Genomic DNA, 126,789 nt, shown 5'->3' with positions numbered 1-126,789 from the left:
GAGAAAATATACTATTTCAGGAAAACTTGGCTTATTAGGCAAATCGGGCCTTGAATAGTAGGCCGAGAAGTGCGTTCTGGCTACTAGGTACGACATATATATATATATATATATATATATGTCGTACCTAGTAGCCAGAACTCACTTCTCAGCCTACTATTCAAGGCCCGATTTGCCTAATAAGCCAAGTTTTCCTGAATTAATATATTTACTATAATTTTTTTCTTATGAAATGATAAAGCAACCCTTTTCTCTATGTATGAGGTCAATTTTTTTTTATTGGAGTTAAAATTAACGTAGATATATAACCGAACCTAACCAACCCTACCTAACCTAACCTAACCTATATTTATAGGTAAGGTTAGGTTAGGTAGCCAAAAAATGCTAGGTTAGGTTAGGTTAGGTAGGTTAGGTAGACGAAAAAACATTAATTCATGAAAACTTGGCTTATTAGGCAAATCGGGCCTTGAATAGTAGGCTGAGAAGTGCGTTCTGGCTATTAGGTACGACATATATATATATATATATATATATATATATATATATATATATATGTATATGTCGTACCTAGTAGCCAGAACGCTCTTCTCAGCCTACTATGCAAGGCCCGATTTGCCTAATAAGCCAAGTATTCATGAATTAATATATTTCCTCTATTTTTTTTCTAATGGAATGATAAAGCTACCCATTTCATTATGTATGAGGTCATTTTTTTTTTATTGAAGTTAAAATTAACGTAGATATATGCCCAAACCTAACCAACCCTACCTAACCTAACCTAACCTATCTTTATAGGTTAGGTTTGGTTAGGTAGCCGAAAATGTTAGGTTAGGTTAAGTTAGGTAGGTTAGGTAGTCGAAAAACAAATTATTCATGAAAACTTGGCTTATTAGGCAAATTGGGCCTTGCATAGTAGGCTGAGAAGTGCGTTCTGGCTATTAGGTACGACATATATATATATATATATATATATATATATATATATATATATATATATATATATATATATATATATATATATATATATATATATATATATATATATATATATATATGTCGTACCTAGTAGCCAGAACGCACTTCTCAGCCTACTATGCAAGGCCCAATTTGCCTAATAAGCCAAGTTTTCCTGAATTATTAAATTTTCTCTAATTTTTTCTTATGAAATGATAAAGCTACCCATTTCATTATGTATGAGGTCAATTTTGTTTTATTGGAGTTAAAATTAACGTAGATATATGACCGAACCTAACCAACCCTACCTAACCTAACCTAACCTATCTTTATAGGTTAGGTTAGGTTAGGTAGCCGAAAAAGTTAGGTTAGGTTAGGTTAGGTAGGTTAGCTAGTCGAAAAACAATTAATTCATGAAAACTTGGCTTATTAGGCAAATTCGGCCTTGCATAGTAGGCTGAGAAGTGCGTTCTGGCTACTAGGTACGACATATATATATATATATATATATATATATATATATATATATATATATATATATATATATATATATATATATATATATATAAATATATATATATGTCGTACCTAGTAGCAAAAACTCACTTCTCAGCCTACTATGCAAGGCCCAATTTGCCTAATAAGCCAAGTTTTCATGAATTAATTGTTTTTTCGACTACCTAACGTACCTAACCTAACCTTACCTAACTTTTTCCGCTACCTAACCTAACCTAACCTATAAAGATAGGTTAGGTTAGGTTAGGTAGGGTTGGTTAGGTTCGGTCATATATCTACGTTAATTTTAACTCCATTTAAAAAAAATTGACCTCATACGTAACGAAATGGGTAGCTTTATCATTTCATAAGAAAAATATTAGAGAAAATATATTAATTCAGGAAAACTTGGCTTATTAGGCAAATCGGGCCTTGCATAGTAGGCTGAGAAGTGAGTTCTGGCTACTAGGTACGACATATATATATATATATATATATATATATGTCGTACCTAATAGCCAGAACGTACTTCTCAGCCTACTATGCAGGGCCCGATTTGCCTAATAAGCCAAGTTTTCTTGAATTAATATATTTTCTCTATTTTTTTTCTTATGAAATGATAAAGCTACCCATTTCATTATGTATGAGGTCAATTTTCTTTTATTGGAGTTAAAATTAACGTAGATATATGATCGAACCTAACCAACCCTACCTAACCTAACCTAACCTATCTTTATAGGTTAGGTTAGGTTAGGTAGCCGAAAAAGTTAGGTTAGGTTAGGTTAGGTAGGTTAGGTAGTCAAAAAACAATTAATTCATGAAAACTTGGCTTATTTGGCAAATCTGGCCTTGCATAGTAGGCTGAGAAGTACGTTCTGGCTATTAGGTACGACATATATATATATATATATATATATATATATGTCGTACCTAATAGCCAGAACGCACTTCTCAGCCTACTATTCAATGCCCGATTTGCCTAATAAGCCAAGTTTTCATGAATTAATGTTTTTTCGTCTACCTAACCTACCTAACCTAACCTAACCTAGCTTTTTTTGGCTACCTAACCTAACCTTACCTATAAATATAGGTTAGGTTAGGTTAGGTAGGGTTGGTTAGGTTCGGTCATATATCTACGTTAATTTTAACTGCAATAAAAAAAAATTGACCTCATACATAGAGAAAAGGGTTGCTTTATCATTTCATAAGAAAAAAATTAGAGAAAATATATTAATTCAGGAAAACTTGGCTTATTAGGCAAATCGGGCCTTGAATAGTAGGCTGAGAAGTGAGTTCTGGCTACTAGGTACGACATATATATATATATATATATATATATATTTATATATATATATATATATATATATATATATATATATATATATATATATATATTTATATATATATATATATATATATATATATATATATATATATATATATATATATATATATATATATATATATTTATGTCGTACCTAGTAGCCAGAACGCACTTCTCAGCCTACTATGCAAGGCCCGATTTGCTTAATAAGCCAAGTTTTCATGAATTAATGTTTTTTCAACTACCTAACCTAACCTAACCTAACTTTTTCGGATACCTAACCTAACCTAACATATAAAGATTGGTTAGGTTAGGTTAGGTAGGGTTGGTTAGGTTCGGTCATATATCTACGTTAATTTTAACTCCAATGAAAAATTTTTTACCTCATACATAATGAAATGGGTAGCTGTATCATTTCATAAGAAAAAAAATAGAGAAAATATATTAATTCAGGAAAACTTGGCTTATTAGGCAAATCGAGCCTTGCATAGTAGGCTGAGAAGTGCGTTCTGGCTACTAGGTACGACATTTATATATATAAATATATATATATATATATATATATATATATATATATATATATATATATATATATATATATATATATATATATATATATATATTTATCATCACAAAATATATATATATATATATATATATATATATGTCGTATATATATATATATATATATATATATAGGTACGACATTTATATATATAAATATATATATATATATATATATATATATTTATCATCACAAAATATATATATATATATATATATATATATATATATATATATATATATATATTTATCATCACAAAATATATATATATATATATATATATATATATATATATATATATATATATATATATATATATATATATATATATATGTCGTACCTAGTAGCCAGAACGCACTTCTCAGCCTACTATGCAAGGCCCGATTTGCCTAATAAGACAAGTTTTACTGAATTACTATATTTTCTATAATTTTTTTCTTATGAAATGATAGAGCTACCCATTTTATTACTTATGAGGTCAATTTTTTTTTATTGGAGTTAAAATTAACGTAGATATATGACCGAACCTAACCTATCTTTATAGGTTAGGTTAGGTTAGGTAGCCGAAAAAGTTAGGTTAGGTTAGGTAGGTTAGGTAGTCGAAAAACAATTAATTCAGTAAAACTTGGCTTATTAGGCAAATTGGGCCTTGCATAGTAGGCTGAGAAGTGCGTTCTGGCTACTAGGTACGACATATATATATATACATATATATATATATATATATATATATATATATATATATATATATATATATATATATATATATATATATATATATATATATATTTATATATATAAATATATATATATATTTATCATCACAAAATATATATATATATATATATATATATATATATATATATATATATATATATATATATATATATATATATATATATATATATATATATATATATATATATATATATGTCGTATATATATATATATATAGGTACGACATTTATATATATAAATATATATATATATATATATATATTTATCATCACAATATATATATATATATATATATATATATATATATATATATATATATATATATATATATATATATATGTCGTACCTAGTAGCCAGAACTCACTTTTTGGCCTACTATTCAAGGCCCGATTTGCCTAATAAGCCAAGTTTTCCTGAATTAATATATTTTTTCAAATTTTTTTCTTATGAAATGATAAAGCTACCCATTTCATTATGTATGAGGTCAATTTTTTTTTATTGGAGTTAAAATTAACGTAGATATATGACCGAACCTAACCAACCCTACCTAACCTAACCTAACCTAGCTTTATAGGTTAGGTTTGGTTAGGTAGCCGAAAAAGTTAGGTTAGGTTAGGTTAGGTAGGTTAGGTAGTCGAAAAACAATTAATTCATGAAAACTTGGCTTATTAGGCAAATCGGGCCTTGAATAGTAGGCCAAAAAGTGAGTTCTGGCTACTAGGTACGACATATATATATATATATATATATATACATATATATATATATATATATATATATATATATATATATATATATATATATATATGTCGTACCTAGTAGCCAGAACGCACTTCTCAGCCTACTATGCAAGGCCCGATTTGCCTAATAAGACAAGTTTTACTGAATTACTATATTTTCTATAATTTTTTTCTTATGAAATGATAGAGCTACCCATTTTATTACTTATGAGGTCAATTTTTTTTTATTGGAGTTAAAATTAACGTAGATATATGACCGAACCTAACCTATCTTTATAGGTTAGGTTAGGTTAGGTAGCCGAAAAAGTTAGGTTAGGTTAGGTAGGTTAGGTAGTCGAAAAACAATTAATTCAGTAAAACTTGGCTTATTAGGCAAATTGGGCCTTGCATAGTAGGCTGAGAAGTGCGTTCTGGCTACTAGGTACGACATATATATATATACATATATATATATATATATATATATATATATATATATATATATATATATATATATATATATATTTATATATATAAATATATATATGTCGTACCTAATAGCCAGAACGCACTTCTCAGCCTACTATTCAAGGCCCGATTTGCCTAATAAGCCAAGTTTTCATGAATTAATGTTTTTTCGTCTACCTAACCTACCTAACCTAACCTAACCTAGCTTTTTTTGGCTACCTAACCTAACCTTACCTATATATATAGGTTAGGTTAGGTTAGGTAGGGTTGGTTAGGTTCGGTCATATATCTACGTTAATATAAACTCCAATAAAAAAAAATTGACCTCATACATAGAGAAAAGGGTTGCTTTATCATTTCATAAGAAGAAAATTATAGTAAATATATTAATTCAGGAAAACTTGGCTTATTAGGCAAATCGGGCCTTGAATAGTAGGCTGAGAAGTGAGTTCTGGCTACTAGGTACGACATATATATATTTATCATCACAAAATATATATATATATATATATATATATATATATATATATATATATATATATATATATATATATATATATATATATGTCGTACCTAGTAGCCAGAACGCACTTCTCGGCCTACTATGCAAGGCCCGATTTGCCTAATAAGCCAAGTTTTCATGAATTAATATATTTTCTCTAATTTTTTTCTTATGAAATGATAAAGCTACCTATTTCAATATGTATGAGGTAAAAAACAAATTCTTGGAGGTAAAATTAACGTAGATATATGCCCGAACCTAACCAACTCTACCTAACCTAACCTAACCTATCTTTATAAGTTAGGTTAGATTAAGTAGCCGAAAAAGTTAGGTTAGGTTAAGTTAGGTAGGTTAGGTAGTCGAAAATCAATTAGTTCATGAAAACTTGGCTTATTAGGCAAATCGGGCCTTGCATAGTAGGCTGAGAAGTGCGTTCTGGCTACTAGGTACGACATATATATATATATATATATATATATATATATATATATATATATATATATATATATATATATATATATATATATATATATATATATATATTTATATATATATATGTCGTACCTAGTAGCCAGAACGCACTTCTCAGCCTAATATGCAAGACCAAATTTGCCTAATAAGCCAAGTTTTCCTGAATTAATATATTTTCTCTAATTTTTTTCTTATGAAATGATAAAGCTACCCATTTCATTATGTATGAGGTCATTTTTTTTTATTGGAGTTAAAATTAACGTAGATATATGACCGAACCTAACCAACCCTACCTAACCTAACCTAACCTATCTTTATAGGTTAGGTTAGGTTAGGTAGCCGAAAAAGTTAGGTTAGGTTAGGTTAGGTAGGTTAGGTAGTCGAAAAACAATTAATTCATGAAAACTTGGCTTACTAGGCAAATTTGGCCTTGCATAGTAGGCTGAGAAGTGAGTTCTGGCTACTAGGTACGACATATATATATATATATATATTTATATATATATATATATATATATATATATATATATATATATATATATATATATATATATATATATATATATACATATATATGTCGTACCTAGTAGCCAGAACTCACTTCTCAGCCTACTATGCAAGGCCAAATTTGCCTAGTAAGCCAAGTTTTCATGAATTAATTGTTTTTCGACTACCTAACCTACCTAACCTAACCTAACCTAACTTTTTCGGCAACCTAACCTAACCTAACCTATAAAGATAGGTTAGGTTAGGTTAGGTAGGGTTGGTTAGGTTCGGTCATATATCTACGTTAATTTTAACTCCAATAAAAAAAATTGACCTCACACATAATGAAATGGGTAGCTTTATCATTTCATAAGAAAAAAATTAAAGAAAATATATTAATTCAGGAAAACTTGGCTTATTAGGCAAATCGGGCCTTGCATAGTAGGCTGAGAAGTGCGTTCTGGCTACTAGGTACGACATATATATATATATATATATATATATATATATATATATATATATATATATATATATATATATATATATATATATATATATAACTGAAAACTCACACCCCAAAAGTGACTCGAACCCATACTGCAAGGAGCACTTTGCAACTGGTGTACAGGGCACCTAATCCACTCGATGATCACGAACATACAAAAGCTGATGGCAGCCGAGGCTATTTGCCCATCAGCCTACCGGCACTCTGATGGTATTCTTGGGCATAGTATTTTATCAAGTCACCTCATTCTTTGGGGCACACATGAGGAACACAAATGCGAACAAGCTTGAATGGCCCCAGGCATATATGCAATGAGGTGATTTGATTAAATACTGTACCCAAGATTACCATCAGAGTGCCGGCTGGCTGATGGGCAAATAGCCTCGGCTACCATCAGCTTTTGTCTGGTCATGATGGTCGAGTGGATTCAGTGCCCTGTACACCAGTTGCAAAGTGCTCCTGGCAGTATGGGTTCGAGTCACTTCTGGGGGGTGAGTTTTCAGTTGCATATATGCCTGGGGACCATTCAGGCTTGTTTGCATATATATATATATATATATATATATATATATATATATATATATATATATATATATATATATATATATATATATATATATATATATATATATATATATATATATATATATATATATATAGATAGATAGATAGATAGATAGATAGATAGATAGATAGATAGATAGATAGATAGATAGATAGATAGATAGCCACAGCAATCTTTCCCTATCTCACAGTCCTCCCCACCATTCCGCCCTCTCCCATTCCTTCATCCTCCCAACCATTCCTCACTCCCTTGTTCCCTCGTACTCCCAACCATTCCCCACTCCACCGTCCCCTCGTCATCTCCCCCGTTTCCCCCCTCCTCCGTCCCTTTGTCTTTCCCCCCCATCTCCCACTCCATCGTCCTCTCGTCCTCCCCACCAACTCCCATTCCTCGTCGCCTCGTCCTCCCTACCAATCCCCCCTCCCTTGTCTCCTCGTCCTCCCCCATAATCCCCTACTCCTCTGTCCCCTAGTCCTCCTCTCCATTCTCTGTTTCCCTGTTCCCTCTTCCCCACCATCCCCAACTCCCCCGGCTCCTTGTCCTTCCCTCCATTACCCCCTCTCCTGTCCCCTCGTCCTCCCAACCATCCATCACTCCAGCCCCCTCGTCCTCCCCACCATTCCCCACTCCCACGTCCAATGCATTTCCAAATGGTCTGATGTTCCCATCATGTCATTTCCGCCAGGCTCATCAGGGGGATACACTAGAGTAAGACCTCAGCACTTTAAGGAGATGACAAACCCAGTTTTCGGTGAGGTTGCTGAGACACTACTGTCAAAGGTCACGAAGTTTGTCAACGACTGCCTCTCTAGGCTGATCCCAGATACAATTAAACCCATCTTCTTCAGAGCATCCCATTGTGCCATTTAGAAGAAAGATGGTGGAGTCAGACCCATTGCCGTGGGTAACACACTTCAGCGCCTTGTTGCTAGGTCAGTTGTCAGAAAAATTAACATAGACGCTGCAACGATGCTTCGACCCCATCAACTAGGTTTTGGTGTTCCCCATTGCTGTGAAGCAGCAGCTCATGCAGCACGAGCCTATATTAAACACCTACCAGAACATAAGACATTAATTAAATTAGACTTTAAAAATTCCTTCAACCAGGTAAAAAGTGATGTGGTACTGGAAGCAGTTCGAACAAGCTTTTCTTCTCTACTCCCCTTCGTCTCAGCAGGGTACAGTAGGGAATCGACACTGTTGTTTGGGGAACATGAAGTTGTTTCTGCAGAAGGTGTCCAGCAGGGAGACCCACTTGCCCCTTTCCTTTTCTGCATGGCAGCTAAAGAGGTCACAAGCAGGTTGTCCAGCGAATTCACCATCTGGTTCCTGGGACACAGGAATCCCTGCTAGGAGATCTTCAGCTAGTGAAATCGAAGGGAGAGGATCTAGGCCTTACACTAAATCCATCAAAGTGTGAAATTATCTCATCCAGCCAACCAGACATAGATGCAGTGCGAATCTCATTGCCAGGAGCCCCAGTGATCGCTCCCACCAACAGTGTGCTGCTAGGGGGCACCTCTGGGCTCGAACGCCATTGAGGAAGTCCTCGAAGAAAAGCTTAACGACCTGAGGAGGATGGAGGAAAGAATAGGGGCTTTGGATGCTCACGATGCTTTGTATCTTCTTACAAGATGCTTGGCCTTGCCCAGACTTACCTATTTCCCTCAGGTGTGCTCCTTCCTTCGACAGCCCAAAATTAACGGAATACAACTCACTTCTAAAGTCAATAACTATGAAAGTGTTAAACTTCTCCCTGCAAGATGACCAGTGGACCCCAAGCAACGCTTCCAGTTAGACTCGGGGGGATAGGTATTCGCAAGGCGACACAGTTAGCATTACCGACATTCTTATCCTCGACCAGTGCTACAAGTGAATTAGTGAATGAAACACCACCAGAATACCTAAGGAACTCCATTGGAATTCGTGATCCCAAATTTGTGGAAGGAGTTGGTCAGTGGGACTCTCTTCCCAATTCACGCACTCAACCAACTTTTCCAAACGACGGCAAACACCAAATGGGAAAGCCCCATAGTGGAGAACATCTCCAAAGCATTGCTGGAGGCAGCTTCTGAGAAGGAAAGAGCGCGTCTCGTAGCAGTCTCCTCCTCCCAAGCCAGGGACTTCCTGTTGGCAGTCCCTAATTCCGTCTTGGACACCTGCCAGGACCATCGGGCCTTAAGTATTAGTGTTGCCCTGCGCCTTGCCGCCCCTATCTCCACCGAGCTCCGGTGTATTTGCGGCCATGCAAGGCAGACCAATACGGCAGCCAATCTGTCGTAAGACACAGGGAAAGATTGCCAGACATGAAGCAGTCAATAACATCATGAAGAGAAGTTTGGCTACAGCTGGGTGTCCAGCAAAAAGGGACCCTCAGTTGCGCAGACCTGACAACAGTCAAAAACGCCCAGATGGAGTCACCTTGCAGCCATGGAAGGAAGGAAAACAGGTCGTATTGGATTACACGTGTGCATCTACATTGGCTGATACCTATCTACCTTACACCTCAGCGGAGGAAGGTAGGGCAGCCACCTTCACAGAGACCCAGAAAATCAACAAGTACAGAAACCTAGAACGTTGTTACAGGTTCGTGCCGATAGGCTCTGAAACTCTGGGCGCCTGGGGTAAATGGGCACTTAAGTTTTTAAAGGAGGTAGGCGAGGAACTCATTGGGAAAACTAGAGACCCACGAGCGGTCAGTTTCTTGTTCCAGCGCCTCAGTGTCGCAGTTCAGAGGGGAAATGCGTGCTGTATCCTGGGTACACACCCAACCTCCGAGGAGTTGGACGAGGTCTTCGAACGCTGATTGTTATATTGTTATACATATGTGTGGAATGACATTGTCATTCATTTCATTAAGGGCCTCGACTAATCAAATGTCATTCAGTGACTGATGAAGATTAAGCCACGCAAGAGGTAGCCCTTATATGAGTACCCCGTAAGTGGTAGATTTTTTGGAGTGAATGTGATCTTTGGTCGTGACTCATTGAGTGTGTCCGCTCGCCCATAAATACTGGCTCACTGTGTGAGGTGGAACCATTCATCCTCATCGCTTGGTGCATTTAACATCTCTCCCTTCTCCCGCTGCTCTCCAGCACCAGACCGGATTACCCAAAGCAGATATAATACGCTCGCCCTGTGTAAGAAATAAATTTAGTCTTTTCAAGTAAACTGAATAATTTGCGCTTTTACTTCAAGATTTCAGTGTATATATAGCCGTTTTGTTTAGATCTGTTTGTACTGTGTATAGCAAGGAGGTATAACATCTATCCAGTTTGATGTTGAAAGAATAAAGTCACCAGCTACAACTGAATTGTAAATGTTACATTGGGCTGTAATTTTTATACAATGATTCATATATAATTTTATAATTTTCAAGTGATCGAGAAAAGACCTGTGAAAGATTTTTATAATTAATTGTGTTTATTATAATTTAATTCTTATGAATATGCCATGCAATTATTAGCATAGGTATGTTTTATTAAAACACATGATTACAGCCCCAGTTTTTGATGGCCTGTTATCACAAGTGAAAACATAATATTTTGGAATAGAGTATTATGTCTCGTAGATTCTACAATTCGAATCTAACCAAACTTCAGTGATATCTTCAATATAACAACATTCCTTGATGAAAATGATCTCATGATCAGAAAACTTATTCTGCGTGCTATAAGTAGTCACATAAACATTTAAGAAAGAAGTTTGTTTAATTGCTATCAAGTCCTTATATTAACCTTCAAAGGTTTCTAAAACAATTACAAAGAATTTTCATGTTAACTCGAGCTGGAAAGTCTGTCCTTGATAGCAGGTAGACATGAATGAAACAAGTGAGTCGCTGTGGCTGGCATGAGGGAAACACGTGAGTGCCAGAGGTTGGCATAAGTAAAACTCGTGAGGGTCAGAGGCTGGCATGAGTGAAACAAGTGAGTGGCAGATGCTGGCATGAGTGAAACAATTGAGTGGAAGAGGCTGCATAAGTGAAACACGTGAGAAGCAGAGGTTTGCATGAGTGAAACACGTGAGTAGTAGAGGTTGACATGATTGAAACACGTAAGTAACAGAAGCTGACAAGAGTGAAGCACGTGACTGACAGAGGGTATCTGGAGCACCACAGGCTTTTTTATGTAAAACAGACTTTACTAGGTGCCACAGACTGCCTAGGGTGCCACAGACTGCCTTGGGTGGCATGTGCTGTCTTGGGTGACACCGGCTTTCTAGTGTGACATAGATTACATTAATTATCTTGGGCTTCCTAAGGCTGGGTGGTACAGGCTGTCTTGGGAGAAACATGATGCTTTGGGCGGCACAAACTCTCTTGTATGATAAAGATTTTCTTTAAGAGGTGCGGTCAGTATTAGGAGGCACAGGCTGTCTTGGGTGGCACAGTCGCTCTTGGGTGGCAGAGGCGGTTTTGGGTGGCAGAGGCGGTCTTGGGTGGCAGAAGAGGTCTTGGGTGTCAGAGGCGGTCATGGGAGTCAAAGGCGGTCATGGGAATCAGAGGCAGCCTTGGGTGGCAGAGGTGGTCTTGGGTGGCAGAGGTGATCTTGGGTGGCAGAGGCGGTCTTGTGTGGCAGAGGTGGTCTTCGGTGACAGAAGTGGTCTTGGGTGGCAGAGGCGGTCTTGGGTGGCAGAGGTGGTCTTGGGTGGCAGAGGTGGTCTTGGGTGGCAGAGGTGGTCTTGGGTGGCAGAGGTGGTCTTGGGTGGCAGAGATGGTCTTGGGTGGCAGAGGTGGTCTTAGGTGTTAGAGGCGGTCTTGGGTGTCAAAGGCGGTTTTGGGAGTCAGAGGCGGTCTTGGGTGGCAGAGGTGGTCTTGGGTGGCAGAGGTGATCTTGGGTGGCAGAGGTGGTCTTAGGTGGCAGAGGTGATCTTGGGTGGCAGAGGCGGTCTTGGGTGGCAGAGGTGGTCTTAGGTGGCAGAGGTGATCTTGGGTGGCAGAGGCGGTCTTGGGAGTCAGAGGCGGTCTTGGATGGCCGAAGCGGTCTTGGGTGGCAGAGGTGGTCTTAGGTGGCAGAGGTGATCTTGGGTGGCAGAGGCGGTCTTGGGAGTCAGAGGTGGTCTTAGGTGGCAGAGGTGATCTTGGGTGGCAGAGGCGGTCTTGGGAGTCAGAGGCGGTCTTGGGTGGCAGAGGTGATCTTGGGTGGCAGAGGCGGTCTTGGGAGTCAGAGGTGGTCTTGGGTGGCAGAGGTGATCTTGGGTGGCAGAGGCGGTTTTGGGAGTCAGAGGCGGTCTTGGATGGCCGAAGCGGTCTTGGGTGGCTGAGGTGGTCTTAGGTGTCAGAGGCGGTCTTAGGTGGCTGAGACGGTCTTGGGTGGCAGAGGTGGTGTTGGGTGGCAGAAGCGGTCTTGGGTGTTAGAGGCGGTCTTGGGTGGCAGAGGTGGTCTTAGGTGTCAGAGGTGGTCTTAGGTGGCTGAGGCGGTCTTGGGAGTCAGAGGCGGTCTTGGGTGGCAGAAGCGGTCTTGGGTGTTAGAGGCGGTCTTGGGTGGCAGAAGCGGTCTTGGGTGGCAGAGGTGGTGTTGGGTTGGCAGAGGTGGTCTTGGGTGTTAGAGGTGGTCTTGGGTGGCAGAAGCGGTCTTGGGTGGCAGAGGTGGACTTGGGTGGCCGAGGTGGTCTTGGGTGTTAGAGGTGGTCTTGGGTGGCAGAAGCGGTCTAGGGTGGCAGAGGTGGTGTTGGGTTGGCAGAGGTGGTCTTGGGTGTTAGAGGCGGTCTTGGGTGGCAGAAGCGGTCTAGGGTGACAGAGGTGGTCTTGGATTGGCAGAGGTGGTCTTGGGTGACAGGTGCGGTCTTGGGTGATAGAGGTGATCTTGGGTGGCAGAAGCGGTCTTGGGTGGCAGAGGTGGACTTGGGTGGCCGAGGTGGTCTTGGGTGTTAGAGTCGGTCTTGAGTGGCAGAAGCGGTCTAGGGTGGCAGAGGTGGTCTTGGGTTGGCAGAGGTGGTCTTGGGTGGCAGAGGTGGTCTTGGGTGTCAGAGGCGGTCTTGGGTGGCAGAGGTGGTCTTGGGTGGCAAAAGCGGTCTTGGGTGGCAGAGGTGGTCTTGGGTGGCAGAGGTGGTCTTGGGTGGCAGAGGTGGTCTTGGGTGGCAGAAGCGGTCTTGGGTGGCAAAGGTGGTCATGGGTGTTAGAGGCGGTCTTCGGTGTCAGAGGCAGTCTTGGGTGTTAGAGGCGGTCTTGGGTGGCAGAAGCGATCTTGGGTGGCAGAGGTGGTCTTGGGTGGCAGAGATGGTCTTGGGTGTCAGAGGCGGTCTTTGGTGGCAGAAGCTGTCTTGGGTGTTAGAGGCGGTCTTGGGTGGCAAAAGCGGTCTTGGGAGTCAGAGGTTGTCTTGGGTAGCAGAAGAGGTCTTGGGTATCAAAGGCGGCTTTGGGTGGCAGAGGCGGTCTTGGGTTTCAGAGGCGGTCTTGGGTGGCAGAGGCGGCCTTGGGTGGCAGAGGCGGTCTTGGGTGGCAGAAGCGGTCTTGGGTGGCAGCGATGTCTTGGGTGGCAGAAGCGGTCTTGGGAGTCAGATGTGGTCTTGTGTGGCAGAAGCCGTCTTGGGTGGCAAAGGCAGTCTTGGGAGTCAGAGCCGGTATTGAGAGTTAGCGGCGGTCTTGGGTGGCAAAGGCGGTCTTTGGTGGCAGAGGCGGTATTGAGTGGCAGAGGCTGTCTTGGTTTTAATAGGCTAGCTTGGGTGAAAGATGTATTCTTGGATTTAATCAACAATTTTGGATGCGATACATATTTTGCAAAACTAAAATACCTGTAAAATCATTTAGCAGAACAGAGCAACACCACTTCGTCCAAGATGGTTTAGAATCAGTCCCTAATATACCAGTGACTCTGGTTTAAGAAATGATTCAATATGTTTTCAAACATTCAATCTTCTTTAAACAAGCAGACTTTTAAAAATCGTTTGGAAGGACAGCCAAGCTGAACCATAATGCATCTCCTGCACCGTTCCATTGCATACCGGAAATTAAAATGTTCAATTTATTTATGGATTTTAGAATCATGCATTAGTTCTTCTTAATCAATTATGTGCATCTCATTTTCTTGACGACCTTCTAAACGTATGAATAACAATAATGAGAACTGTATTATTTGTGTCTTGACTAACTTCCTAGACTGTAGTCGTTATATCACAAAATCGAGCACCTGCAGATTAGTATCGTTTCCCATGTAGTGGATTTTTAGAGCAAAACTCTTCCAATTGGTCTAGAGTCATTGAATTTCTCTCAGTTCGTGCATGGCTTCACATCCTTCGTGATTCGTAATAACTCTGGACACACAATGAACATTTAAACTTACAGCGACTAAACTGTACTGGCATCTTATTATTTTAGACTGGAACTGAAAAATAAGTTTTTTTCACATTTCGAAAATGAGATATGAGTGGAACTGCTCGAAGTTCAAAACTCATTTGTTTTTACAATAATTCATCCCACCATTAAAACTTTGGGAAAATGCTAGTTGATCTATCCAGCAAACACTAAACACAAACTCAACCTAATATTATATACGCAGTTTTAAGATATAATAATAATGTTAACTTATATGTTAAAGAACGCCGACTTTGAATGCGCAATTCAGTAAAGCTATTGTGTTTTTACGTCGGTCGTTATGTATATTTATGTTTAAGTACATACTTCGTACTACATACTAAGAATTTCCCCGGAACGTCTGGGAGAAAATAAAGGAGAAATTTGGCATTTCATCCCTTTTTTCTGATCTCCTTATTCGTATATCATGAGTTGGTTGTATTTAAAGACTATCAATCGCAGGAAAGATATTACAGCCAACACTTTAAATCACTAACCAAGCAGCAGCAGGTGCACTTTAGTTATGAACGTAGTTCAGATGAAAAGTTAACTCTTATTTTGTATATATATATACACACCACTGATATATATATATATATATATATATATATATATATATATATATATATATATATATATATATATATATATATATATATATATATATATACTTTATTTATGTATGTACACATATATATTTACTTTATTTGAACTTTGTTACAAAAAAGGAGTTACATATGGGTTACAAAGATGGTTATCATAGGTTGTCGAGTTCCTCCAGCTCCTCAGATGGCGGGCAGGAACCCTGGATGCAGTGCGTATTTCCCCTCTGTATCGCCACACTGAGGCGCTGGAAAAGAAAGCTTGCAGCTCTTGGGTCCCTTGTTGTTTCAATGAGCCTAGAACCCTGTTCCTTCAAAAAACTGGTATATATATATATATATATATATATATATATATATATATATATATATATATATATATATATATATATATATATATATATATACACACGTCATGAGACACGTGTATATATATATATATATATATATATATATATATGTCATGAGACGATGTACTGTTAGAAAATGTACATTAGAAAACCAATATATATGATTTACTTCTAATAGAGTATTTATTTACAAAATTTATGTCGGGATATGGAATTATGGGTAATATAAGATATATATATATATATATATATATATATATATATATATATATATATATATATATATATATGTCGTACCTAGTAGCCAGAACGCACTTCTCAGCCTACTAAGCAAGGCCCGATTTGCCTAATAAGCCAAGTTTTTCTGAATTAATATATTTTCTCTAATTTTTTTCTTATGAAATGATAAAGCTACCCATTTCATTATGTATGAGGTCAATTTTTTTTATTGGAGTTAAAATTAACGTAGATATATGACCGAACCTAACCAACCCTACCTAACCTAACCTAACCTATCTTTATAGGTTAGGTTAGGTTAGGTAGCCGAAAAAGTTAGGTTAGGTGAGGTTAGGTAGGTTAGGTAGTCGAAAAACTATTAATTCATGAAAACTTGGCTTATTAGGCAAATTGGGCCTTGCATAGTAGGCTGAGAAGTGAGTTCTGGCTACTAGGTACGACATATATATATATATATATATATATATATATATATATATATATATATATATATATATATATATATATATATATATATATATAGACAAGGTAATTTTTTTAATTTGTTCATGTTCCTATGAAAAAAAAACTTCTGTGAATAATAATAATTGAATACTGTATAGTTTGGCATGACCAAAATGATTAACTTTAACATAAATAAGCTTCACAGCTTATGTAACTGTAATATTATCTTAATAATAAATGGAGGAATAAAAAATAAAAAAAATAAAACATTTCGTATTTACAGGTGAGACTATGCAAAGAAAGACCCATGCACGACACACACCTTTAGATATGCGTTCAAGGTTTGTAGACATGTATGCAGCTGGCAATTCGGCGCGTGTCATAGCCCAAAGAACCGGCAATAGCGTGTCCACTGTCTACAGGTGGATAAACAGGTGGAAGAAGGAGGGTCATGTCTACACAAAAATTCGCGGAAAACGCATGTTCATTATTATTCCACACGTAAGACCTTCGTTCACTGGGACAACCACTGATAACAAAAGCGATCCTCGAACCGCAGCTTTTATCTGGAAAATGCTGTTCGAAAACGAAGATAAATTGCGTTACAGCACACTGTGGCATTCGTACTACATGTGATTTGTCCTCTATATCACAACGCTCAATATTTCCACACAAATGCTGATGATAACAATATATATATATATATATATATATATATATATATATATATATATATATATTGTATGTATGTATGTATGTATGTATATATATATATATGTATGTATGTATGTATGTATGTATGTATATATATATATATATATATATATATATATATATATATATATATATATATATAATTATATTATATGATTATGTTATATAAAACCAAAGAATGTAGTGGATTTATGTAGACACTTCATTCAACTTCAGAGCTTTAACCTGAATAGAGATGTCAAGGAGAGTCCTTTGAAGGCGGCTAAGAGACATTCTTGGTATCTGTCAGAAATAAGTGTTGGATTGGCTTTTCTGCAGGAAGTATTACTATGACAGAGCAGGAAAAGATTTTACAGATTTTCGAAAAACCGTAATATAAGAAAGAATTGAAATGATCAGAGGATCCTTCAACTTGGTCTTTCAAGGGAAAACTTCGTTACCAGCCGTGTAAATAGAGAGTCTTTGGATAGTTAGGGTTTGGCAACGTGGAGGTATAGTGCAACGATGCACTATGAAGGTCCATTATGGCCTATAAAGTTTTGAATTACACTGTGGAAAGTGGCATTGCCCTCATAAAGAAATTCAACTAGTCTAAGATGTACAGCAGAATCAGTTGTAGTCGAGGGTCATCTACTACCAGAGAAAAAGCCGTCATCAAGGGAGCAAAAGCTGGAGTAGTGTATAATGTAGTTAACATTAGTATTAAGATCAGTTTAATAAAATTTATTTTTCGTTTTATTGGTTATAATTTAGAATAAAAAAATACATTTGAAATCTTGTTTTCTTATCTCATATGGATTAATATACTTTATAATAATAATCGGATTAAAATTTCAAAAGTATTCAGACTATGCAACTTCAAAATGTTATCTGATCTTCCTCAAATTTGGCAGACATCCTTTCCATATTAATACGAATGAGGCCATTTTGAGAGGTTATCTTGAGATGATTTCGGGGCTTTAGTGTCCCCGCGTCGGCCCGGTCCTCGACCAGGCCTCCACCCCCAGGAAGCAGCCTGTGACAGCTGACTAACACCCAGGTACCTATTTTACTGCTAGATAACAGAGGCATAGGGTGAAAGAAACTCTGCCTAATGTTTCTCGCCGGCGCCTGGGATATAACCCAGGACCACAGGATCACAAGTCCAGTGTGTTGTCCGCTCGGCCGCCCAGCTCCCCATGAACAAAGTCCGTGAATATGTCATATTTTATTTTATGCATATGGTATGAATCACATTTATGTGGAAGGAATATATAAGGAATTCAGAGATGACCTTGCAGGTTCTACCCTAACATTTGAAAATATTTTCTTCTCCTACTATTCCTAATGTTTCAATTTTATTCATTATTGTTTACTTATTACGTTCATTTAAATGTGTTTGAAGAACAATACTTTAATATAAATGGTATGTATATATTTATATATAGGTAAAAGAACTATAAGTAAAAAAGTGAAAATTGTAGGTTATTGAACCAACTGCAATTAAATGTGTTAATGCATAAGAGTTAAAAGGGAATGTACCTAAAAAAAATTATATTTAGTAAAAAATGTGTACATGTATATTATACAGATTTCAGAAATGTGAGAAATAAGATGAATGATTTCATATCACAGGTGAACATTGAAACCTAGACATAATAGCATTCACTGAAACCTGGCAGAATATAAACTTGAGGTACCTTCTGGCCAAATACCACATCAAAAGATATTCGCTCGTTAATTATAACAGAACAAATATAAAATTCATTTGAATTCCAATCTACGTGAAGGAGAATCCGAAGTGCAGCTCAAGTGATAAAGAAACACAAAAAGTTTATAGGTAATAAGGTGTGTTGAAAACTAAAAACTTCGTAATGTTTGTAATATACATTCTTCTTCCTCTGAATGAATTTGACAGTATTTCTATCTGGGAAGAAATAAAAAAATCATAAAATTCAATGACGTGTATATTGTTTTATACATTCATCGGGATATGGGGTAATGAGGTGGATGAGGGAGATAGATTAGACATTAAAAACAGGTCACTCATACACAAAAAAATTCGATCGAAAATAATTTGTTTCTGAGTTTACCAGAAACACACATCTTCCAAATTTGGTTGTTGAGAACAGAGGGACAGCGACTAATTATACTGAAATAGGCAATGAACAGGCTAAAATTTATCACAGAGAAATATATTTGTATGTCAACAGCGAGAGCAGAGATAGACTCAACACCAGTATTAGAGTACCATATATTCGAATGGCAGCGGATGATCAGTAGGACTCGAGTTAAAAAACGTGGAAATTAAAAAGAACTCGATGCGAGGATCAAAACTTGACAGTCCTCGCTTTCAGTATTTGGAGAATATGACAAATATCTAAATAATTTGTAAATAGAGAAGAAAATAGTAAACCTCTAAGAAAATTGTATAAAAGGAAAAAACCCTAAATGAATGATAAACAAAATTAAAAAGTTAATTCGGACAAAAAGTAAAAAAAATGTACAATCAGCAGAAAAAATCTATATAAATAAAAATGTAAATGTTCTTTTGTTCAAAATCGCTAATCTCCGAAAGTTCCTCACCGATTGCATTGAAATTTTGACACAACGTTCCATTCGCATCCGAGCAGGTTTTTTTGTTCGAAAGTCTAACTCCAAATATTAATAATAATTATATAAATTAAATCCAAACGATAGCTTCAAAGGACCACCTTTTTTATGAAAAGAAGGAAAAATGACTTAATGTGAAATGGACTCCATTAATCAGTGTCCTATGGATCTAAATTAAATCAATGAAATATTAATACAGCATTAAATGAACTGTAGTTCCAATTAATTAAAGAGAAAACTTAACACACCAATCTGGGGGGTTACATACTAAAGGATAAATATATCCATATTATTATTTAACGCTGGTTCTACATTAAATAAAGTAAATATTTGCAATGTTTATGAGTGTAAATTTATGTAATTACACCTTGACACATTACATACATCTATAATAAATAAATGGCACATGTATAGATAATAAATCATGGAAATAAATCATTTTATAATATAACTAAAGTATATACGAAAAATTAGTATGAGTGTTTAGCTGTCAAGAACACTTCACAACACCCAATTCGCGACTCAAATACTCGTAGACATAAACTTGTTGCCAAGGTTAATATTGGGAACACATGACAATGGAAGTTACATCGAGAGGAAGACTATCTCCGCTTGACCCCATGATCCACGCTGGAATCACAATGAAATTGTAGAAAATGTCTAGGCTAATAAAATATTCCACTATTCATTAGAAAAGGTGGGGAAATATATGCGAGGGAAACTAACATGGATTTTGTGGTCGTCTCGCTAAGTACCGACGAGCAGCCAACACGCTGGTTTATGTGTGCACACTAAATCAACTCACGTAGGAACTTTTATACTTATTCCGCTCGGCGAGAGTTTGTCTTGCAATTGCGGGAGTGGTTGTCGATCCTTGACATTCGTTAATGCAGAAAGTCGGATTACGAGATCAGTATTATGCTCCTAGCCACAAATTAATAGTAGTATTATCTCTACTCGATCACGTTGTTCTCTCTATAATGGCGTCCGAGTTGCAAGAGTAAGTGACGCTCCTCTCCCCCTTCCCTCTCGCTCGGATACGCTTGCGCAGAACGGTAAGAACGAACGCTTGCCGATGTAAGGCCTTTCTGAGGCATTTCTCGACAGTTCTCACCATCCGCTCATAAAAACCACCTTGCCATGGGGCTCTTAGAGGTATAAATTTCCAGTGGCACTGTCTTTGTTTTAGTACTGACTGTACCTCTGGATTGTTCCATATCTCTCGTTGACAGGATTTTCCGGCCACAAAACTTGACCCATTATCTGAAATCATTAATTTGGGGCAGGATCTGCGTGCAGCAAATCTACAAAAAGCTTGGATAAAGGCTTCTGCACTCAGGTCCAGAGTTACTTTTAAGTGTACGTCTTTTGTGGTTACACACGTGAGGAGGTAAATATAGGCTTTCACCGGAAAGTGCCTGTTAAAATTAAAGCTCCCGTGTAGTCAACCCCCTTTGGTCTCAATGGGACGAAGGTGGACTCGCTATGATATGACCCAAGAACTCACTCCTTGGGTAGTGGTGGAGGTACTGGGTAAGGACACACTCGAGCATCATATCTCCTGCAGACTACACAAGATTTAATAAGTGATTTGACAGTTTGGCGACCTTGAGGAAGCCAAAATTTCTGCCTAAGATCAGTGAGAGTGTCTAACACTCCACCATGTAAAATGCCATGTTGATGGTGATGTAAAACTATAAGTTTAGTGACGATGTGATTGCGTGGTAACAATATTGGATTCATGGTTTCCAAACCAATCTCTGCATGAGGCAGACGTCCTCCACACCTTAGTATATTATGGTTATTTGAATCATACCAAATTCAAAGAGACTTAATTTATCTGGAAGATTCTCATAGTTACTCCCATAAGTCTCTTGTTGAGCTCGTTTGATTCAATATTTGATAAGACTGGGAAATCTATGTCTGATCCCCATCTTGCTGAGACAATCAAATACGATGTCATTTACTCTCAGTAACATACTTAGACTACAATAATTATGAGGATTGATAGTCAAGGTTCGAGGTGGTTCTGGATCCACCCTGGGTGTAGTGATGTTGGTCACTATGACTTGTGACTTTTATTTAGGCTACTGACCACTAATCAGCCATGGGGAGCCATTAAACCACATCTGAGCCTTAACTAACTGTTTTAGTGTTAAACCTCTTGATAGGTAATCGGCTGGATTGTTCTTAGTTGGGACATGTCGTCTCTATTTATATCCAGTCAGATAGTTCATGCATATCCCAAACTCAATTGTTAACGTAAGGAGTTTTGTTATTATTTCTGACTCATTGTAAGATTGCCTCATTGTCTGACCACACTACTATCTCACCAAAGTGAATATTGTTTAGTGTCTTAGCCAGGCAATGAGCCAACCTAACTCCCACTAATAAGGCAGTTAACTCCATTTGGGGTAAGGGTCTCTTTTTAATTGGGGGCCACTCTTGCCTTTGAAGTAAGTAGAAATGCCTGTTGTGTGTTAACTAAATAGGCTACCGCGCCATATGCTTTGCCCGAGGCATCGTAGAACACATGTAAATTAGTGGGTAAGTTCTGTCCTAAGGCGTTACGTTGAAATTTCAGAACACTTAGTTGGTTGAAATCCGTACCGTGCTCTCACCCAGAGCTCAGGATGGAAGCGAGTCGATGAACAACTCTGTTGGGTAAGGCAGGTCCTAGTAAACAACGGCTTCTCCAAAGGTTTCGTTGAAGACATCATAAGAAGGAAGGTGAAACGCCATGCAACCTCTGAAGAGACAACTAACACAACACCTGTACCCCCTATTAGACTATTTTACAGGAACTTCTTTTCCACAGCTCATAAAACGGAGGAAAGGGTCCTGAAAGATATTGTTAATAGAAACGTTATCCCTACAAACAAAAATCAGAAGATACAATTGACGATTTACTATAAAACCAAGAAAACTGCCAACCTATTCATGAGAAACTCTCCAGACACAAAGCAGAACGCTTTAAAAGAGACCAATGTCGTCTATGCCTTCAAATGCCCACTTGGGGACTGTAAGCCTCAAAGAACTCAGTATATAGGCAAGACAACAACATCTCTTTCCAGGCGATTAACGATGCATAAGCAGCAGGGCTCCATTAAGGAACATATAATCTCTTCCCACAACCAGACCATCACCAGAGAAGTCTTAACAAAAAACACAGAAATCATCGATAGATACAGCGATAGCAGGCGGCTTGATATCCGCGAGGCACTACACATTAAGATTTCAACACCAGCAATCAACAGCCAATTAATGCACAACTATATTCTACCCACTTCAAGACTCCGCACCAATATAGAAGCATCAAGAAATATGGGCCAATAGGCCCTTTGCATTTACTTCCATTCTTCCCCTCTAACTTTACCCAATATTACCCAATATTTCGTGTTCTATCTTGTGTTGAAAGTTTGTTTTCACCTCATCCAAAACTGTTGAAACATATCACCCTCACCCAAATGCAGGTATATAAAATGAAAAGCCGTTTGGATTATAGCATAGTAAGAAATCTGTTTAGTGTTACTGGTTATAGTTGTGTGTGTGTGTGTAAACTAAAGTTTTTGAAAATGTAATAAGTTATTATTATGTTATTATTATGTTATTATTATGATATTATTATGTTATTATTATGTAATCTGCCCGAAACGCTGCGCGTGCTAGTGGCTTTACAAGACTGTAATTACCATATTTGTATCCTCACATTCCTTATGTACATTCTTGTATATGCATAAATAAAATAAATAAATAAAATAAATTACGAAACGTGTTCAAGTGTCGCGTCAGACTAGAAATAAAAATGAATTTTGGAGAACTGATTTTTCAATTACCATCGACAGTGAAAAGAAACATAGGAAATATTGAGAAAATTCGTGTTAGAATTATTAATCTTACTTTTTCGGTCATATTTAATAATTATATATATATATATATATATATATATATATATATATATATATATATATATATATATATATATATATATATATATATATATATATATATATATATATATATATATATATATATATATATATATATATATATATATATATATATATATATATATCCAGTGTAATTGGCCTGTTATGTTGGACATTGTCTTCTGTGTTGGCATCGATATGTTCTTGTCTTGTCCTTACTCTCATGGTGGGTAGAGTAAATAGTTCCGTGATTTGGGTGTTCATGGTAGGTCGCTCTATTCTTATGTGAATTGCCTCAAGAATTTGTAATCTTCTTGAATCTTGGGTTTTGTCTATTATGCAAGTATTCTTGTTCAACATTTCTCTTGTTAGAGTAATGTCATGGGCTTGTCTCATGTGATTCCTAGGGGCACCAGATTGAAGATGGCATGTCAAACGCCTCGTCAGCTTGGTCGACGTCATACCTATGTACTTACATTGAAGGTTACATCCTTCGTGGGGGCAAGTGTACATGTATACAACGCTTGTATACTAATGCGGGTATAAAATCAACTAGTATTGTAAGATCTGTTCACTTGAGAATGAACCATGGAGGTTCGAAACGTCGTGCAAATTATACAAATAAGTGTAATACACTCTATATTAAATCACTTCTTTTCTTCACCTTAAAAGTACGAAAATGAGTTTTGGAGAACTCCTATTTCAATTAAGCCCTGATGCTAAGAAAATAGTTAGAGGGATAGAAGCCCTAAACCAGAAAATAATAAATACAGAATATGCGGTCATATTCAATGAAACATGTTTGAAAGAAAACCTGCTGCCAGTATACACCAATATATATATATATATATATATATATATATATATATATATATATATATATATATATATATATATATATATATATATATATATATATATATATATATATATATATATATTTATATATATATATATATATATATATATATATATATATTTATATATATATATATATAATGTATACATATATATATATATAATGTATATATATATATATATATATATATATATATATATATATATATATATATATATATATATATATATATATATATATATATATATTAGTATATTTTGGTAGCAGTCTTTCCTGTAGACATATATTATTAAATATGACCGAAAAAGTAAGAATAATAATTCTAACACGAATTTTCTCAATCTTTCGTACATTACGCTTCACTGTTGGAGGTAAATCAAAAATCAATTCTCCAAAATTCATTTTTATTTCTAGTCTGACGCGACACGGGCGCGTTTCGTAAAACTTATTACATTTTCAAAGACTTTAGTTCACAAATACACAACTGATTAGAACTTACGTATCTCCGATTTTATATCTACATTTGAGTGAGGTGGGAGGGGTGATGTGGCATTAACACAAGACAGAACAAGAGGGGATATTAATAAGGTATTAAAAGTATCAACACAAGACAGAACACAAACAATGGGTATTGAATAGAAGTGTTTGTAGAAAGCCTATTGGTCCATATTTCTTGATGCTTCTATATTGGAGCGGAGTCTTGAGGTGGGTAGAATATAGTTGTGCAATAATTGGCTGTTGATTGCTGGTGTTGACTTCTTGATGTGTAGTGCCTCGCAAACGTCAAGCCGCCTGCTATCGCTGTATCTATCGATGATTTCTGTGTTGTTTACTAGGATTTCTCTGGCGATGGTTTGGTTGTGGGAAGAGATTATATGTTCCTTAATGGAGCCCTGTTGCTTATGCATCGTTAAACGCCTAGAAAGAGATGTTGTTGTCTTGCCTATATACTGGGTTTTTTGGAGCTTACAGTCCCCAAGTGGGCATTTGAAGGCATAGACGACGTTAGTCTCTTTTAAAGCGTTTTGTTTTGTGTCTGGAGAGTTTCTCATGAGTAGGCTGGCCGTTTTTCTGGTTTTATAGTAAATCGTCAGTTGTATCCTCTGATTTTTGTCTGTAGGGATAACGTTTCTATTAACAATATCTTTCAGGACCCTTTCCTCCGTTTTATGAGCTGTGGAAAAGAAGTTCCTGTAAAATAGTATAATAGGGGGTATAGGTGTTGTGTTAGTTGTCTCTTCAGAGGTTGCATGGCTTTTCACTTTCCTTCTTATGATGTCTTCGATGAAACCATTGGAGAAGCCGTTATTGACTAGGACCTGCCTTATCCTACAGAGTTCTTCGTCGACTTGCTTCCATTCTGAGCTGTGGCTGAGAGCACGGTCGACATATGCGTTAACAACACTCCTCTTGTACCTGTCAGGGCAGTCACTGTTGGCATTTAGGCACATTCCTATGTTTGTTTCCTTAGTGTAGACTGCAGTGTGGAAACCTCCGCCCTTTTCCATGACTGTTACATCTAGAAAGGGCAGCTTCCCATCCTTTTCCATCTCGTAAGTGAAACGCAGCACGGAACTCTGCTCAAATGCCTCCTTCAACTCCTGCAGATGTCTGACATCAGGTACCTGTGTAAAAATGTCGTCAACATACCTGCAGTATATGGCCGGTTTCAAGTTCATGTCGACTAAGACTTTTTGCTCGATGGTACCCATGTAGAAGTTTGCAAACAGGACACCTAGGGGAGAACCCATGGCGACCCCATCTACTTGCTTATACATGTGCCCATCCGGGCTCAAGAAGGGTGCCTCTTTAGTACAAGCTTGGAGTAGTTTCCTCAGAATATTTTCTGGCATGTCAAGAGGAGTACAGGCTGGATCACGATACACTCTGTCGGCTATCATTCCGATTGTCTCGTCCACAGGTACGTTGGTAAACAGCATTTCTACGTCCAACGAGGCTCTTATCCCTGTGGCCCGTGTGCCCCGCAGTAAGTCAACAAATTCCTTTGGAGACTTCAGGCTGAAGGCGCAAGGAACATAAGGAGTCAGCAGGCCGTTGAGTCGCTTCGCCAGTCTGTACGTGGGTGTGGGTATCTGGCTAATGATTGGCCGAAGTGGGTTTCCAGGCTTGTGCGTCTTGACATTTCCATACGCATATCCAGGTTTATATTCCCCAATGATCTTTGGCAGGTGGAGTCCGGATTTCTTGGCGTTCACAGTTTCGATCAGTTTGTTGACCTTTGCTTTTAATTCGGCTGTAGTGTCCTTCGTTACCCTTTGGAACTTAGTTTGGTCAGAGAATATGATGTTCATTTTCGCCAGATATTCGTCTTTTTTAAGAATGACATATATTGGCGACTTGTCACCTCTCCTGACAACTATCTCCTTGTTCTCACGAAGGCTTTTAGCTTCGACATGAACTTGAAACCGGCCATATACTGCAGGTATGTTGACAACATTTTTACACAGGTACCTGATGTCAGACATCTGCAGGAGCTGAAGGAGGCATTTGAGCAGAGTTCCGTGCTGCGTTTCACTTACGAGACGGAAAAGGATGGGAAGCTGCCTTTTCTACATGTAACAGTCATGGAAAAGGGCGGAGGTTTCCACACTGCAGTCTACACTAAGGAAACAAACATAGGAATGTGCCTAAATGCCAACAGCGACTGCCCCGACAGGTACAAGAGGAGTGTTGTTAACGCATACGTCGACCGTGCTCTCAGCCACAGCTCAGAATGGAAGCAAGTCGACGAAGAACTCTGTAGGGTAAGGCAGGTTCTAGTCAATAACGGCTTCTCCAATGGTTTCATCGAAGACATCATAAGAAGGAAAGTGAAAAGCCATGCAACCTCTGAAGAGACAACTAACACAACACCTATACCCCCTATTAGACTATTTTACAGGAACTTCTTTTCCACAGCTCATAAAACGGAGGAAAGGGTCCTGAAAGATATTGTTAATAGAAACGTTATCCCTACAGACAAAAATCAGAGGATACAACTGACGATTTACTATAAAACCAGAAAAACGGCCAGCCTACTCATGAGAAACTCTCCAGACACAAAACAGAACGCTTTAAAAGAGACTAACGTCGTCTATGCCTTCAAATGCCCACTTGGGGACTGTAAGCTCCAAAAAACCCAGTATATAGGCAAGACAACAACATCTCTTTCTAGGCGTTTAACGATGCATAAGCAACAGGGCTCCATTAAGGAACATATAATCTCTTCCCATAACCAAACCATCGCCAGAGAAATCCTAGTAAACAACACAGAAATCATCGATAGATACAGCGATAGCAGGCGGCTTGACGTTTGCGAGGCACTACACATCAAGAAGTCAACACCAGCAATCAACAGCCAATTATTGCACAACTATATTCTACCCACCTCAAGACTCCGCTCCAATATAGAAGCATCAAGAAATATGGACCAATAGGCTTTCTACAAACACTTCTATTCAATACCCATTGTTTCTGTTCTGTCTTGTGTTGATACTTTTAATACCCTATTAATATCCCCTGTTCTGTCTTGTGTTAATGCCACATCATCCTTCCCACCTCACTCAAATGTAGATATAATATCAGAGAGACGTAAGTTCTAATCAGTTGTGTATTTGTGAAGTCTTTGAAAATGTAATAAGTTTTACGAAACGCGCCCGTGTCGCGTCAGACTAGAAATAAAAATGAATTTTGGAGAAGTGATTTTTTATTTACCTCCAACAGTGAAGCGTAATGTACTAAAGATTGAGAAAATTCGTGTTAGAATTATTAATCTTACTTTTTCGGTCATATTTAATAATATATGTCTACAGGAAAGACTGCTACCAAAATATACTAATATATATATATATATATATATATATATATATATATATATATATATATATATATATATATATATATATATATATATATATATATATATATATATATATATATATATATATATATATATATATATGCAAACAAGCCTGAATGGTCCCCAGGACTATATACAACTGAAAACTCACACCCCAGAAGTGACTCGAACCCATACTGCGAGGAGCAACGCAACTGGTATGTACAGGGACGCCTTAATCCGCTTGACCATCACGACCGGACATAAAGAAGTGATAGCTGAAGCTATTTGAACCACTTCCCCGCTGGCACTCGGATGGTAATCTTGGGCATAGCATTTTATGGAAGTGGTTCAAATAGCTTCGGCTATCACTTCCTTATGTCCGGTCGTGATGGTCAAGCGGATTAAGGCGTCCCTGTACATACCAGTTGCGTTGCTCCTGGCAGTATGGGTTCGAGTAACTTCTGGGGTGTAAGTTTTCAGTTGTATATAGTCCTGGGGACCATTCAGGCTTGTTTGCATTTGTGTTCCTCACGTGTGCCCCAAAGAATGAGGTGATTTGATAAAATGCTATGCCCAAGATTACCATCCGAATGCCGGCGGGGAAGTAGTTCAAATAGCTTCGGCTATCACTTCCTTATGTCCGGTCGTGATGGTCAAGCGGATTAAGGCGTCCCTGTACATACCAGTTGCGTTGCTCCTGGCAGTATGGGTTCGAGTCACTTCTGGGGTGTGAGTTTTCAGTTATATATATATATATATATATATATATATATATATATATATATATATATATATATATATATATATATATATATATATATGTCGTACCTAGTAGCCAGAATGCCTCTCTTGGCCTACTATGTAAGGTCTGACTTGCGTAATAGGCCGAGTGATTTTTTTTTTCATCAAATTGTTTCCAATTGGTTTATATGAATTATTATTATTATTATATTATATTAAGAACATAAGTTTTGATTTATTTATATTAGATTAGGTTAGGTTATGCTATGTTAGGTTAGGTTCTGTCATATATCTATGTTAGTTTTGACTCAAATTTTTAAAAATGAACTCATACATAGTGAAATAGATAGCTTTATCATTTCATAAGAATAAATTTAGAAAAATATATAAATTCAGGAAAACTTGGCCTATTAGGCAAATCGGGCCTTGCACAGTAGGCCGAGAAGTGCGTTCTGGCTACTAGGTGCGACATATATATATGTTGTACCTAGTAGCCAGAACGTCGTACTTGGCCTACTATGCAAGGCCCGGATTGCCTAATAGGCCAAGTTTTTCTGAATTTTAATATTTTTCCTAATTTTTTCTAATGAAATGATAAATATGTCCATTTCCTTATGAATTAGTTAATTTGTTTAAATTTGAGTTAAAAGTAACGTAGATATATGACCAAACCTAACCAGCCCTACCTAATCTAACCTAACCTATCTTAACTTAACCTAAACTAACACAACTAATTCAATAAATTATGATCTTAATATAAAATAATAATAATAATTCAAATAAACTATTTGGAAAAAAATGATTGAAAATAAAGAAAATCATTCGGCCTATTAGGCAAATCGGGCCTTGCATAGTAAGCCGAGAAGTGCGTTCTGGCTACTAGGTACGACATATATATATGTCGAACATGTATAATATATATACATATATCGCACCTAGTAGCCAGAACGCACTTCTCGGCCTACTATGCAAGGTCCAATTTCCCTAATAGGCTGAGTGATTTTCTTTATTTTAAAAAACTTCTTTCCATTTGGTTTATTTGAAATTAAATCACCTCATTCTTTGGGGCACACGTGAGGAACACAAATGCGAACAAGCCTCAATGGACCCCAGGCTTGCTCATATTTGTGTTCTTCACGTATGCCTCAAAGAATGAGGTGATTTGATAAAATACTAAGCCCAAGATTACCATCAGACTGCCGGCGGGGTGATGGGCAAATAGCCTCGGCTACCATCAGCTTTTGTCCGGTCGTGATGGTCGAGTGGATAAGGTGCCCTGTACACCAGTTGGATAATGCTCCTGGCAGTATGGGTTCGAGACACTTTTGGGGTGTGAGTTTTCAGTTGCATGTATTCCTGGGGTCTATTCAGGCGTGTTCACACACACACACACACACATATATATATATATATATATATATATATATATATATATATATATATATATATATATATATATATATATATATATATATATATATATATATATATTTATATATATATATATATATATATATATATATATATATATATATATATATATATATATATATGTCGTACCTAGTAGCCAGAACTCACTTTTTGGCCTACTATTCAAGGCCCGATTTGCCTAATAAGCCAAGTTTTCCTGAATTAATATATTTTTTCTAATTTTTTTCTTATGAAATGATAAAGCTACCCATTTCATTATGTATGAGGTCAATTTTTTTTAATTGGAGTTAAAATTAACGTAGATATATGACCGAACCTAACCAACCCTACCTAACCTAACCTAACCTATCTTCATAGGTTAGGTTTGGTTAGGTAGCCGAAAAAATTAGGTTAGGTTAGGTTAGGTAGGTTAGGTAGTCGAAAAACAAATAATTCATGAAAACTTGGCTTATTAGGCAAATCGGGCCTTGCATAGTAGGCTGAGAAGTGCGTTCTGGCTACTAGGTACGACATATATATATATATATATATGTCGTACCTAGTAGCCAGAACGCACTTCTCAGCCTACTATGCAAGGCCCGATTTGCCTAATAAGCCAAGTTTTCATGAATTAATGTTTTTTCGAATACCTAACCTACCTAACCTAACCTAACCTAACTTTTTCGGCTACCTAACCCAACCTAACCTATAAAGATAGGTTAGGTTAGGTTAGGTAGGGTTGGTTAGGTTTGGTCATATATCTACGTTAATTTTAACTACAATAAAATAAATTGACCTCATACGTAATTAAATGGGTAGCTTTATCATTTCATAAGAAAAAAATTAGAGAAAATATATTAATTCAGGAAAACTTGGTTTATTAGGCAAATCGGGCCTTGCATAGTAGGCTGAGAAGTGCGTTCTGGCTACTAGGTACGACATATATACATATATATATATATTATATATATATATATATATATATATATATATATATATATATATATATATATATATATATATATATATATATTTATATTTATATTTATATATATATATATATATATATATATATATATATATATATATATATATATATATATATATATATATATGTCGTACCTAGTAGCCAGAACGCACTTCTCAGCCTACTATGGAAGGCCAAATTTGCCTAATAAGCCAAGTTTTCATGAATTATTTGTTTTTCGACTACCTAACCTACCTAACCTGATCTAACCTAACTTTTCCGGCAACCTAACCAAACCTAACCTATAAAGATAGGTTAGGTTAGGTTAGGTAGGGTTGGTTAGGTTCAGTCATATATCTACGTTAATTTTAACTCCAATAAAAAAACATTGACCTCATACATAATGAAATGGGTAGCTTTATCCTTTCATAAGAAAAAAATTAGAGAAAATATATTAATTCAGGAAAACTTGGCTTATTAGGCAAATCGGGCCTTGCATTGTAGGCTGAGAAGTGAGTTCTGGCTACTAGGTACGACATATATATATATATATATATATATATATATATATGTCGTACCTAATAGCCAGAACGCACTTCTCAGCCTATTATGCAAGGCCCGATTTGCCTAATAAGCCAAGTTTTCCTGAATTAATATATTTTCTCTAATTTTTTTCTTATGAAATGATAAAGCTACCCATTTCATTATGTATGAGGTCAATTTTTTTATTAGAGTTAAAATTAACGTAGATATATGACCGAACCTAACCATCCCTACCTAACCTAACCTAACCTATCTTTATAGGTTAGGTTCGGTTAGGTAGCAGAAAAAGTTAGGTTAGGTCAGGTTAGGTAGGTTAGGTAGTCGAAAAACAAATAATTCATGAAAACTTGGCTTATTAGGCAAATCGGGCCTTGCAAAGTAGGCAGAGCAGTGCGTTCTGGCTACTAGGTACGACATATATATATATATATATATATATATATATATATATATATATATATATATATATATATATATATATATATATATATATATATATATATATATATATATATATATATATATATATATATATATATATATATGAAAATATTTTATGTCTCTATATTTGACCAGGTTGGCGTCATGGTTAGCAGAGCATCAGAGGCAGTGATTCTGATTATCAATGTCTTCCTGGCTAAAGCCTATCTGCCTCTGCAGTCTGGTGAGATATTAATTATCTACTTTAAAAGCATGTCTGAAAAACTCATTTGTAGGTTAGGTTTAAGGAGCTTGATTCATATTTATCAATATTTCTCTCAACTATGAATGTCATTTTTGAACTTTGAATTAAAGACATTTGTCAACAATCAAGTATCATATTTATTTTTTAGTCGCCATCTACTCTGCCATGAAAATCTGGAAATAATGGCAAGTTGCCAAGTACCACTTAGTGGTTTTGATATGAAAAAATAAAATATTGTCTGATTAATTACATACAAATCATTGCAAATTTATATAAAGTGGTGATTAGTTATAAGAATTATTTTAATATTTTCGATTATTAAAATCTCAAGACTCAATTTTAAGGTTTTTCAATAAAATGTTCAATGTTTTCATTACATTATATTGAATATTCACTTATATGCAAATCACAGGCTTTTAAAAACTGTATTGAAAAAATTCTGATTTATTTTTTAGAAATATGTATAGAGTATATATGAAATTAGTTTAGGGAACAAACCAAGGTGTGAGGTCCTCTATGGGCTCGCCATAGCCCGTGCTATTTGGAACTTAGTGTTTCAAGTAGCTGGATCTAAAACAATAACAACACTAAAGAAGGTCACTACCAGGAATCCTAGGTCACTAGTAGGAATCCTAGGAATCACATGAGACAAGCCCATGACATTACTCTAACAAGAGAAATGTTGAACAAGAATACCTACATAATAGACAAAACCCAAGATGCAAGAAGATTACAAATTCTGTAGGCAATTCACATAAGAATAGAGCGACCTACCATGAACACCCAAATCACGGAACTATTTACTCTACCCACCATGAGAGTAAGGACAAGACAAGAACATATCGATGCCAACACAGAAGACAATGTCCAACATAATAGGCCAATTACACTGGATTAATCTTTGTGTTTATATATATAAATATATATATATATATATATATATATATATATATATATATATATATATATATATATATATATATATATATATAAATATATATATATATATATATATATATATATATATATATATATATATATATATATATATATATATATATATATGTAGGGTCCCTACACTTGCACCAGAGGTGGTGCAAGTGTAGGGACCCATAGCCTCGGAGAAGAAAATAAAGAGTACTCAGAGAAGACCTTGTGGATCCTCACTGAACACTTTGATATTTTCTTCTCCTACCACCTCTATTCTTTTGGTATGTATGTATATTTATCTAACTTTATTTGAAAATTTCATTACACAAAAAAAGTTACGATATTGATTACATGCAGGGTACAAGGCTGCTTGTCACAAGTTGAACTGCTCCTCCAGCTGCTCAGATGGCGGGCAGGAACCATGGATGCAGTGAGCATTTCCTCTCTGGATTGCCACACTAAGGCGCTGAAAAAGAAAACTGGCAGCTCTTGGGTCTCTAGTTGTTTCGATTAGCTTAGACCCCAACTCCTTCAAAAAGCTAGCAGCACTTTTACCCCAGGCACCAAGTGTCTCTGAGGCAATGGGGACAAAATTGTAGTGGTGCTCAAGGTCTCTGTATTTACGTGACTTGGCCGCTTCCCGGTGATTGGCAGCTCCTCCTGCTTGTGTAGCACTGAAGTCAACATAGGTATTGGCTAAAGTTGAAACGCAAGTGTAGTCCCACACCAACTGTCTACCATTCTTCCAGGGGTTCACCGTGATTCCGTCTGGGCGACCGACAGGCTCATCATAGTTGCGGGACATTAGGTAACGGGGCTCTCTCTCTGCTGGACAACCGGCTGTTGTAAGGCTTCTCTTAATAATGTCATTGACCTCGCCGTGTCTTGCATGCCATCCTCCTGTCCTTTGGCAGAAAAGGCCATTCCGTCTGTATCTGTCGGCCTCTGCCTCGCCGCAAATACACCTGTATTTGGTGTGGATTGGGGCAGCGAGGCGGAGAGCCACGGAAATTCGGAGGGCCTGCGGTGAGAGACTGGTGCCGGTTGCTGACATTGGGGTTGCTAATAGGAAATCACCTGCATGGGGAGCTGCTACAGCTCTAAGTCGGGCAGTGTCATGTGGTGTTGTCGCAGCTTCTAGCAAAGTCGCAGCTTCTTGGTCGGCAATGGGGCGATCCCAGCTGGATTGCTTATGGGCTTCAGAAGGCGGTGGTTGAGGTGCTGGTCCTGCGAGAGAGACCCATTTGGTTGTGCAGTCTGTAAAGCTGGGATCATGTACCCCTGCCTGTTGAACTAGGTGCTCAGGTAGGATTTCCTTCACCAAGTTGTCAGACCCCACTGAAGAGGACAGGAACGCTGGTACAGCAATTTGTGTTGCTGTGCGCACGCCAAGGCCCCCGAGTCTGACAGGAAGGGAGGCCTGTTTCCACTGTAAGTCGCTGAGGGAAAGATTGAGGGCTTTTTCTAGTGTTGATTTCAGCAAGCTGTCGTAGTCTTCTAATTTAATATTGTTGAAAGATGGCGAACATCTTAGAAAGTAGGTCAGCCTGGGGAGGGACAAGCATCTGGTGATGAGTTAAAGCGCATCATGAGCATCGATGTCTTCAATCCTCTCGTTCATCCTCTTCAGGTCAGTGATCTTCTTACCAAGGACCCCGTCGATGGCATTCCTTCCAAGAGGAGCACCTAGGAGTGTGCTATCATCAGGGTTGGTTGTATGAATGTCAGGCAAAACAACCTTTATTTGCTCTATTATGTGCTGGTTGGTGAAGGTTATTTCGCACTTGGAAGGGTTCAGGGTGAGTCCTAGGCTTGCTCCTTGCTCCTGAATTATTCTTATGTCGTCCAAGAGTGAGACTGGGGAGCCAGCTAGAGTACCATCATCCAAAAACCAAATGTTGAGCTCACTGGACAGGTTATCGGTGACTTCCTTGATAACTAAACAGAAAAGAAAAGGAGCAAGGGGGTCACCCTGTTGGACACCTTCTTGTGATTCAATTTCATGTTCCCCAAACAGCAGAGTTAGATTCTTGCTGTAGCATGAGTTTACGAACGGGTAGAGGGAAGGAAAAAGGCGATGAACTGCACTGAGTACTGCATCCCTTCTAACCAGATTGAAAGCATTTTTGAAGTCCAGCTTTATCAGGGCTTTTTCATTCGTAATGTTGGCAATGTAGGCTCTAGCTGCATGAGCCGCTGCCTCACACCCTTGGGGAATGCCAAACCCAAGATGTTTTGGCTTCAGCATGTCAGCTGCTGCCTGACTAACTGCTCTAGCAGCAGCCTTAGCGACGAGACGCCGGAGTGAATTGCCCACAGCTATCGGTCTGGTTGATACCTGGTTGATGGGGTTCTGGGAGTTCTTCTACTTCCCAAGCCCGGCCCGAGGCCAGGCTTGACTTGTGAGAGTTTGGTCCACTAGGCTGTTGCTTGGAGCGGCCCGCAGGCCCACATACCCACCACAGCCCGGTTGGACCGGCACTCCTTAGTGGAATAAATCTAGTTTCCTCTTGAAGATGTCCACGGTTGTTCCGGCAATATTTCTTATGCTTGCTGAGAGGACGTTGAACAACCGCGGACCTCTGATGTTTATACAGTGTTCTCTGATTGTGCCTATGGCACCTCTGCTCTTCACTGGTTCTATTCTACATTTTCTTCCATATCGTTCACTCCAGTACGTTGTTATTTTTCTGTATAGATTTGGTACTTGGCCCTCCAGTACCTTCCAGGTGTATATTATTTGATATCTCTCTTGTCTTCTTTTTAGTGAGTACATTTGGAGGGCTTTGGGACGATCCCAATAATTTAGGTGCTTTATTGCGTCTATGCGTGCCGTATATGTTCTCTGTATTCCCTCAATTTCAGCAATCTCCTGCTCTGGAGGGGGAAGTGAGTACTGAGCAGTACTCAAGACGGGACAACACAAGTGCCTTGAAGAGTACAACCATTGTGATGGGATCCCTGGATTTGAAAGTTCCCGTAATCCATTCCTATCATTTTTCTGGCTGTCGGAATATTTGCTTGGTTATGCTCCTTAAACGTTAGGTCGTCAGACATTATTATTCCCAAATCCTTTACATGCTGTTTTCCTACTATGGGTACATTTGATTATGTTTTGTACTCTGTATTATGTTTAAGGTCCTCATTTTTACCGTACCTGAGTACCTGGAATATATCGCTGTTAAATATCATGTTATTTTCTGATGCCCAGTCGAAAACTTTATTAATATCAGCTTGAAGTTTTTCAATGTCTTCAGCCGAGGTAATTTTCATACTGATTTTTGTGTCATCTGCAAAGGATGATACGAAGCTGTGACTTGTATTTTTGTCTTTATCTGATATGAGAATAAGGAAAAGCAGCGGTGCAAGGACTGTACCCTGAGGTACAGAGCTTTTAACTGCACTTGGACTAGATTTTATATGGTTGACCGTTACTCGCTGAGTCCTGTTTGACAGAAAACTGTGTATCCAGCGTCCTACTTTACCGGTTATTCCCATTGACTTCATTTTGTGTGCTATCACGCCATGGTCACATTTATCGAAAGCCTTTGCGAAGTCCGTGTATATCACATCAGCATTCTGTTTTTCTTCTAATGCCTCAGTGACTCAGTGTCTGATTCCTCTATCTTTTTTCCTCAGGGCACAGAGGGTAGCGCCAAAAAAGAGAGGCCGTATGGTCTGTGGTATGTTGCCAGCTAGACATGTGTTGGCGAATCTAGTTAGTTCCACCAGGAGGCCCTGTGCAATGTCTCCCAGTGCAGGGTTGAGTATTTGTTTGATGTGGTTGGGTCTTAGTCCTGTGAACCCACCTGCTGATCCCGGTGGGAAGGATAAAGCTGCTTTATGCACCATGGATTCGAGCACACACAGGGGTTCTGTTCTGGTGACACCGACTAGGGGAACACGAGGTCACGAGGAGCTCCGGGTGGGTGTTTTTCCCTCAGGGCTTGTGCTGTATCGGCATCCCTGGTGGCAACTGTGTCTTCACTGGTGATCACTCTGATCGCCCCTATTGTGTTGCCTTCTTCTATTTTCTTGCTGACTGTTGCTCTGATTTTGGATGCCTCGGTTCTGCTGTTGATACCTTTCCTGCCGTGGGTGTTTTTGGCATGGGTGGGGAGGGGTTCCTGGTTGTCCTCTCTAGGAAAACTATTTATAGCCATAATGACCGACGAAGCTAGTGATTTGTCTCTCCTTGCAGGAACAGCTAGGCATATGTTTCCAAACAGGAGAAGGTTGTGCCATGCTTGGATGGTTCCGGGGGAGTCATTGACCTTTTTCAAGAGGCAGGATAGTTTGGCTGCTGCCTGGGGCCGGGCAGCTTTGGGGATGTGCTGCAAGGTTCCAACAGATGTTGCTTTGATGGCTTCTAGTAGATTCGCAGTCGAAATGAAGCTGTTGGAGATGTTTTCCCTGACTGCTGGAGTGGGGCCTTGATTGATACTCTCCTTGGGAGGGCGCCACATACCCGGACAATCAGTTCCGTTGTGATCATGCTTGCGCACATCTCCGTTACGCTTGAGTCTCCACACCTTGTCACACACTTGGCATGTGCCATACCTGCCGTCGATTGATGGCTCCTCTTGGCTGAGAGAAGCCTGGCTGTCAGTCGTGACCTGCGACATCGGCGGGCGCTGGGCAGGCGCGGGCGGGCGTTGGGCTGTGGCTGGGTGGGCGGTGGGCGGGCGCTGAGCGGGCACTGGGCGGAAGTGGCGTGAGGGGGTGGACACAGGATATATATATATATATATATATATATATATATATATATATATATATATATATATATATATATATATATATATATATATAGGGGGTAATATATATATATATAGGGACACAGGATATATATATGTATATATATGTATATGTATATATATATATATATATATATATATATATATATATATATATATATATATATATATATATATATATATATATATATATATATATATATATATATATATATATATATATACTCTTTCACGTGAGTAGTTAATGTGTGCGTTCATAATGACTAAGGTTAGAACGGCTTACAGAGATTTAATAATTAATGATGTTCTTCATTACTTTTTTGTATCGTATTATTGAATATCATATACTTTACCGATAAAATACTTAGGAACATATAAAGTACAGGATAAAATAAACATCCACAATAAGTGGTTTTCATCATTTGCAGACTTAGGTGATAGGCTGTTGTCAGCGGCCGAAGCGGTAAACAGTGTGATGGGAACTATGGGAGCTCCTAGATGCTTGGTGATGCTGCTGACAGATGCTAGGGCATACCCCAGCTTTCTCTTGCAGGTATGTTAAGCTGATGCTCAAATTGTGTTCCAACATTGGAAACAAGTTGTGTATATTGTAACAGAATGGAACCAAGTTTTTTATGTATTTGCTTGTATGGTAATCAATATTGCTTCATAAAATAAAATAAAAAAATCGTAGGAAAAAACGCATTTGGAAATACCCCAGAAGGTATAGAGTTGTAAATATTTACATCTCAGCGACGAATTAAATACGGTTGCAATCTGGTATCCAGATATCTTATTCTTCTTGACCTTCTTATCCTGGCACCTCCATTCCCGCCTGCAAATTTTCCCCGGGGATTGTCTTCTAGGGAATTAAGATCAGTTACACACAGAAATCACAATGGCGTGACGCATCAAATGAACAAATCCACAAGGTACAATGAAGTAAGGGCGAAGAGATAGAATAGCTTATTGACCGAGCTCTTGTGCGTGGGGGAATTGTGTAAAAACCTGGTTTGTGTCTCGGAGAGACTGCAGAATCTGTGGTAGGTCAAGTTGATTTCCCGATTGCAATTATTTTACCATGTCGTAGCTCAGTCGATTAAGGCGCGTCTGGGATCCTCTCGGACACAGGTTTCAACCCTCGTCATAGCCCTTGTGGATTTGTTAAGATCAGCAGTTCCCTCTGGGAACATCTGCACACGGGACGGAGGTGACATGAGCAGGAGTTCAGGAAGTATAAGAGGACTGGATCTCAGATTATAACCGTATTAGTCGTTGAGATGCAAATCTCAACGACTTGCACTTCCCACTGACCGTTTTCCTCGAACTTTGCGTTGACTATTTATTATTTTACACGGAAATTATTTCTCTCAAATTTTCAGTGTCGCTATGGGTTTCCCTCTCTTCCCTGTTCTGGCCAATCTCTATATAGAATAAACAAATCCACATGGGCCGTGATGAGGCTTCGAACCTACGTCTGGGATGATCACAGACGCCCCTTAGTCGACTGCCCCTATATGGAATCATGTTATTATGTTATAATGACATGACATGACTATCTCCTGATAGTTCCCTTACCCTTCGAAACCGTTCTTTTTCTTCCCACTAATGATACTCGTCCCTCTCTCTGGCTTCGCTATGTTGATGACATTTTTGCTTTATGGCCTCATGACCTTAGACTTTTCCGGCCTTTCCTTTCCTCTCTTAACAATCTGGCTCCTTTACTCAATTTCAACGTTGAATGGGAATCTAGTTCCCTCCTTTCTTTTCTTGACGTTCATGTTCACAGCTCTGAGTCCAGTTTATTTTTTCTGTCTACCGCAAACCCATGCATAGTGGTATGTATATTCACTTCTTTTCCTACCATCCTCCTTCTGTTAAAAAAAGTGTTCTCATCTCTCTTCCTCTCATCAATGGCCCTGAGTTTCTTGATTCTGAAATTTCCCGTATTTACGAATTTTTCTCTTGCTTTGGTTACCGCTTAAATTTTATCAACTGTGCTTATTCTCAAGCTAAACGAAATTTCCTTCATCCCAAACTATGTTTCTAACACTAGTATCAATGTACTCTGCCACTGTGCACAAACTTCTCTTCGCATCTAAACTAAAAAAAATGTCACTAATACCATTCGTCCTTGTTACGAATGAATTAATTACCTGATTCTCACTGATAATTACAGAGGTAGAATATATTGTTCATCCCACCTCAGTTTGTCAAGTATGATTAGATATGTTTTACTTGTGTAAGTACTACATTATATTCTATGCATATTCATATAATGATGATAAATTAAGGCAGTTTTGTATAGTGTATTTTTTGTGTGGGAGGTGGTCATGTGCGTGCCTGAAAAATGAATCGGTCCAGGACACGTGAGTCACTCTGGAGTCGGTGGTGCGTGCATTGTTGCCAAGTTTTGCATGACCTTCCCTTTATCTTTATTTCTTTTTTGTGAAGTTTAATTACTATGAAGAATGTTCTAGAATGTACAAATATTATATACCTTGATGTATAAGTGTTATGAAGCGATTGTTTTCGGATAATAGAGACTATATAAGACGTTTTGTCCGATAGGTGCTGGCTTTTGTTTTTGGATAACTCGTCTGAGTAAGGAGGCGACGGGCTAGGAGTTAGTAGAGGGTGTGGGAGCGTCTGGGCAGGTTCTGTGAGAGATAAGTCTGTTTGTGTTCTGTTTTATGCTTAGGTATTGATAACCTAGTCTGGCTAATTTTAATTACATTCTCTTTAGTAGCAGTCATCCTTATATCTATATAAATAAAAATGTAAATGTTTTACTGTGACAGGATAAAACATGTTTTTTTTTTAGATAGTGCCATCTGTTGGACGTAAAAACAACACATGCTGTAATTTCCGAAAGTTCTTCACCGATTGTTTTGAAATTCTGACACAACGTTCTATTCGAAAACACGCATGTTTTTATATACCTATTATATAGATGCCACACCTGTGAAAAGTAAACATAAGCTTTTTTTTGAAAAACAGCATTATCTGTTAGACCTATAAGGAACACAAACCGTACTAAATATGTCACGATTCCATATCAATGTTTCTGATTACATGGTAAAATTGAATTTTCATAGATTTCCACTTATTTTCTTTTTGATTTAATTATTTTGTGTCATTGCGTTGTAATTGAGCTGGGTTGTTTACCATGCCGTTCATTTCGTGAATATAGTTTTTTTTTTCATATTTTTCAATACGCTTTTTTTAACTGTTCTTATTTTTCAGTGAATAGAACATCAGATCATATGATGTTCCCATTTTTCGGATGGGAACATCTGATCATTTGGGAACGCATTGGATGGGGGAATGGTAAATGGTCGAGAGGACTAATGGATGGGGGGGAGTGGGGGGATGGTGGGGAGGACAAGGGAGTGGGGGATGATGGGGACGACGAGGGAGTGGTGATGGCGGGGAGGATGAGGGGACGGGGGAGTGGGGGGAGGATGAGGGGACAGGGGAGGGGGAATAATGGGGATGACGAGAGGACGAGAGAGTAGGGGATGGTGGGGTGGACGAGGGGATGGGGGAGTAGGGAATAATGGGGAGGACATGTGGACGGTGGAGTGGGGAATTGTGGGGAGGACGAGGGGACCGGGGAGGGGGGAATGGTAAGGAAGATAAGGGGGATGGGGAACGGGGAATGGTGGGGAGAATGGGGGGAGGGAAGAGGGTTGCTGTGAGGTAATATGGTACAACAGTTTTGGGTGATATGAACAAACTTATGACTAACACAAGACAAAACACGAAACAATGGGTATGACTTGGATATGTGAACATAAGAATGGAAGTAACTGCAGAGGGCCTATTGGCCCATACTTTCTCTTGATGCTTCTATATCGGTTCGGAGTCTTGAAGTGGGTAGAATATAGTTGTGCATTAATTGGCTGTTGGTTGCTGGTGTTGACTTTTTGATGTGTAGTGCCTCGCAGATGCCGAGCCTCCTGCTATCGCTGTATCTATCGATGATTTCTGTGTCGTTTGTTAAGATTTCTCTGGTAATGGTCTGTTTGTGAGAAGATATATATATACATATATATATATATATATATGCAAACAAGCCTGAATGGTCCCCAGGACTATATACAACTGAAAACTCACACCCCAGAAGTGACTCGAACCCATACTCCCACAACTGGTATGTACAGGGACGCCTTAATCCGCTTGACCATCACGACCGGACATAAGGAAGTGATAGCCGAGGCTATATGAACCACTTCCCCGCCGGCACTCGGATGGTAATCTTGGGCATAGCATTTTATCAAATCACCTCATTCTTTGGGGCACACGTGAGGAACACAAATGCAAACAAGCCTGAATGGTCCCCAGGACTATATACAACTGAAAACTCACACCCCAGAAGTGACTCGAACCCATACTCCCACAACTGGTATGTACAGGGACGCCTTAATCCGCTTGACCATCACGACCGGACATAAGGAAGTGATAGCCGAGGCTATATGAACCACTTCCCCGCCGGCACTCGGATGGTAATCTTGGGCATAGCATTTTATCAAATCACCTCATTCTTTGGGGCACACGTGAGGAACACAAATGCAAACAAGCCTGAATGGTCCCCAGGACTATATACAACTGCATTTGTGTTCCTCACGTGTGCCCCAAAGAATGAGGTGATTTGATAAAATGCTATGCCCAAGATTACCATCCGAGTGCCGGCGGGGAAGTGGTTCATATAGCCTCGGCTATCACTTCCTTATGTCCGGTCGTGATGGTCAAGCGGATTAAGGCGTCCCTGTACATACCAGTTGTGGGAGTATGGGTTCGAGTCACTTCTGGGGTGTGAGTTTTTAGTTGTATATAGTCCTGGGGACCATTCAGGCTTGTTTGCATTTGTGTTCCTCATGTGTGCCCCAAAGAATGAGGTGATTTGATAAAATGCTATGCCCAAGATTACCATCCGAGTGCCGGCGGGGAAGTGGTTCATATAGCCTCGGCTATCACTTCCTTATGTCCGGTCGTGATGGTCAAGCGGATTAAGGCGTCCCTGTACATACCAGTTGTGGGAGTATGGGTTCGAGTCACTTCTGGGGTGTGAGTTTTCAGTTATATATATATATATATATATATATATATATATATATATATATATATATATATATATATATATATATATATATATATATATATAGGGATTCCCCTGTGGGAGCCACAGGGAACGGACAATGGGAGGAGGCTCTGCCGGCCATGTGCCATTATCTTGTGACTTCCTGACCCCACCGGGCCCAGACTCAACAGTGTGCAGTATGAACATCCTGGGAAGGTGTGAGGGTGGCGGGAAGTGTCCAGGGTGAACTATCGCAACCAAAAACAATCAAACAAGTGGATTGGCAGTGTGGAATCGTCTGAACTGCAGTGAGGGCCAACAAGGGCGCCCTGAGGGGCTCCCTCGGTTATGATGGTGGTGGGGGTGGGGGGATGGGGGGGATGTTGTGCGGTCAGTCGAGGGGGGTACCCAGTGTGTAAGTGTTTATGAAAATATCCCTGAAAAATAGATACCTCGGCTCTCGGGAAACAGGTATCGTGTTTTAAGTGCATCGAGCTCACAGTGAACCAGATTATATTGTGCATTGATATATCACGAAAATTATAGAAACGTGTTAGTGTCACCCCTCTGACCCCCCCCCCCCCTCCCCATACCCGCTAGTGTGTACCGTCACCCAACCCACGAGTCACTCCCCCTTGCCCCACCCCAATCGCGACCGCCACCTCCCTGTGACCACCCCCTAACGCTACGTCCGCCCAGCCCCCGCCCAGCGCCCGCACAGCGCCCGCCCAGCGCCCGCCCAGCCCCCACCCAGCGCCCGCCCAGCGCCCGCCCAGCGTCCGCCCAGCGCCACCCCAGCGCCCGCCCAGCGCCCGCCCAGCGCCCGCCCAGCGCCCGCCGATGTCGCAGGTCACGACTGACAGCAAGGCTTCTCTCAACCAAGAGGAGCCATCAATCGACGACAGGTATGGCACATGCCAAGTGTGTGACAAGGTGTGGAGACTCAAGGGTAACGGAGATGTGCGCAAGCATGCTCACAACGGAACCGATTGTCGGGGTATGTGGCGCCCTCCCAAAGAGGGTATCAATCAAGGCCCCGCTCCAGCAGTCAGGGAAAACACCTCCAACAGCTTCATTCCGACTGAGAATCTACTAGAAGCCATCAAAGCAACATCTGTTGGAACCTTGCAGCACATCCCCAAAGCTGCCCGGCCCTAGGCAGCAGCCAAACTATCCAGCCTCTTGAAAAAGGTTAATGACTCCCCCGGAACCATCCAAGCATGGCACAACCTTCTCCTGTTTGGAAACATATGCCTAGCTGTCCCTGCAAGGAGAGACAAATCACTAGCTTCCTCGGTCATTATGGCTGTAAATAGTTTTCCTAGAGAGGACAACCAGGCACCCCTCCCCACCCGTGCCAAAAACACCCACCGCAGGAAAGGTATCAACAGCAGAACCGAGGCATCCAAAATCAGAGCAACAGTCAGCAACAAAATAGAAGTAGGCAACACAATAGGGGCGATCAGAGTCATCACCAGTGAAAACACAGTTGCCACCAGGGATGCCGATACAGCACAAGCCCTGAGGGAAAAACACCCACCCAGAGCTCCTCGTGACGACAGTGTTCCCCTAGTCGGTGTCACCAGAGCAGAACCCCTGTGTGTGCTCGAATCCATGGTGCATAAAGCAGCTTTATCCTTCCCACCAGGATCAGCAGGTGGGTTCATAGGACTAAGACCCAACCACATCAAACAAATGCTCAACCCTGCACTGGGAGACATTGCACAGGGCCTCCTGGTGGAACTAACTAGATTCGCCAACACATGTCGAGCTGGCAACATACCAGAGACCATACGGCCTCTCTTTTTTGGCGCTACCCTCTGTGCCCTGAGGAAAAAAGATGGAGGAATCAGACTGATAGCTGTGGGCAATTCACTCCGGCGTGTCGTCGCTAAGGCTGCTGCTAGAGCAGTTAGTCAGGCAGCAGCTGACATGCTGAAGCCAAAACAGCTTGGGTTTGGCATTCCCCAAGGGTGTGAGGCAGCGGCTCATGCAGCTAGAGCCTACATTGCCAACATTACAGATGAAAAAGCCCTGATAAATCTGGACTTCAAAAATGCTTTCAATCTGGTTAGAAGGGATGCAGTACTCAATGCATTTCATCGCCTTTTTCCTTCCCTCTACCCGTTTGTAAACTCATGCTACAGCAAGAATCTAACTCTGCTTTTTGGGGAAAATGAAATTGAATCACAAGAAGGTGTCCAACAGGGTGATCCCCTTGCTCCTTTTCTTTTCTGCCTAGTTATCAAGGAAGTCACCGATAACTTGTCCAGTGAGCTCAACATTTGGTTTTTGGACGATGGTACTCTAGCCGGCTCCCCAGCCTCACTCTTGGACGACATAAGAATAATTCAGGAGCAAGGAGCAAGCCTAGGCCTCACCCTGAACCCTTCCAAGTGCGAAATAACCTCCACCAACCAGCGCATAATAGAGCAAATAAAGGTTGTTTTGCCTGACATTCATACAACCAACCCTGAGGATAGCACACTCCTAGGTGCTCCTCTTGGAAGGAATGCCATCGACGGGGTCCTTGGTAAGAAGATCACTGACCTGAAGAGGATGAACGAGAGGATTGAAGACATCGATGCTCATGATGCACTTTACCTCATCACCAGATGCTTGTCCCTCCCAAGGCTGACCTACTTTCTAAGATGTTCGCCATCTTTCAACAATATTAAGTTAGAAGAGTACGACAGCTTGCTGAAATCAACACTAGAAAAAGCCCTCAATCTTTCCCTCAGCGACTCACAGTTGAAACAAGAATCCCTTCTTGCAGACTTGGGGGCCTTGGCATGCGCACAGCAACACAAATTTGTGTACCAGCGTTCCTGTCCTCTTCAGTGGGGTCTGACAACTTGGTGAAGGAAATCCTACCTGAGCACCTACTTCAACAGGCAAGGGTACATGATCCCAGCTTCTCAGACTGCACAACCAAATGGGTCTCTCTCGCAGGATCAGCACCCCAACCACCGCCATCTGAAGCCCATAAGCAATCAAGCTGGGATCGCCCCATTGCCGACCAAGAAGCTGCGACTTTGCTAGAAGCTGCGACAACACCACATGACACTGCCCGACTTAGAGCTGTAGCAGCTCCCCATGCAGGTGATTTCCTATTAGCAACCCCAATGTCAGCAACCGGCACCGGTCTCACACCGCAGGCCCTCCGAATTGCCGTGGCTTTCCGCTTCGCTGCCCCAATCCACACCAAATACAGGTGTATTTGCGGCGAGGCAGAGGCCGACAGATACGAACGGCATGGCCTTCTCTGCCAAAGGACAGGAGGATGGCATGCAAGACACAGCGAGGTCAATGACATTATTAAGAGAAGCCTTACCACAGCCGGTTGTCCAGCAGAGAGAGAGCCCCGTTACCTAATGTCCCGCAACTCTGATGAGACTGTCGGTCGCCCAGACGGAATCACGGTGAACCCCTGGAAGAATGGTAGACAGTTGGTGTGGGACTACACTTGCGTTTCAACTTTAGCCAATACCTATGTTGACTTCAGTGCTACACCAGCAGGAGGAGCTGCCAATCACCGGGAAGCAGCCAAGTCACGAAAATACAGAGACCTTGAACACTACTACAATTTTGTCCCCATAGCGTCAGAGACACTTGGTGCCTGGGGAAAAAGTGCTGCTAGCTTTTTGAAGGAGTTGGGATCTAAGCTAATCGAAACAACTAGAGACCCTAGAGCCGTCAGTTTTCTTTTTTAGCGCCTGAGTGTGGCAATCCAGAGAGGAAATGCTCACTGCATCCATGGTTCCTGCCCGCCATCTGAGGAGCTACAGGAGCTGTTCAACTTGTGACAAGCAGCCTTGTACCCTGCAGGTAATCAATATTGTAACTTTTTTTGTGTAGTGACATTTTCAAATAAAGTTAGACAAATATACACACATACCAAATGAATAGGGGTGGTAGGAGAAGAAAATATCAAAGTGTTCAGTGAGGATCCACAAGGTCTTCTCTGAGTACTCTTTATTTTCATCTAGGTTATGGGTCCCTACACTTGCACCAGAGGTGGTACCCCTTCTAGGTTATAAATATTATATATATATATATATATATATATATATATATATATATATATATATATATATATATATATATGTCGTACCTAGTAGCTAGAACGCACTTCTCAGCCTACTATGCAAGGCCCGATTTGCCTAATAAGCCAAGTTTTCTTGAAATAAATGTTTTTCGACTACCTAACCTACCAAACCTAACCTAACCTAACTTTTTCGGCTACCTAACCTAACCTAACCTATAAAGATAGGTTAGGTAGGGATGGATAGGTTCGGTCATATATCTACGTTAATTTTAACCCCAATAAAATTTTTTTTACCTCATACATAATGAAATGGGTAGCTTTATCATTTCCTAAGAAAACAATTAGAGAAAATATATTAATTCTGGAAAATTTGGCTTGTTAGGCAAATCGGGCCTTGCATAGTAGGCTGAGAAGTGCTTTCTGGCTACTAGGTACGACATATATATATTTATATATATATATATATATATATATATATATATATATATATATATATATATATATATATATATATATATATCGTATATATATATATATATATATATATATATATATATATATATATATATATATATATCGTATATATATATATATATATATATATATATATATATATATATATATCGTATATATATATATATATATATATATATATATATATATATATATATATATATATATATATATATATATAAATATATATATATATATATATATGTCGTACCTAGTAGCCAGAACTCACTTCTCAGCCTACTATTCAAGGCCCGATTTGCCTAATAAGCCAAGTTTTCCTGAATTAATATATTTACTATAATTTTTTTCTTATGAAATGATAAAGCAACCCTTTTCTCTATGTATGAGGTCAATTTCTTTTTATTGGAGTTAAAATTAACGTAGATATATGACCGAACCTAACCAACCCTACCTAACCTAACCTAACCTATATTTATAGGTAAGGTTAGGTTAGGTAGCCAAAAAAAGCTAGGTTAGGTTAGGTTAGGTAGGTTAGGTAGACGAAAAAACATTAATTCATGAAAACTTGGCTTATTAGGCAAATCGGGCCTTGAATAGTAGGCTGAGAAGTGCGTTCTGGCTATTAGGTACGACATATATATATATATATATATATATATATATATATATATATATATATATATATATATATATCGTATATATATATATATATATATATATATATATATATATATATATATATATATATATATATATATCGTACCTAGTAGCCAGAACGCACTTCTCAGCCTACTATGCAAGGCCCGATTTGCCTAACAAGCCAAATTTTCCAGAATTAATATATTTTCTCTAATTGTTTTCTTAGGAAATGATAAAGCTACCCATTTCATTATGTATGAGGTAAAAAATTTTTAATTGGGGTTAAAATTAACGTAGATATATGACCGAACCTAACCATCCCTACCTAACCTATCTTTATAGGTTAGGTTAGGTTAGGTAGCCGAAAAAGTTAGGTTAGGTTAGGTTAGGTTATATATATATATATATATATATATATATATATATATATATATATATATATATATATATATATATATATATATATATATATATATATATATATATATATATATATATATATATATATATATATATATATATATATATATATATATATATATGTTTCATTGAATATGACCGCATATTCTGTATTTATTATTTTCTGGTTTAGGGCTTCTATCCCTCTAACTATTTTCTTAGCATCAGGGCTTAATTGGAATAGGAGTTCTCCAAAACTCATTTTCGTACTTTTAAGGTGAAGAAAAGAAGTGATTTACTATAGAGTGTATTACACTTATTTGTATAATTTGCACGACGTTTCGAACCTCCATGGTTCATTCTCAAGTGAACAGATCTTACAATACTAGTTGATTTTATACCCGCATTAGGTCAGGTGATAATACAATGAAGTTGAAAAACATGGGGGGATACATAAGGGATAAACATAGGGGCTGCAGAAGGCTTATTGGCCCATACGAGGCATCTCCTATCTAAACACAAAGATTAATCCAGTGTAATTGGCCTGTTATGTTGGACATTGTCTTCTGTGTTGGCATCGATATGTTCTTGTCTTGTCCTTACTCTCATGGTGGGTAGAGTAAATAGTTCCGTGATTTGGGTGTTCATGGTAGGTCGCTCTATTCTTATGTGAATTGCCTCAAGAAATTGTAATCTTCTTGAATCTTGGGTTTTGTCTATTATGCAAGTATTCTTGTTCAACGTTTCTCTTGTTAGAGTAATGTCATGGGCTTGTCTCATGTGATTCCTAGGGGCACCAGATTGAAGATGGCATGTCAAACGCCTCGTCAGCTTGGTCGACGTCATACCTATGTACTTACATTGAAGGTTACATCCTTCGTGGGGGCAAGTGTACATGTATACAACGCTTGACTGCTGTAGAGGGTTCTCCGTCGGCTTCGGGCTGTTTTTGATAAGGAGTTCGGAAGTCTTCTTGGTTTTGTAGAATATTATCAGGTTTATGTTTTGGTTAGAAGTAGTGCTTTTTACTCCTTTACGGATTATTTCTTTCATTATTCTTTCCTCTTTTATATGTTCACTGTGCATGGTTGATTTGTAATATAATTTTATTGGGGGTGTTGTGGTTTCTGTTCTAGGTTCTGAATTATACCAACGGTCCAAGTGTCTTCTTATAGCAGCGTTTATTTCCGCGTTGCTATATCCGTTGTTCACCAATACCTGAGTTACTCTTTCAAACTCTCTACTCACGTTGCTCCATTCAGAGCAGTGGGTAAGCGCTCGACAAATATAAGCATTGAGAACACTGGCTTTGTATCTTTGGGGGCACTCACTTCTACCGTTCAGGCATAATCCTATGTTGGTGGGCTTGGTATATACGTTGGTGCTTAAAGAGGTTCCTGTTTTTGTTATTAGTACATCCAAGAATGGCAGACTGTTATTTTCACTATTTTCATGTGTAAATCGGAGTACTGACTCTCTCTCTAGGTGTCTTTTTAGGTCAATTAGTTCATCTGAGTCCTTTACTATTACGAATATGTCATCTACATAACGGCAGTATACAGTTGGTTTTTGTCTGCTACTGAAGACCCTATCTTCGATGGTTCCCATATAAAAATTAGCAAATAAAACTCCTAAGGGGGAGCCCATTGCTACTCCGTCTATTTGTAAATACATGTCTCCTTGTGGACTGATGAAAGGGGCTTCCTTTGTACATGCTTCGAGAAGACTTTTCAAGTGTGGCTCAGGTATGTCTAATTTGGGGGTGCTCTCGTCTCTGTATACTCTGTCCAGTATCATTCCTATGGTTGTGTCGACTGGGACGTTGGTAAAAAGGGATTCAACGTCCAGGGAAGCGATGATTCCATCGGGCTGGGTAGATTTGATCAATTCTAGGAAATCTGCTGATGATTGTAGACTAAACTTACTTGGAGTGTATGGAGTTAGGAGTTCATTGAGTTTCTTTGCCAGGTGATAAGTTGGGGTTGGTATTTGGCTGATTATAGGGCGTAGTGGGTTACCTGGTTTATGCGTCTTAACATTGCCGTAGGCATATCCTAAGCCATAGTCGCCTTGAAGTTTATTGAAATGCACACTACCTTTCTTTGCGTTGATTGCTGTAATTGTTTTGTTTACTTTCCGCTTAAGGTCTTCTACGGGGTTCCTCGTGATTCGTTGAAATTTGGAGTCGTCACTTAGGATGTCGCTAATTTTGTTCATGTATTCATGGGTAGGAATCAATACATATGCTGCTGTTTTGTCGGCTTTTCTTATTGTTACGTCTTTCAGATTTTTTAGTTGTTTCGCTGCTTCTTTGAGTCGTGGGGTTAAGATTGTAGATGAATATGTTCCTCGTTTTTTCCCTGCTTCTGCAAGTAGTTCAGCTTGAAGTGTGTCAGTGGTGATGACTTTTTTGTTGTCTTCTAGCTTATGGATATCGTCCAGAAGTATTTCGATTTCCAGGCGTTTTTGATGCATCTTTGGTTTAGATAAGAATTGACAATTTAGACCAAGATTTAAGAGGTCTCGTTGGTCCTGGGTAAGATCATAAGAAGTCAGGTTAAAGTAGCCATCTTTAGGACGATGGCTCCTATTCCAATTAAGCCCTGATGCTAAGAAAATAGTTAGAGGGATAGAAGCCCTAAACCAGAAAATAATAAATACAGAATTTGCGGTCATATTCAATGAAACATGTTTGAAAGAAAACCTGCTGCCAGTATACACCAATATATATATATTTATATATATTATTAAATATGACCGAAAAAGTAAGATTAATAATTCTAACACGAATTTTCTCAATCTTTCGTACATTTCTTTTCACTGTTGGAGGTAAATCAAAAATCAATTCTCCAAAATTCATTTTTATTTCTAGTCTGACGCGTCACGAGCGCGTTTCGTAAAACTTATTACATTTTCAAAGACTTTAGTTCACAAATACACAACTGAATAGAACTTACGCATCTCCGATTTTATATCTACATTTGAGTGAGGTGGAAGGGGTGATGTGGCATTTAACACAAAACAGAACAAGAGGTGGCATTAATAGGGTATTAATTTCATCAACACAAGACAGAACAAGAGGTGGTATTAATAGAGTATTAATTTCATCAACACAAGACAGAACACGAAACAATGGGTATTGAATAGAAGTGTTTGTAGAAAGCCTATTGGTCCATATTTCTTGATGCTTCTATATTGGAGCGGAGTCTTGAGGTGGGTAGAATATAGTTGTGCATTAATTGGCTGTTGATTGCTGGTGTTGACTTCTTGATGTGTAGTGCCTCGCAAACGTCAAGCCGCCTGCTATCGCTGTATCTATCAATGATTTCTGTGTTGTTTACTAGGATTTCTCTGGCGATGGTTTGGTTGTGGGAAGAGATTATATGTTCCTTAATGGAGCCCTGTTGCTTATGCATCGTTAAACGCCTAGAAAGAGATGTTGTTGTCTTGCCTATATACTGTTTTTTTTTGGAGCTTACAGTCCCCAAGAGGGCATTTGAAGGCATAGACGATGTTAGTCTCTTTTAAAGCGTTCTGTTTTGTGTCTGGAGAGTTTCTCATGAGTAGGCTGGCCGTTTTTCTGGTTTATAGTAAATCGTCAGTTGTATCCTCTGATTTTTGTCTGTAGGGATAACGTTTCTATTAACAATATCTTTCAGGACCCTTTCCTCCATTTTATGAGCTGTGGAAAAGAAGTTCCTGTAAAATAGCTGAAGGAGGCATATGAGCAGAGTTCCGTGTTGCGTTTCACTTACGAGATGGAAAAGGATGGGAAGCTGCCCTTTCTAGATGTAACAGTCATGGAAAAGAGCGGAGGTTTCCACACTGCAGTCTACACTAAGGAAACGAACATAGGAATGTGCCTAAATGCCAACAGCGACAGGTACAAGAGGAGTGTTGTTAACGCATATGTCGACCGTGCTCTCAGCCACAGCTCAGAATGGAAGCAAGTCGACGAAGAACTCTGTAGGGTAAGGCAGGTCCTAGTCAACAACGGCTTCTCCAATTGTTTCGTCGAAAACATCATAAGAAGGAAAGTGAAACGCCATGCAACCTCTGAAGAGACAACTAACACAACACCTATACCCCCTATTAGACTATTTTACAGGAACTTCTTTTCCACAGCTCATAAAATGGAGGAAAGGGTCCTGAAAGATATTGTTAATAGAAACGTTATCCCTACAGACAGAAATCAGAGGATACAACTGACGATTTACTATAAAACCAGAAAAACGGCCAGCGTACTCATGAGAAACTCTCCAGACACAAAACAGAACGCTTTAAAAGAGACTAACGTCGTCTATGCCTTCAAATGCCCTCTTGGGGACTGTAAGCTCCAAAAAACCCAGTATATAGGCAAGACAACAACATCTCTTTTTAGGCGTTTAACGATGCTTAAGCAACAGGGCTCCATTAAGGAACATATAATCTCTTCCCACAACCAAACCATCGCCAGAGAAATCCTAGTAAACAACACAGAAATCATCGATAGATACAGTGATAGCAGGCGGCTTGACGTTTGCAAGGCACTACACATCAAGAAGTCAACACCAGCAATCAACAGCCAATTAATGCACAAATATATTCTACCCACCTCAAGACTCCGCTCCAATATAGAAGCATCAAGAAATATGGACCAATAGGCTTTCTACAAACACTTCTATTCAATACCCATTGTTTCGTGTTCTGTCTTGTGTTGATGAAATTAATACCCTATTAATACCACCTCTTGTTCTGTCTTGTGTTGATGAAATTAATACCCTATTAATGCCACCTCTTGTTCTGTCTTGTGTTAAATGCCACATCACCCCTTCCACCTCACTCAAATGTAGATATAAAATCGGAGATGCGTAAGTTCTATTCAGTTGTGTATTTGTGAACTAAAGTCTTTGAAAATGTAATAAGTTTTACGAAACGCGCTCGTGTCGCGTCAGACTAGAAATAAAAATGAATTTTGGAGAATTGATTTTTGATTTACCTCCAACAGTGAAAAGAAATGTACGAAAGATTGAGAAAATTCGTGTTAGAATTATTAATCTTACATATTTTCGGTCATATATATATATATATATATATATATATATATATATATATATATATATATATATATATATATATATATATATATATATATATGTCGTACCTAGTAGCCAGAACGCACTTCTCAGCCTACTATGCATGGCCCGATTTGCCTAATAAGCCAAGTTTTCATGAATTAATTGTTTTTCGACTACCTAACCTAGCTAACCTAACCTAACCTAACTTTTTCTGCTACCTAACCTAACCTAACCTATAAAGATAGGTTAGGTTTGGTTAGGGGGGGTTGGTTAGGTTTGGTCATATATCTACGTTAATTTTAACTCCAATAAAAAAAAATTGATCTCATATATAATGAAATGGGTATCTTTATCATTTCATAAGAAAAAAATTAGAGAAAATATATTAATTCAGGAAAACTTAGCTTATTAGGCAAATCGGGCCTTGCATAGTTGGCTGAGAAGTGCGTTCTGGCTACTAGGTACGACATATATATATATATATATATATATATGTCGTACCTAGTAGCCAGAACTCACTTCTCAGCCTACTATTCAAGGCCCGATTTGCCTAATAAGCCAAGTTTTCCTGAATTAATATATTTACTATACTTTTTTTCTTATGAAATGATAAAGCAACCCTTTTCTCTATGTATGAGGTCAATTTTTTTTTATTGGAGTTAAAATTAACGTAGATATATGACCGAACCTAACCAACCCTACCTAACCTAACCTAATCTATATTTATAGGTAAGGTTAGGTTAGGTAGCCAAAAAAAGCTAGGTTAGGTTAGGTTAGGTAGGTTAGGTAGACGAAAAACATTAATTCATGAAAACTTGGCTTATCAGGCAAATCGGGCCTTGAATAGTAGGCTGAGAAGTGCGTTCTGGCTATTAGGTACGACATATATATATATATATATATATATATATATATATATATATATATATATATATATATATATATATATATATATATATATATATATATGTCGTACCTAGTAGCCAGAACGCACTTTTCAGCCTATTATGCAAGGCCCGATTTGCCTAATAAGCCAAGTTTTCATGAAATAATGGTTTTTCGACTACCTAACCTACCTAACCTAACCTAACATAACTTTTTCTGCTACCTAACCTAACCTAACCTATAAAGATAGGTTAGGTTAGGTTAGGTAGGGTTGGTTAGGTTCGGTCATATATCTACGTTAATTTTAACTCCAATAAAAAAAAATTGACCTCATACATAATGAAATGGGTAGCTTTATCATTTCATAAGAAAAAAATGAGAGAAAATATATTAATTCAGGAAAACTTGGCTTATTAGGCAAATCGCGCCTTGCATAGTAGGCTGAGAAGTGCGTTCTGGCTACTAGGTACGACATATATATATATATATATATATATATATATATATATATATATGTCGTACCTAGTAGCCAGAACGCACTTCTCAGCCTATTATGCAAGGCCCGATTTGCCTAATAAGCCAAGTTTTCATGAATTAATTGTTTTTCGACTACCTAACCTACCTAACCTAACCTAACCTAACTTTTTCGGCTACCTAACCAAACTTAACCTATAAAGATAGGTTAGGTTAGGTTAGGTAGGGTTGGTTAGGTTCGGTCATATATCTACGTTAATTTTAACTCCAATAAAAAAAAATTGACCTCATACATAATGAAATGGGTAGCTTTATCATTTCATAAGAAAAAAATTAGAAAAAATATATTAATTCAGGAAAACTTGGCTTATTAGGCAAATCGGGCCATGCATAGTAGGCCAAAAAGTGAGTTCTGGCTACTAGGTACGACATATATATATATATATATATATATATATATATATACCTAGTAGCCAGAACGCACTTTTTGGCCTACTATGCAAGGCCCGATTTGCCTAATAAGCCATGTTTTCCTGAATTAATATATTTTCTCTCATTTTTTTCTTTTGAAATGATAAAGCTACCCATTTCATAATGTATGAGGTCAATTTTTTTTATTGGAGGTAAAATTAACGTAGATATATGACCGAACCTAACCAACCCTACCTAACCTAACCTAACCTAACCTATCTTTATAGGTTAGGTTAGGTTAGGTAGCCGAAAAAGTTAAGTTAGGTTAGGTTAGGTAGGTTAGGTAGTCGAAAAACAATTAATTCATGAAAACTTGGCTTATTAGGCAAATTGGGCCTTGCATAGTAGGCTGAGAAGTGCGTTCTGGCTACTAGATACGACATATATATATATATATATATATATATATATATATATATATATATATATATATATATATATATATATATATATGTTTCATTGAATATGACCGCATATTCTGTATTTATTATTTTCTGGTTTAGGGCTTCTATCCCTCTAACTATTTTCTTAGCATCAGGGCTTAATTGAAATAGGAGTTCTCCAAAACTCATTTTCGTACTTTTAAGGTGAAGAAAAGAAGTGATTTACTATAGAGTGTATTACACTAATTTGTATAATTTGCACGACGTTTCGAACCTCCATGGTTCATTCTCAAGTGGACAGATCTTACAATACTAGTTGATTTTATACCCGCATTAGGTCAGGTGATAATACAATGAAGGTGAAAACATGGGGGGATACATAAGGGATAAACATAGGGGCTGCAGAAGGCTTATTGGCCCATACGAGGCATCTCCTATCTAAACACAAAGATTAATCCAGTGTAATTGGCCTGTTATGTTCGACATTGTCTTCTGTGTTGGCATCGATATGTTATATATATATATATATATATATATATATATATATATATATATATATATATATATATATATATATATATATATATATATATATGTGCGAACAAGCCTGGTGTGACTGATGAGGCCAATCCGAGAGCGGCAGTCCATCCCACACCGAGCACAAACGAAGTCCGATTCTGGTCTGTTTTCCTGGCTACCGGCTTTCCTTCTCTGTCTCTTTGCCTCCGATTCCTTGGCAAGGACTCCTCGAACTTTGAGAGACCTCTTTGAACAGACTGCCCCCAGGCTGAACGGTCTGCAGCCAGTGTCTCCCATATAGCAAGATCGACGTCCATGGCTTTCAAGTCCCTCTTGCATATGTCTTTGTAAGGGGCATGCCCCTTACAAAGACATATGTAAAGGGGCATGCCCCTTTAGCTGGGGCATGCCTGTTGGACGCTTTCCCTGCATCAGCTCTCTGTACAAGAGATCCTTGGGGCTCCTGCCGTCGCCCATTCGCACAACGTGCCCGAGCCAACGCATTGGTCTCTGTTTCAGCATTGTGTACATGCTGGTGATTCTTGCTCTCCCCAACACGTTGTTGTTTGTCACCTTGTCGTGCCAGGTGATGTCCAAGGTATGTCGAAGGCAGCGCATGTGGTAGGCATTCAGCTGTTTTTCCTGATGGGCGCGGAGGGTCCACGACTCACTGCCATAAAGGAGAGTGCTCAGGACACAGGCTCTGTAAACCTGAATCTTAGTATACTCAGTTAGCCTATTGTTGGCCCACACTCTCTTTGTCAGTCTGGACATGGTAGTAGATGCCTTACCGATGCGTTTGTTTAGCTCTGTGTCAAGAGAGAGGGAGTCAAAGATTTTGGAGCCCAGGTACACAAAGTCGTGAACGACTTCCAGTTTGGAATCGGAGATGCCGATGTCAGGTGGGGAGTCCACTCCTTGTCCCATGACTTGTGTTTTCTTCAGACTGATGGTGAGTCCGAAAGCCTGAGAGGCCTCGCTGAAGTGGGTTATGAGCCGTTGGAGGTCTTCGGCTGAATGGGCAGTGACTGCTGCGTCGTCGGCAAAATGGAAGTCGCGCAGACACCTCAGCCGAACCTTCGTCTTGGCTCTTAGCCTGGCGAGGTTAAAGAGCTTTCCATCCGACCTGGTCTGGATGTAAATGCCTTCCGTGACAGATCCGAAGGCGTGCCGCAGCATAACTGCGAAGAAAATCCCGAATAGAGTTGGAACCAGTACGCAGCCCTGCTTTACTCCACTTCGGATGTCAAAGGCGTCTGATGTTAGGCCATCAAACACCACGGTGCCTCTCATGTTCTCATGGAAATATCTAATGATGCTGAGGAGCCTGGGTGGGCATCCCATCTTGGGGAGGATCTTGAACAGGCCATCCCTGCTGACGAGGTCAAAGGCCTTCGTCAGATCTATGAAGGCTACGAAGAGTGGCTGCTTCTGTTCCCTGCATTTCTTCTTCAGTTGTCTGAGGGAAAAGACCATGTCGATGGTGGACCTGTCAGCTCTGAACCCGCATTGTGATTCTGGATAGACTCTCTCTGCAAGTACTTGGAGCCTCTTCAATGCGACTCGAGCAAACAGCTTTCCGACAATACTGAGGAGGGAGATTCCACGGTAGTTGTTGCAGTCGCCCCTGTCACCTTTATTCTTATACAGCATGACGATGTTGGCATCCTTCATCTCCTGTGGCACCTCTCCTTCTTCCCAGTAGAAGCAGAGAATTTCATGCAGTTCCATGAGTAGGCTACCTCTGCAGCACTTCAAGGTCTCAGCAGGAATGCCATCTTTGCCAGGAGCTTTACCAGAAGCAAGGGAGTCTAGGGCATCGCTGAGTTCTTCCAAGGTCGGTTCGCTGTCGAGCTCCATTAACACAGGCAGACACTCAATGGCGCTCAGGGCGTCTTCGGTGACCACATTGTCCCTGGCGTATAGCTCAGAGTAGTGTTCGACCCAGCGCTTCAGCTGCAGTGTCTGGTCCTGAATCACCTCGCCAGTGGCAGATTTCAGAGGAGCGGTCTTCCTCTGGATTGGGCCGAGGGCCTGCTTGATGCCGTCATACATTCCCCTTACATTGCCTGTATCCGCTGCAGTCTGTATCTGGGAGCAGAGCTGGAGCCAATAGTTGTTGGCACATCGCCTGGCGCTCTGCTGCACTTTGCAGCGGACGGACCGAAGGATCTGTAAGTTGCGCTGACTTGGGCAGGCTTTGTAGGCTGCCAAGGCGTTTCTCTTCTCTTCAATGACAGGTATCATCTCTGCCGAGTGAGCCTCGAACCAGTCTGCCGATCTGCTGGTCTTCTTGCCAAAGGTGGAAATGGCAGCGTTGAACACAGCGTCTCTGAAGTGCTCCCATCTTTTACAGGCAGTGACCCCGGCTGGACCAGGGAGAGCTTCCTCGAGCACGCGTGCAAAATCTTCCTCCTTGTCCTGGTTGTGGGTCTTGGTGGTGTTGATGCGAGGTCTGCCCGCCTTTTTCGAGTGATGAATCTTCTTTGGTTGTATCTTGACCCTGCTACATACCAGAGAGTGGTCGGTGTCACAGACAGCACTCTGGAAGCTATGCGTAATCTTGACGCTGGGTAGACTTGCACGTCTGGTAAAAATCAGGTCAAGCTGGTGCCAGTGCTTGGATCTGGGGTGTCTCCAAGATACTCGGTGTTGAGGCTTTGTGCCGAAGAACGTGTTGGTGACACAAAGACCATGAAGGCAGCAGAGTTCTAGCAGACGTTGCCCGTTCTCATTCATCCTCCCTATGTCGAATTGACCCAGACAAGTGGGCCAAATGTTGTGCTCGGCACCCACTCTGGCGTTGAAGTCGCCGAGGATGAACAGTGGCTCCTTTACAGGGATTCTCACGATGACTCTGTTTAGGTCATCGTAGAATTTTCCTTTGCCTCTGCTGGAGAAGTCAGGGTTGGTGCATATGCACTAATTACATAGACTGGTCCTGTTTGGGAGTGAAGTTGCAGAGACAGAATTCGTTCGGTTTCCCCCATCGGTGGCATAATGTGTCCCAACAGTGCATTTTTCCTGACGGCAAATCCCACACCATGTTCTCTGGTCTCATCAGGTGGTTTTCCTTGCCAGAAGAAAGAGAAGGTCCTCTTTCTCACAGATCCTGATCCAGGGAGCCTGGTCTCTTGCAGAGCAAACAATATCCATCTGCAGTTTGCTCAGCTTCCTATCGATGATTGCTGTTTTTCGGGCGTCATTGATTTCTTGCAGGTCGTCAGAGAAACCTGGTGTCAGTGTCCTGACATTCCATGTGCCCAGCTTTAGGGCAGTTGATATTTTCTTCTTAGGTTTGATATTGCTTGGTGCAAAGTTGTCGGGGCGCTTGTCGGTTTTCACCCTAAACCCCACGCACCCAGTGAGGTTAACGGACCGTGGCGAGGCAACACCTTATTGGCTGGGGTTTGCCCAGCTTGAGGCGGGCGGTAGCTGCCCAGTGGGGCGCGATGACCCCTCCCACCGTCGGAAGCAACCCCTGGCGTCAAACTCTTCGCCAATCGAGCAGAAGACTTAAAACCGGTAGACTGTCGCTTTCCGTGTTAGTTCGATGCTGTGAGGCGAAGCTGGCGTGCCCTCGCCAGGGCGCAAAGCCTGGGTAGGTAGATATGGAGGAGAAGCTGTTACCCATGCAGGAGGTCCCCCCTCTCCACGTTGCTGAAATTATCCAATAGAAAGGCAAATGCCAATACACATGGTTCCAGCAACGTCGCAGGAGCTGCCAGAACGATGTCGACGTCAACAACGAACTGCCTTAGAGGCTCTAACTCCGGATTTTTCCTCGAGGTTGACTCCTGAAGCCTTTCCCAAAAAAGGGGTATGGCTGCAAGGCAGCGGAGGTTTAAAATCAGGGTTTTCCTTCCCCAAGATGGGCTGCCTTCCCAGGCTATCGAGTCCCATCTACCTGGAGCAGCTGGTTTTAAGGCGAAAAAGGCACGCCCTCGCCCCTTCTTCTGTCGGTAAAGGCAGTTCCGCCGGACTTAGACTAAGCCACCCGTGAAGGCCAGTAGTTGGACTTAGTTGACAGGACTATACTTGGACTACAATGCTCCTATACAGCATGCGTGCGTCCTATACAGCATGCGTGCGTCCTATACGGCATGCGTGCATCCTATACGGCATGTGTGCCAGGACTATATGCAACTGAAAACTCACACCCCAGAAGTGACTCGATCCCATACTGCCAGGAGCACTCTGCTGGCGTACAGGATCCCTTAACCGCTCGACCAACACGACCGGACAAAAGAGGATGGTAGCCGAGGCTATTTCCATCCCCTCGCCGACACTCGGTTGGTAATATTGGGCATGGTATTTTATCAAATCACCATATATCTTATATATATATATATCTTCGTTAGTTTTAACTCAAATTTAAACAAATTAACTTATACATAATGAAATGAATAGTTTTATCATTTCATAAGAAAAAAAAATATATATAAAATTCATAAAAACTTGGCTTATTAATAAGCAAACTGGGCTAATTATTAAGCAAACTATATATATATATATATCGGGATATATATATATATATATATATATATATATATATATATATATATATATATATTCCGATCGGCTTATATATATTCCGATCTTGTTCCGATCGGCTCGGAGACCCTCGGTTCGTGGGGAAAATGTGCATTGAAGTTCCTGAAGGAATTGGGGGACAAATTGATCAGCGCTACAAAAGACCAGAGAGCAAAAAGTTTCTTGTTCCAGCGCCTCAGTGTTGCGATTCAGAGGGGAAATCCCTGTTGCGTCTTGGGCACTAGTCCAACTTCAGAGGAATTCGAAGAAGTGTTTGACTTGCAACAATGATCGAACCCGTCTGTGACATTCATCAATGTTTCCCATTGTTGTGTTCTTCAAGAGATCCATAACCTTTAAGCACCTTTTTGCATTATTATTTTTGTATCAACCCATGTATATCTTGTAACCATCAAATGCATAATAAAGCACCAAAAATATTCAAGGAAGGGGGTGGTAGGAGAAAAGCACACAGAAACTGTATTGGAGGGGATCTAAATATTCCCTCTAATGCGTTATGCGTGGTTTCCTCCGAGGCTATGGGTCCCCCTTCTTCCAGCTAGAGGTGGTACTCCCTTCCTATATTATGAAAAAAAAAAAAAAAATATATATATATATATATATATATATATATATATATATATATATATATATATATATATATATATATATATATATATATATATATATATATATATATATTTTTAACCCGAGCTGTTTTGGCTTCAGCATGTTGGCCGCTGCATCACTAACTGTTCTTGCAGCTGCCTTTGCGACGAGACGCCGGAGAGAATTGCCCACAGCTATTGGCCTGATCCCTCCATCCTTTTTCTTTAGAGCACAGAGAGATGCTCCAAAAAAGATAGGTCTTATGGACGCTGGTATGTTGCCAGCTAGACATGTGTTGGTGAATCTGGTTAGTTCCACCAAGAGGTTCTTTGCAATGTCACCCAGTGCAGGGTTGAGCATTTGCTTGAGGTGGTTGGGTTTTAGTCCTGTGAACCCACCTGCTGATCCTGTAGGGAAGGACATGGCTGCTTTATGGACCACAGATTCAGCCACCCAGAGAGGTTCTGCTCCGGTAGCCCCCACTTGTACAATGTCGTCCTCACGCGGAGCCCTGGGTGGGTGTTTCTCCTTTAGGGCTTGAGCTGTTGCGGCATCTCTGTCGGCAATTGAGTCCTCACTGGTGATGACTCGTATTGCGCCAATAGTGTTTCCTTCTTCTATTTTCTTGGTGACTGATGTTCTGATTTTTGATGTCCCGGATATGCCACTGTTGCTCTTCCTGCCGTGGGTGTTTCTCGCGCGAGTGGGAAGGCGCACCTGGTTGTCCTCCCTGGGAAAATCATTTATAGCTTTGATGACTGAGGCAGCTAAGGTTTTGTCTCTCCTTGCAGGGGTGGCTAGACATATGTTGCCAAACATTAGGAGGTTGTGCCATGCTTGGGTCGTTCCAGGAGAGTCGTTGACCTTTCTCAGGAGGGCAGATAATTTGGCTGCTGCATGGGGGCGGGCTGCTTTAGGAATGTGTTGCAAGGTTCTGGCCGATGTTGCTTTGATAGCTTCTAATAAATTTTCTGTGGGAATGAAGGTCTGGGAGGTGTTTTGCCTTACGGGCGGTGTGGGCTGTTGATTGGTGTTCTCCCTGGGAGGGCGCCCAGAACCCAAACACCTGGCTCCGTTGTGGTAATGAATGCGCACATTATCGTCACTCAACCGGATATAGCATACCCGGTCACACGTCTGACATCTACCTTGTCTACCCCTGTTTGATGGCTCATCTTGGCTTGGAGAAACCTGGCTATCTGTTGGGAGCTGCGACATGGGCGGGCGCTGGGCTGGCGCTGGGCGGGCGCTGGGCGGGAAGGTGGACGGCGGGTGGAGACTGGAGGGTGGGCGGCGGTTGGAGGCTGGGGGGGTGATCAGCTGGCCGTGGCACTTACTACTCAGGTGAGTGGTAATACATATACCACCTCTATACAAAGTGTAGGTATACACCGACTACACAATATGTGGGTATACATTGGGTGGGTGGGTAGCGTAGACACACATGGGAGCCTCCCGGCTTCTATGGGCGGGTGGCAAGGTGGCCTCGTGGGTGGGGAGGCGACGTGGTGGGGTGGGTAGGAGGGGGGAAGAGCAGGTACTTCCCGGCCTGGGCGCTGGGTGGGGGCGGGGGTCAGGGCGACACTAACACTGGTATAATTTCCCCGTATATCACTGCACAATGATGAATGAATCACACACTTGTAATCTGACTCACTGCACGTGTGATGTACTCACAATATGATAGATATGTTGCGCCAATTATCGCTGACAACGTAACTTGTTCAACAAAACTTTCAAAAAAGAAAAACACAAAACACTGTTTGGCACACGCGTAACCCCCACCTCTCTCTCCTGACCACACAACACCCCTCACTCACCCCCCACCTCCCCTCACTATGGGAGGCCTGCAGGGTCCATCCTGGCCCCTCACTACAGCCTCCATGACTCCACACTGCCAACCCACCTGTTTTGATAAGTTTTCACATAGATGGTACACTGTAGGCACTTCCGGCCACTCCCACGTCTGCTTGGTGTATTCACGGTGAATATGGTTGAGTCTTGGTACGGTGAGGCCAAGATGTATATATATATACATATCTTGAGGCCAAGATATGTATATATATATATATATATATACATATATATATATATATATATATATATATATATATATATATATATATATATATATATATATATATATACATATATATATATATATATATATATATATATATATATATATATATAAATATACATATATATATATATATATATATATATATATATATTTATATATATATATATATATATATATATATATATATATATATATATATATATATATATATGTAGGGAGAGGCCTAGGGGACGGACGTGTGGCGGAGGAGCTGCTGCCTTCTCAGCCATTACCCTGAGACATCTTGGCCTCACCGTATAGATGTATATATATATACATATCTTGAGGCCAAGATATGTATATATATATATATATATATATATATACATATATATATATATATATATATATATATATATATATATATATATATATATATATATATATATATATACATATATATATATATATATATATATATATATATATATATATATAAATATACATATATATATATATATATATATATATATATATATATATATATATATATATATATATATATATATATATATATGTAGGGAGAGGCCTAGGGGACGGACGTGTGGCGGAGGAGCTGCTGCCTTCTCAGCCATTACCCTGAGACATCTTGGCCTCACCGTACCAAGACTCAACCATATTCACCGTGAATACACCAAGCAGACGTGGGAGTGGCCGGAAGTGCCTACAGTGTACCATCTATGTGAAAACTTATCAAAACAGGTGGGTTGGCAGTGTGGAGTCATGGAGGCTGTAGTGAGGGGCCAGGATGGACCCTGCAGGCCTCCCATAGTGAGGGGAGGTGGGGGGTGAGTGAGGGGTGTTGTGTGGTCAGGAGAGAGAGGTGGGGGTTACGCGTGTGCCAAACAGTGTTTTGTGTTTTTCTTTTTTGAAAGTTTTGTTGAACAAGTTACGTTGTCAGCGATAATTGGCGCAACATATCTATCATATTGTGAGTACATCACACGTGCAGTGAGTCAGATTACAAGTGTGTGATTCATTCATCATTGTGCAGTGATATACGGGGAAATTATACCAGTGTTAGTGTCGCCCTGACCCCCGCCCCCACCCAGCGCCCAGGCCGGGAAGTACCTGCTCTTCCCCCCTCCTACCCACCCCACCACGTCGCCTCCCCACCCACGAGGCCACCTTGCCACCCGCCCATAGAAGCCGGGAGGCTCCCATGTGTGTCTACGCTACCCACCCACCCAATGTATACCCACATATTGTGTAGTCGGTGTATACCTACACTTTGTATAGAGGTGGTATATGTATTACCACTCACCTGAGTAGTAAGTGCCACGGCCAGCTGATCACCCCCCCAGCCTCCAACCGCCGCCCACCCTCCAGTCTCCACCCGCCGTCCACCTTCCCGCCCAGCGCCCGCCCAGCGCCAGCCCAGCGCCCGCCCATGTCGCAGCTCCCAACAGATAGCCAGGTTTCTCCAAGCCAAGATGAGCCATCAAACAGGGGTAGACAAGGTAGATGTCAGACGTGTGACCGGGTATGCTATATCCGGTTGAGTGACGATAATGTGCGCATTCATTACCACAACGGAGCCAGGTGTTTGGGTTCTGGGCGCCCTCCCAGGGAGAACACCAATCAACAGCCCACACCGCCCGTAAGGCAAAACACCTCCCAGACCTTCATTCCCACAGAAAATTTATTAGAAGCTATCAAAGCAACATCGGCCAGAACCTTGCAACACATTCCTAAAGCAGCCCGCCCCCATGCAGCAGCCAAATTATCTGCCCTCCTGAGAAAGGTCAACGACTCTCCTGGAACGACCCAAGCATGGCACAACCTCCTAATGTTTGGCAACATATGTCTAGCCACCCCTGCAAGGAGAGACAAAACCTTAGCTGCCTCAGTCATCAAAGCTATAAATGATTTTCCCAGGGAGGACAACCAGGTGCGCCTTCCCACTCGCGCGAGAAACACCCACGGCAGGAAGAGCAACAGTGGCATATCCGGGACATCAAAAATCAGAACATCAGTCACCAAGAAAATAGAAGAAGGAAACACTATTGGCGCAATACGAGTCATCACCAGTGAGGACTCAATTGCCGACAGAGATGCCGCAACAGCTCAAGCCCTAAAGGAGAAACACCCACCCAGGGCTCCGCGTGAGGACGACATTGTACAAGTGGGGGCTACCAGAGCAGAACCTCTCTGGGTGGCTGAATCTGTGGTCCATAAAGCAGCCATGTCCTTCCCTACAGGATCAGCAGGTGGGTTCACAGGACTAAAACCCAACCACCTCAAGCAAATGCTCAACCCTGCACTGGGTGACATTGCAAAGAACCTCTTGGTGGAACTAACCAGATTCACCAACACATGTCTAGCTGGCAACATACCAGCGTCCATAAGACCTATCTTTTTTGGAGCATCTCTCTGTGCTCTAAAGAAAAAGGATGGAGGGATCAGGCCAATAGCTGTGGGCAATTCTCTCCGGCGTCTCGTCGCAAAGGCAGCTGCAAGAACAGTTAGTGATGCAGCGGCCAACATGCTGAAGCCAAAACAGCTCGGGTTTGGCATTCCACAAGGGTGTGAGGCGGCAGCCCATGCAGCTCGAGCCTTCATCGCCAACATCACAGACGAAAAGGCCCTTATCAAGCTAGATTTCAAAAATGCCTTCAATTTGGTGTGGAGGGATGCTGTACTCCGTGCGGTTCATAGTCATTTCCCTTCCCTCTACCCTTTTGTACATTCATGCTACAGTATGGATCTTAAGCTACTTTTTGGCGAACATGAAATTGACTCGCGAGAAGGCGTCCAACAGGGTGACCCCCTCGCTCCTCTCCTTTTCTGCTTAGTCATCAAACAAGTCACAGAGGTCCTGTCCAGCGAGCTAAACATCTGGTTCTTGGATGATGGTACCCTAGCTGGTTCCCAAGACTCCCTCCTGGAGGACATCAGAAAAATCCAGGAGCAAGGTGCAGTTTTAGGCCTCACCCTGAACCCTTCTAAATGTGAAATAATATGTTCCAACCAGGGCATCGTAGAGAGAATAGAGGGTCTTCTGCCAAATATCCATAAAACTAAACCTGAAGACAGCACACTCCTAGGAGCTCCCCTGGGGTTGAAAGCCATCGATGAGGTCCTTGATAAGAAAATCGCCGACCTTAAGAGGATGGATGGGAGGATTGAGGATATTGATGCTCATGATGCACTCTACCTCATCACCAGATGTCTGTCCCTCCCCAGGTTAACCTACTTTCTGAGGTGTTCACCATCTTACAGTAGCCAAAAACTAAGTGAGTATGACCGGTTACTGAAATCAATGCTAGAAAAAGCCCTTAACCTCTCTCTCGATGACCTACAGTGGAAACAAGCCTCTCTTCCCGTAAGACTTGGGGGCTTCGGAGTTCGAACAGCAACGCAAATCGCTGTTCCAGCCTTCCTGTCCTCCTTATCAGCATCCGACGACCTTGTGAAGGAAATTCTACCTGCCCACTTACATCAGCTGGCAGGTGTACATGATCCCAATTTTACACACTGTGCCACAGAGTGGGCCTCTCGTGCAGGCCAATCACCTCAACCACCATCCCCAAAATCCCACAAGCAATCCAGCTGGGATGGTCCCATTGTAGACCAAGTTGCTGCAGAGTGCCTGGGTGCTGCAACAACACAATACGACATTGCTCGCCTCACAGCAGTAGCAGCACCACATGCAGGGGATTTCCTGTTAGCAACCCCAATGTCGGCAACTGGCACGCGTCTCACACCACACGCCCTCCGAATTGCTGTGGCCCTCCGCCTTGCTGCCCCAATCCATACCAGATATAGGTGTATTTGCGGCGAGGTGGTGGCTGACAGGTACGGTCACCATGGCCTACTCTGCCAAAGCACAGGGGGATGGCACTCGAGGCACAGTGAAGTTAACGACATCATCAAGAGGAGCCTCACCACAGCTGGATGCCCAGCTGAAAGAGAGCCCCGTTACCTAACGCCCCGTAACTCTGATGCTCTTATTGGTCGCCCGGATGGTATCACAGTGAACCCTTGGAAGAATGGCAAGCAGTTGGTATGGGACTACACGTGCGTATCAACCCTGGCTAACACCTACATTAACCTCAGTGTTGCACAACCAGGTGGCGCTGCCACCCACAGGGAAGCAGCCAAATCCCGTAAGTATAGAGAACTGGATCACCACTACAATTTTGTCCCCATTGCTTCTGAGACGCTCGGCGCCTGGGGTAAAAGTGCTACCAGTTTTTTTAAGGAACTGGGTTCTAGGCTCATTGAAACAACAAGGGACCCGAGAGCTGCAAGCTTTCTTTTCCAGCGCCTCAGTGTGGCGATACAGAGGGGAAATGCGCACTGCATCCAGGGTTCCTGCCTGCCATCTGAGGAGCTGGAGGAACTCGACAACCTATGACAACCATCTTTGTAACCCATATGTAACTCCTTTTTTGTAACAAAGTTCAAATAAAGTAAATATATATGTGTACATACAAAAGAATGGGGGTGGTAGGAGAAGATAATATTAGTGTTCAGTGAGAAACCACAAGGTCTCCTCTGAATACTTTTTATTTTCTTCTCCGAGGCTATGGGTCCCCACATTGGCACCAGAGGTGGTACCCTCACAAACTTTTTAAACTTTTTATATATATATATATATATATATATATATATATATATATATATATATATATATATATATATATATATATATATATATATATATATATATATATATATATATATATATATATATATATTAGTATATTTTGGTAGCAGTCTTTCCTGTAGACATATATTATTAAATATGACCGAAAAAGTAAGATTAATAATTCTAACACGAATTTTCTCAATCTTTCGTACATTTCGTTTCACTGTTGGAGGTAAATCAAAAATCAGTTCTCCAAAATTCATTTTTATTTCTAGTCTGACGCGACACGAGCGCGTTTCGTAAAACTTATTACATTTTCAAAGACTTTAGTTCACAAATACACAACTGAATAGAACTTACGCGTCTCCGATTTTATATCTACATTTGAGTGAGGTGGAAGGGGTGATGTGGCATTAACACAAGACAGAACAAGATGTGGTATTAATAGGGTATTAATTTCATCAACACAAGACAGAACAAGAGTATTAATAGGGTATTAATTTCATCAACACAAGACAGAACACGAAACAATGGATATTGAATAGAAGTGTTTGTAGAAAGCCTATTGGTCCATATTTCTTGATGCTTCTATATTGGAGCGGAGTCTTGAGGTGGGTAGAATATAGTTGTGCAATAATTGGCTGTTGATTGCTGGTGTTGACTTCTTGATGTGTAGTGCCTCGCAAACGTCAAGCCGCCTGCTATCGCTGTATCTATCGATGATTTCTGTGTTGTTTACTAGGATTTCTCTGGCGATGGTTTGGTTGTGGGAAGAGATTATATGTTCCTTAATGGAGCTCTGTTGCTTATTGTTATGATCTCAGCCTGCAGGAGAAACGAGTCTCCCTCTTTGAGAGTTATTCATCAAGCCTGACCTGATTAGAAGGTCTAGCAAATATTGAGGTGATAACCCATATGTAAAATAGTTGCTTGGATATGTATAACAGTTTGAGATTATGGGCAATGAAGGAGAAAACAGATAAATGACTGGCGAGGAGATGTGGACATTTTGCTGGAGGCGTGAGGCTCGCTTCCGGAGGACCCTGACCTCACTTGAGTGCCAGACATCACAGGGGGAAGCCGCGCTCCGTTGAGCTCCCGTCAGAAGGGTACCCCTAGTGATATATCTCGAAGAGAAGAGAAGTGTGCAGACGTACCAGCTGTGGAATCGAGCTGGGGACGTGTGGTCTCAAGTCGTGGGTGATAATTAGTGAATATTAAGCCGCCCGGAGGCATTATTGTGGGCCGTGGAGCGCCCTGACCAAGCCTCGTCAGAGGAAGAAGCGCCCTCGACCAGACGATCTGTGGTAAGCACGATATATGCCAGTTCATAGTGATTGCTTGTAGTTGGTCGTGTGCCCAGCGACAGTAGCGATGTTTATTTATAAGTTAGACATGTTTTAATAAGGCAGAAGGCCTGAAATAAGAGAGTGGAGAGGGAGGAACACGGAGTGACGTCCATCCCCTCTGAGCGCTGGCGGGCGACTGAGGGAGCCTGGCTCCTGACGGAGGAAGACCCTCCCAGCGAGTGAGGACCGCCGCCAGGCGAGGTGGAGTATGGACCCGCCCAAAACGGGGGAGTCCACTCTCACTGTATGTAGAGAACAGATAGAGGTTTGAGGCAAACATATTGTGTGAATATTTTTTGTTTATGTGTTAAAGGGGAACATTTTATTGGAGTGTCGATGGGTTGCAGGTTTGTTCTTTGGGGAAGAAGTTGCTGAGAACTTCGAAGCCAGCAGATGAAGTAGCTGATGAGACTCCAAGGTAGTGGAGCAGAGGACCTCGAGCTGTGAGGAGAAGCAGCAGTGAAGAGGAGTGTCACGTGCTTCTGTAGAGGTGGTGTAGCAGCCAAGAGAGCTGTGGAGGAACCTAGCAGAAGGGTGAAGCACCGTAGTTGCACAAGGAAACTTCATGATAGCAGCCTGGAGGAGCTGCAGAGGATCCTGGTAGTGAAGCCCGGAAGAACCTAAGGATATTAGGGTAGTGAACTTCCAGAGGTGGAAGGGAAGTTCTGGTGGATTACTTACAGGGAGTTGATAGTGTTTGGTTGTCATTAGCGTGCAAGACGCAGTGAGAGGTGAGTGACTGTTGGCATTCTTATGTCAAGGAGTTTTTTTATACTGAAGTTTAGAGTTACAGTCGTAGGCTGGATTACCTACAGATGTATGTGTTCCAGGACTGACAGTGATCGATTGATCATTGTTGTGTATCAATGAACATTTATACTGATATATGTTATTGCATTCAAATGCTGATTTTCTATATATATATATTATCTTGCTGATGGTGCGACAGTGTATGTAGACTTGATCAACTTGAGGTGGTTGATAGTATCAGGTGGTGAACCAGGAGTTAGGATACCACTTGATAAGCTGATAATAGAGTTCTGATGGTGTTGGAGTGCAACCTGATTGTGATATTATAGAGCAAAGGATTCATTATTATTATAAGTGTGTATGTATCGTGTATGTGCTTTGTCCAGTAAATGTATCCCAATTTGCTGGTGTTTGCCCTTGTCCTAGTGAGGCTTCCCAGGAGGTAGTAAAGAAGGAGAGAGAGAGAGAAAGAACCAAGAACCACTGCCGTGGACAGGGTAAAAGGTAATACTAATAAGGCAAAAGGGGATTGAGGAGATCATATCACCTAAGGAGAGAGTGGGGAGTCACAGCGGCTCGAGTGGGTGTGTGCACGTGACAACGAGGCTAAGTGTTGGAGCCGCATCCCCTAAACGTGTGACGCTGAGCCCCTCTCCAAGAGCCAGAAGTGCCAAGGATGATCTAGTATAAGCACTCTACCGAGTTGTGGGTTGGGTTGTCCATAGAGAAGGATCAACGACGACAACACCAACCAACCCACAGTCTATAATAAAATGGGGGCCTGTGTCCGGGAGCTAAACTGACACACCCACACCCTGTCCAAGAGTGGATTTGTACACCCTTGCTGAAATAAACTGTGTGACCGCAGGTGTATATTCTCTCTCTTGGGAAGACTCACAGGACAAGATGGATAAGGTGCAAGCGTTTGTGGAGTCAGGCAAGCCTGAGGACTTGGAAGGTTGCACGAGGGATCAATTGAAACAAATAGCAGAAAAATGTGGCATCAGGTTGAAAGCATCTAAAGTAGCTGGGATGAAGGATGAGATCCTGAGGCAGTTGAGAGCCAGAAGTGAAGCGGCAGAACAAGGAGCCCAAAAAGGAGCTGAAATTGGAAAGGAGGATGATGGGCAGGATGAAGTGAAATCCCAGGGATCGAGTAGGAGCAGCAAGAGTAGCCGCAGTAGCAGGAGTATCCGAAATAGGAGCTTGGAGAGATTCCAGTTAGAGCTCCAGATGCAGCGTGAGGAGAGACAGTTCCAGCTGGAAAAGATGAAATTAGAACTCCAGATGAAAAATGAAGCCCAGAAGGAAAAAGAGAAAACCAGACTGGAGGTAGAAAAAGAGAAAACCAGACTGGAGGTAGAAAAAGAGAAAACCAGACTGGAGGTAGAAAAAGGGAAAACCAGAGTAAGGGAACTGGAGTTGGAACAGGAGAAAGAAAAAGCCCAAGTCGAAAAAGAAAAAGAGAGAACAAAACAAATGCAGATAGAAGCGAATAGAACCTTGGCTGAGCAAAGGATTGAACATGGGTTGCCAGAGAGCACCACCCAGGTATCACACCCACCAGATGTTAGGGTTAGGGAGAAGGACATTCCCTTGTTTGTGCCCGAAGAGGCAGAGAGCTTCTTCGAGCATTTTGAGAAAGTAGCCAGTATCAAGGAGTGGCCACAGTAGGAATGGGCCCAGCTGGTCCAGTTAAGATTGACTGGTGCAGCCAGGGAGGCATACACCCAATTGTCACTGGAAGAGTGCCAGGATTACGCCACAGTAAAGAGCAGCATATTGCGCTCGTTTCAGTTAACCCCAGAAGCTTATAGAAAGCGTTTCAGAGAGATGATCAAAGTTGGAGCATGTACGTTTGCTGAGACAGCAAGAGATCTGGAAAGACGATTCCAGAAGTGGATTGAGGCTGCTGGAGTTGGATCTTACGCTGACCTGAAGCAACTGATGGTCATGGAGAAGTTCTTGGAGATGATGCATCCCGAAACAAAGTTCAAGATCCAAGAAGCAGGGATAAAGGAGGTGAAAGATGCCGCAGATAGGGCGGATATGATTACTGAAGCGTATAAGAGCTTAAGGGAGAACAGAGTGAGAAGCGAGGCGAGACACAGCAATGGCAGACCCAGTGGAGTCTGGGGAGGAAGAAATTATGAGAGACCCAGAAGAGTCTGGGGTGAGAAAAATTTTGAAAAATGGGCAGATAAAAGTAAGTACCCTAAAACTCAGAAGAGTAGGTCGCACACTTCGTCTGAAAGTGAAGATGGAGGAGCAAAACGAGAAACTGATCGTTATCTAGGGAATCAAGAGTCCAGTAAAGCTCCACAGAGTACGAGTAGTACGTCTGGCCCGAGGAACTCCAATACGAGTGGACAAAGTCAGAGCTACTCTGGTACATATAGGAGAGATTTTTCACAGATGAGATGTTACCAATGTAACGGATTGGGTCACGTGATGCGAGATTGTCGACAGGGCAAGAGAGTTGTGACCCTGGCCATGTGTGACCCCCCGAGGTAAATATACTAATGTGTTCCGAGACAAACCACAGAGAGCGAACTTAGTGAACGAGAGGTATAAGCCGTTCATGAGCAAAGGTTGGATCAGTGTAGGAGGCCAACCTGAGGTAGAAGTTGGTATCTTAAGAGATACCGGAGCTAATCAGAGCTTGATTACGAGAAGCCTGATTGGGAATGATCGACGATTAGCTGGCAGGAGTAAGATGAGAGTATATGGGTTGTTGTCTGAGAGTGACATGCCCTTATGTACTGTCCAGCTAAGGTTGGAATATGTGTCGGCGGAGGTGATGTTGGGAGTGTGCCCCGACATACCTATTCCAGGAGTCCAAGTGATCCTGGGGAATGACTTGTGCGGGACAAAGGTGTTGCCAAGAGTCATAGTGGAGACTGTGCCTGAGGAGTGCCCAGAAGGCCACGGCACGGGTGAGACACCTGAGAGTGTGAACCTGACTGACATCCGAGGAGATGCGTCAGGAGACTGCCAAGCCATTGAAAACCCTGTCTCGGTAGTGACGAAGACAGAGGTGGCCGACAAGGAAGACGCTGGAGAAGATGATACAGTGTCGATTCAACCGGTGGAAGATATCGATGTAGATATAGCATGGCTGTTTGATGAAAGTCCAGCCCAGAAAAATGAAGTCTCGGTGAGGTCAAAAGTGAAGATGGCCCAGCCGAAGAAGAATCATGCGAAGAGAGCGGACCTGAGTAAAGCCCAGACTGCTGAAATTAAGAGTCGGAAGGTGAATGCAACTGTGCTGAGTAGGAATGAGGAAAGATGTGGACAGACTGAGGACGGAAGTAGCGCGTCAAGTTGTCCACGAGCACAGAGGCATATGGATAGTGGAGTTAAGTTGTTTGAGATGTCAGGAGTTGACATATTTCACAGAAAACGTGTAGAAAAGATAGTGAAGAAGAGTAATAGCCGAGAAAATGAAAGGAGAAGAGACAGTATGTGTGGAGAGATGCTTACGAGCACTCTAGGAGAGGTAAAGCGACATGTACGGTCGAGTGCTGTTGGATGTAGTACAGTGCTCGGAGAAACTTTTAAGGAACGAAGAAGAGTTGAAGGAGAAGAAGTGGAGTTGTATAAAGATGAGAAATGTGGGAAGAGGATGATGATGCAAGCATGGAGGAATAGAAGAAAGCCGAGGACTCGATGGAAGTCAAACAGGACGATGTCTTGGATAAATGAGGAGACGAAAGGGAGGATCGTCGGTGAAGACGAGGGAGTGAAGTATGATGGCAGGAGACGAAAGTATAATGGCAGTAGATGGAAGTGTGAAGACGACAGAGGAGGTACAGACAGTAGATGTCTGACTCTGGACGTGAAGAGAAGAAGACGAGGAAACGGAGGGTGGAGACAGTAAGTAGAGTGGACCAATGGAGTGCAGGCGTCCAAGGAGGACAGCCTAGCTTTGAGGTGTCAGAGAGGTCAAATCGTTTGTGAGAAGATCATGTTTCTGGCACGTGGTGAGCCAGATGTTGCAAGGTGCAACGAATTAATTGTAGACTCCTATGAGAGTATATGGGGTGAAGAACGAGACAGTGTGGTGGCGGATGTATTATCCCGAGCTTTGCCACTGGAATAACTCTCAAAAATAAGGGGAGGGGAGTGTTATGATCTCAGCCTGCAGGAGAAACGAGTCTCCCTCTTTGAGAGTTATTCATCAAGCCTGACCTGATTAGAAGGTCTAGCAAATATTGAGGTGATAACCCATATGTAAAATAGTTGCTTGGATATGTATAACAGTTTGAGATTATGGGCAATGAAGGAGAAAACAGATAAATGACTGGCGAGGAGATGTGGACATTTTGCTGGAGGCGTGAGGCTCGCTTCCGGAGGACCTTGACCTCACTTGAGTGCCAGACATCGCAGGGGAAAGCAGCGCTCCGTTGAGCTCCCGTCAGAAGGGAACCCCAAGTGATATATCTCGAAGAGAAGAGAAGTGTGCAGACGTACCAACTGTGGAATCGAGCTGGGGACGTGTGGTCTCAAGTCGTGGGCGATAATTAGTGAATATTAAGCCGCCCGGAGGCATTATTGTGGGCCGTGGAGCGCCCTGACCAAGCCTCGTCAGAGGAAGAAGCGCCCTCGACCAGACGATTTGTGGTAAGCACGATATATGCCAGTTCATAGTGATTGCTTGTAGTTGGTCGTGTGCCCAGCGACAGTAGCGATGTTTATTTATAAGTTAGACATGTTTTAATAAGGCAGAAGGCCTGAAATAAGAGAGTGGAGAGGGAGGAACACGGAGTGACGTCCATCCCCTCTGAGCGCTGGCGGGCGACTGAGGGAGCCTGGCTCCTGACGGAGGAAGACCCTCCCAGCGAGTGAGGACCGCCGCCAGGCGAGGTGGAGTATGGACCCGCCCAAAACGGGGGAGCCCACTCTCACTGTATGTAGAGAACAGATAGAGGTTTGAGGCAAACATATTGTGTGAATATTTTTTGTTTATGTGTTAAAGGGGAACATTTTATTGGAGTGTCGATGGGTTGCAGGTTTGTTCTTTGGGGAAGAAGTTGCTGAGAACTTCGAAGCCAGCAGATGAAGTAGCTGATGAGACTCCAAGGTAGTGGAGCAGAGGACCTCGAGCTGTGAGGAGAAGCAGCAGTGAAGAGGAGTGTCACGTGCTTCTGTAGAGGTGGTGTAGCAGCCAAGAGAGCTGTGGAGGAACCTAGCAGAAGGGTGAAGCACCGTAGTTGCACAAGGAAACTTCATGATAGCAGCCTGGAGGAGCTGCAGAGGATCCTGGTAGTGAAGCCCGGAAGAACCTAAGGATATTAGGGTAGTGAACTTCCAGAGGTGGAAGGGAAGTTCTGGTGGATTACTTATAGGGAGTTGATAGTGTTTGGTTGTCATTAGCGTGCAAGACGCAGTGAGAGGTGAGTGACTGTTGGCATTCTTATGTCAAGGAGTTTTTTTATACTGAAGTTTAGAGTTACAGTCGTAGGCTGGATTACCTACAGATGTATGTGTTCCAGGACTGACAGTGATCGATTGAACATTGTTGTGTATCAATGAACATTTATACTGATATATGTTATTGCATTCAAATGCTGATTTTCTATATATATATTATCTTGCTGATGGTGCGACAGTGTATGTAGACTTAATCAACTTGAGGTGGTTGATAGTATCAGGTGGTGAACCAGGAGTTAGGATACCACTTGATAAGCTGATAATAGAGTTCTGATGGTGTTGGAGTGCAACCTGATTGTGATATTATAGAGCATAGGATTCATTATTATTATATGTGTGTATGTATCGTGTATGTGCTTTGTCCAGTAAATGTATCCCAATTTGCTGGTGTTTGCCCTTGTCCTAGTGAGGCTTCCCAGGAGGTAGTAAAGAAGGAGAGAGAGAGAGAAAGAACCAAGAACCACTGCCGTGGACAGGGTAAAAGGTAATACTAATAAGTCAAAAGGGGATTGAGGAGATCATATCACCTAAGGAGAGAGTGGGGAGTCACAGCGGCTCGAGTGGGTGTGTGCACGTGACAACGAGGCTAAGTGTTGGAGCCGCATCCCCTAAACGTGTGACGCTGAGCCCCTCTCCAAGAGCCAGAAGTGCCAAGGATGATCTCCTAGTATAAGCACTCTACCGAGTTGTGGGTTGGGTTGTCCATAGAGAAGGATCAACGACGACAACACCAACCAACCCACAGTCTATAATATTATGCATCGTTAAACGCCTAGAAAGAGATGTTGTTGTCTTGCCTATATACTGGGTTTTTTGGAGCTTACAGTTCCCAAGAGGGCATTTGAAGGCATAGACGACGTTAGTCTCTTTTAAAGCGTTCTGTTTTGTGTCTGGAGAGTTTCTCATGAGTTGGCTGGCCGTTTTTCTGGTTTTATAGTAAATCGTCAGTTGTATCCTCTGATTTTTGTCTGTAGGGATAACGTTTCTATTAACAATATCTTTCAGGACCCTTTCTTCCGTTTTATGAGCTGTGGAAAAGAAGTTCCTGTAAAATAGTCTAATAGGGGGTATAGGTGTTGTGTTAGTTGTCTCTTCAGAGGTTGCATGGCTTTTCACTTTCCTTCTTATGATGTCTTTGACGAAACCATTGGAGAAGCCGTTATTGACTAGGACCTGCCTTACCCTACAGAGTTCTTCGTCGACTTGCTTCCATTCTGAGCTGTGGCTGAGAGCACGGTCGACATATGCGTTAACAACACTCCTCTTGTACCTGTCTGGGTAGTCGCTGTTGGCATTTAGGCACATTCCTATGTTTGTTTCCTTAGTGTAGACTGCAGTGTGGAAACCTCCGCCCTTTTCCATGACTGTTACATCTAGAAAGGGCAGCTTCCCATCCTTTTCCATCTCGTAAGTGAAACGCAGCACGGAACTCTGCTCAAATGCCTCCTTCAGCTCCTGCAGATGTCTGACATCAGGTACCTGTGTAAAAATGTCGTCAACATACCTGCAGTATATGGCCGGTTTCAAGTTCATGTCGACTAAGACTTTTTGCTCGATGGTACCCATGTAGAAGTTTGCAAACAGGACACCTAGGGGAGAACCCATGGCGACCCCATCTACTTGCTTATACATGTGCCCATCCGGGCTCAAGAAGGGTGCCTCTTTAGTACAAGCTTGGAGTAGTTTCCTCAGAATATTTTCTGGTATGTCAAGAGGAGTACAGGCTGGATCACGATACACTCTGTCTGCTATCATTCCGATTGTCTCGTCCACAGGTACGTTGGTAAACAGCGATTCTACGTCCAACGAGGCTCTTATCCCTGTGGCCCGTGTGCCCCGCAGTAAGTCAACAAATTCCTTTGGAGACTTCAGGCTGAAGGCGCAAGGAACATAAGGAGTCAGCAGGCCGTTGAGTCGCTTCGCCAGTCTGTACGTGGGTGTGGGTATCTGGCTAATGATTGGCCGAAGTGGGTTTCCAGGCTTGTGCGTCTTGACATTTCCATACGCATATCCAGGTTTATATTCCCCAATGATCTTTGGCAGGTGGAGTCCGGATTTCTTGGTGTTCACAGTTTCGATCAGTTTGTTGACCTTTGCTTTTAATTCGGCTGTAGTGTCCTTCGTTACCCTTTGGAACTTAGTTTGGTCAGAGAGTATGATGTTCATTTTCGCCAGATATTCGTCTTTTTTAAGAATGACATATATTGGCGACTTGTCACCTCTCCTGACAACTATCTCCTTGTTCTCACGAAGGCTTTTAGCTGCCGCTTTAAGCTCGGGGGACAGTATGGTGCTTCTGTAGTTGCCTCGATTCTTTCCTCCTTCTGCAATAAGTTCTGCTTGTAAGGTATCTTTGGTAGTGACCTTCTTTTGTGTCTCGAGGTCGAATATGTCGTCCAACAGAATTTCCAACTCTACTTTCCGGGCCATCTCACTCGGTCTGGACATAACATGACAGTTTATGCCCAGATTTAGGAGAGTGACTTGGTCCTCAGTGAGGTTAATTCCTGCAAGGTTCAGGAAGCCATCTCTTGGTCGTGGAATTGCCATAGGTCCTCCATATAATGTTGTTAGTTTCTTGATAATCCTTGTTTCAGTGCTGAGGTGATGTTGGTCTGTGAGGATGTCGAGGTGTTGTTCAATGCGGGTACGGATACTATCGTCGATGTTGCTATTTCTCCACTCGTTTGTAGCATGAAGTAGTTGCGTTTTGTTGTCTTTGATTTCATTCTCTGCCTTGTATATCTGATCACGAATCAGATCCTGGCGATATTTTATCGTGAAGGCTTGATTCCTTGCTGCTGGGTCGTGCGCTTTAATATTAGTATATTTTGGTAGCAGTCTTTCCTGTAGACATATATTATTAAATATGACCGAAAAAGTAAGATTAATAATTCTAACACGAATTTTCTCAATCTTTCGTACATTTCGTTTCACTGTTGGAGGTAAATCAAAAATCAATTCTCCAAAATTCATTTTTATTTCTAGTCTGACACAACACGATCGCGTTTCGTAAAACTTATTACATTTTCAAAGACTTTAGTTCACAAATACACAACTGAATAGAACTTACGCATCTCCGATTTTATATCTACATTTGAGTGAGGTGGAAGGGGTGATGTGGCATTAACACAAGACAGAACAAGATGTGGTATTAATAGGGTATTAATTTCATCAACACAAGACAGAACAAGAGTATTAATAGGGTATTAATTTCATCAACACAAGACAGAACACGAAACAATGGATATTGAATAGAAGTGTTTGTAGAAAGCCTATTGGTCCATATTTCTTGATGCTTCTATATTGGAGCGGAGTCTTGAGGTGGGTAGAATATAGTTGTGCAATAATTGGCTGTTGATTGCTGGTGTTGACTTCTTGATGTGTAGTGCCTTGCAAACGTCAAGCCGCCTGCTATCGCTGTATCTATCGATGATTTCTGTGTTGTTTACTAGGATTTCTCTGGCGATGGTTTGGTTGTGGGAAGAGATTATATGTTCCTTAATGGAGCCCTGTTGCTTATGCATCGTTAAACGCCTAGAAAGAGATGTTGTTGTCTTGCCTATATACTGGGTTTTTTGGAGCTTACAGTCCCCAAGAGGGCATTTGAAGGCATAGACGACGTTAGTCTCTTTTAAAGCGTTCTGTTTTGTGTCTGGAGAGTTTCTCATGAGTAGGCTGGCCGTTTTTCTGGTTTTATAGTAAATCGTCAGTTGTATCCTCTGATTTTTGTCTGTAGGGATAACGTTTCTATTAACAATATCTTTCAGGACCCTTTCTTCCGTTTTATGAGCTGTGGAAAAGAAGTTCCTGTAAAATAGTCTAATAGGGGGTATAGGTGTTGTGTTAGTTGTCTCTTCAGAGGTTGCATGGCTTTTCACTTTCCTTCTTATGATGTCTTCGACGAAACCATTGGAGAAGCCGTTATTGACTAGGACCTGCCTTACCCTACAGAGTTCTTCGTCGACTTGCTTCCATTCTGAGCTGTGGCTGAGAGCACGGTCGACATATGCGTTAACAACACTCCTCTTGTACCTGTCTGGGCAGTCGCTGTTGGCATTTAGGCACATTCCTATGTTTGTTTCCTTAGTGTAGACTGCAGTGTGGAAACCTCCGCCCTTTTCCATGACTGTTACATCTAGAAAGGGCAGCTTCCCATCCTTTTCCATCTCGTAAGTGAAACGCAGCACCGAACTCTGCTCAAATGCCTCCTTCAGCTCCTGCAGATGTCTGACATCAGGTACCTGTGTAAAAATGTCGTCAACATACCTGCAGTATATGGCCGGTTTCAAGTTCATGTCGACTAAGACTTTTTGCTCGATGGTACCCATGTAGAAGTTTGCAAACAGGACACCTAGGGGAGAACCCATGGCGACCCCATCTACTTGCTTATACATGTGTCCATCCGGGCTCAAGAAGGGTGCCTCTTTAGTACAAGCTTGGAGTAGTTTCCTCAGAATATTTTCTGGTATGTCAAGAGGAGTACAGGCTGGATCACGATACACTCTGTCGGCTATCATTCCGATTGTCTCGTCCACAGGTACGTTGGTAAACAGCGATTCTACGTCCAACGAGGCTCTTATCCCTGTGGCCCGTGTGCCCCGCAGTAAGTCAACAAATTCCTTTGGAGACTTCAGGCTGAAGGCGCAAGGAACATAAGGAGTCAGCAGGCCGTTGAGTCGCTTCGCCAGTCTGTACGTGGGTGTGGGTATCTGGCTAATGATTGGCTGAAGTGGGTTTCCAGGCTTGTGCGTCTTGACATTTCCATACGCATATCCAGGTTTATATTCCCCAATGATCTTTGGCAGGTGGAGTCCGGATTTCTTGGCGTTCACAGTTTCGATCAGTTTGTTGACCTTTGCTTTTAATTCGGCTGTAGTGTCCTTCGTTACCCTTTGGAACTTAGTTTGGTCAGAGAGTATGATGTTCATTTTCGCCAGATATTCGTCTTTTTTAAGAATGACATATATTGGCGACTTGTCACCTCTCCTGACAACTATCTCCTTGTTCTCACGAAGGCTTTTAGCTGCCGCTTTAAGCTCGGGGGACAGTATGGTGCTTCTGTAGTTGCCTCGATTCTTTCCTCCTTCTGCAATAAGTTCTGCTTGTAAGGTATCTTTGGTAGTGACCTTCTTTTGTGTCTCGAGGTCGAATATGTCGTCCAACAGAATTTCCAACTCTACTTTCCGGGCCATCTCACTCGGTCTGGACATAACATGACAGTTTATGCCCAGATTTAGGAGAGTGACTTGGTCCTCAGTGAGGTTAATTCCTGCAAGGTTCAGGAAGCCATCTCTTGGTCGTGGAATTGCCATAGGTCCTCCATATAATGTTGTTAGTTTCTTGATAATCCTTGTTTCAGTGCTGAGGTGATGTTGGTCTGTGAGGATGTCGAGGTGTTGTTCAATGCGGGTACGGATACTATCGTCGATGTTGCTATTTCTCCACTCGTTTGTAGCATGAAGTAGTTGCGTTTTGTTGTCTTTGATTTCATTCTCTGCCTTGTATATCTGATCACGAATCAGATCCTGGCGATATTTTATCGTGAAGGCTTGATTCCTTGCTGCTGGGTCGTGCGCTTTAATATTAGTATATTTTGGTAGCAGTCTTTCCTGTAGACATATATTATTAAATATGACCGAAAAAGTAAGATTAATAATTCTAACACGAATTTTCTCAATCTTTCGTACATTTCGTTTCACTGTTGGAAGTAAATCAAAAATCAATTCTCCAAAATTCATTTTTATTTCTAGTCTGATGCGACACGAGCGCGTTTCGTAAAACTTATTACATTTTCAAAGACTTTAGTTCACAAATACACAACTGAATAGAACTCACGCATCTCCGATTTTATATCTACATTTGAGTGAGGTGGAAGGGGTGATGTGGCATTAACACAAGACAGAACAAGATGTGGTAATAATAGGGTATTAATTTCATCAACACAAGACAGAACAAGAGTATTAATAGGGTATTAATTTCATCAACACAAGACAGAACACGAAACAATGGATATTGAATAGAAGTGTTTGTAGAAAGCCTATTGGTCCATATTTCTTGATGCTTCTATATTGGAGCGGAGTCTTGAGGTGGGTAGAATATAGTTGTGCAATAATTGGCTGTTGATTGCTGGTGTTGGCTTCTTGATGTGTAGTGCCTCGCAAACGTCAAGCCGCCTGCTATCGCTGTATCTATCGATGATTTCTGTGTTGTTTACTAGGATTTCTCTGGCGATGGTTTGGTTGTGGGAAGAGATTAATGTACGAAAGATTGAGAAAATTCGTGTTAGAATTATTAATCTTACTTTTTCGGTCATATTTAATAATATATATATATATATATATATATATATATATATATATATATATATATATATATATATATATATATATATATATATATATATATATATATATATAGCGTATCGAATACTTCTCGTATTCATCATCAGATCTAAAAGAAAAAACAGAAATCACAATCAAATAACTGGTAAACAAAGATCTCATACTGAATACAATTGCCTATCAAACAAAGGTAAATGATTAAAAATCAAAACACTTAAGCTTACTTAAAGTGATCAATACAAATAAAACTTATTAACTGTCACATATATAAAAGCTAATTAAAAAATCTATTAAACTAAAAGAGGAATTTTATAACTCCTAAAACAAACCATACTATTAAACTTACTCGAAGTGATCAACCGGAGTAAAACTTGATAGCTGGCATATAGATACTAAACACTTTTACAAATATGTATATAATAACTACAATTCTACAAAAAATGTATATAAAATGCAAGCAGAATAAGCGACAATTATAAAGTACTAACCAAAATCTTATAAAAACTCAAATATTAAACAAATCTAAATACCAAAAAATGTATTATATATCCTAAATAAAAAGATTATACAAATGTCCAATGTCCAGACTTAAAATAAGTAAGAAAAGGAAAAGACATGGTAAACTAAACAAAATTATAATAAAATTAAACTGCCAGAATGAACTGTAAATCAAATTACAGGTCCTACTGTGTAGTATACAGTGTACAATTGAACAGCCGAAAAGGTTGTTATTTAACAGAGGCCGCAGCTCCTTTATATATAAGGCTTCCATTACTCTGAAATCTGACTGGCCATTCATACAAGTGTCCAGAATTTTAAATCAGATTCCAGCAGAGAATGATTAAACTCATAACAATGGTTTCTAATCTCCGAAAAGGCTGGTTTAGACAATGGTAATCCAGTCCTAAAAGATACTCCCCGGTGCTCAAGTATCCTAATCTTAAAGTTCCGAATGGAACTTCCGATATATCCAGCATTACAGCTGGAACAGTTATACATATATACGACATTAGAGCACAGGGGGGTAGGCACTTTATCTTTAAATTTAAAATAAGAGCCTATGGTATTTATGTTGACAAAAATAAATCTAAAGTCTACTTGAGGATAACAATGCTGTAACAGTTTCCTCAAACGACTCCTTACAGAAAAACTAATAGTGCCATAAAATGGTATTTAATATATTTAAAACCCCTTTCTACTGTAGTAATCCTACACGATGGGTGAAACTTCTTATTTAAGAAATTCCTTATGAAGGTATAAACCATATGCAAAGGATAACCATTATTTGAAAAAAAATTCACAAGAAAATTAATTTCTTGATCAAAGTTATTCCAATTTGAGCATAAAACAAAGGCTATATTCAGTAGAGTATTAATTGCATTTTTCTTAAAAATATCAGGAACAAAAGAATTAAAATTTAAACCTAAACCAGTAAAAGTTGGTTTTCTAAAAACATTAGTGTTGAACCCATTAAGGTTATTCACTTTGACATCAAGAAATGACAATGAATTATCCACTTCACACTCTGCAATGAAACGTATATTACTATGTTGTGCATTAAGATACTCTCTAAATTTCTCAATATGACATTGGTCCTTAAATAACAAAAAAGTGTCATCTACATATCTCCTGTACAAGACTGGTTTAAAGTTCAAAGGACATTTATCAAGCCAATTTTTTTCATGAAAACTCAAAAAAGCATTTGCAAGTGCAGGACCTAAGGGAGACCCCCATTGCTACTCCTTTGTTTTATGCTCAAATTGCTCAAATAAAGTGATGATTGTCATATATACTTGATAAGAGGTTCAGGTCTGGGTCTATAATAGTTTGCATAAGAGGGCTGTTTTACAGAAAAGACAAAAAACCAGCGTTGAATGTAATGAAACGCCATTTTCTGGGTGAGTCCCGGAGGCTCCCCGGAGCTATCCCAGGCTGATATGCTAATGTCAGACTTTGGCATCAGTCATGTGTATGGAGTTCTTAGGCCTACCGGGGACCACGGCCAGAACCGGGCCCCCTCAGAGAGGCAAGGGGAGCAATGGCCTATAGAAGCCCCCGTGTAGTTGGAAGCATTCTATGTCTGCCATCGACCGGAACAGGCACCCAGAAAGGTAAGCGCCCCAAAACAAACCCCTATTCTGGTTAAAATTGCTACCTAAAACCGAACTAGTGGATAGAACTCCCCAACCGAAAACAAGCAAACTAGTGTGACGTCACACACTGCCGCGCCGCTGTCTGCGCAGCTCCCCCCTCCCCGGGAGGGGGAAGGGGGAGCCCCAGACCCCCCGCGCCGGCTACCCACACCTCAGTTCTTGAGGCTGGATGTCAAAAACGCGAAAAACCGCCGACTGGAGGGAGGGAGGGATGCCGGGGAGCCTCCGGGACTCACCCAGAAAATGGCGTTTCATTACATTCAACGCTGGTTTTCTGGGGGGAGCCCCGTCAGCTCCCCGGAGCTAACTACCCACAGACAGAAAAAGAGGGACTTACCCGGGAGGCGGTCGTCGCTCACCCCTCAACTCGAAGCCGAGACAACTGGCTGCAACCGCCGACCCAAAGCAACACAGGCCCGACGAGGCCCAGGGACATTCACAAGGTAACGAGCAGCCAGGACCCTGTTCGACCGCCAAAATCCCCGCGCCCGAATATCAGACCAAGACATATTCCCAATGACGGCAGCAAGAGCCGCGAACTTACGAACGTCATGGGCACGGGGATAGACCGCAGGCTGGCTGGACCTAATAACCCTGCGGACGACCTGAGAGACCCGAACCCGCGAACAGGGAAGAAGGGAAACCGGATCAACCCACAGCGCGTCCCCGGACACAGAAGCTGTGGCGCGCAAATAACGGCGAAGCGCCGCAACCGGACACAAAACATGATGCACCCCCGGCCTGACCAACCAAGCATCAACCACCCATGGACCCCTCCGGAACGCAGCAGTCTCATTCTTTGCCAGAAAAGAAGGAGACGGCTGCAAACGAACAAAACTATCACCACGACCAAAAGAGCAGAAACCCCTGCGCCGGAGGAGAGCATGAAGCTCCCCTACCCGACCCCCAGAGGCCAAAGCCAACAAGAAAAGTGCCTTGGAAAAACAATCCTGGACCGAAGGGGCCACAACGAAACGAGGAGATGAAAGGAAAGCGAGCACTCTGTCCAAAGACCTGGACGGCTCAGGCGACGCATGAGCAGGCCGGAGGTGAAACAATGCACGAGACAGCTTGCGAAACGGCGCAGACGTAACGCCGCCAGCGCCGCACGATACGAAGCGACAGTGTTAGGCATAAGATGAGGGTCCTGAAACAACCACGAGAGGAAGGACAAGACCACCCGAACAGACAAAGAGCTAACACGACGAAGACGCAAAAAGAAACGGAAGGACCGCCAGGAAACTTCATACTGCCGCCGAGAAGAAGCCCTCAGGTGGGACACCAACAAGGAGGCCACCTGATCACCATAGAGATGATGATAGACTCGAGTCAAAAAAACCATACGCGAAGACTCGAGGAGAAGATCGAACCAGCTACGTGACGTACCGGCCCGATCTGCTGAAAGAGGCGGAGCCGCGGGAAAACCCTCGGGTTCGGACACCGAGCAACCAGCGCCTGAAACCAAGGCTGGGCCGGCCACCAAGGGGCCAGAAGGACAACTCTCCCCCTGTAAGTCTCTAAGCGAGTCAGGACCTGGAGCAACAGCCGAACCGGGGGAAAGAGGTACAGGAACCCCCACCTCGACCAGTCGAGACGAAAGGCATCGACCCCGACGGACTCGCAATCGGGGAAGGGCGCCGCATAAACGGGAAGACGCCGCGACCACGCCAACGCGAAGAGGTCCACTTCGGGGCGCCTGAACGTCTGGCAAAGCCAACGGAAGGACTCGTCGTCGACCGTCCACTCCGTGGAGAGGGGAACGAAGCGAGACAGGGCGTCGGCCAAGACGTTGGACACGCCCCGTACGTGAACCGCCAGGAGAGCCAAACCCCGAGAACTCAGCAGACGAGTCATCCGAAGCGACCAACCCCAAAGAGACAAGGACCGCATCGAACCCCCGCGGTTCAGGCAATGAACCACCGGAGAGCAGTCCGAATGGAGCCGAATCGTCGATCCGCGGGCCACCCGAATCCTCCCCAGAGCAAACCACACTGCCGCGAACTCCCGCACAGTACTGTGAGCTCGACGGAAGGACGGATCCCAACGCCCCTGGCCGGCCTGGTGAGCACTGGTCACAAAACCCCAGCTGAGAGACGACGCATCCGTGTACACATCGAGCGAGGGCTCGGGTAGGCGCCAAGGCACTGAACCCCGAAAAACCCGAAGAGGAAGCCGGTGACGCAGCAACCGACGCAAGTCCCACGGGGGTCGAACTCTGCGATCGCGAGAGAGGCGGAAGGGGGAACCCCGAAGGAACCAGAACAGCCGTCGAAGCCAAACCCGACCCGGCGGGTAGACCACCGTCGCGAAGTTCAGGCTCCCGCACAGCCCCTCGAGCAACCGCCGGGTGACCCGAGGGCCCTCCAGAAACAGACGAAGGCGGGACCGCAGCCGCAGGAGAGACTCCGGAGGGAGAGACAAGGAGGCGGTTCGAGAGTCCCACACGAGACCCAGCCAAGTCCGAACCTGAGAGGGAACCAGATGGGACTTCCTCCAGTTCACCAAGAACCCGAACCCGGCGAGCTGGGAAAGAACCAAATCCCTGGCTAGCAAGCAAGCTGACTGGCTGGGAGCCCAAACCAGCCAGTCGTCGAGGTAGGCCAACACCCGAACACCTAGGAGACGCAAACGAGCCACACAACCCTTGTAAGGCGTGTGAACACGCGAGGTGCCAGGTTCAACCCGAACGGGAGACAACGAAAGCGGTAACTCAGACGCCCCACTACAAAACCGAGCCAGTCCCCGAACCGCGGATGAATCGGGACATGCCAATAAGCGTCCCGGAGGTCCAGGGACACCATCCAAGCTCCCGGCTCCAAGAGGAGCCGAACCTGAGACAGCGTAGTCATCCGAAAGGAGGGGCAATGAACCCAGGGGTTCAGACGGGACAAGTCCAGAATGAACCGCAGGTCCGCGCAGTCCCGTTTCGGAACCGGAAACAGACGGGAAACCCATCTGAGGGACGACGTCGTTTCGACGACGCCCAAGCGTACCCACTCCAAGACGACTCGACAGAGCGCAGGGGAAGAAGCCTGCCCTGCCAGCCCCGACCCCCCAAAGGGGGAAGGGGCCACCCAACGCCACCGCAGGCCGCGAGACACGACCCGAAAGGCCCACGAATCGTGGGACCAGGCGTGGGCGAACAGCGCAAGCCGCCCCCCCCATCGCCCCGTCAAGGGGGCAAACCGCGAAAGGGCCGGCGACCCTTACGAGACCCAGAACCCCGCACAGCGCGAACACCGCGCCGAACAGACGAGGGAGGGTCCGCAGGAGGAGCCAACCCCAAACCTGACACCAGAGGCCTACCACGACGAGAGGAACCCCGAGCCCTGGCACGACCTTTCCGGGAAGACCCACCCCGGGACCCCCGGAAAACCAACAAGTCCGACATCGGACGACAAGCCGCCGACGCAGCCTGAATAAACTGCGCCACGGCCGACTCCCCAAACAGGAGAGGACAAAAAGGTGAAGAACGCCTAAGAGCCAGAGCCCAAGCAGATTCCACGGAGGAACCCAGCACCGCCTGCCGACACGCGAGATGGGAAGCATAGAACAGGGAAACCGCATCCCGCAAAATCGGCGTGAACAGCTTCAACAAGGCAGCCGACGAACGCGCAGCCGAGGACAAGGTGCCGGACCCCGGGACGGACCCAAGCGTCCCCATATCCTCCACGAGCCGATCCGAAGACAGCTCCAGGAGGGAAAAGAACCGCAAGGCCAAAGGCCCCGAGCGCGCAAGTCCTCCGCCACGAGCGCCGCCGAAAGGGAAGGAACCTGCACATGGAGCTGAATAACGCCCACATCGCGGGGAAGGGCAGGGGCAAACAAGCACTCATTCAGGTACTCAAGTTCACCCCCCAGGAAAACCTGAAGCACCGTGGAAGCTTCCCGCCACTCCAGCGTGCGGGAACGACAGAAGGAATGCCAGGAATCCAGACCAAACAAGGGGCAGTCTGCTAGCCAGGACGACTCCGGAACCTCGTAACGGAGCCAGAAAGGGAACGAAGTCCCAAACCTGAACGTGGACGGATCCATTCCCGAGGCATAATCCGGGTCACGCAGGAGGTAAGCTGCAAAGGCCGCTCGCACCACACCAGGTTGGATGCGATAAGCCGAAAACCTCCGGAAGGACGGAACCGACGTACCCGGGGGAACACGGAACCGAACCCGGGGAGGGGCCGACACCAAACCCAACTCGTACGCAGAGGGGGGGAAAGAAAACCCCACTCCTTGTAACAATAAGCCCCGCTCAGTGGGAAGAAAAACCCAGGCGGGGTCCAGCGGGGCCCAAGGCCCCCAAGTCAGCCCCTCCCCAGCCTCGAGGTCCGTCACCACAGGACCCGAGGCCGAGTCCTCTCCCCAAGCCCCGACCCCACAAGACAAGGACGGAGCAGCCGAAAAAGCTGGAGGAAGGGGGGCCCACTGGTCAGACCCTGAAGCTTCGGCCGGGAGACAAGACTCGAATGCCTCTGCCGCCCCCCCGGAAGGGGCAACCCCCGAAGCTGCCCGAGTCTCGAGATCAAGTAACCCCTGCTCCGACCCCAAAACCCTCAGACGCTTCGGGGCCGGAAGCAGGGGCGGGGGACCAGAACGAACAGAAGGGGAAGGACGAGGAGGTGCGGACTGAACCAGGATCGAAGCGACCCCCACCCCCAAGTCCGGGTCTCGAAAAGCAAAGCGGGGCAGCCCCGGGGCATCCGGGGAAGCAACCAACCGAGCGCGTTGCAACAGACGAAACCTAGACTGCAACGCACGTGCCGCCTGTACCCGAATAGAATCATCAGAGGATTGGGTAAATTGAGTCACAAGCAAGCAGCAACACTCACAGGACTCAGGGTCGAAAGTATCACCGACACAACAGGCAGCGTGGCAGAGGCAAAAACAATGAGGGTCACCCTGAGACAAGGGGACCGAGCAACCCTCAAACTCGCACACAGCGAGTGGGGACTCCGGGGTCACAACCATCGGACCCACGCGCCCCCTAGGGGATTCCCAGGGTCCTGAGCGTTTACTTTAAGAGGACTCGCGCTCAGGTAGTCCCAGGCAGGGTGCTGCAAACCGGCGCCCAAAACTACCAAGCAAACTTCTAAAGCTGAACCCCAGGGACGTGTACACCCACGGGGACCTAGCAGGGGGCGCCACCGAGGAGAACAGTGGAAGGGCAAAAACAAACTGAATAAAATGACAGAACCCCCCACCAGGCAAAAACAAAAAGAAAAACAAAACCCCGCAAGAGGACAGCGAACACCAAGGAACAGAGCCGGCCGCGATGTCGGGAAATACAAGCTGAGCAGCACCCTGCGCCCCTACCAGTGCAAACTGCCTCTTACCTGCCGGTAACAAGGGAGAACAGAACACCCAAGAGCCCAACAGGCGGCCGAAAAACCGAAAGGTAAAACGGACCAGCAGAGGCAGACCCCGAGGAGCCTGTGGAAGGTGGCCCCAAGCCCCAAGGGCAGTACTTACAGGGCACCTAGGGAAGGCAGCCCTAGGCGCATGCAGCCCGAGTACTGAAGATAACTCCTGGCTCTCGCACCCACAAAACTAACACCACACACAAAGCACAGTGCAGTAGCGACACCGGAGCCAGAGCACACGACCATCGCCTATAGCATCAGCCTCAAGAACTGAGGTGTGGGTAGCCGGCGCTGGGGGTCTGGGGCTCCCCCTTTCCCCTCCCGGGGAGGGGGGAGCTGCGCAGACAGCGGCGCGGCAGTGTGTGACGTCACACTAGTTTGCTTGTTTTCGGTTGGGGAGTTCTATCCACTAGTTCGGTTTTAGGTAGCAATTTTAACCAGAATAGGGGTTTGTTTTGGGGCGCTTACCTTTCTGGGTGCCTGTTCCGGTCGATGGCAGACATAGAATGCTTCCAACTACACGGGGGCTTCTATAGGCCATTGCTCCCCTTGCCTCTCTGAGGGGGCCCGGTTCTGGCCGTGGTCCCCGGTAGGCCTAAGAACTCCATACACATGACTGATGCCAAAGTCTGACATTAGCATATCAGCCTGGGATAGCTCCGGGGAGCCGACGGGGCTCCCCCCAGAAAATAAAATTATAAAAGAACTGGCTATGAAAAAAATAGAATATATAAATCTATACACAAAATTGAGGTAGGTTGCTTAAAGGAACTTTCAGGTACACTGAAGGTAATAATTTGCACTAATGATCAAAATTGCTCAGGCAAAGCCAAGAGCACAATGGAGCAAGGGTGGTGAGGCTAGGCAACCTGGGTTACAAAGAAAAGTAGAATAAAAATTCAAAGTAATATAAACTTAATGGTAATTTAAGTAATAAAAACTTAATTGGAACTTAAGAAAAGTAAAAATGAACTAGAATAATTAATAACAATAGAAGACCAATAAAAGTAAAAAAGCAATTAAGAAATCTATAAAACAAATAGCTTACTTAGTATAATATTATAAATACACCATAGTTAAATACTAACGTTACACTAAAACACTAAAACAAAACGAGGTAGATTAAATAGATACACTCAGGTACACTGGATGATAAAGTTTATACTAGAGGGCACAGGCCAAGCCAGTGTACAATGGAACAAGGGAATAAAAAAGAAAAAAAAGAGACAATAATAAACATGACATTTTTTTAAATAATGTTAAAACCTTTTAAAAGGAAAGGTAGAGCTACAGTACACGTTGGTAGTTAAATGAGATTATAATTTGAATTCTTGTTATTCAGCAGCTATTCCACAGGAAAGAATTGAGGTTAGTTTCAATGGTTATTAAATAGGTTTTTCCTTTGTCAGTCCTCATAGCTATAATTTTACCATCTCGCACAAAACAATGTTTAATTACAGGGGAATTTTTGCAGAAACCACGCAGTTTAAGTAAGAGATTTTGTCTGAACCTGGTCAGACATTCATTCACATAAACAGTGGATTTACTAGAGACTGCAGATTTGATAAGGTCTGACTTGTGGGAGCAGCTATCTAGTTTAACTCGAATTTTCCTGTTATTTATTTATAACAGATGATTTGATGCCCACTCTATAAGCTGGTTTGATGTCACTTGTTTTGATTGAATACCTTATTTTATCCTGCAATTCATGGATCACGATGGCATCACAGTCTTCTCCTTCAGATTCTTGAGGAATATCACGTGAAGAGATAATGACAGAATCAAGGAGTTTATGTTGGTCTGATTCGTCTTGGGTAATAGTGTGTTGCTGTTGGTGGGTGTTAAGATGGTTTTCAAACTGTTGTAGCATAGCTTCCTGTTATCTAGTGGTTTCAGCTGGTTTAAAGTCTGTAACTGTGGTCTTGAGAGAGTTTAATTCTAGTTGAAGGAGGTTGTCTCTGGCAGACAGATCTTGATTAATCTTGAGCATTGCTGAAGCTTCACTTCGCCTGTTAATTATTAAGTCTGATTGCTCTTGGAAGACTGACAGTTAGTCTTCATGTATTTGGGTTAATAACTTGAACCGTAGGTTATCAGCAAAGCGCTTGAAATCGGAAGAAGGGGCAGCAGCTCGTTCAGGTTGATTCATACGGCTGCATAATTGTTGCATGGCCCGTGACGATCTCGACGCACCACCCAGCTGAGATGGTTTGTTATTTTAGACAAGGGGATAGTCGGTACCCCCGTCCCCCCCCCTCCGGCGGACCCCGAGAGAGAGGGAGAGCTGAACTAACCATGTTGCTAACCTGGCTATTTATTCCTGATCGGTGTGCTATCTGCCTTAGTGGCGTTGCTGGACTTGGATTTGTTATTCATGGTAGTAGGAAAAATGTAGGCAGGCACAATAAGGAAGACTCGTTGATGTGGCAGCAGAGAACGTCGGGTGCAGCTTCCTCCAGGGAGCAACACTACTGAGGTCAAAATGAAATTTTGAGGGTTAGTCTTGAAGATTGTTTCAATCACATTTGGGTCATTAAGTACTTAGCTATCTTCTGGGAAAGCCACATCATTTGAGGGTTAGAGAGAGCTCATGGATAGCAGATAATAGTGGAGGGACAGCGGAGCCGACAAGTGAAGTCGAGAGTTCGAGTATGAATATATATATATATATATATGTCGTACCTAGTAGCCAGAACTCACTTCTCAGCCTACTATTCAAGGCCCGATTTGCCTAATAAGCCAAGTTTTCCGGAATTAATATATTTACTATAATTTTTTTCTTATGAAATGATAAAGCAACCCTTTTCTCTATGTATGAGGTCAATTTTTTTTTATTGGAGTTAAAATTAACGTAGATATATGACCGAACCTAACCAACCCTACCTAACCTAACCTAACCTATATTTATAGGTAAGGTTAGGTTAGGTAGCCAAAAAAAGCTAGGTTAGGTTAGGTTAGGTAGGTTAGGTAGACGAAAAAACATTAATTCATGAAAACTTGGCTTATTAGGCAAATTGGGCCTTGAATAGTAGGCTGAGAAGTGCGTTCTGGCTATTAGGTACGACATATATATATATATATATATATATATATATATATATATATATATATATATATATATATATACATATATATATATATATATATATATATATATATATATATATATATATATATATATATACATATATATATATATATATATATATATATATATATATATATATATATATATATATATATATATATATATATATATATATGTCGTACCTAGTAGCCAGAACGCACTTTTCAGCCTACTATGCAAGGCCCGATTTGCCTAATAAGCCAAGTTTTACTGAATTAATATATTTTCTCTAATTTATTTCTTATGAAATGATAAAGCTACCCAATTCATTATGCATGAGGTCAATTTTTTTTATTGGAGTTAAAATTAACGTAGATATATGACCGAACCTAACCAACCCTACCTAACCTATCCTAACCTATCTTTATAGGTTAGGTTAGGTCAGGTAGCCGAAAAAGTTAGGTTAGGTTAGGTAGGTTAGGTAGTCGAAAGACAATTAATTCATGAAAACTTGGCTTATTAGGCAAATCGAGCCTTGCATAGTAGGCTGAGAAGTGCGTTCTGGCTACTAGGTACGACATATATATATATATATATATATATATATATATATATATATATATATATGTCGTACCTAGTAGCCAGAACGCACTTCTCGGCCTACTATGCAAGGCCCCATTTGCCTAATAAGCCAAGTTTTCGTGAATTAATTGTTTTTCGACTACCTAACCTCCCTAACCTAACCTAACCTAACTTTTTCGGCTACCTAACCTAACCTAACCTAAAAAGATAGGTTAGGTTAGGTTAGGTAGGGTTGGTTAGGTTCGGTCATATATCTACATTAATTTTAACTCCAATAAACAAAAATTGACCTCATACATAATGAAATGGGTAGCTTTATCATTTCATAAGAAAAAATGAGAGAAAATATATTAATTCAGGAAAACTTGGCTTATTAGGCAAATCGGGCCTTGCATAGTAGGCCGAGAAGTGCGTTCTGGCTACTAGGTACGACATATATATATATATATATATATATATATATATATATATATATATATATATATATATATATATATATGTCGTACCTAGTAGCCAGAACTCACTTCTCAGCCTACTATGCAAGGCCCGATTTGCCTAATAAGCCAAGTTTTCCTGAATGATTATATTTTCTATAATTTTTTTCTTATGAAATGATAAAGCTGCCCTTTTCACTATGTATGAGGTAAAAAAAATTTTATTGGAGTTAAAATTAACGTAGATATAAGACCGAACCTAACCAACCCTACCTAACCTAACCTAACCTATCTTTATAGGTAAGGTTAGGTTAGGTAGCCAAAAAAAGCTTGGTTAGGTTAGGTTAGGTAGGTTAGGTAGACGAAAAAACATTAATTCATGAAAACTTGGCTTATTAGGCAAATCGGGCCTTGCATAGTAGGCTGAGAAGTGAGTTCTGGCTACTAGGTACGACATATATATATATATATATATATATATATATATATATATAGGGGGGTACCACCACTGGTGTAATTATAGGGACCCACAGCCTCAGAGAAGGGAACACAGAGCACTCAGGGAAAAACTTGACATTTAACTCTGAATGCGAAAGAGTGTTCACTTCTCCTACCACCCCCTTTTTTTTTATTATGATGTACACTTTATTATGCAAGGTTATACAGTTACATATCTGATTTCATACAAAAAATGAACATTAAGAGGACACAAGAAAAAGTTCGCTTCCTAGAGGCTGTAGATTTCCTCGAACTCCTCCGACGCCGGGCAGGAACCGAGGATGCAGCGGGCATTTCCCCTCTGGATCGCGACACTGAGGCGCTGAAAGAGAAAACTTGCTGCTCTAGGGTCTCTTGTGGTGTCAATGAGCTTGGAACCAAGATCCTTAAGAAACCTTCTTGCACTCTCACCCCATGGGCCTAGGGTCTCAGACCCTATTGGAACGAAATTGTACCTTTGATCTAATTGCCTGTACTTGACTGACTTTTGTTTTTCTCTGTGTGTCGCTGCGGCTCCTGCCGTGCCGGCAGAGAGGGTGATGTATGTCGTTGCCAGGGTGGATACGCAAGTATAGTCCCATGCTAACTGCCTGCCACCCTTCCACGGACGCAGTGTGATTCCGTCTGGTCGGCCGGCAAAGCTAACAGAGTCACGGTTCAGTAGGTTGCGGGGCTCTCTCTCCGCTGGACACTGAGCAGAGGCAAGGCTTCTTTTAATGATGTCGTTGACTTCGTCGTGTCTAGTGTGCCAACCACCCGATTTTCCACAGTGCAGGCCATGCAATCCATATTCGTCAGCATCTGCCTCGCCGCAAATACACCTGTGAACAGTGTGGATAGGGGCAGCAAGGCGCAGAGCGACTGCAATACGGAGCTCCTGCGGATCAAGACGTGTGCCTGTCGCAGACATAGGGACTGCCAGAAGGAAGTCCCCTGCATGGGGAGCCTGCACAGCTGTGAGGCGTGCACGATCACTGGGGGTTGTTGCTGCCTCCAGCAAAGCTGTGGCTTCTTTGTCTACAATGGGGCTGTCCCAACTGGATTGTTTCTTGGCTTTCGGCATGGCTGGTCTGAGTGCTGGGTCTGTCATGGCACCCCATTTCGTGTCACATTCCGTGTAGTGGGGGTCCTGTATCCCCGCTACATCACTCAGGGTGTCAGGTAGAATTTCCTTAACCAGGTCATCTGATGCTGAGGAGGAAGACAGGAAGGCTGGGACTGCAATTTGGGTGGCGGTGCGGACACCCAAGCCACCGAGCCTGACAGGAAGAGTGGCTTGTTTCCACTGGCATTCGTTGAGAGAGAGGTTAACAACTTTTTCCAGCATGGTCTTCAGTAGGAGGTCATACTCGTCAAGCTTTGGGTTGTTGTAAGATGGGGCGCACCTCAGAAAGTAGGTTAGCCTCGGAAGGGATAGGCATTTGGTGAGGAGATAAAAAGCATCGTGGGCATCGATGTCACCTATTCTGTCTTCCATCCTCCTAAGGTCTGCGATTTTCTTGTCGAGGATCTCCTCAATGGCGTTAGACCCGAGGGGAGCTCCAAGGAGGGTGCTGTTCTCGGCCCTAATGACATGGGCTCCAGGCAAGGCAGACCTTATTCTAGCTACGATGTCTGGGTTGGAGGAGACTACTTCACACTTGGAAGGGTTCAGGACGAGACCCAGGCTTACTTCTTGCTCCCTTATTTTCCTGATATCTGACAAGAGGTGGTCTACGGTGCCAGCTATAGTGCCATCATCCAAAAACCAGATGTTGAACTCGCTGGACAAGCTTTCGGTGATTTCTTTTAAGACTAAGCAGAAAAGAAGGGGAGCAAGAGGATCACCTTGCTGAACACCTTCACATGATCTGATTTCATGTTCACCAAAGAGCAGTTTTGACTCGCCACTGTAGCACGATAGTATGAACGGGTAGAGGGGCCGGAAATGGCGATGTACGGCACAAAGTACTGCATCTCTTCTTACCATGTTGAAGGCATTCTTAAAGTCCAGTTTGAGCAGGGCCTTTTCATCAGAAATGTTTGTGATGTATGCTCGTGCTGCATGGGCAGCCGCTTCACAGCCTTGGGGGATTCCAAATCCTAGCTGGATTGGTTTCAGCAATTCAGCCGCTTGCTGGCTGACAACCCTCGTAGCAGCCTTGGCAATCAGGCGTCGGAGAGTGTTGCCAACAGCGATTGGCCTGATTCCTTCGTCCTTCTTTTTGAGAGCACAGAGGGAGGCACCAAAAAAGAGAGGCCTGATGACCTCAGGTATCTCACCAGCCAGACACATGTTGACGAACCTTGTGAGTTCCATAAGAAGATCTTGTGCAGCATCACCAACCGCAGGATTTAACATTTGCTTGATATGTTGAGGTTTTAACCCTGTAAAGCCGCCTGCTGACCCAGGTGGAAAAGAAAGGGCTGCTTTGTAGACCTCAGATTCACCAACTGTTAATGGGTCTGAAATGGTGTCGGCTGATGGCGGAACGATGTTGTCGCCTTGAGGGGCTCTGGGTGGGTGCTTGCTTTGCAGGGCCCGTGCTGTGGCTGAGTTTCGAGGAGCAATTTTCTCGTCACTGGTGAGGACTCTAATAGCACTTGCGGTATTTCCCTCTTCAATTTTCTTGGTGATTTGTGCTCTGATTTTGTACGTTTCCGGTATGTTGTTGTTACCATTTCTGCGGTGGGTGTGTTTTGCTCGGAGAGGCAGGCGAACTAGGTTGTCCCCCCTTGGGTATTCATTTATCGCCCTCAGGACCGAGGAAGCAAGTGATTTGTCCCTCCTTGGAGGGACGGTGAGGCATACATTGCCAAACAGAAGGACATTATGCCACGCTTGAATGTTTTCCGGTGCATCATTGACCCTTTTCAGAAGATTACAAAGTTTGGCTGCTGCATTTGGGCGGGCTGCTTTTGGGATGTGTGGTAATGTTCTAGCAGACGTCGCTATGATCGCTTGGGTGAGGTTCTCAGATGAGATTAGGTTAATGGGAGTCTCTTCCCTAACTGTTAATGGCAGCTGGCCATTGCTTCCCTTCGGAAGCTGGTGGGAACCACTGCATCTTTCCTCGTTGAAGGTGTGAAAGCGGATAACACCACCGATGGAGTTTATGGCGGTGTTTTTGTTGCATACTCGGCAAAAACCTCTTTTAGGAGCAGTTGTTGGCACCTCAAGGCTTGTGGAGTCCTGCCCGACCGCTGAGACCCCTTCCATTTCAACTCGGTTGGCCGAGTTAAACTGTGCATTATTCTATAGAGGGGGGCAAACACACTGGGTCATGGCCAAGCAACTGGGTGTGGAGCCAGCAACTGGGTGTGGAGGCATCAACTGGGTGTGGAGCCAGCAACTGGGTGTGGAGGCATCAACTGGGTGTGGAGCCAGCAACTGGGTGTGGAGCCAGCAACTGGGTGTGGAGGCCGCGGCTGGGTGTGGAGGCATCAACTGGGTGTGGAGGCATCAGCTGGGTGTGGCGGCATCAGCTGGGTGTGGAGGCCGCGGCCGGGTGTGGAGGCATCAGCTGGGTGTGGAGGCCGCGGCTGGGTGTGGAGGCATCAGCTGGGTGTGGAGGCCGCGGCTGGGTGTGGCGGCATCAGCTGGGTGTGGAGGCCGCGGCTGGGTGTGGAGGCATCAGCTGGGTGTGGAGGCCGCGGCTGGGTGTGGAGGCCGCGGCTGGGTGTGGAGGCCGGTGGGGCGAGGGTCAGCTCAGGTAGTGAGGTGCGGGGGGGGGATGGGGTCGGTTTGGGGGGGGAGGCGTGGTATCGAGTGGGCTATACACATGACACACAATATACATTCACATATATGTACACCAGGGTATGTATGACACTGAGAATATGGGGTTGGCACTTTGTTATATGTATGACACTATAAACTGGGGTTGACACTTTGTGGTGTGTATGGCACTGAGTATCGGAGTTGGCACTTTGAGATGTATATTTCACTATGGCACTATATATACATGGTATTCACTTTGTATGTCGGGGCCGCAAAGTATACACCAAACAGACAGAAATTGTTCACTATCATTCACTGAGCCCACGAGGGAGGTGGTGGGATGGTGTGGTGGTGAGGGCAGTTTGAAATGCGGCCACTACCAGCCTCCTCCGCCTGACTGGTGAGCGGGTGTTCCTAGTGACGCCTTACTCTAAGGTTCACTTTCCCTCACGCGCCTCCCTCCGCCCCCGCCCTTCCCCATCCCGCCCCGGCCGTTAAGGTGGTAGGCCTCCCTCACTGGCACTGTTGCTGGTGAGTTCAAGCTTGACAAACAGGAGAAAATTGTAAAATACCGTTGACTGGGACGATGGAGGGACTTCAAACGCTGAAGATGTCTTCTAATGATGTTCACATATGTCCTGACCAACGCCCCACCTGCTTGACCTCACTGTTTTGTGATAAAGTATGAAGGTAGCCCGGAGCTCCACGGTGCGTCCGGTCTCCACGATACCCCGAGGAGGTACATATATATATATATATATATATATATATATATATATATATATATATATATATATATATATATATATATATATATATATATATATATATATATATATATATATATATATATGTCGTACCTAGTAGCCAGAACTCACTTTTTGGCCTACAATTCCAGGCCCGATTTGCTTAATAAGCCAAGTTTTCCTGAATTAATATATTTTTTCTAATTTTTTTCTTATGAAATGATAAAGCTACCCATTTCATTATGTATGAGGTCAATTTTATTTCATTGAAGTTAAAATTAACGTATATATATGACCGAACCTAACCAACCCTACCTAACCTAACCTAACCTATCTCTATAGGTTAGGTTTGGTTAGGTAGCCGAAAAAGTTAGGTTAGGTTAGGTTAGGTAGGTTAGGTAGTCGAAAAACAATTAATTCATGAAAACTTGGCTTATTAGGCAAATCGGGCCTTGCATAGTAGGCTGAGAAGTGCGTTCTGGCTACTAGGTACGACATATATATATATATATATATATATATATATATATATATATATATATATATATATATATATAAGCCAAGTTTTCATGAATTAGTTGTTTTTCGACTACCTAACCTACCTAACCTAACCTAACCTAACTTTTTTGGTTACCTAACCTAACCTAACCTATAAAGATAGGTTAGGTTAGGTTAGGTAGGGTTGGTTAGGTTCGGTCATATATCTACGTTAATTTTAACTCCAATAAAAAAAATTTGCTTCATACATAATGAAATGGGTAGCCTTATCATTTCATAAGAAAAAAAATGAGAAAATATATTAATTCAGGAAAACGTGGCATATTAGGCAAATCGGGCCTTGCATAGTAGGCTGAGAAGTGCGTTCTGGCTACTAGGTACGTATATATATATATATATATATATATATATATATATATATATATATATATATATATATATATATATATATATATATATATATATATATATATGTTGTACCTAGTAGCCAGAACGTCGTACTCGGCCTACTATGCAAGGGCAGATTTGCCTAATAAGCCAAGTTTTCCTGAATTAATATATTTTCTCAATTTTTTTCTTATGAAATGATAAAGCTACCCATTTCATTATGTATGAGGTCAATTTTATTTCATTGAAGTTAAAATTAACGTATATATATGACCGAACCTAACCAACCCTACCTAACCTAACCTAACCTATCTTTATAGGTTAGGATTGGTTAGGTAGCCGAAAAAGTTAGGTTAGGTTAGGTTAGGTAGGTTAGGTACTCGAAAAAACATTAGTTCATGAAAACTTGGCTTATTAGGCAAATCGGGCCTTGCATAGTAGGCTGAGAAGTGCATTCTGGCTACTAGGTACGACATATATATATATATATATATATATATATATATATATATATATATATATATGTCGTACCTAATAGCCAGAACTCACTTCTCAGCCTACTATACAAGGCCCGATTTGCCTAATAAGGCAAGTTTTACTGAATTAATATATTTTCTCTAATTTTTTTTTTATGAAATGATAAAGCTACCCATTTCATTATGTATGAGGCCAATTTTTTTTCATTGGAGTTAAAATTAACGTAGATATATGACCGAACCTAACCAACCCTACCTAACCTAATCTAACCTATCTTTATAGGTTAGGTTAGGTTAGGTAGCCGAAAACGTTAGGTTAGGTTAGGTTAGGTAGGTTAGGTAGTCGGAAAAACATTAATTCACGAAAACTAGGCTTATTAGGCAAATCGGGCCTTGCATAGTAGGCTGAGAAGTGAGTTCTGGCTACTAGGTACGACATATATATATATATATATATATATATATATATATATATATATATATATATATATATATATATATATATATATATATATATATATATATATATATATATATATATATTTTGTGACGGTAAAGCGTTGGTGTTCGTCTGTTTCAAAAGATGGGGGCAGGGCCTCGTCACATAACAAAAAAAAAAGAGAAGATTGTCCTTTTGTCTGTGGTAAGGTAATGGGAAGACACACAAAACACAAATTATAAACAATGAAATTTTAATTACTCTAGAAAACAATATATGAATAAAGACAATCTCGTAAAATTCAAAACAAGTCAACAAACAAAACAACAGGAATAATTACTGGCAATGAAAATTTACTCTAAGACAAGTAAGTTAATATAAATAAAATCAGGTGAGGTGAGGTGAGGAGCTGAGAATACTGGCTTCAAGCTGCCACCTCCCTTAGTACACGACAGCCAGAGCTTAGTCTACTATAGAGAGATGTCAACTCCAAGGAGCACAGGGATATTCTGAGGAGACGGCGTGCTGCTGGCCCAGATGTCGACTCATGTGGTGGCGTGAGTGCAGGTGCGGTGACACACCAGCCAATCAGCAACAGGCAGGCGAAGAATGAGTAGTTTGCTGGTTTGACAGCGGGCGGAAGCCGGTGTGTCGGGTTGTGCAAGGTACGCTTTGCTTCCTGGGCAAAACGTTTGGCGATACTGGTGGACTTTTAATTATATATATATATATATATATATATATATATATATATATATATATATATATATATATATATATATATATATTTATATATATATATATATATATATATATATATATATATATATATATATATATATATATATATATATATATATATATATATATATATATATATATATATATATATATATATTTATAGGGGGGTACCACCTCTGGTGCAATTATAGGGACCCACAGCCTCAGAGAAGGGAACACAGAGCATTCAGGGAAAAACTTGCCATTTAACTCTGAATGCGTAAGAGTGTTCGCTTCTCCTACCACACCCCTTTTTTATGGTGTACACTTTATTATGCAAGGTTATACAGTTACATATCTGATTTTATACAACAAATTAACATTAAGAGGATACAAAAAAAAGTTCGCTTCCTAGAGGCTGTAGATTTCCTCGAACTCCTCCGACGCCGGGCAGGAACCGAGGATGCAGCGAGCATTCCCCCTCTGGATCGCGACACTGAGGCGCTGAAAGAGAAAACTTGCTGCTCTAGGGTCTCTTGTGGTGTCAATGAGCTTGCAACCAAGATCCTTAAGAAACCTTCTTGCACTCTCTCCCCATGGGCCTAGGGTCTCAGACCCTTTTGGAACAAAGTTGTACCGATGATCCAATTGCCTGTACTTGGCTGACTTGTCTCTTTCTCTGTGTGTCGCTGCGGCTCCTGCTGTGCCGGCAGAGAGGTTGATGTATGTGGTTGCCAGGGTGGATATACAAGTATAGTCCCATGCCAACTGTCTGCCACCCTTCCACGGTCGCAGTGTGATTCCGTCTGGTCGGCCGGCAAAGCTAACAGAGTCACGGTTCAGTAGGTTGCGGGGCTCTCTCTCTGCTGGACACTGAGCAGAGGCTTCTTTTAATGATGTCATTGACTTCGTCGTGTCTAGTGTGCCAACCACCAGATTTTCCACAGTGCAGGCCGTACAATCCATATTCGTCAGCATCTGCCTCGCCGCAAATACACCTGTGAACAGTGTGCATAGGGGCAGCAAGACGGAGAGCGACTGCAATACGGAGCTCCTGCGGATCAAGACGTGTGCCTGTCGCAGACATAGGGACTGCCAAAAGGAAGTCCCCTGCATGGGGAGCCTGCACAGCTGTGAGGCGTGCACGATCAATGGGGGTTGTTGCTTCCTCCAGCAAAGCTGTGGCTTCTTTGTCTACAATGGGGCTGTTCCAACTGGATTGTTTCTTGGCTTTCGGCATGGCTGGTCTGAGTGCTGGGCCTGCCATGGCACCCCATTTCGTGTGGCATTCCGTGTAGTGGGGGTCCTGTATCCCCGGTACATCACTCAGGGTGTCAGGTAGAATTTAATTAACCAGGTCAACTGATGCTGAGGAGGAAGACAGGAAGGCTGGGACAGCAATTTGGGTGGCGGTGTGGACACTCAAGTGTTACGGCCCTATTGGGTCGCAACTGGGTTCTTCTCTGATGTAATTAGAGTTTGGGTATCCGGCCCCAAGTTAGTAGTGGCTTTCAAGGGGTGTGTTCCGTACCGCAAGTTAAATTAAAGGGGAAGGGATACAAATGCACTAATTTAAACATATTATTTCACCACCACCATAAATTAATATATAAACAATCACACGGGGGGTATAAATACACAATGTACAGAATCGTCTTCCTCTGAAGACACAGGATGCTCCACAGTGCTCAAGACGAGTAGCCCTGGTTCTCTTCTTTGGCCCACGATGAATCCTCCAATTCTCTTGGCGAATCTACCCTGGCCACAGGCCAGCCAAATCACAGTCCCACTGGGTGCACCGTCGTGGAGACCTTCAACCACAAATCCAGCCTGTAGCTGGCAGGTTCCAATCAGCTCTGCTGTGTAGGCCACTCCACGACCGATACTAGGGTTGCGAGCCCTAGGCAGGAGCCTCGTGTGATCCCGCTGATCACTCTCCTCTCTGTAGCACCACAGTGGCTAGTCTCTTCCACCAGCCAACCCCCAGATAAGACGAATCCTGGTACTGCCCCGTCACAGGCAGGCTAACACACTCAACAGTGCCCGTCCGAGGGTGACTCACAGCTTCCTCAGAGCAAACTCGTGGAGAGACTATGGCTGCCTTGGGTAGACTGCCCCATCGTCCAATACAGCAGTCCCAGGTCGACTCTGTAATCAGACATGTCATTAGTACTGGAACTAGGGAACCTCACTTACAGGCTTAGACACAAACGCCCACCTATCCACTCCATAGATGGCGTTGCTGTCTAAGCGCCACCTCACCCGAGGTCAGCAGCGGCTACGTCACGAGCTGATTAAGACGGGAATCCAGCACCTGTGGCCGGTATATCCTGTCCTCACTAGATGGCGCTGTCCATTTGGAGGGAGTTTCGGGAGCAGACTGGCAGATGGCGTTGTCGTCACTGCTCCGTGCTAGGACGCTGGAATCGGGTCCGTAACACCAAGCCACTGAGCCTAACAGGAAGAGTGGCTTGTTTCCACTGGCATTCGATGAGGGAGAGGATATATATATATATATATATATATATATATATATATATATATATATATATATATATATATATATATATATATATATATATATATATATATATATATAAATATATATATATATATATATATATATATATATATATATATATATATATATATATATATATATATATATGTCGTACCTAGTAGCCAGAACTCGCTTCTCAGCCTACTATTCAAGGCCCGATTTGCCTAATAAGCCAAGTTTTCCTGAATTAATATATTTACTATAATTTTTTTCTTATGAAATGATAAAGCAACCCTTTTCTCTATGTAAGAGGTCAATTTTTTGTTATTGGAGTTAAAATTAACGTAGATATATGACCGAACCTAACCAACCCTACCTAACCTAACCTAACCTATATTTATAGGTAAGGTTAGGTTAGGTAGCCAAAAAAAGCTAGGTTAGGTTAGGTTAGGTAGATTAGGTAGACGAAAAAACATTAATTCATGAAAACTTGGCTTATTAGGCAAATCGGGCCTTGAATAGTAGGCTGAGAAGTGCGTTCTGGCTATTAGGTACGACATATATATATATATATATATATATATATATATATATATATATATATATATATATATGTCGTACCTAGTAGCCAGAACTCACTTTTTGGCCTACTATTCAAGGCCCGATTTGCCTAATAAGCCAAGTTTTCCTGAATTAATATATTTTTTCTAATTTTTTTCTTATGAAATGATAAAGCTACCCATTTCATTATGTATGAGGTCAATTTTTTTTTATTGGAGTTAAAATTAACGTAGATATATGACCGAACCTAACCAACCCTACCTAACCTAACCTAACCTATCTTTATAGGTTAGGTTTGGTTAGGTAGCCGAAAAAGTTAGGTTAGGTTAGGTTAGGTAGGTTAGGTAGTCGAAAAACAATTAATTCATGAAAACTTGGCTTACTAGGCAAATTTGGCCTTGCATAGTAGGCTGAGAAGTGAGTTCTGGCTACTAGGTACGACATATATATATATATATATATATATATATGTCGTACCTAGTAGCCAGAACGCACTTCTGAGCCTACTATGCAAGGCCCGATTTGCCTAATAAGCCAAGTTTTCATGAATTAATTGTTTTTCGGCTACCTAACCTACCTAACCTAACCTAACCTAACTTTTTCGGCTACCTAACCTAACCTAACCTATCAAGATAGGTTAGTTTAGGTTAGATAGGGTTGGTTAGGTTCGGTCATATATCTACGTTAATTTTAACTCCAATAAAAAAAAATTGACCTCATACATCATGAAATGGGTAGCATTATCATTTCACAAGAAAAAAATTAGAGAAAATATATTAATTCAGGAAAACTTGGCTTATTAGGCAAATCGGGACTTGCATAGTAGGCTGAGAAGTGCGTTCTGGCTACTAGGTACGACATATATATATATATATATATATATATATATATATATATGTCGTACCTAGTAGCCAGAACTCACTTCTCAGCCTACTATTCAAGGCCCGATTTGCCTAATAAGCCAAGTTTTCCTGAATTAATATATTTACTATAATTTTTTTCTTATGAAATGATAAACCAACCCTTTTCTCTATGTATGAGGTCAATTTTTTTTTATTGGAGTTAAAATTAACGTAGATATATGACCGAACCTAACCAACCCTACCTAACCTAACCTAACCTATATTTATAGGTAAGGTTAGGTTAGGTAGCCAAAAAAAGCTAGGTTAGGTTAGGTTAGGTAGGTTAGGTAGACGAAAAAACATTAATTCATGAAAACTTGGCTTATTAGGCAAATCAGGCCTTGAATAGTAGGCTGAGAAGTGCGTTCTGGCTATTAGGTACGACATATATATATATATATATATATATATATATATATATATATATATATATATATATATATATACATATATATATATATATATATATATATATATATATATATATATATATATATATATATATATATATATATATATATATATATATATATGTCGTACCTAATAGCCAGAACGCACTTCTCAGCCTACTATTCAAGGCCCGATTTGCCTAATAAGCCAAGTTTTCATGAATTAATGTTTTTTCGTCTACCTAACCTACCTAACCTAACCTAACTTAGCTTTTTTTGGCTACCTAACCTAACCTTACCTATAAATATAGGTTAGGTTAGGTTAGGTAGGGTTGGTTAGGTTCGGTCATATATCTACGTTAATTTTAACTCCAATAAAAAAAAATTGACCTCATACATAGAGAAAAGGGTTGCTTTATCATTTCATAAGAAAAAAATTATAGTAAATATATTAATTCAGGAAAACTTGGCTTATTAGGCAAATCAGGCCTTGAATAGTAGGCTGAGAAGTGAGTTCTGGCTACTAGGTACGACATATATATATATATATATATATATATATATATATATATACATATATATATATATATATATATATATATATATATATATATATATATATATATATATATATATATATATATATATACATATATACATATTATTTTGGTAGCAGTCTTTCCTGTAGACATATATTATTAAATATGACCGAAAAAGTAAGATTAATAATTCTAACATGAATTTTCTCAATATTTCTTATGTTTCTTTTCACTGTCGATGGTAATTGAAAAATCAATTCTCCAAAATTCATTTTTATTTCTAGTCTGACGTGACACTTGAACGCGTTTTGTAATAACTTATTACATTTTCAAAGACTTTAGTTTACACACACACAACTATAACCTGCAAACACTAAACAGAGTTTAAACAGCTTTCATTTTATACCTGCATTTGGGTGAGGTGATATGTTACAACAGTTTTGGATGAGGTGAAAACAAACTATCAACACAAGATAGAACACGAAACAATGGGTATAATATTGGGTACGTTAAAGGGAAGAATGAAAGTAACTGCAAAGGGCCTATTGGCCCATATTTCTTGATGCTTCTATATTGGTGCGGTGTCTTGAAGTGGGTAGAATATAGCTGTGCATTAATTGGCTGTTGATTGCTGGTGTTGGCTTGTTAATGTGTAGTGCCTCGCTAATATCAAGCCGCCTGCTATCACTGTATCTATCGATGATTTCCGTGTTTTTTGTTAATACTTCTCTGGTGATGGTTTGGTTGTGGGAAGAGATTATATGTTCCTTAATGGAGCCCTGTTGCTTATGCATCGTTAATCGCCTGGAAAGAGATGTTGTTGTCTTGCCTATATACTAAGTTCTTTGAGGCTTACAGTCCCCAAGTGGGCATTTGAAGGCATAGACGACATTGGTCTCTTTTAAAGCGTTCTGCTTTGTGTCTGGAGAGTTTCTCATGAGTAGGTTGGCCGTTTTCTTGGTTTTATAGTAAATCGTCAATGGTATCTTCTGATTTTTGTCTGTAGACATAACGTTTCTATTAACAATATCTTTCAGGACCCTTTCCTCCGTTTTATGAGCTGTGGAAAAGAAGTTCCTGTAAAATAGTCTAATAGGGGTACAGGTGTTGTGTTAGTTGTCTCTTCAGAGGTTCAATGCCGTTTCACCTTCCTTCTTATGATGTCTTCAACGAAATTTTTGGAGAAGCTGTTGTTGACTAGGACCTGCCTTACCCTACAGAGTTCTTCATCGACTTGCTTCCATCCTGAGCTGTGGCTGAGAGCACGGTCGACATAAGCGTTAACAACACTCCTCTTGTACCTGTCTGGGCAGTCGCTGTTGGCATTAAGGCACATTCCTATGTTTGTTTCCTTAGTGTAGACTGTAGTGTGGAAACCTCCGCTCCTTTCCATGACTGTTACATCTAGAAAGGGCAGCTTCCCATCTTTCTCCATTTCGTAAGTGAAACGCAACACAGAATTCTGCTCAAATGCCTCCTTCAGCTCCTGCAGATGTCTGACATCAGGTACCTATGTAAAAATGTCGTCAACATACCTGCAGTATATGGCCGGTTTCAAGTTTATGTCGACTAAGACCTTTTGTTTGATGGTCATAGTCGACATCAAAAGGTCTTCCTCGTCTTTGGCTGCTGAACCTAGCCCTGTAGCCTCACCTCGGGTCCCTACCGTGCTGGGTGCTGGGGTGGCTGCGGAGCCTCCTGCTGTGTGTGGTCCGGTTCCTCTTGTGGTTGAGGCTGCTGCCATTCTGCGTCGGGCGTCGGTTCGTCCGGTTAGTGGTGCCCGTGTTTCTGGGTCGGCTTCTGGCGCTGACGATATCCGGCCGGAGCCCAAATATCCCGGCGTTCGCCTACTGTCTGAGCGGATGTTGGGGACTTCAGTGACTGTGGGTCTTCAAGTGTTGACGGCGTGGATCCGGATGCGTCGTTGTCTCTGCGGTTGGTGGTGGTGGAGGTTCATGTGCCTGCTGGTGCTGATGCCAGTGTCTCGGGTGTGCCTTCTGTTCCTTCCCTATCCGGGGCTCTCCACAGTGGGGTGTGTTGGCTTTCACTGCCGAGGTTAGTGCGGATGCTGGTACTAGTTCCCTGCAGTCGTCTGGTGGTGTGCCTGTGGCTCCTGGTGCCCCTGTGATGGTGCCTTCTGACCGGCTCTCTCCTGTGGGCTTGCGACTTGAGGCTTTGGAGGCCGTGGTTGCCGAATTCCTGCGGTCTGAGGTACCAGAGGACTATCAAGATGGGCGGGTTCCCGATGTATGGCGTAGGGTGGCGGTTACTCGCCTCCGGTGTAACACCGTCTGGGTTCCCTGCTTGCAGGTGTTTGTTGCTGGGGTTCCGGATAACATGGCGTCCCCCAGTGGAGGGTCAGACCACTTGGGGTAAGTGGCTGCTTTGGGAGGCGTTTAATGTGCGGTTCCCCCGGGTCTTGTTCCCGGGCAAATATGTCAGCTGATTCCATGTTACTGTAGTGTTGTGTGCCCCTATGGCCTTTTGCTTTCCCTATTGTATTTTGTACCCGAGCCTTTCGCTTATTTGTTGCGTGGTAGGAGTTTTGGTGAGGGCGTTTTTGTTCCTGTATTTGTTTTTGTGTTGTTACATTGCCATGTGTGTTCTACTTCTGCATTGCTAGTTGTGTGCTGTGCGTTTTTCTTGTTCTATTTTCATGATGTCCTTTATGTTGTGTTTTTGTTCTTGGTCCTTCAGGCCGGTGCTTGTTTGTTTGTTGTATAAGGTACTATGTTTCGTTTCTTGCTTGCATGGTGTGCTTGTTTGTTATTATTGTATATTTTGGGCCTCTCCCTTTGTTTGTTGTGAGGCGGTTGGTGTAATGTGAGTGTTTTTATTCATGTCTTGTTTCTGTGATGTACATTTGCACTGGTGTTTTCTGCTTGCATTACTTGTTGTACTTGTTTGTTATTTTTATTTTGTTTGTTGTATTTTGTGATTTTCTTGTTATGTTTTATATTGTTACTCTTGTTGTTGGATTTGTTTTGAGATGTTTTGTTTTGTACTATTACTGTGCTTGCTTGTTTGACATTGTTTTGTATATTGTGTCTTGGTGTATGCTATGATGCTCGTGCATTTACCGTGTTTGTAATATGTTGTACTGTGATGTCGGCCCTTCTGGTCGGTGGTTTCTTGTTTTGTTTTGTTATGTTTTCTGTGTTCTTGTCTTGTTTTTTATTTTATTTAATTTGCATGCTATGCATGTGAAAATAAAAAAATAAAAAAAAAACTTCCTATCTTTTTTAAATGTTCTGTTGCCATCACTCCAAAGCAAAGCTTGCACTAGAAATTTGAAATATTTTAAAAAGACTTACATACTTTATGTGGACATGAATTGAGCAATCTAGTCTTGTTCTTTCAATAACTTTTTTTATTTTTAAAAGATGAATTTAATTGCGGTAATTATTTTATAGTAAAACAATTTTGGTTTGTAAGGTATTCATTTAAAATGTTTAAATTGATTTGTCTATTGGTTTCCATCTTGTCCCACAAGGAACTCTGTACATTTGTATTTAAGATAGTAAATACCGAAATTGTGGCCTCCGCGCTAAAGGAATATGTAACTGACTGTCAATTGTGGTGCTTGTTTAGTAGTTTTGGCTTGTTGCGGGTACTCGGTGAAGCTAAGTATGGTGCAGGTTTTGCTGAATTCGGCAACAACACTTAATGAAGCAAGTAACTTCCGTATGGACTGCATTTTGAAAAAAAAAATCCAAATAAATATCTTAGATTGTATTTCTTTTCAAATCTTCAAACATTGTATGATGATGATAAATAATGTTCGTAACAGCTATTTTATCTGCATAGTTGATTCTTTTTAACTGCCTATTACATATATAAATCTTCTAAAGTTTACAGAACACATGCGTGCCCACTACAGCATTGTAGTTTTCGAGGTGTCAGCGGACGGTCAGGACGCTAACTTGACGCAGACGCAGCTCACCCGGGTGGTTGGCGAAGCTCGGCGGGTAGGTCACTCTCACATTACTGCTGATGCTGGTAGGTCACTCTCACATTACTGCTGATGCTGGTAGGTCACTCTCACATTACTGCTGATGCTGGTAGGTCACTCTCACATTACTGCTGATGCTGGTAGGTCACTCTCACATTACTGCTGATGCTGGTAGGTCACTCTCACATTACTGCTGATGCTAGTAGGTCACTCTCACATTACTGCTGATGCTGGTAGTCACTCTCACTCTACTGCTGGTGCTGGTAGGTCACTCTTACATTACTGCTGGGACTGGTAGGTCACTTTCACATTACTGCTGATGCTGGTAGGTCACTCTCACATTACTGCTGATGCTGGTAGTCACTCTCACATTACTGCTGGTGCTGGTAGGTCACTCTCACATTACTGCTGATGTTGGTAGGTCACTCTCACATTACTGCTGATGCTGGTAGGTCACTCTCACATTACTGCTGATGCTGGTAGGTCACTTTCGCATTACTGCTGATGCTGGTAGGTCACTCTCACATTACTGCTGATGCTAGTAGGTCACTCTCACATTACTGCTGGTACTGATAGGTTACTCTCACATTACTGCTGATGCTGGTAGGTCACTCTCACATTACTGCTGATGCTGGTAGGTCACTCTCACATTACTGCTGATGCTAGTAGGTCACTCTCACATTACTGCTGGTGCTGGTAGTCACTCTCACATTACTGCTGATGCTGGTAGGTCACTCTCACATTACTGCTGGTGCTGGTAGGTCACTCTCACATTACTGCTGATGCTAGTAGGTCACTCTCACATTACTGCTGATGCTGGTAGATCACTCTCACATTACTGCTGGTACTGGTAGGTCACTATCACATTACTGCTGGTGCTGGTAGTCACTCTCACATTACTGCTGGTGCTGGTAGGTCACTCTCACATTACTGCTGGTGCTGGTAGGTCACTATCACATTACTGCTGATGGTGGTAGGTCACTCTCACATTACTGCTGATGCTGGTAGGTCACTCTCACATTACTGCTGATGGTGGTAGGTCACTCTCACATTACTGCTGATGCTGGTAGGTCACTCTCACATTACTGCTGATGCTGGTAGGTCACTCTCACATTACTGCTGATGCTGGTAGGTCACTCTCACATTACTGCTGATGCTAGTAGGTCACTCTCACATTACTGCTGGTGCTGGTAGTCACTCTCACATTACTGCTGATGCTGGTAGGTCACTCTCACATTACTGCTGGTGCTGGTAGGTCACTCTCACATTACTGCTGATGCTAGTAGGTCACTCTCACATTACTGCTGATGCTGGTAGGTCACTCTCACATTACTGCTGGTACTGGTAGGTCACTATCACATTACTGCTGGTGCTGGTAGGTCACTCTCACATTACTGCTGGTGCTGGTAGGTCACTATCACATTACTGCTGGTGCTGGTAGTCACTCTCACATTACTGGTGGTGCTGGTAGGTCACTCTCACATTACTGCTGATGCTGGTAGGTCACTCTCACATTACTGATGATGCTGGTAGGTCACTCTCACATTACTGCTGATGCTGGTAGTCACTCTCACATTACTGCTGATGCTGGTAGGTCATTCTCACATTACTGTAGATGCTGGTAGGTCACTCTCAATACTGCTGATGCGGCTAGGACACTCACATTATTACTGACGTAAGTAGTTCACTTTCAGTTCACTACTGACGAGAGTAGGACACTCACTTTCTGACAACATATGGTTACTTTAATCTTAAACATGACACTCTTAGGTGACTCACAATTTCTGCTGATGCGTTAAAGTTAATAAATTATTACTAATAGAGAAATGCCACTCAAATTACTGCTATCAATGGAAGTCCACCCTCATATCACTTCAGAGAAGGGTTGGTGAAAAGAGCATTTAGGAGAGATTGGTTGGCTTTGTTCTCGAAACACAGTAGGGAACCCTTTGTTTGAATTCCGGGTGGTTCTGTACCGTCCAGGATTCGAATGTGACTGGGCACGTTTCCTATCACATAATCATACCAGTCATTACCTAGCAGTAAATAGGTGTCCGAGAGTTAATCAGCTATTCTGGGGGTTACACTGCAATCTGTTATTTGTAAAGCACGTCGCATTTTGACGTATACTTTACCTACCTGCTTGATGCTTGATGGGGTTCTGGGAGTTCTTCTACTCCCCAAGCGCGGCCTTGACTTGTGAGTTTTGTTCACTAGGCTGTTGCTTGCAGCGGGCCGCATGTCCACATATCCTCTACAGCCCGGTTTGTCCGGCACTCCTTGGAGAAAATAATCTAGTTTTCTCTTGAAGATGTCTACGGTTGTTCCGGCAATATTTTTTATGCTCGCTGGGAGGATGTTGAACAACCTTGGACCTCTGATGTTTATGCATTGTTCTCTGATTATGGCTATGGCACAATATCTAGAGATGGGGCAACCCCTTATCCTTTATCCATTCCCTTATTCAACTCTTATCCATTCACCAACATGGCTTCAGAAAAGGTATTTCCTGATTAGCGAGTCTACTGTGTCTTTTCTAAAATGGGGTATCCTATACATTTGTACTGGTCTGTGCAGCAAAGATCTTTTATCTCTGCGTTCAATTTCCAATAGTCTAAATGCCTGGACACAGTCTTTCATTGCCCAGCTCCGTGTTCTGAAACACCCTCCAGATGGGTGGCCCGACTGGCCAAATGCTGTCTCCTGATAATTTAATTTCCTGAACTGGAATTAGACATTTGATGCAGCTGCACACAAGCGACTGCTGTATATACTGGAGAGTCAAGCAGCAGCCACTAAACACCTGGGGCCGGATTCAGGAAGGTACTTACGAAGGTTTTTCCTCTTAGCTAAGAGCGTTTTCCGTCTTAGCGCCTTCGTGGCGGCTACGTCCGTATTCAATTAACTACCCTAAGTGGAAAAACCTTCGTAAGTTCATTCCGGGATTTAAGTGTGGTTTCGACCACTCGTAGCTTTACGTAAACTGGATATAAGTCATTTTTTCTCTACTACATAACACTGGGATCGATTTATGATATTGGAACATGACCAAAATATTATAGCTGGTGAATCTAGTGGAGAGGAGTCCTTCGTGTTAGTTATATATGCATTCTCTGCTTGAAACTTGAAGTAAATATGTGTTTGATGATAGTAGATTTAGTTTTATAATAGCAAGATATTATACCAGTAGTTATTAAGTAAATAAACACTGGTGAACATGAAATATGAGAGAAGGTGATAAGCCCTGCCTGATGGGATCATTTACTATCACCAAATGCCCCTGTTCACCTAGTAGTAAGGGTGTACCTTAGCTATACATACCCATTTCTAATTTATTTAGTTTGGTTATATTTTTAAATTAAATCTGGGTGAGACATAAAATAAAAATATGCTGCACAAATGATGTTAGGTAAGGAAAAGGGTAAAAATGTCAAAAACTTTATTTATTGAATACTTAAAGGTATAATTATGACTATATAGATTATTAAAAAAGAGAGAGGGAAGTAGGGGTCCAAGACCTCTTCCTGTTATACAATTTGGGTGTGGAACAAGTAATTATCAAAAAAAGGCTCCATGCCGGGAAGGCTATGTAGCAGTGAGACAGCTACTTATTTGAGAAATGCTTATTTTATTTACCTTGTAGCTGAGGCAACTTATTTTATTTGAGGAATACTCAGCTGATTCCTCTACATTTAGCATGGAACAAATTTGTGTCCAAGACCTCTTCCTGTTACTCAATTTGGCTGTGTGTAACCAAACTAGAAGTGCTCTACAAATCAAGGGACCCAGAATGTGGAATGACCTCCCGAATCATGTCAAAGGCTGTACCTCTCTCAACCAGTTTAACAGTTAAACCAAGTACTGCCTAATTAACTCCATGTAACCTAACTTACCTCCTAAATGTCAACCCATGTCTTGCTATTTTTTAAACAACGCTGTTCATCAACATGTGCAATTGCTGATTTATGCTATGTTAACCCCCTTTTTGTATTTTTTATGCCTTCTTTCAACACAGTTTATACCTAATCCCGATTACTATTAAGTTTTAGTCTGTGTTTTTTTCCCCCCACACCTTGCCCGAAATGCTATGAGTATTAGTGGCTTTAGGTATTGTATGTACTAGCTCTGCCTATAAATCCAACATTATGTTTGTAAATCAACTGTATGTACTTTTCCAGAATAAAATGTATTTATTATTTATTTTTTAATCAGTAAGTATTAAAAGAAGGCACCAAGCTGGGAAGGCTATGTAGCACCATTGTGTGTAACAATAAACAAATTTTTTTTAACAAATAATGCACCTGTATGGTAAAACAAATCCTGTCAGCTGTAAAAATATTGATGCAGTTATTTAAATGAAAAATATAATGAAAGAAATATTACTGGTTTATTTTTATCCTATCTTTTTGTACTGTACAGTATATGCAAGGAAATGAAAAATTGAGACATAATGCACAATTTAATGAATGATTAGCATGGATTAGCAGTTCAAAAGAAATATGACTTGTATTACATATCAACATGAGATCTTAATGATCCATGGTCAACATGATTTAATAAGGATAATACAGTACTGTATTTGTAATAATACAAACTATAATTTAAAATCTTTATTACTGATTTTTTTTATTAAGAAGATTAGGTATACACAGCAATGTGCTGCTACCCTATTCTACATGGAATATTACACAGTGTAGATAAAAAACTAGCTATAAGTTTATCTAATACTCCCATCTCACAGGATGGTTAGACATACTGTACATGGAATCAATTTAGAAAATACCAGCCTCAATACAAAAAACAAATCAACTCTGACTAAACAACTCTAAGCAATTTTCACAAGAAGTAAGCACTGAATCATGGAAACATTATATTATAATTACTCTTACCAGTTTCTACAAAACTCCTCTCAAACAATGTATATTTAAACATTTTTAGGTATACACAGCAATGTGCTGCTTCCCTATTCTGTCTAAAGGACCACACAGTGTAGATCAAAAACCAGCTACAAGCTCACCCAACATCCTTACCTCACAGGATGGCCAGTCATACATGGAATTAGGAGAGAACAAAATACTTAATGCTGATCTATTAGCCTCCACTGGCAAAATCTGGGTGCAGCACAAGAATATCTTCCAATATTCCTGAGTGTATGAAGTAATTACAGAGCTCAAAATACCTCATACCATTTGGTATGAAGTCACTGATAACAGGACAATCACAGATATAGTGTTGGAGAGTATGTTCTCTCAAGTAGGACTGAAAACAGATGTTTTTTTTTTCCACCAAGAGGGCTATAAACCCATGGAACCGCCTACCCGCTGATATCGTAAATACCAAATTCCAGCTAAAAAATATCATTAAGACAATTGGCGGGCCCTTTAACAAGCCGCCGGCTTTCTGTCCTCTTCGAGGTCACTAGATAGTTAGTGGCCCTTGGGTAAATTCAGTAAATATATACAATAATTGTCAGCGCATCTTCCGAGCAACAAGGACAGCTACATAGTATCTCTTAGAATTACGTAGGTAAACAACAAATGTAACATATTTGTTTACTACAATGTCGGTACTGGCTGTAGAAGTTGAAAAAACATTGTTTTACTTCGAAATATACTAATTTTATAAGAAAATTCGACGTAAATAGGAGGCAGTAGAGCTCCGATAAGCCAGCGCTAAATCTTCAATATGAAGAATGTTGCTGCTCTCTGATTGGCCAAACGAAACACAGTAGTGACCTCTATCGGCACGCAGGTGAACCAACAATTTTCTTCCTAAGTATACCTTATTGAATCGCACCTAAGCATCTTCTTAGGGCGCACTTAGGAACCTTCGTAGCAAACCCACTTACGAAGAAATACACAGAGCTTCCTGAATCTAGGTCCAGGTCATTTACACTAGAGAGTACCTCTCTGACTGGAAACCCTAGGATTAAGACAAGAGATAAGATCTGAGAGTACATGTAGGTCCCAAGGTGAAGTGTATAAAAAAGGATCAATACTACTACTGATATAAGCTGCGCAAATGACTAAAAAAAAGTACCCCGACATATTGTTAGAAATACTTGTGGAAAAGGTGTTGCGGCTTGTGGATAATGTGTTGTGGCTTGTGGATACATGTGGATAATGTGTTGTGGCTTGTGGATACATGTGGATAATGTGTTGTGGCTTGTGGATACATGTGGATAATGTGTTGTGGCCTGATACTTGTGGATAATGTATTGTGGCTTGTGGATACTTGTGGATAATGCAGACTGAAGAAACACATTACACAGGGTCAATGTAAACAGATGCAACACGATATGGATAAACTTCACAGATTATCGGACTAGTTCGATTCCTGGACAGGGCGATATATTTGATCATGCTACCCTTACACCTGACACCACTGTTCCCCTAGCAACGTTGATGCTGGCTCGCGCATCGGAACTCACCCAATAGGCGAGACCAAAGATGTCCAACCCTCCCCCTCCCCACCCCAACCGGCAAGCACAACTAGGTCAGTAAGTCGCATTTTTGACGGAATAGACCAACCCCTTAAAATGCTAAGTATCACCACAATTGAAAGCACTGCAACATTGACGTCTCCGATTCGTCGACGTCAATAACGCAGGTACTGTGACTAGGTTCGAACACGAAACAGTTGCATTTTTTACGGAGAGATAAATATAAGGACTATAGAGAGTCGACACTCGCTTCCTTTCACGTTCCCTGTGGAAGGTGTCGAGCAGGTGTTTCAAAAATGGGGCACTCGACTAGGGTGTAACCATGTGGGCGCACGACCAGGTGTTCAACAGGTGGGCGGACAACCAGGTGTTCAACAGGAGATCGGGCGACCAGGTGTTCAACAGGTGGGCGGGCGACCAGACGTTCAACAGGTGGTTGGGTGACCAGGTGTTCAACAGGTGGTTGGGTGACCAGGTGTTCAACAGGTGGGCGGGCGACCAGGTGTTCAACAGGTGGGCGGGCGACCAGGTGTTCAACAGGTGGTTGGGTGACAGGTGTTCAACAGGTGGGCGGGCGACCAGGTGTTCAACAGGTGGGCGGGCGACCAGGTGTTCAACAGGAGGGCGGGCGACCAGGTGTTCAACAGGAGGGCGGGTGACCAGGTGTTCAACAGGTGGGCGGGTGACCAGGTGTTCAACAGGAGGGCGGGTGACCAGGTGTTCAACAGGAGGGCGGCGACCAGGTGTTCAACAGGTGGGCGGGCGACCAGGTATTCAACAGGTGGGCGGGCGACCTGGTGTTCAACAGGAGGGCGGCGACCAGGTGTTCAACAGGTGGGCGGGTGACCAGGTGTTCAACAGGAGGGAGGGCCACCAGGTGTTCAACAGGAGGGCGGGTGACCAGGTGTTCAACAGGAGGGCGGGTGACCAGGTGTTCAACAGGAGGGCGGCGACCAGGTGTTCAACAGGTGGGCGGGCGACCAGGTGTTCAACAGGTGGGCGGGCGACCAGGTGTTCAACAGGTGGGCGGGTGACCAGGTGTTCAACAGGAGGGCGGCGACCAGGTGTTCAACAGGTGGGCGGGTGACCAGGTGTTCAACAGGAGGGCGGCGACCAGATGTTCAACAGGTGGGCGGGTGACCAGGTGTTAAACAGGTGGGCGGGCGACCAGGTGTTCAACAGGTGGGCGGGCGACCAGGTGTTAAACAGGAGGGCGGGTGACCAAGTGTTCAACAGGAGGGCGGCGACCAGGTGTTCAACAGGAGGGCGGGTGACCAGGTGTTCAACAGGAGGGAGGGCGACCAGGTGTTCAACAGGAGGGCGGGTGACCAGGTGTTCAACAGGAGGGCGGCGACCAGGTGTTCAACAGGAGGGCGGGCGACCAGGTGTTCAACAGGAGGGCGGCGACCAGGTGTTCAACAGGAGGGCGGCGACCAGGTGTTCAACAGGAGGGCGGGCGACCAGGTGTTCAACAGGAGGGCGGCGACCAGGTGTTCAACAGGAGGGTTGGCGACCAGGTGTTCAACAGGAGGGCGGGCGACCAGGTGTTCAACAGGAGGGCGGCGACCAGGTGTTCAACAGGAGGGCGGGCGACTAGGTGTTCAACAGGAGGGCGGCGACCAGGTGTTCAACAGGAGGGCGGCGACCAGGTGTTCAACAGGTTGGCGGCGACCAGGTGTTCAACAGGAGGGCGGGCGACCAGGTGTTCAACAGGAGGGCAGCGACCAGGTGTTCAACAGGTGGGCGGCGACCAGGTGTTCAACAGGAGGGCGGCGACCAGGTGTTCAACAGGTGGGCGGCGACCAGGTGTTCAACAGGAGAGCGGGTGACCAGGTGTTCAACAGGAGGGCGGACGACCAGATGTTCAACAGGTGGGCGGACAACCAGGTGTTCAACAGGAGGGCGGTCGACCAGGTGCCTGTCGCTTCCTTCATTGCAATCATATTAAGAGTCGTTCTATCGCGGCGAATTTAAGCCAGATGTCTCAACGGCCGTAAGCGTAAGACTACGCAAGGGGGGGGGGAGGGAATGGGTAATGGGAAGGGGGAAGAGGGCGGAATGAAGGGAGAATGTCAGTGAGTTGAGAGGAAGGGAGAGGAGAAGGGAGAGTGGTTGAGGAAAGAACGAAACGAGGGTGAATTTAGGAGGTAGTGAGGCTGAGGGAAGGATGTGAGGGGACGGGGGGGTGGAGGATGAGGAAGAAGGATGAGGGGAAGGATAAAGGGAAGGGAGGATAAGGAGACATTATGCGCCAGACATTCACAGACACGGGAGAACATTACCCACACTATGGACTGCTCGAAGTCACACGCAAATTTCTCTAAATATGTTATTGTCACTGTAATTTCCCCCCACCAAGCCACAATGGGCGCCTGTGCCCCTAGCATTTGGCAACACTGCCACGCCCGGCGCCGGAATTAAAACAAACTAACATTGCCATACAAATACGTTATTAGCGAGCCACTATTAATCCCGGAAAAAATTGGTTCGATATTCCCATATACACGAAAGATCCGTTTTCCCTGTTATAATTTCCATAACAAAAGCTGTCAATATTTACGGTGCACCGTTAAAAAAAAAAAATAGTGGTTGTGTGTATTCATCTAGTTGTGCTTACGGGGGCTGAGCTCTGCTCTTTCGGCCCGCCTCTCAACATTCAATCAATCAACTGTTACTAACTACTAAACTTTTTTTTCCTCCACACACACACATACATCCCCAGGAAGAAGCCCGTAGCAGCTGTTTAACTCCCAGGTACCTATTAACTGCTAGGTAACAGATGCATCAGGGTTAAGGAAACTCTGCCCATTTGTATCCGCCGGGTACGGGGATCGAACCACGGTCCCTAGATCCACGAGTGTAGAGCGCTGTCCACTCAGCCACCCAGTTCCCAAGTGTGTATATTCACATAGTTCACCTAGTTGTGTTTGCGGGGGTTGAGCTTTTGCTCTTTCGGTCCGCCTCTCAACTGTCAATCAACTGTTTTACTAACTACTTTTTTTTCCACACCACATACACACACACACACACACACACACACACACACACACACACACACACACACACACACACACACACACATATTAGAAAGAACTTTTTTAGTGTCAGAGTGGTTGACAAATGGAATGCATTAGGAAGTAATGTGGTGGAGGCTGACTCCATACACAGCTTCAAGTGTAGATATGATAGAGCCCAGTAGGCTCAGAAACCTGTACACCTGTTGATTGACGGTTGAGAGGCGGGACCAAAGAGCCAGAGCTCAACCCCTGCAAGCACAACTAGGTGAGTACAACTAGGTGAGTACACCAGGAAGCAGCCCGTGACAGCTGACTAACTCCCAGGTACCTATTTACTGCTAGGTAACAGGGGCATTCAGGGTGAAAGAAACTTTGCCCATTTGTTTCTGCCTGGTGCGGGAATCGAACCCGTGCCACAGAATTACGAGTCCTGCGCGCTATCCACCAGGTTACGAGGCCCCTTTGTGTGTATGTGTGTGTGAGTGTGAGTGTGTGTGTGTGTGTGTATTCACCTAGTTGTCTAGTTGTGCTTGCGGGGGTTGAGCTCTGCTCTTTCGGCCCACCTCTCAACTGTCAATCAACTGTTACTAACTGATATTCCCTCCCCCCCCTTCCCAGGAAGCAGCCCGTGACAGGTGAATAACTCCCAGGACCTAGATTCAGGAAGCTCTGTGTATTTCTTCGTAAGTGGGTTTGCTACGAAGGTTCCTAAGTGCGCCCTAAGAAGATGCTTAGGTGCGATTCAATAAGGTCCAATTAGGAAGAAATTTGTTGGTTCACCTGCGTGCCGATAGAGGTCACTACTGTGTTTCGTTTGGCCAATCAGAGAGCAGCAACATTCTTCATATGGAAGATTTAGCGCTGGCTTATCGGAGCTCTACTGCCTCCTATTTACGTCTAATTTTCTTATAAAATTAGTATATTTCGAAGTAAAACAATGTTTTTTTCAACTTCTACAGCCAGCACCGACATTGTAGTAAACAAATATGTTACATTTGTTGTTTACCTACGTAATTCTAAGAGATACTGTGTAGCTGTCCTTGTTGCTCGGAAGATGCGCTGACAATTATTGTATATATTTACTGAATTTACCCATGGGCCACTAACTATCTAGTGACCTCGAAGAGGACAGAAAGCCGACGGCTTGTTAAAGGGCCCGCCAATTGTCTTAATGATATTTTTTAGCTGGAATTTGGCATTTACGGCTTCAGCGGGTAGACGGTTACAGGGGTTTATAGCCCACTTGGTGGAAAAAAACATCTGTTTTCAGTCCTACTTGAGAGAACATATTCTCCAACACTATATCTGTGATTGTCCTGTTATCAGTGACTTCATACCAAATGGTATGAGGTATTTTGAGCTCTGTAATTACTTCATACACTCAGGAATATTGGAAGATATTCTTGTGTTGCACCCAGATTTTGCCAGTGGAGGCTAATAGATCAGCATTAAGTATTTTGTTCTCTCCTAATTCCATGTATGACTGGCCATCCTGTGAGGTGAGGATGTTGGATGAGCTTGTAGCTGGTTTTTTATCTACACTGTGTGGTTCTTTATACTGAATAGGGAAGCAGCACATTGCTGTGTATACCTAAACATGTTTAAAAATACGTTGTTTGAGAGGAGTCTTGTAGAAACTGGTAAGAGTAATTATAATATAATGTTTCCATGATTCAGTGCTTACCTCTTGTGAAAATTGCTTAGAGTTGTTTAGTCAGAGTTGATTTGTTTTTTGTATTGAGGCTGGTATTTTCTAAATTGATTCCATGTACAGTAGGTCTAACCATCCTGTGAGATGGGAGTATTAGATAAACTTATAGCTAGTTTTTTATCTACACTGTGTAATATTCCATATAGAATAGGGTAGTAGTACATTGCTGTGTATACCTAATCTTCTTAATAAAAAAAATCAGTAATAAAGATTTTAAATTATAGTTTGTATTATTACAAATTCAGTACTGTATTATCCTTATTAAATCATGTTGACCATGGATCATTAAGATCTCATGTTGATATGTAATAGTCATATTTCTTTTGAACTGCTAATCCATGCTAATCATTCATTAAATTGTGCATTATGTCTCAATTTTTCACTTCCCTGGATATACTGTACAGTACAAAAAGATAGGATAAAAATAAACCAGTAATATTTCTTTCATTATATTTTTCATTTATATAACTGCATCAATATTTTTACAGCTGACAGGATTTGTTTTACCATACAGGTGCATTATTTGTTAAAAAAAAAATTGGTTTATTGTTACACACAATGGTGCTACATAGCCTTCCCAGCTTGGTGCCTTCTTTTAATACTTACTGATTAAAAAATAAATAATAAATACATTTTATTCAGGAAAAGTACATACAGTTGATTTACAAACATAATGTTGGATTTGTAGACAGAGCTAGTACATACAATACCTAAAGCCACTAATACTCATAGCATTTTGGGCAAGGTGTGGGGGAAAAAACACAAGCTAAAAACATAATAGTAATCGGGATTAGGTATAAATTGTGTTGAAAGAAGGAATAAAAAATACAAAAAGGGGGGTTAACATAGCATAAATCAGCAATTGCACATGTTGGTGAACAGCGTTGTTTAAAAAATAGCAAGACATGGGTTGACATTTAGGAGGTAAGTTAGGTTACATAGAGTTAATTAGGCAGTACTTGGTTTAACTCTTAAACTGGTTGAGAGAGGTACAGCCTTTGACATGATTCGGGAAGTCATTCCACATTCTGGGTCCCTTGATTTGTAGAGCACTTCTAGTTTGGTTACACACAGCCAAATTGAGTAATAGGAAGAGGTCTTGGACACAAATTTGTTCCATGCTAAATGTAGAGGAAGCAGCTGAGTATTCCTCAAATAAAATAAGTTGCCTCAGCTTATAAGGTAAATAAAATAAGCATTTCTCAAATAAGTAGCTGCCTCACCTCACTGCCTTACTGCTACATAGCCTTCCCGGCATGGTGCCTTCTTTTGATAATTACTTGTTCCACACCCAAATTGTATAACAGGAAGAGGTCTTGGACCCCTCCTTCCCTCTCTCTTTTTTAATAATATATATAGTCATAATTATAGCTTTAAGTATTCAATGAATAAAGTTTGTGACATTTTTACCCTTTTCCATACCTAACATCATTTGTGCAGCATATTTTTATTTTATGTCTCATCCAGATTTAATTTTAAAATAAAAGCAAACTAAATAAATTAGAAATGGGTATGTATAGCTAAGGTACACCCTTACTACTAGGTGAACAGGGGCATTTGGTGATAGTAAATGATCCCATCAGGCAGGGCTCATCACCTTCTCTCATATTTCATGTTCACCAGTGTTTATTTACTTAATAACTACTGGTATAATATCTTGCTATTATAAAACTAATTCTACTACCATCAAACACATATTTACTTCAAGTTTCAAGCAGAGAATGCATATATAACTAACACGAAGGACTCCTCTTCAATAGATTCACCAGCTATAATATTTTGGTCATGTTCCAATATCATAAATCGATCCCAGTGTTATGTAGTAGAGAAAAAATGACTTATAACCAGTTTACGTAAAGCTACGAGTGGTCAAAACCACACTTAAATCCCGGAATGAACTTACGAAGGTTTTTCCACTTAGGGTAGCTCTTTGAATACGGACGTAGCCGCCACGAAGGCGCTAAGAGGGAAAACGTTCTTAGCTAAGAGGAAGAACCTTCGTAAGTACCTTCCTGAATCCGGCCCCAGGTACTTATTTACTGCTAGGTAAAAGGGGCATCAGGGTGAAAAAACCCTGCCCATTGTTTCTCACCGGCGCCCGGAATTGAGCCCGGGACCACAGGCTCATGCGTCCAACTTGCTGTCCGCTCAGCCACCGGCCCCTTGTGTGTACTCACCTATTTGCGCTTGCAGGATCGAGCATTGACTCTTGGATCCCGCCTTTCCAGCTATCGATTGTTTACAGCAATGACTCCTGTCCCATTTCCCTATCATACCTAATTTTAAAAGTATGAATAGAGTTTGCTTCCACAACCTGTTCCCCAAGTGCATTCCATTTTTCCACTACTCTCACGCTAAAGGAAAACTTCCTAACATCTCTGTGACTCATCTGAGTTTCCAGTTTTCATCCATGTTCCCTTGTTCTGTTATTATTCCGTGTGAACATTTCATCTATTTCCACTTTGTCAATTCCCTTGAGTATTTTATAAGTCCCTATCATATCTCCTCTCTCCCTTCTTTTCTCTAGTGTCGTAAGGTTCAGTTCCTTCAGACGCTCTTCATATCCCATCCCTCGTAACTCTGGGACAAGCCTCGTCACAAACCTCTGAACCTTCTCCAGTTTCTTTATGTGTTTCTTCAGGTGGGGGCTTCTTGATGGCGCAGCATACTCTAAGACTGGTCTCACGTAGGCAGTGTAATGCGCCCTAAAAGCCTCCTCACTTAGGTTTCTGAATGAAGTTCTAATTTTCTCCAGTGTAGAGTACGCTGCTGTCGTTATCCTATTTATATGTGCCTCAGGAGTTAGACTAGGTGTCACATCCACTCCCAAGTCTCTTTCTCGAATCGTTACAGGTAGGCTGTTCCCCTTCATTATGTACTGACCCTTTGGTCTCCTATCACCTGATCCCATTTCCATAACTTTACATTTACTGGTGTTGAACTCCAGTAGCCATTTCCCTGACCATCTCTGCAACCTGTTTAAGTCCTCTTGGAGGATTCTACAATCCTCGTCTGTCACAACTCTTCTCATTAATTTTGCGTCATCCGCAAACATTGACATGTATGATTCCACTCCTGTAAATAAATGGGTCTGAAAGTTAGGGAGGGTCTGAATAGCATAGGGGGGTTGAGAAATGGAGTGAGACTGAGAGTCAGATAGAGGTTGAGAGGTTTGGGGGGAGAGGGATATTGAGGGCAGAGAGCTGAGAGGAGAATGGAGCATGGGTGCTGGAAGTGGAAGAGAGGGTGTAATAGTTAGGAGGGAATCGGGGGTAGGTGGGGGTTTTGGGGTAGAAGAGGGGAAGGGGGAGATGGGGGAAGGTGTTAGGGGGGTCACAAGGTGAGGGGGTTAAATGTGGGCTGGAGGTGCATAGGAGGGGTGAGGGTTGGGTGGGGTTTGGGGGTGAGTGGAAGAGGGGTGCAGTGGGAGCTGGGATGGAGTAGATGGAATTGAAGGCAATGGGGTAGAAGGGGCAGGGGAGTAGGAGGGTGTAGTAGGGGAGGGGGGATGAGAAGGTGGGTTTGGGGAGGGCAAGGCTTGACCCACTGGGGTCGTTGACAGGTGTGATGTAGCAGGGGCAGGGGAGTTGTTGGGGAAGTTCAAATGTGGAAGGGGCAGGGGGGTTTTGGGGGGATGAAGCATGGGGGGTTTTAGGGGGCTCAGGCAGGGGGGGAGGTATAGGAGGGCTGAGCTGGGGAGGATGCGACCTGGGAGGTGACCTGGGAGGCTATTTCAGTGTCGTGCTTGCCATCTATTCATGTGGGCTATTTGTTCATCTTTCGTCATAAACCTCTCTATAAACACATTGTAATAGGTTTCACTTCCTCTGAGTAAATGCTTGTTCCTCATTATGCACTCCACAGCCTCCTCATTGGAGAATTGCGCCAGAACAGGTCTATTCTTGGTACAATTGTAAGGTCCAACCCGGCGGCTGATATCCACCTCGTGTTCTGCCATTCCTGCTCCAATACATCTCAATATCTCATGCAATTCATATTTTTCCGTCTCTATCCTTTCTTGTCTTCTTGGTGCCCCAGATTCGAATAATCCATGTATTATAATAGACAGTCTCCTCAGTAATTCATTGTCATGCTGGTAGCCTGTCTCCTGGGGATTCTCCATCCCAACCACACTCACTAACCCATTCCCCACTAATCCTCTGTCCTTAGCAATGCTGTTAATCCTTCCTAATTCGTTTGTGATCCGAGCACATTCCCTCTCCCAGTCCTCTCTTCCCTTCCTAATCTCTTCCTGAATATAGAGCATAAGCTCTTGTTTCTGCCTCTCTACCGCATCCTGTATTTTTTGAAATAACTCGCTTTTAATCCCTTGGATGAGATCCTCCATCCAATCGCTCCTTCTCTCTACAAATTTCCCTATTAATTTTTCTATAAGTCTGTTCTCCTCCTCGTCCCTGCTGGTGATTGACCTTGAACCCCTTCCTGATCTTGTCATTGCAGTAACAACCCAGCCAAAAAGGCATTCCTCAATACCTTGCGCAATCTGCAGCACAAACAGGCGAGAAAGTACTCCACACGACTGGTCAGGTATGAGGTCCCCGCGTCCCGTCGTCACAGCTGGTGAGGTCACTAGCAAGGGTCCGGCTCCACAATTTCTGCTCCACAATTTCACAATACCACGATGTACTCAACAATTATTTTCAGTGGTGCTTTTTCTTCTGTTTTTCTTCACATTCTTGTGGTTTGAGTGAGCTTACTAGTTATTCAATCACTTATATACACTCATATACGCATATACACTGATTATCCCTCCCAATTCACTAGCTTTGCAAGAGCTTTCCAGACCCTTCTGCCCACTGCGGCTGTCTGACCTCAACTGTATGTGTGTGTGTGTGTACTCACCTAATT

At 42.1% G+C, this 126,789-nt stretch overlaps 1 protein-coding gene across 1 annotated transcript; it reads right to left on the bottom strand.

Annotated features, from left to right (window-relative positions):
* Window positions 1-13,220: 13,220 nt before the first annotated feature.
* On the bottom strand, window positions 13,221-92,230 carry LOC138369832 (uncharacterized). The gene is made up of 2 exons (XM_069333572.1): window positions 92,049-92,230; window positions 13,221-13,881 (listed from the first exon to the last, which is right to left on the bottom strand). The coding sequence occupies exons 1-2, from the start codon at window positions 92,228-92,230 to the stop codon at window positions 13,221-13,223; spliced, it is 843 nt and encodes a 280-aa protein (XP_069189673.1).
* Window positions 92,231-126,789: the final 34,559 nt, after the last annotated feature.

The sequence above is a fragment of the Procambarus clarkii genome, chromosome 30 (genome assembly GCF_040958095.1).
Source record: "Procambarus clarkii isolate CNS0578487 chromosome 30, FALCON_Pclarkii_2.0, whole genome shotgun sequence".
In the NCBI taxonomy this organism is placed as follows: domain Eukaryota; kingdom Metazoa; phylum Arthropoda; class Malacostraca; order Decapoda; family Cambaridae; genus Procambarus; species Procambarus clarkii.
The sequence above is the reverse complement of the archived record's forward strand: the minus strand, read 5'-3'. Positions and strand labels throughout refer to the sequence as shown.

Excerpts from the sequence above, each read along its gene's own strand:
- LOC138369832 (XM_069333572.1), bottom strand. The coding sequence starts at position 92,230 with ATGCTACAACAGTTTGAAAACCATCTTAACACCCACCAACAGCAACAC. Across the intron at positions 13,882-92,048 it reads GAATTGCAGGATAAAATAAG|ACCGCTTCTGCCACCCAAGA; the intron begins GTATTCAATCAA and ends TTGCCACCCAAG.